This window comes from Stegodyphus dumicola, chromosome 10, assembly GCF_044657685.1.
Source record: "Stegodyphus dumicola isolate Sdum_Otavi_A_Nest chromosome 10, ASM4465768v1".
Classification (NCBI taxonomy): domain Eukaryota; kingdom Metazoa; phylum Arthropoda; class Arachnida; order Araneae; family Eresidae; genus Stegodyphus; species Stegodyphus dumicola.
Window position 1 is genome coordinate 81435704 of NC_140777.1, and position 144179 is coordinate 81579882.

General features: G+C 33.2%; 1 long non-coding RNA gene across 1 annotated transcript; it reads right to left on the bottom strand.

The window, feature by feature from the left end:
- Positions 1–49878: 49878 nt before the first annotated feature.
- On the bottom strand, positions 49879–107682 carry LOC118183594 (uncharacterized). The gene is made up of 5 exons (XR_004757262.2): positions 107441–107682; positions 100984–101218; positions 61763–61872; positions 51185–51543; positions 49879–50401 (listed from the first exon to the last, which is right to left on the bottom strand). It is a non-coding gene; the product is annotated as an uncharacterized LOC118183594 (long non-coding RNA).
- Positions 107683–144179: the final 36497 nt, after the last annotated feature.

Genomic DNA, 144179 nt, shown 5'->3' on the forward strand with positions numbered 1-144179 from the left:
TATATTTAATATGTTTTTCCTATATATCTTGTATATGTTTTTCATATGTTTTCGATCCTCTCACGGCGCGGTCCCGGGATGCAATTTTTACAACGCAAATGCATAAAAAATTCACTATACGATCACTAAAAGTTTGGTAATTAGCAAATTTTTAAGAGTTTAGTTTCCTCCCTAAGAGGAAGTAGAAACCTTTCACGGCAAGTAGTTTCTTATTTAACAATGGTGCCGTGAAATTAAAGCTTCATAACACAACTACTCAGAAACTGATGCTGTCATCGGTCTTATATAGTTTTTTCCCGGCAGCGAAGAAATACCTAACAATTTCTCAAAATTACTGGAAGGCATATGACAGCCGGATGCGGTTAAAGCTACATATAGAATCCATTACAGTTATCTAATTACAATACTTATTACGATGATACAGGAACCGGACCAAAATGTAGTCAAATGCTAGCCACGTTTGGAGGCTTTTAGGGATTTCTAGCCAAATTTGGCGACAAAAATTAGTCTCCAAAGCTGTCGCGAACTTGGCGACATCTCGCCAACTTAGCAACATAGCAGCTTACTAAATAGTAATAGAATTGCTCCACAATCTTATTTTTTCAGCAAAGCTTCGCTTCCTCAGATTTTTCCTGTTACATTATAGAGGTTAGGTTATGTTATTTAATTACGGCAAAGCCTCGAGGCCTATCTGCCTAAGAGGAGGGATGCCTTGGTGGAGGACTTTCTAAGGGAACTGTCTCGTATACACGTTACACATGGGGAAAACCACGAAACACCCACGCAGCCAGCCAGTTCGCGGGATTCGGACCTCGTAGCGAACTACCAGTGTTCAGCGACTTTACGGCTCGGCCGCTGGTGGGCCCAATACATTATAGAGAAAAATACAACAACTCCACATGTAATTTGGCACATCAGCCGCTGAGAGGTAAAGTCGCTGAACACTGGTAGTTCGGTCCGATGTTCGAATCCGGCGAACGAGCTGGATGCATGGACGTTTTCGTGTCTTTCCCCATGTGTAACATTTATACGAGACAGTTTCCCTTAGAAAGGCCTCCACGAAGGCATTCCTCTCCTTAGGCAGATAGCCCTAGAGTGCTTTGCCATAATTAAATAAATCAAACCAAGCCAAACCACATGCAATTTACTAAAAATATTTATATATATATCTAAAATTCGTAAGAATATCATGTTATGTTCAGCACAAAGCAGTTAATACAAATATGATGCTAAAACTGAAAGATCAATATATTAAATTGCAATCACAGATGTTAGCACATACGAAGATGTAAAGAGAACAAAGCAATATAAAAAAAAAATCTGAAAGGTTTCTTATTTTAAATTACGTCCAAAGGGCCGTATTTTTTTTTAAAGTTTTGTGTGTTAGCTTTATTTATTAAATTTTATGTTCTTCGCACTTAAACCACAAATTTTAGTTAAATAGCAATGTCGCAAAATAACTTTAAAATGAGCCTAAATTTAGAATTTCCAATACACAGTTCCGCGCGCTGTAGATAAAAAGGTTTCTCCCCCCCCGGGTAGATTGTGACCATTGCTAGCTGTCAAATCGTTGAGTTTGTTACTCAATTCCTTAAAGTTTTACAAAATATGAAATCGATCATAAAACAAATTCCAAATTTCAAATTTGAACTTCCACATGTTCATATTCGCAGTAGGATTACGTCATTCAAAATTCGATAGCTCTATGTACGTTGTTTTATCACAATGCGAGAAATATACATACATTTATGCAAATTTTTCATTATTTAATTTCTTCAAATATAATGCAGGACTCTAACATTTGATGGCAACAATTTGAAAAGTGAAACGGACATTTATAGTGATTCAACGCAAAATCGTAAAACGAAAACAATAGTCCTTCAGGGACAAAGCCCCTTTGGACTAATAAATAAACTTTAGTTGAAATATCGATCAATAATCTGGAAAAATTAGAGCGAGTGTATGAAACTGAGAGTTTAATTAATCAGAGAGTAATTAAAAATTCTGTAATTTGTTAACTTATAGTCTGAGATCTTAATTATGGTTATTTTCAATTTTTTTTTTAAATGTGAAACATAGGATATATACTTTTATACTTTTGAAAAAGCAATTATTTTTTTTTTTTTTTTTTTTTTTTTTTTTAGTTTTGTAACGGCAGCAGTAGACAAAGTCTACGGAATATATATATATTCTGCTTTAGGATTTCTTCCATTATTTGTTCGTCATTTTCCGAAGCATGATCATGTTTATGAATTTTATATCCAGGATATGATTTTTCTGTCTTAACTGAAAATGATACATTTCCTCCTAGAAGAAAATATATAAATTTACAAATACTTTACATTTTACTGAGAAAAATTTGTCACAGCTTTTTGAATGAAAGAATTATTTACATTAATTTCGCATTTATTACCTTCATCAGAACATTTCAAATTCTAACAAGCTATAATTAATTGGGAATACTTTTATCCTCATATGAACACATGATAACTGCTTACATTAAAAATCAAATCAAAGCATCTCTAGTGTTCGAATCCAAAAGGCAATTGAAATTACTCTAGAAGATTGCACTTCAGATGTAAATGAGTCCTACTGTTAAATTTTAAAACAATTATAAAGTCTCTTTTATCCTTGTTGTGATAGTGACATCTTGACAAAAGGATGAATAAACATGGGATCTCCATACCATTTTGCAATCAGATGTCATTGAATTAATTTCTGAGCTAAAGCGATTTAAATGTACTTCGCAAAGCATTCTCTGACTTTAATGTGCAGTAAATACTCCTCAATGCTTCATTGCAAGTACTTTCTCGACAAAAGACAATTTAGTTTTGACGTCTTAGATTTGATTAAACCCTTAAATGCATTTGTAGTTGCCCCGGAGGCTTAAGTCTTTTCTAAATATATCACTTCATTACAGCCGTATTTTAATTTCCATGAACGTTCATTCACTTCATTAGAATTGTTCCATTTCAAATATTGAAAGAGGTATAAAAAGAGCGAAATATGACGCATATATACAGTGGCTCCCAAAAGTGTTCGTACACTTACGATTTTCATTGAAACAGGGCTCTATCCATTAATTAAAAGTAAACTTTCTTAATTAGATTTTAATAATAAGATCTATAAACTATTCGTAACAAAATTACATGAAATATTTTTAAAATGTAGCGAAACTTTATTTTTAAGAAATTAATAATTAAAAAATGATTTTATCTCACAAAAGTCTTCGTACACTAAAATATTTTTGGGTAAAATCAAAATTAGAATTGCCTCTTTTTAATTTTTGCATTGTGGTTACATTTAAAAAATCGTTTGCTTTAATTTTTTGTTTACTTCATAATATTCTATTTATTATTGAAAAATGGGTTGCAGTCATAAAGAAATTAAAGGCAGCATTCGAAAATTGATAATTTTTCACCATACTAGTGGTAAATCAATTTGAAATATCCCTAAATTATTTAATATATCTCATTCTACAGTAAAGTATGTGATAAAACGCTCTAAAGAAGAAAATCGGATTGAAAAGAAGGTAAGAAAAGGTCGACCGAGAAAAATAACTAAACGTAATGAGAGATTTATTATTAGAAAATTTGTGAAATCCCCATGTTTGAGTGCTGTAAACGTTTCTGCAGAATTTAATGCAAAGTTTTCTTCTTCAGTTTCACTTGAAACTGTTCAACGAGTTCTCAGAGAAGCTCGATTACATGGACGTTTTGCCCGTAAAATGTTTTTGTTAGTGAGAAAAACAGAAAGCTTAGGCTTTCATTCGCCGAATCAATGATAAATACATCCGAAACGTACTGGAATAATGTCCTATTTGCTGACGAAAGCAAATTTAACATTTTTGGTTCCGATGGTCGAATAACTGTTTGGAGAAGAAAAAATGAAGAACTTAGTTGGAAGAGTTAAGCATAATGGTGGAGGTGTTCTTGTGTGGGGGTGCATGGCAGCATCAGAACTAGGTAATTTGGTATTTATTAATGGCGTAATGAATCATTCTCTTTATTTAAATATTTTAAGAGACAATTTAAAATTATCAGCACAAAATTTGGGTATTGGAAACAACTGTATTTTAAATCCCGATAACGATCCTAAGCATACAGTTCTCAACATTCGCCTGTGATGTTTCTATAATTGTCCACAAGTTTTGAAAACACCACCTCAGTCGCCAGGTTTAAACCCCATAGAACACATTTGGAAAGAATTGGAGGGTAGAGTACGAAAACAGGACATCGAAACGAAAAACGAACTCGAAACAGTCATGATGGAAGAAGGGATGAACATTGATACAGAAATTACGAAAAAACTAGTAAAATCTATTCCCAGACGTTTAAAAGCTGTTATGGATGCTAAAGGATATCCTACTAAATAGTATTAGTTTAACGAAAAATGAAAATATTTACTAATATGTCAAGATTTTGTTGAAGTGTACGAAGACGTTTGTGAGATAAAATGTTTGTCATTTTTTATTATTAATTTTTTTAAGTTTCGCTATATTTAAAAAATATTTCATGTAATTTTGTTACGACTAGATTATAGATCTTATTATTAAAATCTCATTCAGCAAGTTTACTTTTAATTAATGGATAGAGCCCTATTTCAATGAATATCATAAGTGTACGAACACTTTTGGGAAGCACTGTATATACATATGTGTGTGTGTGTGTATGATGAAAAAGACTTTGCAATATTGATGGGCAGTACGACGAAACAGATTAAATACTTATTTTTTATTTTAATTGAGTTTGCAGCCAAATTCACTTGGCACACTAATCGTGCCTGCTTCAGAACAGTTACATTTTAAATAATGATGCTGTAAGGATCTTAAGTTTTACTAACGTTTATTTTTATTTTAAATCTTTACTATCACTTCTTATTTTCTACTTCCGGCCAGAATTAAAAGCTTTAACTTATTTATGCAAATTTGTCTGGCGAACGCCAAGTACTTAAGTTGTAGCTTTTTGCCAAGCGAGAGAGAGGAAGGAGTTAATCGAAGCAGGCCGCTTACCTTAGCAGTTTTACTCAGTTGCTGGTTGCCTTCCAGGCCAGAGGTTTAATCCTCTTGATAATTTTAAACGTATTGTAGTGTTCACAGTTCTCTGTACTACATACGGCTTCCTGTTAATATACGGCCAATCTTCCACGTAGGCCCTTGTTTGTTATTCCAAAGTTAAGTTAAAATTTAGTTAATATTTTTATATTCTTACGTTCAGACCACAAGTAGTTGGTCTCTGTATTCCGAAGTACGGAAATTATTGTAAAGAGTGAAAAATAAAGGGTTTCGTATACCCTTCCTGTGTATCTTGTCTACTTCCCACATTTATTGAACATAGCTTTAGTAAGCTCCCTGTTTCGAGTCAGGTCTGTGCATGTTCCCAAAGAAAGTAAGAAGGAACATTGAACCTGATAATGCGTTGAAAAGAACAGCGTCAAGCAGCATCTTAGCAAGTGCAGACTTAGAAACAAACTGCACTGCTATCCAATATGACAGCTCACTAAAAGAAAGGTCTCAGTTCATGAAATTTTGAGATCAAATTCCGAATTGGTAACGTTGAAATTTCGGTTTAAATTCCGAATTAGTTACGTCATCAGCGTTATTAAATTATGTGCATGGATTGATTTGTAAATGACGCAATCGAGAGAAATTTTGAAGCACTGCAGATGCTAGCTAGGGGACAGGTTAAAGTCTAAAAAAAGAAATTCGAAGCGGTTCTAATTGCTAATTCGGTTAGTAATTTACTACAGATTGCATATATATAGTAGCAATCAACGACAATATCTATTTTTCAAATTCTTAAAACTTTTACTTTTTATATTGCTATTAAGGATTTTGCTTTACAAATTTTTATGTTTCTAAAGCAATCAGGTATAGATAATGCTAACTAAAGTACTAGTAAAAAGTTTTTTAATAATTCATGGTTTTCATTGAATTTGTTTTCCTTGGAGGTGGTATATAAAACGTTTCCTAATTATATATAGATAGATATATACAGGGTGATTCCAAATTACTTTTACAAACTAAGAGGAGTGATAGTACTCATCCAGATGATCAATAATTACCATAGAATATAGGGTCGCATTTCACTCTGAGAGGCAGAAAAGAAGAATATTAGAATTCCAATCTGAACTTACAGTGTTGGGAGAGCGAATGAACAAGACCAAATGTTGCACAATTACTCAAATAAATGCACACCTTTGGTTGGCAAGGTTTCAACTTCGCAAATGATTGCAACAAATTAATTATCGAAATTATTAGGGGGAAATTATCTATTAGGGTAAAAACTACCTTGATATCAAGTATCAAGGTAGCAGTTGTTTTTCTCTTAGCCTTCTTCTATCCTGTCTTGCTGGACTAACTCTGCTGCGCTCATTCTACTTGAAGCGCCTTTCCATGGAACATGAAGTTCTGACAGCCGGAACGCAGCATGAGCTTTTCTTTATAATCTCGGCATGCAGCAGACGTTGGAGTTAGTTAATAATATTCGGTCTTTGATTACATAATTAACTTGTTGCAATCGTTTGCGAAGCATTTGAGTGTTGGCCACCAAAGTCTGAGCTCGAATTAACACTCGAACGCCAAGGTTTTGTTTTATCCATTTTGTGCACTCTCTGTGAGTTTGTCACTAAACTGATTGTGCAATATTTGGCCTCGTTCATTCGCTGTCCTAACACTGTTGTAAGTTCACACTGGAATTCTAATATTCTTCTTTTCTGCCTCTCAGAGTGAAATACGACCCTGTGTTCTGTGGTAATTATTGCTCATCTGGATGAGTACAATCACCCCTCTTAATTTGTACAAGTAATTTAGAATCACCCTGTATATATATGTATGAAAGGTATGGCGTTATAAAAAATTATGATAATCATAGTTTTATTACAGTGAATATATAAAGTTGCAGTAATATCTATATATACATCGCAATTATAGAAAATCTCCTACGCACTCAAATTTCTGGCACTGAATATTAAACTTTCAAGTAACCCATATTTCACCTATCATTTATGAACTAAAGATGGAAATCCAGTAATGCACAATCAGATGTCAGATGAGCATTATTTGTACGTTTAAAAAAATGCGAAAAGTGTCAGTCAACTTTCTTTTCTAACTACCGCCGTTGCAAGTTCGAAATTTTTTCGTCTTTTACAGAACTAATTTATCACTCCTATTCTGCGGTAATTAAATATTTAGAAACAAGCTCATTATGTCTTCATTTTAATTCTTTCATTTACTCCCACCGTAGTTGGACTGATTAAAAAGTAAATATATAAATAATTATAAAAACTTACAAGCGTTTTCGAAGTAATTAACTCTATGAATTTAAATATAACTATAACTACATTACATTAAATCTTAAAGGAAACACTTACTGAAGAAAAGAAAGTAAGCCAATGACTAAATTTTAAGAGGCTATAATTTGTTTTTTTGGAAATTTCATGGTATTGCCGAATTCAACTCTATGAAACAGTTACCAATATCGAACAAATAGAACAATTTAATTTATCTTAAGATATTCTGGAGACAAGTTTCTCAAAGTCTTCGCGAGGAAAGAGAAACAACATGTTTCATTTTACCGAGACGTCTTACCAGTGACAGCAGCCGAGTCGTTAAGACCCCTGAATGCTAAAGGTTCGACCTGGCGTTGGTTTGATCCCAGGAGAAAGATCTGATGGCATGATTGGTTTTCGTGTTGTTCCTCATGTGTAGCGTGAATACGAGTTGTTTTTACCTGAAAAATTCCTCCACGAAGTTTTTCCTCCTCTTAGGCAGATCTCGTAACTCTACCATTTTCAAATAACGTTACCTAACCTTTCAATTTAAATCTGTTTTCTGTCATTGCTATTTATTTCCAAGAGGCAGAGATGTTTTACTGGTCTCAAAAGTGCAGTACTTGATGTTTTTATTCTAATCAATCTTGTAACCCCATCCTTACCAATCAAACTCAATATCTCAATAAGCCGACCGATTGTCCAATTGAAGTGCATGCTTCGGTTATTTCCTATTAAGATAATATAACCAAATCTTCTGTTTCTTTCTAGGTTTTTATAGGTCCTAGTTGTATACTCCTAAATATTTTCTTCTAATTTTCTCTATGTTCCTGATGGTACTACAAACGATTATTTTATGACCATGTTCGAGATTGAGTACTCCATCAAAAGTAACATCTCTCAAGAATATAGCTTGTTTTAAAGGATGAAATCATTAGGGTCATCAGATAAATATTAATTGATCTTCGATGTATGGTTACTTCAACATCTTAAATTACACTAAGATCTTCCTCATAGTTAAAAGAAGCACTTCGTAAAAACTCTGTATAACAATCCTTTCACATCTGAACCAACCTCTATATCAAGCTGCTGTACGTGCTTTGTCTGTATTCTCCGAACTGAAGATCGTTCTTAAAATTTATTCCAATAAAAAGATTTCAATAAATTCTCAGCAGCCAAATAATTCGTTCACTATCATTGCACACTATCTCCAAACGACTTCTTCGAGCGATAAATCTTCAAAACTCATGTAGAAATCCATTTGTAAATAAAGACAATACTAGCTCCAGGTAGGCACATTTGTATATAGCGCATGTGATTAATATTATCCAAACCTTTCTTTTATCCTTTAAAATCAGGCATTTACACACACAACTTTTACACCTGTCATTTCGAAAATGACTGCAACCTTGACTCTATCTTCTGGCAAGGCTGTAGAAGAAGTATCAATATTATATCAGCAGCATGTCTTTGGCATTTGACGAACCTATTGACTGCATTTTGTATTACTTTTCTCCCATGTGAAATGCAATAAATGCAATAATGTTCTCTCAAGATCGATAAAAGTGTTTATAGACCGTCATGAAACATTCTTTAATGCTTTTTAATAAAATGTGTTATAACTTCTGGACATTAAAGCTAATTAAATTTAGTAAAGGCATTAAAGCAAAAGGCATTTGGTTTTAATTTTCACCGTTATATGATCTAAACAAATTCATTATTTCTCTCAAAAGTTCCTTGATATCTTTAAATACAGGTAAAGATTTAATTTTATCGTAATTAACTTTATTAAATGATTTTTAATTATTTTAATTTACTTCCAGCGCCCTTTAGCTGTTCAGCCAGTAGAGCTGATTATGCTAATTTTGATAATTTTCTTGAGTTATTATTAAATGGGAAGATCCACGTGGTTAGACTGACCATTTTACTAGATGGGGAAACTTTCTCCAAATAAATAGTCTCAATATCAATAAATAGTCTCAAATGAGGGCATCAACGCAGTCACCCTTCTCCTCTTCTAGTCAACCATTTCATTTTCCTGATGAATACTTTTACTTGACAAATTCTTCTCTTCATCTTCTAGCCAAGCTGGACCTTCCCATCATCTGGACGCGTTGAAGGCTTCATCGAAACGTCATGATAAGGTGAAGTATACTGGATTTAAGTCAGACCGGATATATCGCCATTTTTCTCAATTCAGGATTTTTCAAATATTTTTCATCCTATTTTAAACCAAAATTTTCGAAGCTTGTTCATACTTTGCCCATAGATTTCAGTGTACGAATCTGTCCAGAAATGAATTTTCATAGATAAACACAGTTTTTTCTTTACCAGGTATATAGACGTACACCAACCAACATTACATACTAAAAGCTACAGCTCAGGTGTAGTTGCTTTTTTTAAAGCAAAATCCTTGATGCAAAACTTCAACGTTTTACTCATTTTCTCTTCCTTCAGCTCTTAAATATATAGTTGTTGCAAAACTAGTCTTAGCAGAGCCACAAATTTTCTGAAAACAGAGGAAATTCTGCACATCATGGGTATATTTAGGTATTTTTTTACTTAAGCCGAAAGGAAAAAAAAATATGTTAACCACTTGGAAAATTCGTTCCCTAATTCTTCAGGCAAAGGTTCATTTCAGCTTAATTTAACCTTCCAGTTTTCTTGCAACTTAAGGTTTGGAGTTATTGTTACTGAAAATGTATAGCCAATGGGATCCAATAATCTCTGATGCAAAGAAAGTACCTTCCTCTTATTCTTTGAAACTTGTTTTATGTCACTGAAGTTATGTTGTTAAGTTGCAGCTCCGAGCTTCTTCATTCTTATTACATAAATAATCCCAATACATTTACCTGTTCTACATCAGAATTATCAAGAATAGTCCAAACACCTCTCAGCTCTAATTTAACTAAGTTCATCAGTTTTCTAGCTCCTTCACTAAAATGATTAAATTCCTCTTCTGTACCAACTGAAGTTACGTAGATACCGACTTGAAATGTTGTTTAAATATTGTAGCAATCTTTTAAAACTGTGCTTGAGCCTTTTAGAGATGGAGATAAATTACTGACCCTGAAGGAAAAAGATTGACAACCAAAACAACTCTTCGATGACTAAAAGTCTTTCGTTTTACTTTCTTCAAACAATCTCTACCATGAAAATATTTGAAACTTTCTATCAGTCATTTGCAGAAATTTGAAGGAATTGACATATAAAAAATACTTCAAATGTAATATTTAACTGGCCTTTTCTTAATTTAAGTCAAATCGAGGAACTTATACCAAGAGAGTTTTAAATACTGCACGGTGTGGAAGTAATGATGCTGGTTGGAGACGTCTTCCACTGGAACATTTTCAGTGATATGGTCTCCTTTCTATTCATTGACAACAACATTAAATTCTGCACATTTTGTATTACAATTTTAGTTTTGCAGTGACCATAAAACATCTCTTTTCAGAAGTAGATTTATTATCACGAACATCATTCTTATCGATTCAGAGTAAGTGGAAATCATACATTCATTTGCTATTAATATTAACTGTCTTTTTGAAATGATTCACAACAATTTCTTCCATTTTCATTTGATTGACTGTTCTCAGAGTCATTAAGAAATTTCTAAATTTCTGAAATGTTATATGCTGTAAGCATAATATTATGGTGTCAGGTGTTTCATTTTTATTCGACCTGAATGTTTTAATCATAACCACCTAACCAAATATAATTTCGTTAGCCGTTATCCCACACTGCAAGTTGTACATCATCCTCGCTAACAAATTTCTTATGTTACCTGCTGGTTTAACTGGTTGTTTAACTGGTAACACATATTTCAATAACTGGTTGTTCCTTCTTTCTTAATTCTTCAGTTACTGATTTTTCATAGAGGTAAAGCACTGCAAATTATATCTTGATATAAAACCTGTATATTTTCTCAACATTGTCTTGAAGACTACATAATACAATATAATACTGCTTCTCCACTCTGTTTTAAACTAAGCATCATCAAGCACAGCATGGGCCAAGGATTCAGACTTTTCGGAATCAATTTCAAGTCAATTTTATGTCGATTTCTATTCGCTCGATAATACTACAGCGTTAATCGAACTGGTTTTATCTTACCATTCGCCTTAATCTTTATCAACATAGCTTGCAGTTGAAGATGATATCAATTACACTTTCTGAAGTTAAATTAGTAGCAAGTTTGAAATTACGAAAAACTTTTTGGTACATAGGAAACCTATGGCAACCACGATGATCTGCTACTTCTCGGAAAATGATCCAAATAACATTCCAACAGATAGCCTTTAACATCACAATGCAGTAATAGAACTGATCGATAGGATTTCTTCCACAACTCTAAAGGTGGAGGTATTAAAACATCTCAGATATGTTCAAGATCTGAGAAAATGCCGCCTTAATTCGTCCTGGTCTGAAATTTCTATCGTGCATGCGCCAGGAACCCCGGAATTGAATTTTAATATTATAGCAAACTGTATTTTCATAGAGCTCTTTAAATAACTGGGCCAGATGAAAGAGGAGACATGTAATCTTTTCCAGCTTCAGATGAATACCGTTTCTTATAGAAAGACTGTAGCTTTAAATTGCTCAAGGAAAATGCAGCGATAAGCAGAAATTCTCTTAACATGTAATAAATATCTCAGATTAACGAATATCTCTTGGGCACACTGAACAGGTCCGCATAACAATACTAATATACTGTTACGGAGTTTATATTTAGTTAGCTATTTTTAGTAGAAGTATAACTAAAATTGTTTTTTATCCCCGAGCAATGCAGCAAGCGACATATTTTAAGAGAATGCTACGCCAGAAAATTAAAAATATAAGCAGCACGCGTATTTAACATTTAATAAATAGATATCTGGTAATTTATATTTAATCTCAATAACTGTAATTGACTTATGTATTAGCTGTAACCATAATTCCAGTCTTTTGCTTACCGGAAATCTCGAGAAGCAGGTATCACTAGAATCTCTCGTGACCGATTTAAAGCCAGACAGAAAACATCTCATTTCAGTTGTTGTTGTTGTCATTAGTGTTGATTGGATTAGCTTTCTCTCTGCTTTGGATTGCATTGTATTTAACGTTTTATTAGTTAAAAATATGTCTACTGCGTGATATTGTGTGATATTACGATAGTGTACGAGTATATCTGAGGAAAAAATCCACCGTTTTGTTATATTTCTTGTGACAAGAATAAATTTTAATAACTTTTTATCAGACTTGTGCATCCAATCTATTACATACCTCCCGCATGCAATAGTACTTACAACACATTGCCAAATGCATGAGTATAGGAATATAATAGTGTAATATGGTATTATGTTGATATTATAATTGCATCGTATCTTTTATATGTATGCACTTGTACTGGTGCACCAGTTCGGTATTGCACAATATTTTGAAGTGCTTATCTAATGAATTGTATAATATATTGTAGAGTACTTTTTTGTGTATGCGTAATAGTCAGTTGTAATGATTCTATTTTCAACCGAGTAGATGAGCATGTTTGTACCCGTAAACGACAGCTCTGTTTTTAAGCCGAAAGAAGAGCACATGCGCTACTTGCTTCGGCTTAACAGTTGTAAACTTTCGTTGCCATTTCCTTTGAAGAGAGTTTACAACAGACATGTCTTCGAACCTGTGAGCTAAGTTAAAATTACTAGCAGTGTTTAAACAGGCTGAAAGTACCATCCTCAAGTGAACCAGCTACTTTTCAGTGGGATAAAGTGAGTTAAGTAGTTTAATGCAGTCTATAAACCTTGGTAAACTGATTTCCTGCCACTCAGGCTACTGTTTATATTACTCCTTAAAGGGTATTATAAACACATCCGAAATCGTTCAGAAATACCGCTTACACGACTTGAAAAGTTTTTAGAATGACATCTGAGAGTCGAAACGTCGTCAGATGTAACCAGTATAGTAAAAAATGTGTAATTGGTAACTAGCAGAAGTTTTTATTCAGGTCTTCCGAATCGTCTTGAGGTATCATTCCATTTCTCAATTTCACTGACTCAAAATTAAAAGCGTTACAAGATAAGACATAAATTAAGCGTAAGCAAGCCCAAAGAGTAGCCGGAAATCAGAATGGAGTACACTTAAACTAATGCAAATAATTCACCACAATAAACCACACAAATAAATCAAGTAAATGAAAAATAACAGTGGGAAAAAAGACGTCCTATATAACTAAAATTACATTCATACTAAATTATAGGACTACAGGAAGCAGACAGATATCAAAAACGAACTGATATATTTTATAAATTATGTATAAATAATGAAAGAATCTCTATAATACAGGCAATATTTTAAAAGTGAAGCAAACTTTTCAATGCATGTATATCCATAGCAAATGTGAAAAATAGCATGTAAGGCAGAGGAAAAGCATGTTTGGTACACATAAAACTCCAAGAAGCAAGTGAACATTCCGAAAAACACAGCTCTTAAAAGTTAAGATATATTTGAGAGAAAGGAAATATGAATCTTCGGAGAAAATAATATGGGGAAAATTGACTTAACTCCGTTTTCTTTGAAAAAAGGGAGAAACAGAAGGCAAACAAATATCTGAAAATAAAATATGCTATAAATAAAACTTAAGTACCTAAGATCCAAATTTTCTATACATCTGTCCTTTTTTTATTCTATTTTGATATGAACTTGGATTTGTCCTTTCTCAAAGCGAGTACACATTTCCAGTATCACACTTCATCAACCTTAATTTCACGCTTACCTTGATTCTGCAAGTAGCTGGCATTTTTTCTTTCAGTTCTCATAAGTATTTCCTCTTTTTGACTTCTTTTTTCTTTTTTTTTTTTTAGTCCAAAAGGATTTGAATCCCGAAGGACTATTAGTTTCGTTTTGGCATTTTGCGTCGGACGGATAAATGTCGGTTCACTTTTCAAACTGTTGCCATAAAATGTTAGAGTCCTGCATTATATTTGAAGAAATTAAATAATGAAAATCTGTGTAAATGTATGTATATTTCTCACATTGTCATAAAATAACGGTACATAGAGTCATCGAATTTTGAATAACGTAATCCTCCAACGAATATGAGCATGTGGAAGACCAAATTTGAAATTTGAAATTTGTTTTATGATCGATTTCCTATTTTTTAAAACTTTGACGAATTTTTGATTAACAAACTCAAGGATTTCAAAGCGAGCAATGGCAACGTTGTGCAGAAAAAACATTTTTATCTCCAGCGCGTGAGTCTCTGTATCGGAAATTCTAAAGATATGCTCGTTTTAAAACTATTTTGCGATATTGCTGTTGCACTGGATCTTATGGTTTAAGTGCGAGGAACATGATATTTAATAAAGAAAGGTAACACACAAAATGTTAAAAAACGCCCCTTTGGACGTAATTTAAAATCTGAAACATTTCAGATTTTTTTTTTTTTTTTTTTTTTTTTTTTTTTTTAAAGTGATGGACGGTTTGTTTGCTTTCTGTGTTGAAAAGATATGTCCCAAAATTTAAGCTACAGGAATGGAATAAAAAATTCATATTGTTATTCTGTAGTTAAGATGGACTAAAGGAACAGAAACTTAATTACTCAAGGAATAGAGAACTATGTTGGGTGTTTTCAGGTGTTTTATCTTAGGATGAATTGAAATGTAGCACATTTGAAATATTTCGCAAATATTATTGCAAAATGAGAAACTTTTGATTATTCGTGATGTTTGCTTCTTAAAATTAAAACTCAGAAAGGAAATAATTATTTAATCTAGACAGCTTTTTTATTGTGAAACATATGTTAAGATATAGTTCAGTATTCTTTAATTTTATTTATAATAAGACTTGCACATTTCTCATTTTAACTCAGTAATTTTTATGGTCAGAAGATAATTTTGCAAATCTGTATTTTTAAACTAGTGAAGGAATAGCTTTTAACCTAGTAAAGGAAATCACGGATAGAAATGGTGCGATTTTAAGAATTCCGAGAAAACTTCCTATGTTAAAAAGCTATGCATATTTAACTACTGTCCGATATACACTGAAGTGACAAAAGTTATAGAATAGCAATATGCAAATATACAGATGACAGTAGTATCGCGTAGAAAATGTATAAATGCGAAGTGCTTTGGCAGGGCTTTCATTTGTGTTCAAGTTATTCATGTGAAGAGGCTTCGACGTGATTATGGCCGCACGACGAGAATTAGAGGACTTTGAACGCAGAATGGTAGTTGGAGCTAGACGCATGGGTCATTCCATTTCGGATATCGTTATGGAATTGAACATTCCGGGATCCACAGTGTCAAGAGTGTGCCGAGAGTATCTAATCTCAGGCATAAAACCCCACCATGGACAGCGCAGTGGCCGACCACCTGCACTTAACGACCGAGACCAGCGACGTCTGCGTAGAGTTATCAATGTTCACAGACAAGCAACACTGCGTCAAATAACCGCAGAAATCAATGTGGGACGTACGAGGGACGTGTCCAATAGGATAGGTCGGCGAAATTTGTCTTCCTTGGGCTATGCCAGCAGAAGATCGACTCGAGTGCCTTTACTGACAGCACGACATCGCCTGCAGCGACTCTCGTGGGCTAGTGAGCATATCGGTTGGTCCCCAAACGAATGGAAAACCGTGGCTTGGTCAGATGAGTCACGATTTCAATTGGTAAGAGCTGATGGTAGGGTTCGAGTGTGGCGCAGACCCCACGAAGCCATGGACCCAAGTTGTCAACAAGGCACTGTTCAAGCTGGTGGTGGTTCCATGATGGTCTGGGCTATTTTTACATGGTATAGACTCGGTCCTCTGTTGCAACTGAACCGATCATTGACTGGAAATGGATACCTTCAGCTACTTGGAGATCGCTTACAGCCATTCATGGACTTCACGTACTCAAACAACGATGGGATTTTTATGGATGACAATGCGCCATGTCACCGGGCCACAATTGTTCGCGATTGGCTAGAAGAACATTCTGGACAATTCCAGCGAATGATCTGGCCACCTAGATGGCCCGACATGAATGCCATCGAACATTTATGGGACATCATCGAGAGGTCAGTTCGTGTCCAAAACCCTGCACCGTCAACACTTTCACAATTATGGACGTCTATAAAGGCAGCATGGCTCGATATTCCTGCAGGGGACTTCCAACGACTTGTTGAGTCCATGCCACGTCGAGTTGCTGCACTTCGCCGGGCAAAAGGAGGACCGACAAAATATTAGGAGGTATTCCATGACTTTTGTCACTTCATTGTATATGACAGGAAAAGCAGAACGGAAAAATTAATGGATAAGAGAGAGAAATACTAACACTTTTCATGGAAAACAACAAAATTAATGGATTTGATAAATTTCTAATAAATGTTGACAATAAATTAGAGAAGCTGTGAACAATAATACGAAATTCTTTACCTATAAAAATTCTGATGAACTGTTTGTTATGTTTTTATGTTTCTGTACATCTCCATGCATTAAAAATGCTTGGTTTAATCCTAGTATGCGGCAGACTCGAGATTCGGCGACATTACAAATGTTTTAGCGAAACCGATAAATATTTTTTGTAAATGTAATCTTGTGAATATTGTTAGTAATTCTATTCAGTTGAAATAATTCTAGGTCAATTAAAAATAATTCTATTAAATTATCGGAAGAACCGTTGAAAGGTTTAATGAAAGCGTATAAATCGCTGAAAGGTTACACTGCATGGCTCTTCAACCGATGGCATTCCATGTACATTATTTACTCACTGGATTCTTATATAAAACGAAAATCTCGACGTTTGAGCGCTTCGGCTAGCTGCTAAATTCGAACAAGTAACTGCTCAATTAACTGAGACTCGAGCAGTTTTTTCAAGTAATTTGGTAACGATCCCATCTGTAAGGCATTTGAAAAGACTGACTTCGTGGTTGAAATTAAATCAAACAATTGACCGGTATAAATAATATTGCTTCTATTAAAAGTAAATGTAATGCACTGTCAATCAAAAAACGCACTGTGAATCTTTTCGTTGTTCTGTCCTTATCTAGTTACTTCAGCTGCCTTCAGCGAGTGAAGGTCTATTGCTGTGATCTCCTGTTTGGAAGCCTCTGAATTGAGGAGAAATCATCGTGAGAATGCGGAATGTGTGCTTATTTTGTTTGTGAATTTCTGCTCTACAAGAAGACACCAAAGTTTTGGATACATCATTTACGAAATATCGAATACAACGTGCAACAATCCTAATCGTGAATATAGTGTTCTGTTTTGGTGTTTTATAACGTCCTAAGTGCTTCATGTTGGAAGTGTTCATATTGGAAGGTTATTTCTCAGAATTAATTCATATAAAACCAAAAATAACATACAACTGTAAGGCTCTTTCTGGTTTTGCTGAAAATGCAATCAATGCAATAGTATGTTGTCTTTTGTATAGTATGCAGAAAAGGTTAATGATTTAAAACAGTGTATGGAATGCTTTAACTTACACTTTTTAAAAACTTTACATTGCACTGTACTTTATTCTCTGTGTAAGCACAACATTGTTATCTTTTGCGAACGAATATTTTGGCATTCAGTACCAGTCTCTTATGGCAACCAGAGACGATTTACCCAATTTGCTGTATAAATTAGATCAGCCAGCAGTCATTATCCAAGAGACGCATACTTCAGTGGATTCTGTAGAGACGTTAACTGTGAAGGTGAATTTCTTCATAGACAATTTTTGAGATAAAAAGCACCGAAATAGACGTAATCTTACTTCAGCAGTAATTTCTGTCCCGGCAGAGTACGTAGCTGATATAAGGATTATTCTGAACGACCAAGAGGTCAGAATTACAGAACTTCATGGTGAATTATGTGGGGTCACTTAAGGATAAAATTCCAATTAGTGTTCCGTACTGCTCAGCTTCTGCCACTGTTCAGCCCATCCCCTCTGTTCAACAAGATAGCTATTTTCAAAACAGCTATTTTCAAAACTATTTTCAAAGCTGTTTTCAAAACAGAGAAAGAAGTGAAAAACGAACAGATAGGGAAAGAAGCTTTCCAGACGGTTGTTAACAAACGCGCCCGCAAAACGCAACAAGCTCCCGTTGAGATTTCTCTCTCGGAGCACAAACTACTAATTAAAGACAAAGACGATAAGAATACTCCAGATAGCATTAAAGAGCTTTTGAAATCGGTTGTCAATCAAATTAATTTAGGTGTCCGCGTAGTACAGGTAAGATCCACACGATCTCGTGAAAAAGGCACATCTAGAAAAACTAAGAGGCGCCATCACTGCTAATTCTCAGCTAAGCAATCTGCAAGTTTGATAGCCAAGAGTTCCAAGACGCTCTGCTATTGTGTTCACTACTCCAAAAGACACAACTGAAGAAGATCTTACGATAGCGTTTCGTGAAGCACTCGGACGCTTCTCAAACGAAGGTGAACCCAGCACGCTTCTTCAAGAGTAAACTGGGTCTCACGAATTCGATCGTAGAATTTGATGTTCACATTATAGATAACTTCCTTTCACTCAGAAGTGTCTAGCTTGGCCTAAGCTCCTGTGCTCTAAAGGAATATCATCGCATTACGCGTTGTTTGAGGTGTCAAGGCTTTGGACACCTAGCCAGGTATTGTAGAGAAGAAGTAGTGTGCAGCACGTGTGGGGGCGCTCACCACCATACAAATTGCAGTGATGATCTAACAATCTGTGTCAACTGTCAAAGGGGAAACGCTTCTCAGCAATTGAATTTAGATACAAAACACACGGCAAGTGACACACAGTGTCCCATCTACAAGCAGCATATGGATCGTAGAATGCGTCGCGCTCAGGCGAACAATTAATAGAGAAGTTACTTTTCTATTCGCTAACGAATCGCAAGTATGATATTCGCCCAATGCAATCTGCAAAGGACGCGAGCAGCCACATTAAATTTTGCTAATGAATTGGTAAGATTTATGGCCATAGCCTCATCTATACAGGAGTTTTTTACTAGTGGGGAATGTGTACCTGGTCTGCCAAGCCCAGCTAAAATCTACTTGTCAACTTTAAAACTCGCAGGTCTGATCTATCATGGTCCATTGTCACCAATTCTAATACGACAAACCGAAAATACAGTTACAATTCTTTTAGAACTACACACTTCCTCGCTAGCCCTCACGAGGGTCTATATGCCTCCCAGTGAAACTGTGGATGATTTTCTGCAGAATTTGAATCCAGATTTTCTTGCCACATATCCGTTTCAAAACATTGCAGGGGACTTTAATTCCTCGAGTCCTCTTTGCAAGGAGAGAAATGAGAGAGGTCGAAAGGTTCTTGACTTTATCTCGGACAGTAAGCTTGTTATGATCAACTCTGAGGAGTTCCCTCCCACTTTCCGTAACACTAGGGCGGAGGGATGGCCGAATCTGACTTTAGCTTTATCCACACTAGCACACCTTATCAGCAATTGGAGAGTCAGCGATACACGGACGTTCAGTGGTCACAGGCTCATTATGTATAAAGTGCAATTACCGGGCATATATTACACACAGTATCGCTTAAAGACGAAATATGGCGGACATTCCAAGTTAATGCAACAGTGCAGGCTGATTTTGCCCCAGTACCTCATAGGACTAGACAACTGTACAATTGGTCACAATTTGGACAGGATCTACGATAAATCAATACATGATATAATGGCAGTTCCTCGGATGTCGTATAAAATGAAGAGATTGAAAATATCTGACTCTATCCTGGTGCAACGGCAAACTTACAGAGCAGAGAAATAGAGTTAGGGCTTTACGCAGAAGAGCGCAGGCGGAAATAGACCCTGCTGCCATGAAAAGTAGAATGCAGCTTTACAGAATGGAACACACCAGTTACAAAAAACTTAACATTCATAGCAAACTGGAAGCATAGCATAACCATTGCAGCAGAGTCATAGAGCATTATAGTAAGGTACAGAAAGTAGCTTGTGCGGAAGTATTTCGTCCACTACATTAAGCAGCTTCGCAACCTGACACCACTAGCGAAGAAATTTTGGGCAACATACTTGAAGATATCTTTCGCAATGACAGACGGGAGACAGACTCAGCATGACAGTTCAGCTAGACCAAGGTGTAGAAATGCCAGTTCAATTGTATTCAGAATGTAATCTTAATTTAGAATAAATTAATTTTGGTTCTTTGTGCATTTGACTATAAAATTAATAATGCTGTGAAATTATTATTGACTGTTTCAATTTCAGTTCCACTTACATCATCAGTGTTATTCAAAAGTCATATGATATGGATTATTTCAAAATGATGCAGTGGAGAAAATGATCACTGCTTTTGAAATAGAGAGGAAATAAACTATTTAAAATTAAGTATTAAAGGTCAGTTGTTAATTTTAATTATAATTTATCTTTGACATAACTTTTATCTTATATGTTTATTCATAATTACATAATAACCTATAAATTGATTATTTATAGGTTAATTTTATGCAAAGTTCTGCGACGGTTTACACATGGCTAAGTAATCAGTAGAAGAATGTTTCTTCGGCGCAGTGGTACATTTTTTGCTTCCTCTTGACGAATGCATTGGTTTCGTTTGCAGTTGGAGGAATCATTTATTAAATAGTTATGAGTGTGGATGCTGTTTGATGAAACATCCCGTTTAGCGAGCTTGCTTGGTAACTTATTGCTTATACAAATTTTTAACAAACACTTATTGCTCGAAAACTATTCAAAAATGGACATACATCGTTTCTTGATTTCAAAATGATAACTTCTGTAATTATGTTTTTTATAAATACAAATTTCAATTAATTTCAGTGTTTGCATTCTTTATAGACTGAGAAGACCAGAAATTATTGGACTTCTAGGTCTTACCACTGCTTCTTCAATATTTGCTCTGCCAACACCTGATACAAAGTATGTTATGAATCAGAGAATCAATATCACGGATTGGTTTCGCAAAGACTCGGTCTTTTATATGATCTCTGTCTGATTCACCGGCAGTCAACAGTCTCATTGTTACGGTGAAACACCGAAATCTGGAGAATGTCTACTTTCACCGGCGAATGTCAACATTCACATGTCGCTTGGTGTATGTTCGAAATATTTTCCAAATACTCTTATTTCTGACTTACACCGGTAAATGTCGACATTCACCATGTGCCAATGGTGAATGTTGAACATATAAGAATATTATATTTTCTTCTCCATAATTCAGTCTCGAAAAAACGCACTTGAGACTTAAATTGAGAACTTAAGAATATGAGAACTTAAAACACACAGTACATTCAAAATGAGAAAGGAAAATAATAGAAGTTAAAAACTCACTAAATTATGTGATTCAAATCTTATTTACTGCAACAACTTAAACTATTAGGACACTTTGAATTGCACAAGAGGTCCTTGCTTTCACAACTGCATTTATTTGTGGAACACTTCCTTTTGCAATGACAGCACGTACATATACTCCTCTCTTTTCGACCTACACCAGAGCATATCTGTGAATGTCGACATACACCGGTGAGGGTCCGAATGTACAAGAATGTAATGCAATATTAGATCTTTCACCAACGCATTTGGTGAATGTTGACATTCTCCGGTGAAAGTCGACATTCTCGAATTTCGGTCTTTCACGGTAACATAGGTAACATAATATTAGCAAATCGCAATTATAAATAAATCCTGAAAGTCTTTTATTTTTTGACTTTGTCAACAGAAAAGGCACTTTTGGATGCGAATCAGATGTTTCTTCAGAAGAAACAGTTGATTATCTATAACAATTAATTGCTTTCAAGCTAGAGCACAGACCTAATTTTTTTGCGAATACTTTTAGCATACATATACTCCATTATAAACTGTTGACATCAAAATATTGTTCCGAGGAACTGATTATTGCACTATATTTTGAATATTTTGTCTCTGTATTCAGTAATTTTTTAGGCATTTTTTTTCTCATTTGTTGCAGATAATTGAAGATCATATTGATATATACGCATAAACATGAATAATAATAATAATAATAGAAAACATCTCAAATTCATTTTTAATACGTGTAAAAATTCATTATGTACTCCTGTTATGAAAAATATCACTTTATCACAAATAGGCCTTCAACCTTTTTATGCAGGAAATGATGTGGAACTTCCTCAGTTGGCTTCTTTAGATAAAGCTTCAAATTTGCCTCACATATAATCCAAAATACTACGTTCTTTAATATTTTAATATTTTCTATAATATGGGTGTTTTGTAGCGTAAACTATTATTAAATATAACAATTGATTATTAAATATAACATTATTAAATATAACAATTGATTGATCATAATTTTATTTCTCACTAACTGAATTATTTAATTATCATTAACTGTTAAAATCAATTAATTATTAAATATAACAATGATTTGCATTTCTGGGTGAACTTACAAAAGATCATAATTTTATTTCTCACTAACTGAATTATTTAATTATCATTAACTGTTAAAATCAATTATCTTTCATCTATAGTTTCGAGCTTACACATTTTTTCATTCGACGTAAGTGCAAAATAATTTAAAAATTTATTTTACATTATGCAACCAGAATATTTTCAATTTAGAACTAGCAATTCACATTTCTCTCTTTTCCCTCACATTTTCTACGATCTCCTATTCCCTTCCTTGGTTTCATAATCTACTACCAAACTTTCGGGCATTTGAAAGCTTTTACACTGACACTGGATGCATTGCCATTATGCGTTAAAAGGATTCCATAATATACATTAATGTAGTCCTGGCATTATAATAAAAGGTATTATATTCGCTAATGCGTTCCTAGTCTTGAAAGACAGCATATTACACTCTTTTGTAATATAAATCTCCCTTTGAAATGCATTCTTTGAACCACTACGTATAATTGTCTGATATTTACAAAAATCGCTTTAAGCAGTTAAATGGTTTAGTAGTTTTAAGTAGGTAAATGATTTAGTAAGTTTTTTAAGTTGTTAAACATGTTAAATACTTGCTTGCATTCTTTACATGTGTTGACAAATTATGTTTTTCTTATCTGCTCACTTTTCTACTGTTTTATAAATAGTGTTGGGGAAGTTTTCAGTTAAGTTTACGTTGGGTTATTTAGATACGACAAAGCACGCAAGAACAATTTGCCGAAAGGGGGCCTAACCTTCGTGGTAGACTTTCTAAGGAAAATTGACACGTATTTCATCGAGAAAAATCACTTTAGCACAATAGCTGTTAATAGTCTTGCTCATTTCGTCCTATCCGTGTCACATTTTGTCCTGCATTACTTTTCAAATAAAAGGATGTTATCACCAAATGTTACCGCCATATATTATTTTTCAAGATATAATACAGCAAATGCAAAATCAAAGTATGAATACACTTGGGAATTCTAAAAATATGCTGTTTTTAAATGTTTTGTGATTCTGTTCTTGAATTTGACTCATCGGTAGTGCATAGGAAGCGATGTTTAATGATAAAGTTAGCACAAAAAAGTGTATTAGCAGGAATGAGTCCTGCTGCGCGAAAAAACTGCGAGCTGAGTGAGAGTATGAAAACCTTAACAAACCCTTTTGTATGACGATGAAATCTAAATCCTTTCAGATTTTGTTTTGATAGGTTAGACGTTATATAAACGACGTATTATCATTGAATTTATATGTACATAAATTCAACAGCATTCAATTCCGTTGGGTCAGTTACATATTACAAAAAAGAAAAGAGGCCATCTGCTTCTATCACTGGATGCTGATTTCCCAAAGAGCAACAGAAACCTAGAAAATAACTGAAAAGTCATTTTGTAGGTTTTGTTTCGTAAAACGTGTTTCGTAAAATTAATGGATTCTCAATGTAAGATATGCTCCGAAAATTCTTTAAACGTGCGACTGTGTATTTTGTAGCATCAGGACGAGAGTGATATTAAAATCCGTAAACCTAAATAGATAATCGCTAATTGCTGACACCAATATGCAAGTTTATTTCTGCTTACTTTCTTTATTTAAAAACAAAATTTTAAATCCACTCTACGTAAATTTTTAACTTTATCAATTCTTAGGGGCTTAAAAATAAATTGATTTATTTATGATTTAGTTCAGTAATTAGACAATAATATAGAAAAATTATGAATCATTTTGCAGTTCACCATGATTCTTTGTACCTCAAATAATTTATTCTTACATTGTTAAATAAGTTTTAGAAAGTATATGCCTTATGCAATTAGCCTTTGTATTTACCTTTCATGGAAAGGGTTGAGTAGGTTCTTCTCTAGCAATTAATCCTTAGCTAATTTTAGGGGTCATACTCTCAAAACAGTTCCTGCCCATAAACTAACTTAATAACACGTGCTTGATTACACTGATGTTGACTAAACTGGAACGATTTCCCAGTCTATCCATCAATAAACAATGAAGACTAATGCTGAAGGTTCTTGAGCAGCGTGCATTCTATACTGTGAGTATATCTGAGTATATCATCAACAATTAAATGCATTACAGAATTCATTACTAATAAAGTTTCGCAAATAATGTTTGCGTACCTTGAATTCAAAGTACATGTGTTTCTTAAAAGCTTATATTTATGAGCCTAAATTATTACCTATGGACCCGAAGGAATTTTGATAATTTTGACGCACTTCTAATTTTCATTATTAAGCTTAAAATTTCCCTGTATCATTTATTTAAATACTCTTACTTAATTTTCAATTGATTTCAAGTTAAGATACCCTAAGCGTATTTCGGCCGCCCAACCGGTATAGTGATAGCGTAGCTGACTGCCGTGCCGGAAATGTCCGGGTTCGAATCTCGGAGAAGGCATGGATGCTTGTAAATGTATATTGTCGGTGCGACATGGCGGCACTCTAAATATGCGGCGAGCCGAAAGTCCTCTCATGTGGTTTGATGAAAGGGGACAGGTGTGGGAAACCCGCGGACCCGTCCCTCCGTGTTGCTCTGCTCTCAATCAAAATTGGGAGGGGGGCGGAACTGAGCTAAATCGCAGTGTTACCTGAATGGTGTTCAAGGCTGTTGCCAACGGCAGGCGTAATCTAGTGTTCCATGCCAGGAGGGATTTCCTGAGCTTGGGCTGACTACGTCAGATAAGTGTGCATAAGAAATAATAAGGGTATTTCGAGGCACTGTGTCAAAAACAAAGGCAACTGACTAGAGAAAATTATCTGAAATACGTTTAGAGAATTATAGGCACATTTATAGATATCTGACCTAAGTAAGTCTAATTAATGTCATGATATACCTTGGTTCTAGATTTTAGACATTGTTGTGTAGTCGAATTAATTAAATTCATTAAAAACTGATTCCAAATTCATCTATACAGTTTAATTTACTAATCTTTTAATTAGGGGTATTCATAATTAATCTGTTTTAGTTAGCATCCTTAATTTGAAAAGTCAGTTATTCCGCTTTTAGTTTTAGCTTAAGGGGACTAATACACCTTAAAACCCATAAGATATTCGAATAGGTGACTGTTGCAAGAATTGGGATAACTTACTTATTTTAAAAGCAATTACTACCACCTTTTTACAGCTGACTACATAATATAGCTGCTTTCTGAAATAGTCATTAGAAAGTTTGTGTTGCCACAAATATTTTTATAATTTAATCCGCTTTGTGACAACATTTTTCGTCATGTTTCCAACTTGCGCGCACAGTTTAAAACATTCTGTTTCATAATTTAATTCCATATTTAATATATAGCTTTTATAACATTTAGAAACTACTGTGAACCTAAAATTCTAAAAATTTCATGTTCAATTTTTATTTTATTTTGAGTTGAGTTTATAAAATGTATTTTATTAACAGAATTTGTAATGTTTTCGTCCATAAAATTTTTCAATATTAAAATATTTATCAGATTGTTGATTCAGTTCAAAAATAGTGCCCATATAAAGAATTTCAAGTATGTATCATCCATCAAATTTCAAGTATGTATCATTAGCCATTTTTAAAATATCATGCCGCAAGGTGGAAACATGGCGAAATATTTTGTCACAAAAAGATTAAATTACAAAAATATTTTTGGCAACACAAACTTTCTGGCTACTAGTTTCTAAAGCAGCTATATTATGTAGTCTCTTTATATTATGTAGTCGGCTGTAAAACGTTGGAAGTAATTGCTTTTAAAATAAATAAAATATCCAAATTCTTGCAACAGTCACATAGTCGAAGATCATGAGGGGTTTAAGGTGTATGAGTCCCCTTAACTCTGTTAAAGAGACATGTGAGTAAAGTAATTTTTGAGTATTATTACAATTTAAAAATGCAAATTATTGACTTATCTATTTTTATTAACATAACTTAATTAGCTACGTGGAGTCAAGGAAGAAAAAGGTTGAATTCAAATAATGTAAAAGTGAAAATTTACCATAGTTTTGTTTTTGGAATGGATGCTGAAAATTCTCCTTTCCTTTTGGGAGTTCTCTGGTATGTGGTAACCTGAAATCGTTGAAAAGGATGCAGCCCATTTTCCTGCTGATTCGATTGCCTGCATTCTCTGCACCACACTCAAGCGGCGCTTTTCCACAAAATAGAATATATTTATATATAATGATGTTAAGGCAAATTCATTGAACAGGATGGCAAATGAATAATGATGGAGATATTGTGGCAATGAACCTCCCTTTTTGGAGCAGAGCTTCCTTACTTTCCTGTTACGCCTCTACACCATCTCGACTCAGAAACTTTCCAGACTCTCTCATAGTACCATCATTTGCATCACCATCTAATTATTCCAGGCTTTCTTGCTATGAATCTCCCCAAGTTTTGTGGTTACCTTTATCTGAGAGTTCCTATAATATCTTGGGTACTTTTCCTTCGAAAAGATGCTCCCACTCCCCGACTTCAAAACCATCTGAAACTGTGTCTCATCCATAGTCACTCTTTAGTTCTACTGAGATGAATTCTTCAGTTAAATAAGTTACCTTCTCTATTTCGCACGATTTGTGGGGAGAATTTTTTTTCTTGTTTATAAGCACCCAGTACTTATTATTATTTTACATTCTTTTGACTATATTCTGTTACTTAATTCTTCAAGAAATGCTACATGTTAAAATTTAATATTTTATCTTACTAGAGTAAATATGTTTAAAATTTAATTGAAAAGTCATAAGAAATTAAATGACTTTGATATAAATTAGTGGTTATGTTGCTTTTCTGCCGCCTACACTAGGGTTGTTGCTCTCATGTTTAACCGAATTTTCTAGAACACAACGCAATGGTTTAATTTGTATATTTAAGTTTATATGATGCTGGCCGACCACGGTATAGTGGTCAGGGAAGCCTGACTGTAATACGGAAAAGCCGGATTCGAATCCCGGAGAAGGCATTGATGTCATTGTCTGTCCCTTCATAGGAGGTAAAGATGGCGCAGCTATTAGGTGCTTCCATAATAAAGAGACAACCACATCTGGCTTTAGGAGTGGCCGATATTGACATAGGCAAGTTCCCGCCATTGAAAAAAAAAAGTTTATATGGTGCTTTGAAGGATTTCAAGAACCACTACAAAACGGGTTTCACCCTTATGTATATTTGAATTTTCCAGTACACAACGCAGTGGTTTAATTGGTGCATTTCAGTTTAAGTTAATAAGGTGTTGTAAAGGATTTCAAGTACCACTACAAAGCAAGTGGTGTCCTTATGATATTAATATGTATAACAAATATATTAAATATTGATAAATCATGTATTGTACATTGAGAGTCATTGATTCGCAAATGATAGTAGGAATGTCGTAATACTGCAAAGAACATTTGCAAGGACAGTGATTATCGGCTTGCTATTCCTTAGAATGTTAATTGGTCCTCGAGGATATAAACACTTTGAAGTCAAGTGATCTTATAAAGTAAACATTTTTTGTGTCGCTTATTTAATTTTGTAAATGATCTTCAATAAGTTTGTTCTAAAACAATTATAGTTATACGTTTAACTATAAAAGTGAATAAGCAGTACGAGCGAGTTTTTAAAGAACTGCAAATGTCTGTTCCGAAGGATCCGGCGCAACCCAAAATAGTGAAAAAGAAAGCTGTGAACAGTATAAAGTGGAAGATATCAACAAATGACGACAGAAGTATTCAGTGGATAGTGCAGAAAGCATCAAAGAAAAAGTAGACTATCTATAAAATGGTCTATCAGTTCTTATTGAGATACATCTTAAAAGTCTATTTAAACCCTAGTGATGGTGAAAAAGATAGCATTAGTTTTAGAAAGATGGAGAGATGATTTTTATGAGGATGCGAAATAAAATTAGTGAACTTCATTGTCCAGGTACCTGAAATCGAAATTGATCTGAACCCCATCTCACATTTTCTGATACTTTCGACTGGAAAGTCGGACGAGATAGGATGGCGAGAATTCGTCTTTCTAATCGTGTCAAAATTTCGACTGAAAGTATTGTACACTGTCTGCGTTTGCACAATCAAAACGAGCAAGTATTAGGGAGGAACACTGATAAAAATATTTTTCATGATAAGTATTACAGTTTTGAAAAGCCTTGTAGTTCCTGAATATAGTGCTGCTTTTGCTTACAATAGTTCCATTACAACTTTACCAACTTGATTAATTTCTACTAACCCTCTTCATAGACAAATATGTCGAAGCGTAAGTGACAGCCATGTATAAGATTACAAATAATATAAAGTAAATATCCATCATAAAATTAGGCGGTTCATGCATATTGTGTATTATATAAGCGTTTTCAATTTTGTAATATTTGCTTTTTTTTTGGCCATTGCGCCTTAAGTGTGGCTTCTAAATATACAAAAGACGCCCCTTCCCGATGCATGTGAAAGTACCTTTTTAGTCATAAACCTTACCATCATTAAAGTATATTATTTTACTTTATCAAGCCCAGGTGTGCCGCCCAGATGATATAGTGGTTATGGGAGACTGTTGCGGCACCGAAGGGCCAAGGTTTGAATCCAGGAGGAAGCAAGGATGTTTGTAAATGTATAGTGTCTTTGCGGCATCAGGACATTCTAAATATATGTCGAGCTCTAAGTCCTCTCATGTGGTTTAGCGGTAGGGAAGAGGGATGGGAGACCCCCAGAACACTCCCCAAGGTGCTATCCATCAAAATTGGGGGTTGAAGTAGAAGTTTAACCTCCTTGAGGCTCTGACAACCAATCTTCCATGAAATATGGACTCGATAACAGCCACACCAGCAAGCCCAGATGTCAATCCCAGAGAAGTTTTGGATATTTGTAAATGTAGAATATAAAGTTAGTATCTGTACAGTATTGGGGCACTTAATATACTGGATGTCTGAAAAAAACTATTGAGAGTCTTGGTGGCAGAAGAGAAATGGGAGATCTTAAGATCAGTCCTCCAGGTGCTATCAAACATTGGACGGAACGTCCCTGTTCTTGCGTATGTAAAATCGGTAAATCGGTATCCCAAGTACGAAACTTGAGCAAATTTCTCCTTGATGAGATGCCTAAATATTCGATGTGTATTGTCCTCTCTGGAATGAATGCTAGTTTCAATTATCAGGTCATTAGCAACAAGAACTACGAATTATATATAAAGAAAACATTTTAGAATATTGCACATGGCCTAGCTTCTTAAGAGAAAATTTTGGCGCTAAATTTTTGAATAAATTTTGCTAATAATTATGTTGCAATCGAACAAATATGTAATATGAAGACTACGATTTTAAATTTAGATTAATTGTGTTTGCTGAAAAGAAAAAATATTCATCAGTCAGCAATCGTAATTCTGTTGCAGACACTGGCCTTTTTATCTACGTTTATTGGCATTTTTTTTTTTTTTTGTTTTTACACTTAAGTTCATTTATTTACTATTAACAGATATATTATATTATGATTGTTATCTGATTCGTTAGATTTTATTTTGAAACTAATAGAGGTTATATTTTGGATGCTTTTATTATATGGGTACTTTGTTCCGGATTTCGTCTGAAGTTTTGCTTTTCGTATTACAGAAATTTCTGACTTTTTTTATTGTTTTGCTTTTATTTTAGAAGAATAGCTGCTTTGCATATTATGTTTTATGTAAATATATTTAATTCCAATTAAAAACATAAATTTCCCGAATTTCGCAATTTTTCATATCACAAAATGGGAATATTTCTTTTCGGTACGGTAGAACACATATTTGGAAGCACTATTTTTAAAGAAGATTGTATTTAAATATATCAAAAGATCTTTTAGATTCAAAGTAATGAATTATTGCTAAATAAATGTTTTGAAACATTAAAGTTTTTTTTTTTTTTTTTTTTTTGTCAAATCGTTTTAAAACTTTTCAGACGGGGTGTTGAAATATATATATATATATATATATATATATACAGAGAGAGAGAGAGACAGAGAATTAATTGAAATTCATTGAAATTGAAATAAATTTCCTAATATTTGCGCAATAGCTGCAAAGTAAGATAAAAGTAATTTTTTTACTAAAGTAATATTGATTATATTATCTCCTAATATAAAGTTAGTAGAATGTATCTAAATGAAGTAACCCAGAAGTATAAAATTTAATCTCGAAAATAATACATATTCAAACTTTTAAAAATAATATTAATAAACCAAGTAATTATCGTCATTGATCGGAAATTGGCGAGGGGAATGCATTAACTCCCCGTTCAATTAACAGTAATTAATCAATGCGAAGGTGTTTTTTCTTTTACTCAAGTGAGAAAGATGATGCCAAATTGGCAATTTTAGGTAAGGTCAAATTTGTAGCGGAGTTTAAATTCAGTTAGTGTGAGACTAATGTGAGATTAATTAAATTGAAGTACAATATGAAATGAATTAAATTGAAGTACAATATGAAATGAATTAAATTGAAGTACAATATGAAATGAATTAAATTGAAGTACAATATGAAATGAATTAAATTGATGTACTATAAAAATTCATTTGAATGTAGCAGTTCCGTTAAATGAAGGGTTATCAGAAACCTCTATACCGACAATGTTAAATTGGCCATTTTCGATGTACCTTTTCTCAAAATCTGTTGTAGATACAAGCTTGAAATTTTTTCTGTAATTAAAGTATACCTATCTCATTATACTGAAATGAGCTTTTGGAACATTTTTAATTTTAGAGTAAATTACAGGATATTTTGTTAGGCATAGTAAAATTTATCACTTTCCTCGCCCAAAAAAATAATTTTTTTTTTCTAAGTTTATTACAAAAACCTCATTTCAGTAAATATTAGGGAACCTAATAAATAAGCCAGAAAAAGTTTAGATACTTGTGAGCAGTAATTCCTGAGAAAAGGTACATTGAGTATAAAAAAAACCACGTTTGGAGAAAAACGCGTTTTTATGTAAAAATCCTCATTGATCAAAGCAGTAGATGACAAATTAAAACTAGATTTGTTTACAGTTCTAATTTTCATAGAGATTAAAGAATGGTTTTTTTAGAAAGATAAAAGTGTAGAGAATTTGAAAATGTAAAAATCCAAAATCAAAATTTTTTGAAGATTTTGGGGTTCCAATTCCCCTTAATGGATTTTTAACGCATAAATGCATATATGCATAAAGATGATAAATTCAAAACATAAATGATATTTTATGTCTTCTTGGTACAGTAATGGGCATAATTTCAAAATCGTAAACATTGGATGTAATTAAAAACCATATTTTCTCCAAATATTGAAGTTAATTTAAACAAATTCATATAAAAATTTCTCTTGAAAATTTCAAAACTAAACATAAATAGGAAATTTTCTAATTAAGGATTTTAAAGACATATTAAAAAGTATTGTTAAACGGGTTGAATAAAAATTAATTATTCTGTTATGTTATAAACAGTAGAGTGTTTAAAACTAAACAACGGCTGTCATTTAACAGATTACCACATTTGAGCCCAGAATGACTTACCATTAAATGAGTTTAAAAATATCCTCCTCTCTACAACTTTTTCGTGGATTTTCGACATTTGGTTTCACACTTTTTTTTTTAAATTTAAGCATCATCATGGATGTACCTCTATTTACTGTCTAGTTTTCGTTTGGTAGCATAAAGAAGAGCCGGCATTTCAGTTAGACATTCTTCTACTTTCAGCATGTGCTTGCTTTTGCATTACCATTAGGTGAATTCAAACATTCCTGAGCTCCAAACATTATCCCAGAAGTACAATGTGCAGCATATTCAAGCGGAAAATTGAAAATATGACAAATAGTCTTACACATGAGATCATTTTTCACGGTAAATGGAGAACTAATAGTTCTTAAATTAAAACATCAAGTAAGAATTGAAATGAATAGACCAGTATCGAAAGTTCAAACCATTGGAAATGAACCATTATTTTCTGATCATCAAATAGATTTAAAATATTTCTTGTTAGTCCAAAGGGGTATTTGCCGAAAAGGACTATTAATTTCGTTCTGGCATTTTGCTTTGATTCACTATAAACGGCGAATCACTTTTTAAATTGTTGCCACCAAATATCATCGCCCTGTATTATATTTAAAGAAATTAAGTAATGAAGAATCTACATAAATGCATATATGTTTCTCTTATTGTGATAAAGCAACGGTACCTAGCGCCATTAAATTTTGAATAACATAATCTTTCACCAAATATGGTCGTCTGGTTGCCTTAATTTGAAATTTACGATTTGTTTTAATATCGATTTCATATTCTGTAAAATTTTAATGGATTTTTGATCAGGAAACTCAAGAAATTAAAAGCGAGCAATGGCAACGTTGTACAGAAAATGATTTTTATCTCCAGTGATATCCGAAATTCTAAACATATGCTCATTTTAAAATTATTTTGTGATATTGCTGTTGAATTGAATTTTATGGTTTATGTTCGAAGAGCATGATATTTAAATTAATAAAGGCAACACACGAAACGTTAAAAAACGCCCCTTTGGACTAATTTAAAAAATGAAACCTTTCAGATTTTTTTCTTACTTTTTTTGTTCATACAAAGATGTTCATCCTTACTGTTACTTCTGAACCTTCTAACGCGTGAGGCTTATTTTTATAGACACGACTTTCCCTTATTTCCATAATAAATACAAGGCGGAAGAGGGAAAGCAGGAATTCAAGCCGGCAACAGTCCTAGCAACCTTTCGATTACGGAAGAAGGTGAATATTGAATATTTATTGTTCCATGTTCATATGTCCATACGTTCTTTCTCAAATATGTTCACGTTTATACATGTCATATTATAGAAAATGAATTGCAATTATCACTACAATGTGTTTCACAAGGCCACGTGGAAATAAAACACCGTATTCTCTTCTAATATGGAAAGTTCTCGGTTTTTAGGGGATAACTAGTGAAAAAGAAAGTAGAAAATTTTTATCTTCCCGATATTACAGAAATTGTAAAAAAGCCAAAAATAGAAAAGCTGGTAAGAAACTCATCTGTATCGTTAACTATTAATTGTAAATAAAATGACATTTCTATTACAGTTAGAATGAATATTATATTTCAAATTCAAAATTATGTTGTACACATTATTATAAGGAAATATGTGTATTGGCAAGCCCTCACGTTTTCTCTCTGAATTTCGTTTTGATATTAGCAACGGATGTTGGCTAAAGAGACTATAAATAAATAGGTTTGAAATTCACTTGCTCTCTTTTCCCTCTCGGTTCACCTTGAGGTGTATTCAACAGAAGCGAGAATGGAGGTTGGAAGACACGTCAGGTAATTTTTTTCCAAGGTCATTCGATACCGCTGTGTCCGCTGAAATGTTTCGTGGTTCTCTATATGATTCGTGGTTCTCTATCCCTAATCCCTGTGTATGAGAATGGCAGTTACGCAAAAGATTTTCCGACAATTTTTATTCGTATAAAATCCTAAATTCTCCTGCTAGAAGCACGATATTGATAACAAATGAATTTGTGATGTTTCACGATGTTCATTCAGCGTTTTTGTAAAACTCTGAGAACTCGCAAATGTGAATGTAACTGGTATTATGTAGGTTTCTTGTGATCACATATTTGTCAATATATTTCTGCTACAGTTCTATGGTCAAAATAAAGCTATTTCACGAGGAAAATATTTGTTGAATGTATTTTGGTACTATATATGGATAAGTCAATTTCATTTTTGTCTTAAAGTTAGGTTATTTAAACATTATCTTAATATTCTTCCATTTGGGCTACTACCGTAGCAGCGCAGATAATTAATTGAATTATCTGTCTTCAAATATTTCTCAGCAGTTTTTTACCGTAACTCTCAACTTTTAAACATTTTAATAAATCTCGCTTTTTCAATATTATGTGCTAAACATTTTAATCCAGAATCAGTAGAGTAGGAGGATAAAAGATTAGATTTTCTATTTGTTTTTGAAGAAGAGAAGCCTTCGTTTTAAATATAGAAAGACATTTAGCTGTCTTATGAGACGAAATATACTCTTTATATATTAAGTAAACTTTTGCTTGGAATTCAGTTTCATAGTTTATGTTCGAATTTTCCTCAAGAGCTTCCTTATTGATTTTTATTTATTTATTTATTTATTTATTTTTTATTTTTATTGAATAGAAAGGAGAAATATGTTAATGTTTACTGAAATATTTTAATACAAAATGTTGAAAACTGTGCAACTCAAGGAGTACTTTACAGAGCATGCATATTAAGGAAATATCATTGATACGCAAATTTAATGTTAAGCAATTAGTAACGGAATTTCAGTAATATTTTATGAAATGTTTACACACTTGTTATATCAACCTCTTCATGGCTTACATTGAAATAGATTTCCTTTCGAAGATAAATGAAGCTGTTTCTGCATTATATATTAAGTAAGATTTAATAGCTTAAATGTAAACGAGCAATTTGCTAGGGAATAGCACATCGCGATATTTGATGCATTCTTTTGTTTCATTATATCAAATTCAAATATTTATTATTTAAGATACGACTCAAAGCTTTATTGGAGTTACTTTTAACAAATATCAGATCAAGCATTGAAAAGATTAATACTTTTTTATAAATTCTTAAACATGTGTTTCTAAGCCAATGTATGCAAATAAAATCAACAAACTTACCAAATTTTTATTAGTTTGATCAATATAGCCTCTACTAAAAATAGGACAATGGTATAATCCACTACTAATCACTCTTAGGTGGAATGGGAGAAACATCTTAAACATAGTCCAACGTTATATTTTTTACAGAGTTGTTGATTTTGCTTTGTGCAAGTTTAGCTGGCACCTTCTTTGTCTATTTTATGAGTTTTTCACAATAACATGTTTATTTTGAAGCTTTCAGAAATCTTCATTAACTTGCGGAACACACGGTTTTCTGCAAGATGGTTTCCTCGGAATAGAAAGTCCCAAATAAGCAACTGTTACTTGTCTTCGAAAATCAAGCAGGCTCAGACGATCATCACTAAATAACTGCTTGAGCTTTCTTGAGGCAACAAATGCTGTTTCAAACGCATTTAACAAAGGCCAGTACACTTTCTTTCCTTGAATCGAAGTAACACAAGCTGCTGCACGATTATCAAACAGCTCAACTCCGTTTTTTATTTTTATTTAGGATACGAACCACATTGGTATCTTTACTTGTTTTTGGCCAATTTTTAATCTTCTTTCTACGGTTGAACAAGTTTTGTTTCTTCGAAATGGACATTACTGAAACAACACAAGTGTAATTCCATTGAACCGATGAAACTTTGTTTTTTGAATCAAAATTGATATCTGAAGAGCCCCGTTCCATTTTTGACACTGTTTGAGAGGTGGGTATTTGGACATTCTGTGTCCTCTAACAGCACCTGTAGCGAAGAAGTGTTTATTTGCAAGAACGGATAATAATTCACAGGAAGTAAAGAAAGGAACCATATAAATCTTCTGCATTTCAAGTTTTGTAAAATTCTGAACAACTGTATGAGATGATGGCTCGTTTACGATTTTCTTAGTTGGTATATTCTTTTGCGTCTTTAGACTTTTATTCTTCTCCAAAATCCAAGCATGCAAAAATGAGAGAAATTTAGTCTACTCCGATAAATTTCAGAATACAAATTGAGTGAATGAGTCAGTGTTTAAACAATTCACTCAACCCGCTTCCCCACATTTCACACAATTGTCTGTCATGTGATGTGCACCTGCCAGCTAGACTTAAAGTGCCTGGGTTAGTTGTAGAATAGCAATGTTTGAAATGTAGCACAAAATAAAGTATTATTTCCATTACAATTTGATGGAGATTTGGTAGTAGTGGATTTTACCGTAAAGACAGTTAAAAATGCAAGCAAAATTTATCTTTTAGGCAGAAATGTTTCATAACGTTTTTACTGGTATAAAAGCATGGAATAGTGTCTCAGTAAATTTATACGTACGTTTTTCTTGGAGCTCACAATTTTAATAAACTTGTACGTTGAAAACATAAGCGAAATAATCCGCAAAAATTACTATTTTAAAAAATTAATACAAAATATATAAATTAATTCTAACTTGCGATAAAGACAAATGTATAGTTAAATTACTCTTAAATATTAAATCATCTTTAATTTGAATTAAACTATTTAAAATATTTTATACAAAGACCAATTATGCGTCCTGTCCTATTTTTAGGATGATGAGGAAACATTTAGGTAATATTTAAAAGAAGGATATAAATGCGGCTATATAATTTGGGAGATAAACAGATTTTATGTACATATGACGCAATGAAGTATTGCTTAATTATGCAATCTGCGTTGAAGTGGATAATGATTTTGGATATGAAAATATCATTGACACGTAAACTGAATTTCATTATCAGCGTAATTTAAATATCCACTATCCTGTTGTTAATGAGAGTTTGCGAGGTGTCTGATCGTGTGTCTTTCCTTTTACTTCCTCCTGTTCCGCTCCATGCATGTTGCTCCATGGATTTTGCATTCCATGGATGTTGCATTTCATGGATAGCATCCATGAAGTTGAATTTGAGTTTAGAGAACTAATGTTTATGGTCAGAATAAACATCTTCAAAATAACGGAAACGTTCTTTTTGACCCGCATTCGTCTTTTCACTTAGAATAACATCAGAAACGAAACAAAAATTCTGAATTTTTTCAATTTTAAACATCAAAAACACAAAAAAATCTTAAAGCTTTCGAATTATATATTACGCCCAAAGGGGCGTTTGCTTAACGTTTTTTGTGTTATCTTTACTTATTAAATCATATTATTCGCACTTAAGCCATAAAATTCAATTCAACAGCAAAATCACAAAATAATTTAAATTCATTTAATTAATTCAAATCTGAACAGAATTATTCTTGTCAAGTAATTAAAATCAACGCAGTAGAAGTACTCCTTCCTTAAAATATTAAGAAATGAAGCTAGTAAAATTGCTCCCTTACTAGAGACTTTTACTAGAACTAATTAAACTAAATAGTTCATTTTAAATTTAAACAAAATTCTCTGTTAGATTTGTGTAAATTTTCAGGAGATTCGTTTCACCAAATTTCATTAAATCAATTACGAAATAAATAGGTAATTAAGAAAGGTTACATATTAAGCAAAATCTTTAGGACGTGTATACTTCGAACAAAAGAATTATTCTCTATAATATGTTTATTATAATTAGCAATGTATTCTCAACTCTGTCTAGCGTGAAGTAATTTTACGTAAGACTGATCCGGTTTTGTGTACAAGATCCGAAATTGTCAGTTTCATGTTTTTAATGTGTAACCTCATTTGGAAGAACAGGACGAAAATAAAACTTATTAAAATATGTTGACGAATATGAGCGATGCAGAAGCTTTTAAGGAAATATTTATTTTTAAAACGACCATTTGTAGATTAGTATGTTTGTTTCCTGTGATGCTGTGCCGATAGTATAGCGGTTAGGGGAGCCGACTGCGGTATCGAAGGGCTCTGGTTCGAATTCCGGAGAAGTAAGATTAGGGTTACTCTGCCTGGCGAGACTGAACTGCACTACAGGTACCATCACCTCTTAGGTCGTCAGATTTGCTACATGACAGTCGCTCGGGCTGCCCATCACAGTGAGACATTACCCAGCAAACGCGAGGGCGCTACCCCCCCGGGATACTACAGCCACACCGCTCTATGATTCTCCAGACCGGGCCGGCCAATAAGTGACCTTTCCGGAGACTCCAGAACCAACAGGTTCATAAATTTTATACCACAATGGCCGAGATTGTCTAAGTACAGATCCTCAGCCAGTAGCTTCGCAGAGTTTTCTTCGTTGACACCCGAGGAATTCTGGAGAAGGCATGCTTGTAACTGTCTGTATCTTCATAGTAGGCAACGGTGGCCGCCTATTAGATCCTCCACAATAAAATGACCACCACTCCTGGACTATTGTCAAATAGGCAAGAGCCCGCTATCAAAATTTAAAAAAAATTTTTACTTCAGTTTAGTTTGGCATGTTTGGAGGAAGGAAAATTTAAAACCAATTCAAAATATAAAACGCGGAGAGAGACAAGTCTCATTAATCCCTTTTTTCTTCATTCTTTGCATGCGATTTTTGTTCCCAAATTTGATGTTAACGAAATATAAACCAACTGAAAAGTAGTGTCATAGAAAAATCAGTGAATTTCCTTAGTTATAAGTCAGTTTCCAAAGAAGTACATAATACGACAGAGATTATTTTAACAAATTTTAAACGGAGAACAAATGTTGAAATATTTCTTCCGCAGATGATTCGTTCGGAAAGAGTTATAAAAACAACAAAACTAATCCAATTTTCGACATTATGACCTGAAATCTCTATATGAAAAGTAATCTTTACTAAAAATTTACCACCTTAACGTGGAAACCATTTGCAGCTTTAAGAACTTCCGTCGGTTGAAGAATGCGAGCAAAAATTAATGGACTCATATTCACTGTAGAATGATTGGTTTGGTTTACTTAATTATGGCAAAGCACTCAAGGGCTATCTGCCTAAGGGAAGGGATGCCTTCGTGAAGGACGTTCCCCTGTAAACTAGCTCGTATACATGACGCACATGCGCAAAACCACGAAAACGTTCAAGCAGCCAGCCTGTTGCCTGGGATTCGAACTCCGGACTGAAATACCAGTGTTCAGAGACTTGACCGCTCGGCCGCTGATGTGCAACTGTAGAATTGAAAAAATGATTAAGAAATTTGAAAATTATAAATTTGTAACCATTTGTATCTCAGTTATATGAAAGAATGTAAAGGACCGATGGTTATTGCAGGATTGGACTGATATTTAAGCAATACGGGACATCTAGAGCTTTGAAATATTTTCTTCGAAGCCCCTAGGGTATTAATTAACTTTGCAAATACAGAATTAGGCCCCAGAAATATCTTATTTCACTAGCATTATGTGGTGGATTATCTGGATTAACAAATTTGAAACTCCAAATTTAGAAAGACCAAAGTATTTACATTATAATTTTTTTCAGAAAACCGAAGAATATGGCAACTGTCTGTGTATTTTGATGTAACAGCAATGTCTAATTTGAATGGATTAATAGCATTTGATTCTCAGTGATCGTGTAAGTACACAGCTGGAAAAATAAGAAATGTCAGAAACCCATTGTTTTACTTGGAAACTCAGTTGCAATCATAGAATTAAAAGATCTCGTGAGATTTCCCTCAAAATAAATCAGCACCGAGTACATCCGTTGCCAGACACATCGATCAGCGGATGTATTTTATAATAGAATGAGAAAGATAGTATACTGAAGAGCATAGCATGTGAATAAAGAACAGAAGCTGAATAAATAATTTTGTATCGTCGTGAAGAAAAAAAGTGCACACTTAAAATTCTTCTTTAAAGAAAGATAGTAAAGAAGAAAATGTATTTTGTAAGTAATTTGAAAATATATTTTGTAAAAACCAAGTAAAATTGTATGCACATTTATAAAAATATTTTTTTCTTAAATTGTGTGCTAAAGTCTCTAAAAAAACTCAAGCCCCCCCCCAAAAAAAAATTTCATTTAATTGTTTCAGATAAAAATTTTCTTGGCGAGGTGGAATTAATTTTAATAAAGATTTAACTGCTGGGCTTATTAAGAGTTCGCACGGACAGTTTTCTTGAGGCATGATTTCAGCTTTCATGTCTTTTTTCTCAACAGGATTTGTTTCTAAAGTTATTTACATTTTTTCGCTGCAAATATTTAGGTGCCCCCGTTTCTAACGTTTCTAAAAAAAAGACTTTTTCTAAGACATTATATTCTTTACTATTTTTCAAAAATATTTTCGTCATAAAAGCCAGAAAAAATTTTACATATTTATATTACCAGCTAATTAACCTAAAATACTTCGTGGAAGAGCTACTTACCAAAAAAATGCTCTGGTGTTTTTATACATGGGTGAGGTACTTTTATAGCATCACGAAAACTTAACACGTTAGACTTGATAAAGTTACCCTTTAGATATATATTTCTTGCAAAGCAAAAATAAAGTTGGTAAGATTATAGTTTCCAATTATTCATACTCAAGGAAGCTTCTGTTTTTTTTTTTTTTTTTTTTTTTTTTTTTTTTGGTTGATAAAATATTTGGTGGAATTTTATATTTTCTGCTCGTTTTATAATCTGTTTTTTTTCTAATTTTATAGTTACAAGATTAGTTATATTTAAAAATTATTACATGCCGTGTAATTATCTTATATCCTTAAACATTTTCTTAAATGTTTCGCTTAGCAGAAATCTTAGAAATGTTTTGGAAGTATCAAGGAGCACTTGTACGAAAGTATTCTGTCTACAGATAACATTATATTAACTTTATCAGTAAACTACAGCCAATGATTATCCAAACATCACTGACAGCTTTATTTTAAGCAAATAATATTTTGTCCTGTTTCTTTTCCGTTATTTAACTTGCTAATCTAAGTATATTATGTAATTTCCTGGTTTCTGTAAAGAAGCATCGGTTCGTTCATTTATTCATCTCAAGTCAATATATTCATTATCCTATCAAATATGATATAAATCAATGTTGTGTAGCAAATTAACGTAATTAATCTAATTACAGCTATCAAAATTTAATGTATTAATTTTTCTAAATTTTATGCTACACAGCATGTATTTGTTCAATAAATTATTGGTATTGTTTGGTCAATTATTTATCTGAACTTGCACGAAAATTTTTTATCTAGCGTCATTCATTCTTGCTTGTATTCGCGATTACTCACACAATTACAGTATTGGTCAAGTTACAGTATATGTTAAGGTTAACTGTTAAATGTTAATTATTTTTCCCCTCTCCAGAGAAGGTAATTTTTTTCCCTGTTAAAAATAGTTCTGCCTGCTTTTGGTATCTACCATTAATATTTGATGCTATATTATTAGGCTCAATAAACTTATACATTTTCTTTGGATTAATTAATAGTATGTATTATTTGATTTGTTCATGTCACTCACCAGTACGCCTTTAAATTTGAATTAAAAGTTGTTCGGTCAAATTTACACAACGCAATGACTATTTTAAATTTGAGTTAGGTTAGTCAGTTAGGAAAATTTAAATTCTTGTTACTGTGTCTTTCTTAAAAAGGCACGAAACATCAATGATATATATCGTTGTTACGATAAAAACCCGAAGTCTAGTAAGTCCTAAGATTTATTGGTAAAATCTAGCTTTTATCAAACTGGCTTGGTAAATGTCCGAAGTTTTATCCTTCAATATAATTCATTTATCCTTTTACCAGGCCTTTGCGGTAAAAGCTAAGAGCTACCAACGCCCTGCGATAAACTCTGAAACGAAGGATCGCTTATGACAGGATTTTCCATTCGTAGATATATCGTATACAGTGTATTCCAAAAGGATTAAAGCTGTTATGTAGAAAAATAACAAATTGAATTTTTAAAACTGAATTCTTTTGGTGCCGCGACAAAAAAAAAAAAAAAAAAAAAAAAAAAACTCAACTCAGTAGGTACATAAATCAAAACTTTTAAATCTAAGAGACATCAAAGAAAGATATTCTCCCTGGTGTTTTGGTAAAAACAAAGATTATTTGTCAAAACCTAAATGCGAAAATGCACTTCCACAACAAAATCTTTAACACGCTATCTCTCACTAAATTAAAACTAATTTAGATCTCCAACCTGAAAACACATAAATTTCAATACAAAAATCTAGAGATAGCCTTAAACCCTTAACATTTCAAATACCACACAGATCTCTTCAAAACACCAGGAAAAGATACAAACTCACAATTAAGAAGTCTACTCATCAAATCAAAATAAATTAAGTAATCCGATCGTATAGTCACCAACGCTAAAACTGATTTTTCTGCTACCGCAATATGAATACCCAGGTTCGAATAAAATAACCATGTTTCCGTAAGGATCACATGGGTGACCTGCAGTAGACCACAATTAATACACAAAAGAAACATACAATATTAAAAATAATAAACACATTTATTGAAAATTCCCACACATTATAATTTAAGATAGCTGGCCAGACTACCCCTACAAAAATCTTTTAAAAGTTACTCATAGTTTTGTTTTCCCTTATCAATCTCATATTTAACATTAATCCATTAATACAAAAATCACAGTGAAACACGTCACAGTTCTTAATCATTTTAAACAGGAACTCAAGAAGATTAAACTCAATTATAAAAGCTAATTTAGAATAAATCATATTGAACATAGCACTTGAGCATTAAAACAAAAATTCACTTCCTCCAAATTGGTTCAATTAACTTCTGACTATTAAACATTAATAAACAAAATTACCTTCTCAGCTAGAAACTTAGTAAAAATATTCAATTTTCATCTACTTAAACATGACAGCTCTTGCTTTAGAATTAAACATTTCCAAATTTATAAAGATTAATTATCAAAAGAAAAGCACCAATGAAAATAGAAAGTCACTCACGAAATCCGCGTACACATCTGAGAGACTCAGGGAGCTGCCCGGATCCAGTCACAAATCACCGAACCAATAACTGCCAAATCATCATCTTTTTCAGGAACCGGACTTTTTTCATAGGTCCAGCAGTAACCTCCGTCAAGCAGCATTTTATCTCAACAAAATCAACTTCCCTAAAATTTCGAAGTTCAACTGAAGATAAGAGAAGGAGGTCGAAACTGGAGACAACTGACCTCAGGAGATGACGACTTCCCTCTTTCCATATTTTCCAAAGCAGAACAGGAACTCCAGCACGAGCGAGCAGTTCAGACACTTCCACAAATGGGAGAAAATATCAGCGATGAAATCGAAAATACTAGTCCGCAAGACAGGAATTGCCGCCGACAACATGACGAGCACCCGCACTATCTGGGACCGGACTCTATAACCAGAATCTCGGAGATAAACAGCTTAACTGTAAACCGCGGTCGATCCCCGAGGAAACGTGGCGTTTTTTCTCCGCTCCATCCCGGCACCTCACTGACCGCGGCCGGACCCGAAGGAATCAAACCCCTGAAGCTCTCAAAAAGGTCTCTTTCAGTCTAAAAAATCCCCTCTGCCTTCCGTGCAACGGCTTAAGAAAACTCGGTTTACACTCATCAAGAAACGCCTCAAAATCACTATTGGCTCAAGCAACACTAAAATTAAAAATTTAACCAATCTTAAGGAAACTTGGACTCCCTCTAGCCAACTAGAAAAAAGGTAATAAATAGCCTCTAAATTTCTCACAAATTCAGAACTTTCTACGAGATGACAGACCCTTTCTTTCCCACGCAATAGAAGAATAATTCCAACCTATAACTCTGTTCAAACAATCGCCGCCCCTTAGAACTATTTGCCTCTGAACGAGCAAAACACGTGTTTTCAACCCCCGCGAAAAGAGGAAAATGCAGCTGGGCAGTGACCTCTAACCTCCAAAGAAGCCGACTCGTGAAAAACGGAAATACACCCGCGCCCTTTTAACTGCAACACATATTCTGCCAAACTTAAGGGAGCTTAAAGTTTAACAATATTAAATATTATACATTAATTTTAAATAAGCTCAATACAAATTCATTAAACACAGTAATATAATACGCAATAATTATACACAACAAAAATACATAAGAATTTTCCATAACAAAGCACACATTTTCAATTGATAATATAAACTGTAAACTGGTCAATATAAGGTATGATCTAAAACTATGTAGATGGAACTGCTTTAGAATTATTTTCAAAGAGCTACAAGAAATAAAAATAAAAACAAATGTAGTATTGATGCCATTTTACAAATTTTTGCAAATAAGATCCAGCTGAACTAATGCAGAAACAGCTGAACTATTGCACAATTCTCTCGATAACTATCAAAGAGATTTCAATAACTTTTAAAGCTAATTTAGGCAAAAGTTAAAAGAAATTAAATTGATAACTCAGAAAAATTTTTAAGAAAAATTATAAATAAAAAAAATGTAGTATTTTTTTCTGTAATACTACTTACTATCTGTTACAACATGGTTGACTGTTATGGCATTTTGAATTATAAGGTAAATCAGCTCTGATTTACATAAACATATCTTCGTAATACACTTCTTTCAACAGTTGCATTTTCTGAGTCCCTGTCCCCCAGCAAAAAAAAAAAAAAAAAAAAAAAAAAAAAATGTTGCTATTTTACGTACACTTATTTCTTCTGCACTAACTTCTTGGAAATTAAAAAATTTTCTTTGCAAAAGATAATTTACTTTAGTGTGCAGAACGATTTTATTTTACCAAACTTAGAACCAATAATATAAATCTTGTAATCTGTAATAACAACTTACTGATTATTTTGGATCCATTCTCAATTTATCAATATCAGGTACACTGCGAAAAAAAGAAAGAAAGAAAATGGGACATTTCTATATCTCCCGTTTTCTGCTGGGCCGATTGAAGAAATTCAAATTGCGTTTTCATTTCTCGAAAGCGCGACTTAGGATATATATTAGATTTATATACAGCATTATTCTAATATGGGTATTCTGACACAAAATAGACATTTTCTGAAATAACATATCATTTTTTTTTTTTTTTTTTTTTTTTTTTTTTTTTATATTTCGATTCTACGACTCAAATTATACCTAAATATAAGATTGTGCAAAATTTACGGAGAAATTACTTGGCGCATTTTTTTTTTTTTCAGTTTGCGCCAAGAATAATCCACTTGGCGAATTTCATAATATATGGTAACCCATTTTCCTTTAACTTCCTTTGTGCAGGAGTGGGAAAAATTGTGCATGAGCAGTAGAAAAGTAATATCGCTTCTACTTTCAAATAATTTTAACAAAGTGACTAAACCACATTTGATTAAAAAAATATGCCAAATTTCAAAACGCACCAAGATATAAATTTACGTATATCTTCGGAAATTTTGAATAAAAGACTGTAATTTTTTGCAGATATGCTTAGAAGTACATCTACGTTACGATGATGGTAACATTTTATAGATTATAGTACAAAATGTTTTCGGAAAATTTATAAAAACTATTTAAAATACAAATATTAAAAATAAATCATAAAATATACTCGACTTTTATTTGGAATGAACCTAAATTTCGAAATATCAAACGAACAATCAAATAAGTTTAATAAAAAAAGAGATATTAATAAATGTATACAGAATTCAATTAACATTGAGGAGCTAAAATTTTGACAGCTACTTTTTTAAAATCTATTCGTGCGATTTTTACAAAACGTGGCAGTTTGCCACAGTTTGAGACCTAGAATTGAAATATGGAAATAAACTGGCGTGTTATTTAAAAAAAAGTCCGATTTTGTGTCAAAGTACCTATACTAGAACAATGATATATATAAATCTAATACATATCCTAAGTCACTCTTTCGAGACATGAAAAATGCAAGTTCAATTTCGTCACTCGGCCCAGTAGAACGGGATATATAGAACTGTGTCTTTATTTTTCGCAGTGTACATTAATTTAAGCATTTTGCCCGAGAGAAGGTTTCGGAAAGTTTTTAGTAGACGTAATCTTGTTTGCCTGCTTCTTAAGTCCTTCCTTAGCTGTCTCTCGAAACACTTTCACATTTTAAACTTTGTTGATACTCGCACCTGTTGTGACGTTATCTGGTTCTATCAGGTTCAATGTTCCGCCTTACTTCCTTTGGGAACATGCACAGACGTGACTCGGAACAGGGAGCTTACTAAAGCTATGTTCAATAAATGTGGGAAGTAGACAAGATACACAAGAAGGGTATACGAAACCCTTTATTTTTCACTCTTTACAATAATTTCCGTACTTCGGAATACAGAGACCAACTACTTCTGGTCTGAACGTAAGAATATAAAAATATTTAACTAAACTCTAACTTAACTTTGGAATAATAAACAAGCGCCTACGTGGAAGATTGGCCGTATATTAACAGAAAGCCGTATGTAGTACAGAGAACTGTTAACACTACAATACGTTTAAAATTATCACGAGGATTAAACCTCTGGCCTGGAAGGCAACCAGCAACCGAGTAAAACTTCTAAGGCAAGCGGCCTGCTTCGACTAACTCCTTCCTCTCTCTCGCTTGGCAAAAAGCCACAACTTAAGTACTTGGCGTTCGCCAGACAAATTTTGCATAAATAAGTTAAAGCTTTTAATTCTGGCCGGAAGTAGAAAATAAGAAGTGATAGTAAAGATTTAAAATAAAAATAAACGTTAGTAAAACTTAAGTTCCTTACAGTTTTTTTTTTTTTTTTCCAATTTGAACTTCAGTCGCTACTGCCATAATTACGCATGACTTTTTTCATATGTATTATTATTACCTTGCGATTCTAAATCAACTGTTGATTCGAGAGTAGTGCCTTCATCTTCTGTATTAACCATGCATTCATTATTAATATTTATATTTTTTCGAAGTCCACTTAAGTGGTCGTGCTACTAATCAAATTACGTAACAAAACTGAGTTAGTAAGTCCCAGCTTCATAGGACAAACAAACGTAGCTTCGTAGGGTGAACATTTGATTTCCTACTGATGTGCTTTGTTTTTCATTTCTTGAACAAATTTTAATCCTTTCTACTGTTTTGCTGTCTTACTTGTTTCCACCCATGTAACCAATATTTTCTCAACGTCTTGGTTCGCTCGTTCGATAGAATCTAGCAATTGACAGTGTCTCTGTTTACCGTGAGCTGTTTTTATATCACTCCCCATTCCACGTAAACTCTTTGATTTGCAAGATAACAAATTTCCCTTCCATTGTCGGAATGAAGAATGTTCGAGGCTCCAGAAGTTGTGAAAATATCCAGAAGATAATATACTGCTACATTAGCTCTTTTGCGGATGGCCAAATTTTGATAAGATGATCTTGATATACTAAAATGAATTTAATATCACAAACAGGATTGGGCTGCATAGCTATTAGGTTGACTTGACATCGAGAATTCATCGCAAGTACATGATGATAGATACTACTGTTACATTCTTGTACTTTCGATTTAGGTCCTTAATATACGGGTTCTTCCACAATGGCGAACTACGCTCTGAGTATCGGTATGACGATGAAGAATTCATCAGGTGTAACATAATACAGAATTTCTGCTTTTTCTGCAGATAGTGGTGCTAGTTTTCTCCTCCAATATTTAGAACATTATAGCATTTTAACCTTCTGTAATGAACTGTTTGTTTATCCTTCACACATTTTGCTTCATTTATTAAAGAAGTGTACTTCGCATTTGGTAAATAAAAGCTGTTATCTTGATTATTTTTTTGCAGATTCAGACAAAATGTCGTAAACTTTTTTCCGCGTAACATCATTCATTTTTTTCTTGTGTTTCTTTATGCGACATGTTTACTTTATGTCGATTTCTCCGCGACGTTTTCATCGGCAATGTTTTGCCTGCAACCTCTATTTTTACATGTGGAATGGCCTATCTCCACTCCTTCACGCTGATGTGAAAGGACAGCGTAAAATGAACTCGCGCACAATGATTATTTAAACGTCTATTAAAAATCATGTTATGTATTGTAAAACACCTAATTTATTAAACGAATATTTTCATACCATTTGATGTATAATCTCTTTGGATTGTGTTATGTATTGTAAAACACCTAATTTATTAAACGAATATTTTCATACCATTTGATGTATAATCTCTTTGGATTATCAAAATTAAGACAGCTGTAATGAAGCATCGTACTATAAAAAAGACAAATAAGAAAATTGTTTATTTTTCTTACTCCATTAATTGTTGTATAAATATTTACAATATTTCCATGAACGTTTAAAGCATCTCTGAATTTAATCCATTTATTACACCCAACACATGCAAAACTTGATCAAATTACCGACAATAAAAACTAAAGATACTGTTGCTAGAAGACAAATAAACCAATCACCACAATGAAGTTATACCATCGTCATGTAAAGATTTTTTTCAGAATGGTGAGGTATTGAAAAATGTCTTCCATTTTTATCTTAAGAACTTTTCCAAAATCTGGCAGGCCCTGTATTGCTAATAACATATATAAGTTATATACACCTTTTGTTATGTAGCAACATCTGACACATTAATATGTTAGCTACTTTAGAATAATTACCTGTAACATTCGCTAGAAAAATGGTCAGATCCGAACTTGGTTCTCTAATATGGACGGTTTTGTTTTCATTAGTTGAGTAAATTGTAATTATTCTAACATTATTGACTTGGAGAAGTATTGATCGACATTTGAGTACTTCTCGAAGCAGTATTAAATTTCATCATATAAATAACATGATAATGAGCCTATTTTTAAAATATTTATTATCTTCCATTGATTTCTTACAGTGTTCGAACCATTTTTCTCCCTCAGAGTTTGTTTTACGCGTCTCGTGTCCAGAATTTTATTTTTAATCGCTTCCTTGCAGTCTGCCATTAGATGTACGCACGAAAATATTATATTCTCTTAAAAATGAAAAAGAAAAATTTTCAAAATTATTTCTAATTCAGTGCATTTAAAGATTTTTTCAGTGTCATTTTAACATTATTTTAGTTGTGCACTTTTTAATTCAGTATATTTTAATTTTTAATTCAGTGTATTTTTATTTTTAATTCAATGTCATTCATATTTTAGCACGTAATAAAACAGTAAAAATTAAAATTCATTCATAAAACAATCATAAAACATTCGATCTATCTAATTCAAACATAACAAAAAAATTATCCCGTGTTTTGTATCTTTTAATCTTAAAACAAACAATTTTCTCCTTAGACAAAATAGAAAAAAATATTATTTTCACAATCATCAAGATACATTGGATAGCAAATTTAAGCTCCGCCTCTTCTGAAAATAATATTTATAATGTTTAAGAAAGTTTATAGCCGTTCCCAAATTCCTTTCGAAATGTGCTTATAAATTAATCGTGCGTAAAAATTTGAAAATATAACGCTGATTTTTCTTGTTTGACTTCTAAATTAACACTTGTTCGGCGTGTTATTGTAACTTAATTTCTTGTCTGTTCTGCATTTCGTCGCCCTAAGTGGTCACCCATTCTCGTCCCCTCCTAAAGCCGCTACAGAGTATAATAATGTGAATGCATATCCTTTGGTTAAAATACTCACGAATAAAAAAATGAAATATTGCTTGGTATATTTATAATGACTTAGAAAACACACTGCTGTGTTAGAATTATTACAATTTCAATCTCCGTTTCCGTTTAAAGTCAATGCATTTTTCATGTGTATTTAAATCACAGAGATCCACCAATTTATACAGTGGTGGCCAAAATTGTGGACACTTTCGGAAATTTTTATGTTTTTGAACTTTGTATGCTTATAGAAAACGTTACGTTTCACAAAATGCAAACTTGTATATATCATTTTCATTATGCAAATTTCTCTGCCATAGTTACGACGCGAATTCATGTACACACCTGCTATATTCAAATTGCTTTATTGAATGCTCTACTGTTTTTCGTAACGGATTACAGATGATTTCTATTACTGGATTAAAACTTATCTACATAAACGACGGTATCTGCTGATGTATACATTTAAATTCCTTATTTTGACAAGAACGAATTTCATAAAGACTTGAATTACATTTACCATGACTTAAAACTTTACAGACAGAAGGGACTTACATGTTCTTCTATTTGATTATGATAACAAATAATTTATGCAATGTCCGAATTCAGAAAAACCAGACATGAAGAAAAAACTGACTTTAAAAAAAAATTGAATCATATTTGGCTTTTTGCAGTTACGCAGATATATCTGTCACAACAATTCAAGCCGTCGGCGGATGAAATGCAACGATTTATGACAGTTTATGACATTAAAACCAAGGATAAAGGGAAACGACTTTAAGCATCTCTTCCGCTTCAGAGATTTTCAGCCAAAAACGTGAGTGTACGAGACATCTTATGTGGAAGATTTGAGGACTGCTTTTCAATATTTCGCATATATTTATTCAGAATTAATTTCATAAGTACTTCTGGATATATTCTGCATATTGTTTCCTGAAAAATGGAATAAATATTATTCAGAAATAAGTAAAACATAATTTTCACAAAACATTGAATTTGAAATGTTTTGAATTATTTAGAAGGTTATTTGGATTTTATTAATATTGTTCGAAAGTTTGGAATTGAACTCAACTATTCCACATCATAAATGGACTGTAAATTCTTTACCCTTCTATTTATTCATCTAATGAAAGGCAAATCATCTGTATAAAAGTAAAATTTGGAGTTTCCAAATAAATGAAAAGCACCAAACATATCTTAAATAAAGGAAAATTTTCTTGCATATATATATCTTAAATAAATTCAGATTTTAATAATTAAACCTAAAAACACTTCGACGAAAACAAAAGAACTTATTACTTCACAAATGTTCCTAGTATTCTAGTTAACCTTTACAAATGACCTACATTTGTATCTGTTTTAGTCAACTGAAAGAAATCCGGAGAGAATTTCGCTTTCACGAGAAAAGTATCACAATCAGAAATTTAGACTATCTTCTGCGCAATAATTACAAAAGGCTAAGACTTCAACTGAACAAGAATAAAATTTAAGATGTATTTCTGGATTGCTTTCATATGCTATTCGAAACTGTGGGGAAGAAACATCAGAGTTTAAACACTGAAACATATACTTGCAACAGAAATCAAATTCAGTCTTTCGATATTGTGGCAAGAAAGCGTAGAAATTATCGACTGGGAAACCTAACCTGATGCTCAGTGTGTTTATAAATGAATGGTGCAGTTTTAAAAATTAGTAATAATAAATGTCTTATCTTACCAGTGTAAAACGTCGAGGTAAGCATTCGCAACTGTCCAAGTTTCTCATGTGCTACCAGCACGTTGCTTGTTTTGCTTACTGCACAGCTGCAGCATCAATTTCCAAGATGGGGGCAGAACGAAAGCTTCTTAATCGTGTTCTTCAGCAACACTGAATTGGACATGCTGCCACAGCAGACCACAACCTTCTCCGATGGCCACCCCTTTTTCACAATTTAACACCATGCGATTTCTTTCTTTGGAGGTTTCTTAAAGATGGAGTTTATGTACTGCCAATGTCCGTGTCTCTTGAGGAAGTCTATGGTCAGATGAAGCATGCACTTCCGCTGTTGAATCTTATAGACCGTAGGGGAGGACATTCTATACCAAATATGGAAAGAATTTGATTAACATATAGATGTGTGCCGTGTCATCAGAGGTGCACATAATAAAGGATTGTGACCAGGGCTGTACATATTAAGGGATTGCAATTAAGGGGGTTCATACACCTTAAACCCCTTACGATCTTCGAATATGTGACTGTTGCAAGAATTGAGATAACTTATTTATTTTAAAAGCAATTACTTCCAACGTTTTATGGCTCACTACATAATATAGCTGCTTTCTGAAATCGTAATCAGGAAGTTGGTATTGCCACAAATATTTTTATAATTTAATCCGCTTTGTGACAAAACCTTTCGTCGTGTTTCCACCTTGCGCGCACAGTTTAAAATTATCTGTTGCATTATTTAATTCCATAGTTTATATATAGCTTTTATAACATTTGGAAACTACTGTAAACCAAAGAAACTGAGAATTTCATGTTAAATTTTATTTTATTTAGAGTTGAGTTTATAAAATGTATTTTATTAAAATATCTGTAATATTTTCGTGCATAAAATTATTCAGTATTAAAATATTCATCATATTTTTGGTTCAGTTAGAGAATAGTGCTCACATAAAGAATTCCATCCAATTTCAAGTATGTTCCATTAGCCATTTTTAAAATATCATGCACGCAAGGTGGAAAAATGACGAAATATTCTGTCACAAAGCTGGTTAAATTACAAAAATATTTGTGGCAACACAAACTTTCTGTTTACTAGTTTCCAAAGCAGCCATATTATGTAGTCAGCTGTAAAAGGTTGGAGGTTATTACTTTTAAAATAAATAAAATATCTCAATTCTTGCAACAGTCACATAATTGGAAGCTCATAAGGGGTTTAAGGTGTATGAGCCCCCTTAATGCAACAAAACCTTAAGCAGTCGCCTTTGCCTATGCTGTAAGATTTGCCCATATAAAGTAACCTATCGATTTATCATTAACATTTAAAACCACTCCATTCATTAAGAAGCACCCTCTATTACCACACAATGGCGACATAATATCCTTTTACACACGAATCTATTTACTAGCCTCCAGAAAGATTTATTGTCAAAATTGTTGTTTTTGAGTTTAACGGTATTTTGTGAAATGTATTTTAAAACTCCAGTATATTTACGTATACTTATTTTGCTCCCTTTAGTAGTTTATTAATCATGCAATATTCATCTAAGACCTGTAAAACCTGAGACATTAAGGTGATTTGGAAGCAGGTAAGATAAAAAATAAGCAAACGCCTTTGCCAGGAATTGAACTACGGACCTCTGGAATACCGACCCAGCGTGCAGACCCACTACACCACGAAGGCATGCTAGGGAAGCGGGAGAAATGCCTTAGAGACCCAAACATTTCTTCTCAAGTTTCGGAATCAAATTTATCTCGAACTTTTAAATTTAGTGTTGCAACAATCAAGTAGGAAAATTTTTGTGCTGTCGCAGCGTCCTTACCAGCGCGATACAGAACATCTGTATTTGGTAACATGTTACTTAGGAATGCATTGATATCGATGCAAAATGCTAAACTTCCCAAACACGTAGTTAATCGGCTATTCATCATGCATATATCTTATGATCGATATTATTTACTGCCTCTTCCTTTGCATAGGTGAAATAGTGTCGACATTTCTTCATGTATTTTTATTACTCTAAAATCACCTAGAACCACAAATAGAAAAGGCACCTGCACTGATAGGTCATCCAAATATTGGTCATCAGTTTGCTTATTTGGAAGCAATACAGAGCGTATCATTACTAAGAGTTTTACGTATATCTGTATAACGTTTGCTTAAAGCGTTGATAGTAACGTATTTATTTACATTTACTGGGTAATTAAGTGAGTAAAAAATAACTATGTATTTTAAGATCTTATTGCGCATACCTTTGTATTGCGTACATTGAGTGCTGTACAAGACCTTCTGGTCTTAGTAGAGATTTTTGCTCTGCTAAGCTTATTAAAAGGGGAACATTAGTAACGTGTGCGATGCTATGACAATTTCATTAACTTAAGATGGTCATAAGGATTTTTTTATTTTGATGATGCTAAGCTTTCGTTTTGTAGAAATGTTATAGGACAGTGCACATGTACCTGGCTTTCACACTTTTCGGCACATCAAGGGACTTGGAGTCAAAGATCATGTGCTTCGTGTTAATAAACTCCTTATCTCTACGCATATTGATCCGCCTGATAGCACAGACATTACTGTCGGAAAATTCATTTATAAATTTTCCCCCGATATGCGTAGGAGGTTAACTTCTGTGATAACGCCTCTGTTACAAGTGAATATATTATTGATTGAAGCGTTTGCATCGGTATGACATATTTTGTTAAATCGAAGAAGATACTAGGAACACATAGGAAAAGTCGAAGGTCTCCATACCCAAGATGCTTGTTGTGATTTGATTCTTGGTACACGTAACCTAACATACTTTTTATTCCGAAGAGGAATTAATGTAATGTAAAATATATTTTACAAACAGTTAGAAGGAATATTGAAAGCAACAAAGTTGAGAGAATTGATAATCTGGAATCACTTTATATGTACATTTATATTTGCCTTCTTTGAAAAGACGCAGTTTGAACAATGCTGTTGGAACAGTCTTGTTGAAACAGTACTGATTGTTGTAACAGTATTGATTGTCGGAGCAGTGTAAGGTAACATTATAGTAACAATAAGAAACATTTCGAGGTAACATTATAGTAACAATAAGAAACATTTCAAGGTAACATTATAGTAACAATAAGAAAAATTTCAAGGTAACATTATAGTAACAATAAGAAACATTTCAAGGTGACATTATAGTAACAATAAGAAACATTTCAAGGTAACATTATAGTAACAATAAGAAACATTTCAAGGTAACATTATAGTAATAAGTATAAGAAACAATATTAAGAAACATTTGGAAGTTGTTAGAAAATACTATCTGGCGTATGTATTTTCATAGAAATGCATTCTTGTTAAATTTTACTATACTTACATTGATTATTGCAAACTGACTGTCATGGGAATCTACGGACTACATTTCGCACTAGACATAACTAAGGATATTAACACTGACGCGGTAAATTCAACAATATATACTGCAGGGGGAGTGATCATATGATCCTCTCTGAAACTGGAAACTGATCGATGGCAGCTATCATATGCTCTAGTAAATATTAATAGTTTATTAATATGTTTAATAACCACTCCAAGACTGCTTAGTGATATATACTCAGTTGTTATCAAAGCCCTTCTAGCAATCTGGTAGAGCTAGTTGTTAATATAAGTACAATTTACATTAAGAGGTATTTTGGTTGTTTCTGGACCTAAATGTTTTATGTTAATAAAATTACGTTTTTTCTGTATGGACTCAGTTTATCTAAAGTTCAAGTATGAGCACTTTAGATTTCACAAATAAATGTGTAGCTAGCAAATATTGTTTAATATTAATTAATAGATATTCTATATTTGATAAAATTGTTATCAATTCCCAGTTTTCATGATCGTAATCTCGCTCACCGCTTATCTTACTCTGAAATTGAACTTTCGTAAATTCGAAAGACAAAGTCGAAAATCAAATATTAATTTATGTGTCTGGAATCAAATTTATTTTTAATCACAAGTTTTTGTTGCACTATGTGTGATAAATTTTACTTGTTCTAGGCAGGATTTTAGCTGCGCTTACTAACAATTACCTGAGTTTACTGACAAACTCAAATTAGATGTAATTAGAGTTTTTGCTTTATTGTTACCATGGATTCTTCACTTCTCCTATGTCTAATTTTACTGATATTTGCTAGCGTTTCCTCTTTTAAATATTTCACCCAATTTTCCGAAGAATAAAACGCACATCGCTAAATTCTTCCCTAAAAAATATATGCGTCCCATGAGTCGATACAAAGATTTTTAAGTATTTTAATTACCGTAAACTGTATATATATATATATATATATATATATATATATAGTAAACTGTACATATATATATTGTAATATCTTGTTATTTAATAAATAATATAATTATTTTTGAAGTGGCAACGCCATATTTAAACCGTTACTCAGTAAGGTGCGACTTTGGTAGACGGTTGCACGGATTTTGGCGATTTTTCGTTTGGCGAGTAATACAACTTATAGTAAACCCATTACTAGATAAGTTATTTATGGTAACCTATATTTTGTTGTCATTTTATTAAAAAAATAACCCGTTTTATTATGCATAACTTCCGTGTTTTAAATATTATTTATGGCTTCTAAATATTAAAAATCAATTTAATTTTATATTTTTATTTGAAATAAAAATTTTGTTGTTTATGATATTTTATACAATTTTATGTTGTTGATGATGTAATCAATGACGTCACCTTACTTTAAAATTAATTCGTTTTAATATGTATAAATTTAATCTAATGATTTAAACACTATTTATGGCTGTTAAATATTAAAATTCAATTTAATTTTGCATTTGTTTTAAAAATGATTTTATTATGAATGATTATTTAAATAATTTTAATTCTATGCGTGATGTAATCAGCTCCCTGATTGGTTACTGAATATTTGTGCATTACCGCGCCATTTTAAAATTTTATTATTCATCTCTTCGAATTCCTCAGATTTCAAATGGAATGGATATCTCAATTTCGAAGATGAATGTTGTTATTGGTAATTACCAAGAATTATTGGTATTGGAATAAAAAAATTGCCCTTTGAGACCTTATTTTGGCCAACCTGTCTTTCCTAATCAAAGATTTATTTATAAATTGTTAATAGCGTCATAGGAAATTTATTTTAAATTTTTGAACGAAACCTCGCTAATTGCTTCTTCAATGAAGTGCGAGATATGTGGATAACAGATGAAGATGATTAAAAGAGCCGATTCAATTATGATTTCGATTTTTTTGTGGTACCTATCAATAAACAAGAGGTTAAATTACTCAAAAAATGTAAGTACATACTTTTCTTTTATTTTATAATTGTGTACTTCAATTTTTTAAAAAATTAATACACTATTTTCAAAAATTGCTGAGATAATTATTATCACATATGTTTTAATGTTAATTATATTTTAAAGTATTTGAATTTAATAATATTCTAATTCTTTTAAATGTTGGTAGGATGGTTTTTAAATCGATATTCTATTTCAGTAATATTTTAATCTAATTAAACGTAGGCACAATGTTTTTATAGCAGTGTTTTTATTCTCCTTTTTGCTATATTAAAGTAATAATAGCCTTACTTAAGTATTTAATTCTCATAGTAAATGTATTTATTTACACTTCTCTGCCATCTTAAAAAACGACATTTTCAACAAAAAATTTATCCATTACTTTTAACGATATTCATTTTTTTTTAAGTTTCGAATACTTTACTATGCGTAAAAACAGCGTTTTTCAAGATGGCTGACAATTGTAAAAATCGCGCCAACAATTGCGCCAACGTAAATCGCCAAAAATCCGTGCAACCGTCTACCAAAGTAGCACCCTCAGTTACGTGAGATATTGTTTTAAAAGATTAGAATTCTGAAGATTTTACAGCTAGGAGTAGTATAAAAATTTTGCGACTTAAGAATTGTATAAAATTTGTCTATCACCGTGAACTAGAAATAAAATTTATGTTCTACTAAGAAGATTGTCTGTTTTGTAATACATTACAGTCTTAAATAATTGGAGGTTTCACCGAAATTAGGAGTGCAATTATCAATTTCGATGGTGCTGGTCCCCTAATGCTAGAAATTTGCTGATTTTTTTAGAACAAGTTTGCTAATACAAATTGCCGAGATTGTTTATTTCAAGGAGAAATGGATGTAAGAAGTCTGCCGTTTTAAAGCCAGATTTGAAGCAGATCATTCAAAGGTTATCTTCTGTGCTTCTATAACTTGCGTCCGAGCAAAAATCTATCAAAACAGGATAATACAGATCTCTGAAGATAAGATTAACTTTTGGTTTTCTTAAAAAAGCTTTTATTGAATTTTAATACTTTGTTTCAGAATTATAGTTTATCGTGTAAGATTTTATTTAAAATAACTGACACGAAAAATATTCAGCTTAAATTCATAATTGATATTTATGGTAAAGAATGTTTTAAAATTAATATTTATGCTTTAATTTTATTTGTATTGAATTTTTATGTTGATAATTGATATGTGTAAGCCATTCCGGCGTTTATTAAAAAAAAAAAAAAAAAAAAAAACTGCTAGCTGAGTTTTTGAATTTGTTGCCAAGCAGGCGCGTGGAAAATAAGTAATAACGTCAAACTGACGTAGTGTGATTTGATTATACTGCAGAATTGACAAAAGATTTTTCTTAGTTCTCGCCATCCAGGCGTGTAGTAGATAGTAACGTCATCCCGATGTATTGCAGATTGTATATTGCAAAAATTGTTTTTGTTATCACCAACCAGGCGTGTAGATAGATGGTAAAATCGTCAAACTAACGTGTGTAAAATTCCATTGCATTGCCTATCTGGCAAAGGTGTTTATATAGTTATAGCTAACGAGGCTTGTGAATAGTGAGTTAAAACGTCAACCCGACGTAGTATTATAGTATTTTTTGCCAACCTGGCAAAGTTGTTTAAATAATCCTCTCCATTTGGTTAGCGTGAATTTCGTATTTGAGAAATTAAGTCTCGCCAGAAATTATACATTTTTAGTACAAGTACGATCTTTTAGATTCAATTTCAAAAGGAAGCCTAATAAAGGTAACTTGTGTCAACATGTCATTCTTAGCTAGGAGTAGAAAACAGGATTTAAAAGTACTAGCAAGAAGATTTAGGTTTAACCGTGAAACCTGAATTTAAGATTGCTCAGTTGCATAAACTGATTACTGAAAGTCCCGATTATGATGAGGAGTTTACTCGAGAACTACTGGCTGCAATTAGAGAAGAAAGGGAATGAAAAGAAGAATGTGAAAGGGAAGAATGAGAAAAGGAATGTGAAAGAGAAAAAAGAGAAAGAGAAAAAGAACGCGAAAGAGAAGAAAGAGAAAGAAGAGAAGAACGCGAAAGGGAAGAAAGAGAAAAAGAACATGAAAGAGAAGAAAGAGAAAGAAAAGAAGAACGTGAAAGAGAAAGAAAAGAAGAACGCGAAAGAGAAGAAAGAAGAGAAGAACGCGAAAGGGAAGAAAGAGAAAGGGAACGCGAAAGAGAAGAAAGAGAAAAGGAACGCGAAAGAGAAGAAAGAGAAAGAAAAGAAGAACGTGAAAGAGATGAGCGAATTAGATCCTTTGAGCTACAGAAACTTCAGTTGGAAGCAATGGCTGCAACAGCACAGCCGGTAGAAACTACGCAGTTATCTGAGCAGCCTTTAAAAATCAGAATTCACGATGTCATGCCACGTTTCAAACCTAAAGAAGATGAAATATGTTTATTTCTGGTGTTATTTGAGAGTCAAGCTAAAATAATAAATATACCTGCTTAAAATCAAGTGACTCAACTTATTTCATTGCTGCCACCTGCCACTGTTCAGCTTATTGCTAGAGAACCAGAAGAGGACGCGAAAAAGTACGAATATGTAAAATCTTCAGAATTCTAATCTTTTAAAACAATATCTCACGTTACTGAGTAACGGTTTAATACAAATATGGCGTTGCCACTTCAACAATAATTATATTTATTTATTAAATAACAAGATATTACAATCTTGTTATTTAATATAACACTTATGAGATGGGTACTAGTACTACAGCCCTACAATTACACGATCGTTCATCGAAGTGGTAAAAACCATAAAAATGTAGACGCATTAAGTCGTACTCCCTGGCGTGATTAAATAATTTGTTTCTCTATATAGATAAAAAATTTTTTTTTTTCCTTCCTCTCTTCCTCAGTGTATGTTATATCTTGTATTTCAATTCTGTATTGTGCTGATATTGTTGTTTTGAAAAAAAATAAATAAATAAATAAATAAATAAACATAAACTTTAATTTATAAATATATAAGTTAAAGTTTATCTGGAGGGGGAAGAGGTTGTACTATCTTGTTATTTAATAAATAAATATAATTATTGTTGAAGTGGCAACGCCATATTTGTATTAACCTTTAACTACTGTGACTTAAATTGTCACATAACTACTGTGAACGGTCTCTCAGACCGCTTCTGCTAAAAACAAAAGATATTGTTTTACTTTTCTTATTTGAATAAATGTTATTAAATTTCATATATTTAACTTTTTCATGAAGATATAAAGCAATTTTAATACTTAAATTTTTTCATTAGAATAAAATATATACTATGATAATAATTCCTTCGCTTACGTATCTGGATGGAAGAAGTAAATTTTAAAATTCAACATTTTTATTTTACATTAAAATTTGCGATAAGAATGCTTTAATAAGAATATAGAAAATTAATTTTTATTTTAAAAATTATAATTCGAGCTGCATTTTATACATACTTTTCTACTATATTGTAGACACACTGGTTCTTTGCAGTTTTTTTTTTTTTTTTTTTTTGGCTCGGTGGAAAAATATAGCACGTTCTTTTTCTGTCTAATTTATCGTCTTCGATCGCAATGTTTCCTTCATCATCATTTATTCCGAAAACTCGTTCTTTAGTTAAAAATGATGAAGTTATCCCCCGTTTTACATGAGTCTTCACCAACTGAATTGCTAGTGAAATCTTTTCGTTTTATTTTCGGAGCCAATGGGATAAGATTGAAATAATACGAATGCATTTATTACACATATAACCAAGTTTCTAAAGAATATTGCCATAGGCCAACGTCGGGTTCTACGAGCAGTTGTATAGATTGAACGAAGAATAATACTGTGACTACGAGTTCGAACACCCTTGTTGGGCAGTTGAATAGACCATTTGAATTCATTTTGTCCAATAAAAAAATCTCTTACAGAAGGAGAACACAAATTTTCATTTTCATCGGCAGATATTTCTGAATTTGTGTCGTGGTCGCTCTCAATAATTTCATCATGGGAACTTTCATTAGAGAACTCTAAATTAGATCAATTTCGAACTATTTATTAAAATTGGTCTTGGGTAAGATATATAGAACGTTTCCTGCACGCATTTGAAGCAATTTCAAGAATATTTATAAAAAAGTTAAATATGTAACAACAATGAAAAGTGAACTTTATCGGCAGAAATTTGAATCGTATCTGCTGTGATCGGTCACACAGACCGCTGAGGGGGAAAATTTTTTAAAAAATAAAAGAAGAATTAGAGCTAGCCAAACGCAACTTGGTATGTGACCTTGGACAACTGTTTTAGGAAGGTATTAAGAATGGAAACACCCATTAATTATTCTAAGAGGTGGAAGCATTTAATGGAAAATGTCGCGCGGTCTGACAGACCGCTCTCAGCAATTAAAGGTTAAACCGTTACTCAGTAACGTGAGATATTGTTTTAAAAGATTAGAATTCTGAAGTTTTTACAGCTAGGAGTAGTATAAAAATTTTGCCACTTAAGAATTGTATAAATTTTGCCACTTAAGAATTGTATAAAATTTGTCTATCACCGTGAACTAGAAATAAAATTTATGTTCTACTAAGAAGATTGTCTGTTTTGTAAATTACTGCAAAATACATTACAATATATATATATATATATATATATATATATATATATATACAGTTTACGGTAATTAAAATACTGTATATAGTTCTCTATTGCCTTTTGTTTTGCTTTACACTTTATTTTCCTAATAGTTATTTTTATTTAGACACAAGCGTTTCATTTATCTTCTCGTTTCTCATTATCGTTTTTCTGCCAGGATGAGTTTTCAGTGTTTCGATTTATGTAAATGAGGTAGAAACGAGTATTTAAGCTCTAGTTTCTTACATAGGAGAGAGTGTTCCGCCTTTGCGTTCAGTGTAAATTGTAAACAAAGTGATTAATGCTTCTTTGAATCTTAGAAAGGCGAAAATACGCACATATTGCGCATTGTCGTTATCCACGACATATCGCCGAAAGCAGAATGCGTTGCAAAAAGTACTATGAGAAACAATTATTCGGACAAAATGGAAAAATGTTGTCCCACTAGATGACTCTTGGTTACATTTAGATGACAGAAACAAAAGAAATCCATTTTTTATCACCAAAAAAGAAGAATGAATTCTTAGAACATGGCTCAAAGAAACTGAAGAAAATTTTTTCAAAGCGATTAATGATTTTCCTGGTTTTTAATGTAACGACAAATAAAAATTAAAGAGAGTGCAGAAACGTGTTAAGGTCAACTCCACATATTATCAGAAACATATCTTATACTCAATTTTTAAATACGAAATACCTTTTCTTGACCCACAGTGGCATCGACCAGTAGAACTGCATCAAGACAAAACAAGCAGCCGCACGTCAAACTCCACTAATAATTTCCTGGAAAACTTTACTGTTAATTTCCTGGAAAAAATGGAACAAGAAACGTGTATTTAGGCTCTTTCACTCATATTCTTAATAAATCTCTTGATATATCATCTACGGATTTTTGTGGTTTTATACTTTTAATAAGCAAATTCTACAAACATCGACCTACAACCCTAATTGGATTTTAGAAAGCTGTTCAAGAGGAATAGGATAAAATGCTTATTTCGATATTAAAAAATCTGATGTGTGCACCAAATGACTTCCTTGTACGGAATATTAAATTATACGCACTTTTTCTTGCATTTCATTTAAACGTATTGGACTGAATTAAATCTACTTCGTCGATAGCGCATAAACCACAATAGAATAAATACACCCTTTAAGTCTAAGTCACTAAATTTGTTTAGTCACACTCTTAAACCATTAGCCGCTGGTGTTGCGTTGACGCAACGGTCAAAATAAATGGATATATAAATATAACTACCTAAGATATTTTATACCAGCAGATGATTTTGTGTAGGAAATATTATGAAGATTATTTCTGTAAAAAATATTTGCCTTGAACAATCATTTTGTTTATGATAATTAATCTCCTACTTTAAGCAAAATATAAGCAAAATTTTCGACCGGGTATTTTTTCTAAAAATATTTAGCGAAAGAATCACCGTCTTTATGAGTGATCTATGTTTAGACAAGGTCACCGTTTATCAGAACTTTACATCAGTCAGATGTTTATATTTGTGTTGGGAAGGGAGGGAAAACAGGTATTGCCCTGACGCAACGTCAGCAGGAAACGGGTTGTCAATCTCCTTTTCCACTCATTCCTTTCGATGTTCTGGTTCATGTTCTGGTTATTTAAAAATGCCTAGAACGAGGTATCTTACATTAGAAGAAGCCCTTCAAAGTTTTTTTGATGAAGAAACATTGGTTTGTTTGTTTGCTGGTCTGTAATTTTGTGTTAGATGTGCTTACTTGTTTTTGATTTAGTAGTTTTGTTTGTTGTTTGGGGGTGGTTGGTTACTGGCTGCCCTCGTTTGTGGAGATACGGGGCCCCTTCGTTTGAGCTATGGGGACAATCGTGTCCAGGTGGGCTGAAGGTGGCCTCCAATTCTTACAATTCTTACATTTGTAACCCATGTATACAGAGTGATTCTAAATTGCTTTTACAAATTAAGAGTGGTGATAGTACTCATCCAGATTTGCAATAATTACCATAGAACATAGGGTCGCATTTCACTCCGAGAGGCAGAAAAGAGACATATTAGAATTCCAACCTGAGCTTACAACAATGTTTGGAGAGCCAATGAACGAGACCAACAGCTGCGCAATCAGTTTAGTGAAAAAATCACAGAGAGTACACAAAACGTATAAAACCCAAAACTTGGCGTTCGAATGTTCATTCGAGATCAGGCTTTCATGGCAAAACACTTAAAGGCACATCTTTGGTTCTCAAGGTTTGAACCTCGCAACCGATTACAAGAAGTTAATTATCTAATCAAGAGCTGAATGTTATCAACTAACTGCAACTCAAGGTAGGTTTGATATTATCAAGGTAGGAGGGTTTTTCTCCTTCGCCATTTTCTATCCGGTTCTGATCTTACTGTGCTGCGCTAATCCTACTGGGGGCACGAAGTTCTGACAGCCAGAACACAGCATGAACATATCATTCTAATCTCGGCATACAGCGGAAGTTGAAGTTAGTTGATAATACTCAGCCCTTAAATAAACTTCTTGCAATTGGTTGCAAGTGTTGTATAATTTATACCTCCAAATGTCTCGAGATGCAATGATTAATGTGATTTCCTTTTCTTTATTAGCTTGTATTCACCTCTCAGAGCGTTACCCGACGAAATCTATGTTTTAGGCAATCTGCCAACTTTAGAACTTCAGTTATAGAAGTTGTAGTAATGTTCCCTGCTGCATTGTGAATGCTAAACCGTTTTATTCTCCTAATTAACGCTGTTATCCCTACTATGAAGGTATAATTCAATTTATTTATTTATATAACAGCAAGAAGTTCATTCGCTCTCCCAACAGTGTTTTCAGTTTGGAATTCTAATATTCCTCTTTTCTGCCTCTCAGAGTGGAATGCGACCCTATGTTCTATGCTAATTATTGCTCATCTGGATGAGTACTATCACCCCTTTTAATTTATAAGATCAATTTAGAGTCACCCTCTGTATTGTGTGCGTATGTTTCTGATGATTTTGTGTGTGCGTATGTATGTGTGTAAAGACTTTGATAATATCTACAACATGGCCAAGCGATTCATGAAGACTTATGACGTAGTAGTACTTTGGTAGACGGTTACACGAATTTTTGGCGATTTACATTGGCGCATTTGTTGGCGCGGTTTTTACAATCGTCAGCCATCTTGAAAAACGCTGTTTTTACGTATTTTACGCATAGTAAAGTATTCGAAACTTTAAAAAAAAAATAATATTGTTAAAAATAATCAATTAATTTTTTGTTGAAAACGGCGTTTTATAAAATGGCAGGCAAATGTAAATAAATACATTTATTACGAGTATAAAATACAAAAGTAAGGTTAAATTATTACATTCATATAGCAAAGAAATATAATAAAAACACTGCGCCAACGTTTAATTGGGTTACAACATTAAATATTATTAAATTAAATAATTTAATAACCTTGTAACAAATTATAAATAAATTTTTGATTAGGAAAGCCTGGTTCGCCAAAATAAGGTCTCAAAGGACAATTTTTTGATTCCGATACCAATAATTCTTGGTACTTACCAATAACAACATTCATCTTCGAAACGGACATATCCATTGTTTGAAATCTAAGGAATTCGAAGAGATGAACAATAAAATTTTAAAATGGTGCAGTAATGCGCAAATATTCAGTAACCAATCAGGGAGCTGATTACAGCTCGTTAATCCATGAATATTCAGTAACCAGGAGGAGCTAATTACATCACGCATAGAATTAAAATTATTTAAATAATCATACATAATAAAAATCATTTTAAAAAATGCAAAATTAAATTGTTTTTAATATTTAACATCCATAAATAATGTTTAAAACATTAGATTAAATTTATAGATATTAAAAACAATTACTTTTAAAGTAAGGAGACGTCATTGATTACATTATCCACACCATAAAATTATGTAAAATATCATAAACAATAAAATTTTTATTTAAAATAAAAATGCAAAATTAAATGGATTTTTAATATTTAGAAGCCATAAATAATATTTAAAACACGGAATTTATGCATAATAAAACGCATTATTTTTTAAATAAAATGACAACAAAGTGTCGGTTACCATGAATAACTTGTCCAGCAATGTGTTTACCATAAGTCGTATCGTTAAATCGCCAAAATCCGTGTAACCGTCTACCAAAATCGCACCGCGGCCGTATTTCCTGAACATATATTATTCCTGATACAGGATTTCAGATAGAGATACGATTTAACCGAAGATAACGGGTGCTTTTACTTAGAATAACGCTTATTTTTGAAAAATATATTCGAAAAAAGGGCAATAGTAGGTAGCAGGTGTGTCAGCCAGAGAAGAGAGAAAATTGATATTATTCATTTATGATGCTAAATCTAGCTTAGGCTAAGTCAGTTCTAGTTAAGCTTCATTTTGATTGGCAGTTTAAATCGAGCTTCGTAAATTTCGGTTCGTAAATTTTTCAAATACGTTTTATCTGAAGATTCATGCAAGTGTCATCTGAATTAAAGTTATGCAAGTATCATATGAGGGGGATTATTTTTAAAATGATACAAGTTATAGAGATTTAATATAAGAAATCACCATTTTTAGGATGAATATGTATTTTATATCAATATTTCTCTGTATAATAATAATAATAATAATTTAGGATGGAAACGAAGATACAAATACTTCAGTCAAGACCAATGCTTTAGGTGGTGCTGGCATACCGAATGTATAAAAACGTAGCTGTAGTCAGAGGTTGCTGTCATAACGATTTAATAGAATTTTACACAGGACACCACAGTTATTAAGATGCATATTCAGATACACACGTAACTATGGGGCATTTCTTCATGCATCTTTCGTCACATCTTAGTAAATTGTCTGTGTTATAAGGCCAATACAATGGATGCAAAAACAAAGGTAAGCTACGCCATCTTAACAGGAAACAAACAAAGCAGGTATGTGTGACGCACTCCAAAAGAAACGATGAGAGAGGGTCAAAGGACTCTCTTTTTTCCAATTGTACACATTGCTTCCCTTTCTAGTTATTCATGAGAATTACAGTTATGGCGAGTTATGGCTAATTTTTGTTTTCGAATCATCGTGATTAGCTAAGACATTGATACAAGTACCTTCATCTGCAACGCTGTATTGCATGGCATGAATTAAATTTGAAAATGACGCAATTTAATGAGATTTATTATAAGCAGTTACTATTTTAGAAGAGAAAGGGGATTTTTTAGGTAAAGCATTACAGCGTTAACAAAATGAAAATAAACTTTCTGTTAAATATATACAGTTGAATGATAAAAAGAAGAAAATAAAGGATTTTCCTCAAGTCTTTAGGATTAATTACGCCCCGTCATTTTGTTGTATAACTCACTCATGTATGAATAGTAAAATATGATGCCTAAGATTGGTAAACTAGATGTGGTGTAAAGGTATAACTTTATAAAATATGTAAAATAAATAAAAATATCGCTAGTGATAATTGTAACAAAATGTTTCCTCCGAGCATTTAACAGTGTTCAGGAAATTTAAATTTCTTCGTTGATGCTAAAATGTCAAGAAAGATACTCGTATATTTTGTTAGGCCTTTAGTAGGGCGGAAAAGTAGCTGTGATAGATACGGGCTTTCTCTGATTTCTTTCCTTACATAGCACAGACAAAACACACCCTTTTATCGATGACTAAACTGCATGACCTTCAATATTTCTAGTAGCCAGCTATGCTATGCAGATTTAACGTTATTCAGCCGATCGCCATAACTGCAATTCTCATGAATAACGACTAGAAAGGGAAGCAATGTGTTCAATTTACATAACTGGCGAAGGTTTGACAGAGAGTCTCAGAACTCAATGATCGATGGGCAAAATAAAATTATGGTGTGTCAACCTTAATTCCGCATATTATCATGATGTACACTTTTGAAAGAACAACGTCATTTGTCAAAAATAAAGTTTAAATTAATCGCTATCAGCTTCTTATCTTTAGCTTTCCTTAAACTTTTGGAGTTTGGGGACGCATCAATAGCCACTCTTTGATGTAGATTTATCAAGAAAGGTGAACTTTGATCCGCTCTTTTAATCTAAGGAAGCACAATCATTTGTTCTCAAGGCCTAATGTATTCTCTTGGTATTTTTAAGATAAATAATCCTGAATAGAGAAACTTTTATTTAACCCTCTAAAATATAAATCATTCGTACGAATAGTTTGCATTGTAGTGTCTAGTATTAAATTTCTGAATGTCAAATAAGTTGAAAGATCTGTGTTTTAAAAGGAATCGTAGTTTAAATACTTAAATAGAAAGGAAAAGGTGAATAATTGCAGCTGTCAAATTAAGCAGTGGGTAATGTCACTAAGTCTTCAACTAGGAATTTTCTTAATGCCCAGTATATAGTTCTAAACATTGAAATATATGAGAACTTATTATCTACTTATATAATAAAGAATATCTGCGTGTGTGTTTGTTCGCGATTATCTCAGTCACTACTACAGCTATCGTCACCAAACGCTCTACAATTCTTTTCTGGGTGCTGGAAAAGGTTGACGTTCAATTGTTTTGAAAAAAATAGCTAAAAACAGAGCTATTAATTAAAAACTCTGAAAACGCTAACTTTCGCCTTCATGTTTTTCGAGTAAAAACAGTCTCGCAGCAGATAAAAAAAATCTGCTTTATTTCTAGAAATGTTGCCACTGATCCTTTTCAAATCGTAGAATTTGTTAACAAAAAAGTTCGAAATTTTACAATGAAATAAAAATAGTATTGCCAAACATTAAATGCAATATTCCAGATTCCAAAAATTCGTGGGAAGACATTTCGAATGTTTCCATCTTTGTACGACATTAGTCAACCGAGATAATAATTAAAAACACTGAAAACACTAATTTGTGCGCTCATTTTTCCGAGTGGCACCAGTCTCATGCGTTGGAGATAAATATGCTTTCTTTCGAAAAAATTTGCTACTGCCCACTTTCAGATCGCAAATTTTGTTAATAAAAAATTTGTAAGTTTTACAAAATCTCTCTCTCTATATATATATATATATGAAGAATAATGTCTGAAGGTGATGAATGTCTAAAGGTCTGAATGATACAGGGTGTTCGGGATAAATTTGACATATTTATAATTGATTACAGTTTTCCTTAGGTTGGAGGTATTGACACACACTGCTCGTCATTTAAAAGTCTGGACCCTTCTTCATTCATATACAAGATGTCAGGAAGGATGGACGACTGAAACCCACCTAAATCATGGAAGAGAATAACTTGCATCATGATGGTTCGTGACGGCCATCAAAATAAGACATCAATATTATGACTGCTGCTCAATACTCCCTGAACACAGTAAAAACAATCAGGCATGAACTAGAGACTTGCAATGGTGACTACAAGGATGTAGCAAGAAGAAAGAACCCTAGCAAATGATCTGGTTGCGTTCGTACAGCAGAATTCCTCGCAAATCTGCAGGAACAGGTGTTGAAGAACCCTGGCATTGGAATTCGGGCTTTGTCACGTGAAATGAATGTTGCAGCCTCTACTATGAAGCTTGCACTCAATGAAGACCTTCGCTACTAATCATATAAGCGGATTTTCTTTTTCCTTACGAAACTGTCAAATTTATCCCGAACACTCTGTATATATATATATATATATATATATATGAATAATAAAAAATTTGTAAGTTTTACAAAATCTCTCTATCTATCTATCAATCTATGTATATATATATATATATATGAAGAATAATGTCTGCTTGTGTTTTTGTTTGTTCGCGTTATTGATTTCTGATCAGGCATGATCCATTTTTTGCCACATTTAATCGAGTAAAATTATATATAGGTGAAATGTTGAGTGGAACTCGAGCTCTTACGACCATTTGATTAGAAAGACGAAAATCATGAAAAACTGCGTGCTGCTATAACGAGAGAGAATTAATTAAGACACAATAACACGCCGAATAAATACTAATTCAGAAGTCAAACAACAAAAATCAGCGTTATATTTTCAAAATTTTCACAGGACTAGTTTCGATGGTTTTACCGAACCAACATCCTCAGCTGCAAAAACCGCCTGTGAAAATTTTGAAAATATAACGCTGATTTTTGTTGTTTGACTTCTGAATTAGTATTTATTCGGCGTGTTTTTGTGTCTTAATTTTAGAAGTCCCAAACAGGCTTATTTTTTGCTTTCTTTTCTGCACGTTGTGTGGCCGCTATTTTGTGATTGCATAAGTTTGGCGGTTAGTTGTCGGCATTCTTATGTGGGTTCCATATCGCATGAGACTGAAAAATGTATGACTATGAATCGTATTTTTTGCATCATTATTAGATAAGGAATCTCAATCTCACTCAATCTTTCTCAATCTAACTTAATTGGCTTCGGAAACTTTCCCTAGTATAAAGATAATGGGAAGTCGCAAGGGACTGACTACCTAGTTTTAGTTCATGTTTCCGAGGAATCAACATACAGACCAGCATCATAAATAGACGTCCGGATATTCTAGATATTTTCATTACGAACTTTAATATACCATAGCTCTCTCTGTGATTTGTGATAGGACGTCACATCACGTGCCGGTGCTGGCTCATCTTGGTGTTAATAAACCGAAAGACTTACCTGCTGTGAAACACACAAACTGGGATTTATACTATAATATTTTGATGACTTCCCCTTTTAAATGTGAATCTCTGAAAACCAGAGGAGACATTGATCATTCAGTGAATAATTTCTCGTTTCTACTACGGAATGCCAGTGATTAAGCCAGTATTAAGTTCGTCCGCTTTCAGCACGAACGTAACCCTGCCTCGAACATCAGAATTTATCACGTTTCGTAACAGAAAAGAATTCGGTCTCAGCTGGGACCCGAGATTATAAACTGAGATCAATAGGCTGAACCGGAGGATTAAACAGCTACAAGCCCACAGACCTAACTCTTGGCGTTACAAAGTTGAGAAACTGAACGAAGATCCTGGCGCCATTTGGCGGCTCATCAAAACGTTAAAACAAAACAGTCCTTGCAGAAATCCTTTAAAAATGATAATGGTCCCATCTATACGGATAAGGGCAAAGCGAAACATTTTGCTGAACATCTTTCAAATCAGTTTAGCCCAAACTCCACCCTCATCTGATCCCAGTTCGGACACTGAAGTTCGCTATTTCATCGAAAGTTGGTCAAACGCTCCCACTGAAAAGAAAAGTCATAAGTTAACTACGCCAAATGAAGTACAGAGCATCATTTAATCACTAAAGGTGAAAAAGGCTTAAGTCTAAGATGAAATTAGCAATCAAATGTTAAAGGCTATGCCCCACAGGAATTTATGTAAGGTGACAGGCATACTCAATGCCTGCTTATATAACAACTATTTCCCGCTCGCATGGAAACAAACGCAGATTCTTATGATCCCGAAACCCGAAAAACCACAAGATATTCCGGCTAATTTCCGACCAATTAGTCTGCTTTCCTCCGTCAATAAAATTCTAGATAAATTAATCTACCTCAGATTGCTTGAAAATTTAGATTTCTTATCCGACCACCAACACGGATTCAGAAAGACTTTCATCTACAACTCAGTTAGATCGATTAATGGAATTTATACGTGCAGCTCTGCATGATAAGTTGAGTGTCGAAATCCTATGCCAATGCTAGAAGTGACAAAAGCTTTTGACCGCGCCTGGCATCCAGAACTCATCTACAAACACATACATCTGAAATTCCCGCAGGAAATGATTCGCATGATCTATTCCTTCCTGAATAATAGTACTTTCGCTATGAAATATGGAAATGCAACCTCCGTTGTCAAGAACATTTCAGCAGAAATTCCCCAACGATTAATATTAGGCCCGTTAATTTATATTATCAATACAAATCATTTCCCGAGCTTCAGAGGTGATGTGAATACTCAACTAGCGTGCTACGCCGACGGCACAGTCCTTGTGGTCAAGTCCAAAATTCCGAATCATGCTTTGACCAAGCTATAGAGAAAAATCATTGATATCGAGGATTGGTGTAGCAGCTGGAAGACCTCCATTCAGCCTGAAAAATCTCAGATCTTGCTTATTAGGAAATTCCGAAGAACAGACAACATCAACACAGAAGTCAGACGTTACGGGTCGACGGTACCCAGAGTTGATAAAGCCATCTACTTAGGCGGTCACTCTAAATAAAAACTTTAACTGGACTGATCATATGAATAGAGTCAGCGGTAAAACTTTCGGAGTAGCGTTCCGTCTGTTTCCACTGCTCAAAAATGAATTGCTACCTCTCAGCATCAAAAAGAGACTCGGTCATACGCGCTATTATGACCTACGCTTTTCATGCCTGGGCCAATGCAAGTGAAAATGAAATCATGAGGCTGCAAATTATACAGAACAAGATGCTAAAGATTATTGCCAACGCTCCTTACTATGTGGAAAATAGAAGCCTGCACTCTGATCTGCATATCGAAACTATCTTGGAGTTCCTATCTAGAATAAATAGTAATTTCTTCAATAGTTCCTTCATTAAGAACCCAGCAAACTTTGCCGAAGTCTTTGAGTATAAATTCTAGCCGAGGAAAAGAGGTACCGCCCATTCGCCGCCCACCTCCTGAACTTAGGATCCGCGAGCAGATTCGGAGCCTCCAACCTGCCGACAGACAGCCAGTAATATCTAAGTTTTTTCCCCTGGATTTAAGAAACCTATAAATTAATTAATCTACTCAACAACAATCTTGGCTTCCCTGCTCCGTGAACTTAATCACGAACACAGAGAGAGAGAGGCGCACTGTCCAGGAATTTTAACGAACTGCGCTAGTCGTTATTTCCTACCTACCAGTCTCTCGAGCTTCCCGTCGCAGCGGGATATTACCCAGATAACCCGGGGGAGAACCCCCGGGCAACTAGTACCACGCTGCGCTAGGACGTGCCAGACCCCGAAGCCGGCCAATAAGTGACCTTTCCCAGGGCCTTCGGAACCACCAAGTTCATAAATTTTATACCCCCGTGGCCGAGACTGCCTAGGTACAGATCCTAACCAGTAGCTTCGCAAAGTTCTCTACTTCGACCCAGGGGAAGAATTAATCTACTCAGTGGACAGAAATTAATTTTGTGAATATTTTAAATCGTAACACTACATAACTCGTGCAGAGGTTTCACTGCAAAAACTGTTAAGGGCGGAATTCTCAGATTCTCCATGCATCTCTAAGACCACGTGACCATGCGAACCAATGGGAAGACAGAACCTACCACTTCGAAATGCACTATAGGCTGTTTAATTTGTTCTCTATATTGTGACTATTATGGATTCAGCCTCCATTGCATAGAGGATAAAGCTCTGAAGATAATAAGAGGTCACACTTGTGTATATGTAAATACTTTTATACTACAACTCTGATTTTATTTTTGTGTATTGTGTACTAGATGTCTGCAGCTGACCCGCCGAGCGACACCGTCTTACAGACTGTTCAAATCATGAGATTGTTTTTCTCAGTGCTTGAAAAATTGCAGCTTCTAAGAACTAGAGCAGTTATTTAATTCTTTATTTTTATTTTGACTGTGAGGAAAGACATGCAATTTATGTTTAGATTTATGTATTTAGTTTGGCCAAAACGTAACGAACTTAAAATTTCCTCATTAGCGTACAGAACGTACATTCATTTTTGAATATCGGGTCTACCAGGAATTGACAGAGAGAAAAATACCGGTTTTACTTATTTAATTATGGTATAGTGATTAGGCCACTTTGAGTACTCGAAAAAGGAGCAATGACCCCGCCGGGACTCGAATATGCGCCGTGTGTGCTACAACTACATCACGAAGGCATGCAGAAATGAAAGAGAAAATATTTTATATACTTCCCCTTTTAAAAGGTGACTGGATATTAGGAAACCCCATCGCCAAATTCTGGTGGTGAAGAATCATCATCCATCACCTTTTAGTTCAGGACCCACCTTAGATTTATTAGCTTATTTTGAAGCAGAAGGTATGAAAAATGTGCAGTGTGCTCTCCTGGACTCGAATCTGGACCTCTCGAATATACTCCGAGTGTGCTACCGTTACACTAGGAAGGCATGTAAAAAGGTAGGGGCAAAATAACTTATAACGGCAAAGCACTTCAAGGCTATTTGCCCAAATGGGCCAAATGGGACTCGTAACCATGACACCTGGGGAAAACCATTAAACTCTCCATGGAGTCAGTCCGTTTGAAGGAATTTGAGCAGAACTGTCAGTGTTCAGCGACTTCATCGTTTGCCGATTGGTGGGCCAGAGGGTAAAAGGGTCGTGGCCTTAGGAAATAAAGAATGACCATGTTCACTAATGCGATGGATAGCAATGGATGGCTTCAAGTCAGATGATAGCTGTGCTTCGTGAGTGCGCTATCTGAAAATGGCATGCAAAATTCATCCTACTAATGCAATTTTCATGCAATCATCCAATTAAGATACAATAAGAAGCCGAAAAAGTAATAATTTAGAAGTCAAACAACAAAAGGTTTATAAATCAAACAACAAAACATCAAACGATGAAGGTTTATGGTTTACACGTAATCCTTCATCGGTTTGCATTCCAGCACACTTCAAATCATGTCATCCGACTAAACAAAAGGTAGCTTCATTTTGTTACTTTTTTTCTCCGTGCCTCTTCAATTTTGCTCATCCAAACTATCTCTTGATGAAGAACTAAATTATGTAAAACCAGTAGCTATTGACAGGAGCTTTTCGTCCAGCATTATCAATGAAGCAGTTAAAAAATTCTCATCTCAACACACCAAAACTTACTTTCTTGTTTTAGGAGATTATAAAAATTCTCTTGTCATTCCCTTCTTTCCATCAATTAGCTATAAAGTTGCACGTATTTTACAGAAATTTAACTTTCGGGTAGTTTATTCTCCCATCAATAAAATTCCGATTTCCATACTCAAGGACCCCATTCCGGATATGAATTCTTGAGGTATTTACAGGATTACTTGCCAGTGTGGCTTAATTTACTTTAGTCAAACTAAGACAGCCTTGAAATTTCGCGTTAAGGAACATGAGGCATATGTTAGATAAAAGGAAACACAGAAGGCTTCTGTTGCCCAGCTTTGTTGGCCCAAAAATCCCACTTTCAATTTTTCTGCAGCCATAATTATTCAAAAAAAAAAACTTCCATTGGTAAACTGGATTTTTCTAAAGGCATTTCGCATTCAAAAAAATCTTTCTATTCTAGTTAACGACCCTAATTCGAATCTATCTTTGCCTTCAGCCTTAAAAGATATTATGTTTTAATTCTGGTTTCATCAACAGATCGCGCCAGTAGCTTGACTCCTGTCCAGTACTTCATATCTAATCTCATCTGCTCACTACATCTTATCTCGTTCAGATGCGCTTTTCAGCTGAGGAAGATGGTTCGGTAAAACCATCGAAAATAGTCCTGTGCAAATTTGAAAATATAACGTTGATTTTTGTTTTTTGAAAAATCAAATTAATCACCCAGTTGCTTAGGAATTCATACTGAACAATGATATTTGCCTTTACAAGTCTGCCTAATCTAAAAGATTTCGACAACTTTGAAAGAAACATCGGCAACTTTTCATGAATCACAGATTTCTCCAAATTCAACGAGAAACATACAACAAATTTCAGTCCGTATTACACCTTTGCCTGATATAATGTAATCACTTGTAGAAGAATCATGGATTTCAGAGCCATTTGCTCCTGCCAATACGATGAAACATCAATATATGTTAATCGATTGGGGATGCACATGCTTTCCTCACTTTGCTGTTGCGCATGCTTGTTCTCCATTGCATGACTTCCCAAAATTATTCCTTCCAATATGACCTGATTGAAGATACATCTAAAGATGAATGGCTTTTGTTTGATCAAACAGTATATATATAAATATATATATATTTAAACAAATTTAAATTTTTAACAAATACGTATAAAAGTAAAAAAGTAAAAAAGCAAATTTAATATTTTGTAAATATGTATATTTAATCAATACTGGATTCTTTCCTTTTACTAATAAAGGGGCAATGCTTTTCAAAAGTCTCAATTATAACCCGAATTGAGTGAAGATTTTAATCTTCTTCTTCTAATTTTCCATACTTTAGCCAGTATTTAGTTAAGTTTTGATATGCCGATTAAATCAAGTTCATTAAACTTTTAATATTTTCTTTCATCAAATTTAAGTTTTATTTAACTTCCTAAAGGATATTTTGAGAAATTTCTGGGAATTTTTAGAGGTTTAGAGGTTTTTAAGGACTTCATTTCAAAAAAATTTGGGAAATTTTACTTTAAAACTTTAATATTAAAACATTTCAGTTTTTCTTAATTACTTTAATTTTTTTCAATTTTCACACAAAATATCTTTCAGTTATTTTTTTTAACAATTTTCACAATTTTTGAACGGAACACACATTTCAAATTACAAACAGTTTACATTTTTTTCACATACCACTTCACTTTAATTTCCTTCAAGCAAACATACATCTCTTGATTGGCTCAGTTACTTAACTCCCTAAATAATTGATATTACTACCTATAGGATTTTTAATTTAATTTAATTTAATTAATATTTACAAAATTTTTTTACTATAACAAAAATAGCAGCTTGACACTCAACTTTACCTACATAAGCGCCATCTATATAATTTGAAGAACACACTTACTTCTCTTTCACAACACTTTTGCTGCAGACCCCAACACTCATATAGTAGGTAAGTTAGAATTAAAACTTACTATTTACTTGCTTTAAGTATTTTTTTTTTAAAAAATTTATGTAGTATAAGTATTTTCTAAATATGAAATTATATTTTTAAATATATATTTATTTTAAAAATTGTGAATTAGTTCTTTTTGTTTTTTTATTTCTTATTGGTTTATATGGATTATGTATAGTTATTTTATAGTTTCTTTTTATTGATATGTATATTCGTGTAGGGGAAGTTTCTGTAGACAAGGATTTCTAAAATACATTGGTATCTAGATTTTTTAGTATTTTATAAAAAATTAATTTTTAAAAAAATTTAATTTTTTAAGAAAAAGTTTAATTCTTTACTTTACTTGCTTGTTTCTCAAAAGACTTAATTAGTATTTTCCTTTTTGAACTTTAATTCTTAAATTTTAATACTTAAATGTTAATTTTTAAGGGTACCACTTTATTGGAATTACTTTTGGTTTTGACTTTTACGCTTGCCTGCATGAATGACGAAACACGAATTGAATGATTGGAGAATTAGGTTTGGAGGCAACTTCCCCTTGATAAGTCTGTCTCCTGCCTACTCTACGATCATTCATATATGCATTTTTTAAAAAAAATGTTTAATTTAATTTTAATTTTAATTTATTAAATTAGTAGATTTATTTTCATGGATAGACTTTGCACTTGATTTGCTTATGCTTCTGAATTTAAATGATATTGTAGATTAGTTCGAGAATTAAATCTTTTACATGTTTGCATATTTTAAAATTATTTTAAATTATTAAGGCTTTTTTCCTTTTTTTTAGAATTTAAATTTGCTTTCTTACTCTTTACTTTTATACGTATTTGTTAAAAATTTAAATTTGTTTAAATTTAAATTTCATTCCTTGCAGCAGTGGCGCAAAGAATATTTAATTAAATATGTATTTAAATTTAATAATTTTTTTAATTAAACTCGAATTTTTCAATTCAACAATATATATATATATATATATATATATATGCATATATTGGATTACTTTCTCTATTTATAAGCTACATAGCTATGGTTATAGGAATAACAAGTAGCTATGGTAATAACCAGAAGCTGGTATTTATTTCAGACTTATGAAAAACTTGGCAGAGTTTTCTTCAGATGCTTCAGGAAAAATCCGGCGATGGAGAGCGCTCAAGACCACAACACAGGGACTGTCAGATCAGAGGAATAAGAAGGAAAGTAGATTCAAGCGCGCACATCGTATGGATGAATCCGTCACGGGAGTCGGAGTAATGGAAAACAGCCTTCGATGGCACGAGTGATGCTTGGATCTAGCAGATCTCGACATCTGTTGATGGAATAAATAGGAATTTTGCCGCCGAAAGACTGTAAAATGTAGTAGACTGTGAAAATTTGTTTTCTATCGGAACTTCTCTTCAATTGAGTTGAATCGATAAACTTAATTTACTATTTTCATCATCCTCCCTTTCTGTTTTTTTTTCTTTCTTTTCAAGAACCTACTGATGATGGCGCAGAGAATACAATCTTTCCAACCTGCACACCATTTTAAATAGTTTAGGCTACCACATTCCATAAAATGCTCCAAAAGAAGGAATACCTTTCAACACCCAATGAACAAAACAACACAAAAAATTATATTTTTTCGTTATTTAAATTCAGTCTTTAGTCAGAGTTTACAACTCTTCAGAAACGGGATATGTGAGCTCGATTAAAAGGACTTAATTGGGTGACTTTCATAAAGCTGTGTTGAAACGTAGTCCTTGAAAGCACAATTTTTTTTGGTTTTTCTAATGAATATATGTATTTATTTGCAAATAATTTCTCAACTAATTAACCTATGTTATCCTAAATAAGTTCACTAGAAAAGCGAAATTCCACTGTGCTTTGTGCATAAAATTTAATAAGGTAAATCAATAATTTGTATTTTAAAACCGAAACAATACTAAAATGTTCACTTAAGATGCATATCCCTTTTAACCCTTTAACTGTCAAGTTATTTTGATGATTTGGGTACACAAATTGTCAATTTTTTTTATTGCAAAAACCAAATGTTTAGTACAAAATAAAATATACTTAAGTAGTTAAAAATTGATATTTTGACGTACATGGGTAAAATTTTTAAAGTTTTGTAGCCACTGCATATTTTCTTTGAGGCAGCTGTCACTCAACATGGCAGTTGCAAAGTTCGCTTCTAGTGGAGCATTATTTTCTAAAAATAAAAAAAAATAAAAAAAAAAAATAACTATTTTCTAAAACATAAATAAATATAAGTGAATACCTATTAGTAGTTCAGTAATTCAGTCTTCTGTGGTACAACTGGAAACACTTTTCCAAGCACAAACCAACTCCATAATCACTACACCAGAATCGTGATTCCTTTCTTATCTTTTCCCCGTTTTTATCCTTTTCCGAACAACACACTTTGCACTGTCTTGTAGGCTCACGTTTCGCAGGAATAGGAGGAAAATGGGATATAAAATGTCGTTCAGTAAGACGGGCAGGGTTATCTATTGTAGGTGGTCTGCCAACATTCTTTTGTCCAGAAGCTGCATCATCATATTTATGTAAAAGCTTTTCTACAACTTAGATTCGAAATTCTAAAAATGTAATACGTTTCCCAACTACATTTTTATAGAGCAAATATGAGTTCCAGAGTACCTTGTCTAGTAAATGTAAAAATATCTTTTTATAATATTTTATCTGACGTTTTCGGATTGTTGGATGAAAGGATATTTCCTGATCACAGCGATCTACACCACCCATAGTTAGACCGTTCTTTCAAATGTTACGAATTTGGTATTTAAAAAGCTAATGTTAGTTCAATTATAAATTAAATGGTTTTATTTCTCGCGCAGTGCAGCGCGTGACGAATATTAAAAGAAAGCTAAGCCGGAAAATTGAAAATACAAGAGCGCGTGCATTAAATAAATAAATATCTCTTTTTGATTTCGAGAAAGTACTGGAAAATTCTAGCGCGTGATTTTAAAATCTTATAAAAGGAGGAAAACATCTCAGTTTGTAGTAGTTGCTTAGTTTGTTGTTGTTTAGAAAAACTGCTCTTGTTGATTGTAGCGAATTCGCGGATTAGCGTTCTTTAGCTGTTTTGAATTACGTTCTATTAGACATTTGAGTAGTTAAAAGATAACTACTGTGAGATATTGTAATACTGCATGATAATTTGAGAAAATTTAAGCATTTTTTTGTTGCGATAATAATAAATTTTTGTTCATTTTTCATCGGACTTGTGCATTCATTTCATAACGAACCCGTACGCACGCAACAATATTATCTTTTATATAAATCTTCAATGGCATACATGCATGTTTCCATATGTACGTCATCACCATCTTATTTAGTGGATTAGTAAGTTATAGTTAAGCATTCAAAATGTTCTTTCAGCAAAGAAATACTTTTGTAAATTAAAAGAAATAGCAATTGCATTACATATGAGAAAAAATACGAAGTACCATAAAGCCAGGCTTACCAACGATTGAAATCGATCCACATTTCTTTAATATTGTGAGAAGCATAGAATATTAAATAAGCAGACGCTAGTCTCCTAATTTAAGCATTTCCACTGTCATAAGAAAATTAGAAAATGCAGCGCAGAGGATTTTCAATAATGCATGACGCCTGACAGCATAAATGAATGTAGAGTCGAAAATTAATGTACCATGTAAATAAATCTACAAACGAAAATCGGAAGTTCAATAACTAATTAATTAAATCAAAAAGAATTACTTACACACAGATTCATTAATATGATTAATGAACCTTTAATTAACAGCATTTAAGTTCATTAACGTTATTGAGCATATCTACCTAAATCTAAGACAGACTAACCAGAACCTTTTAGTAACTCTGTTTGTTTCAAGAAATGGAAACACCACTGGTAAGTAATATAAAGATTTTCTTTAAAAATTATGGAAACGGACTTTTTTAAAGAATGTAACAGCACAAGACATTTTTATCACAGTCAAACTATTGAAAATTGCCTACAAGCTCAAGAAATCACTTTCAAAGGTTTCAGTAGCTATCATTACTTTCACCAATATCTGGTAATAAGCTGCATTTTATTTCCATTCAACTTATATTAAGGAAATTCATTTTTAATGAGCAAGAAAGTTTTTGCTGGGAAATTCTCAAAATGACGAATGTAATATTGCAAAGACCCCGCGGTAAGCTTTGCTTTCGCAATGGAATTTCTGTTGCAAGTATTCTTGAAATGTTGCAAGTAAAAAAAATAATAATAATAATAATAAAAAAACTTAAATGAATTTTTATTAGCATAATCCTTTTTCAAAATCAAGGCCCGATGGTACAGACGCTAGCGCATCGCACAGCTGCACCACAGGTCCGGGGTTTGAAGCCCGTGTTGGGCAAGGTCGACTCAGCAGTTTTTCCCTTGATTTCCATTCTTGGGTCGATGAAAGGAATACCAAGTTCGCTTGGGAACTAAACACTGGGGGTCCTGCGACACGCTTACCATTTGTTCAGGGCATATGCTTACGCAACCCGGGGCCCAAGGTGAAGAAAGCAGATGGCGGGGCACTGCAGGCCTTGGTCTATTAGGCCTGTTTGCGCCACTGAGTTTTTTAGTTTCCTTTCTTAAAATGCGTACCTTTTGGAGTTGAAATATTTATTTACTTTTTTGATATAAAAACACCTCATTAACCAAATGAAAGGAGCTTAACACATGAAGCAAAACCTAAACACCCATGTCACAGTTAACCAAAAAATCAAGGTACTGCTATAATTGTTCTCTTCAGTTGTCATGTTACTGTGCATCATGAATGTATACAAACAGACTAAGCTCTTAAGTAAAGAATATATTTTGAATGTTTTCAGACGTTTGCGGGAAGCAGTTCGAAGAAGACAATCTGATCTACGGGTAGAGAAAACTTATGAGTTTGGTATTTCGATAATATGCTTTATAGTAAAGGTCTTTCTAGTAAATGTTTGAGCAGACTACAATACATATGGCACCAGATTAACAAAATTAGATTTTATTTCCTTTTACGGTTAAAGCTGCTGCTTCATGGTTACTGTTTTGTGTTTATTCATGCGATAAACGAAAATGCACTGTAGGTTATGAAGTCGTTCTCAAAAACGGGTTAAAATACCTTTCGATGATGTTAAAATATGTTGAGTACACTGCCGTGAAACGATATATTTCGAAAGGAATCTTCTAAATATCAATGCTATTGAAATCTTTAATAACGTGGATCGTGATTGCAAGGTTAGATTGCAAGGTTCATCTTGAATTTATAACAGTTTTAGTTTCTTTTATAACAGTTATCAAGCTACTTTCCTATCTCTCCTAATTTCAGCTTACAAATCCTTACCAGGATGAGTCTTTAGAATAGCCTTTAATGCAAATAAGAAGGATTAGTATTTAAATCGAAGTTCCACTGACTTCGAGAGAGGGAATTAGAGTTTCTGAATAGTGCGCATATGCATTTTGTTCACATATTTCCAAGCTGTTACTAAACTCGACCGTATTACGTGCCCTGGATAGCTTCGATAACTAATTGGATATTAGGAGCCAACTAGTTAGATTTGTGATAGCTTCGGCTATACCTCTTTAGTTAAGCACTAGTTAAGTTCTTGCTTATCACTTTTAAGCTCAATCGGAGGCTTTGCTGTACGCCCTGGGAAAGAGGCCAAATGTTCATTGTTACTTTGAGAAAGAAAGGGTAATTCACCCTTCTCGAGTCTTACGTTTCTCTTACTGAAGCGGTTATTCTCATAGCTGTTCACCAGTTTCCTCCACATTCAGTTGCTTGTAAAAGGGTGGAATCCCAGATCTGGCGCCCGAAGCATTTCTGATGAACTACGCCGTTAGAAAACGAAATATTTACGTTAACCCTTCTGACCTTTCAAGTCCCTCAGCCTCCAGCAAATCCCATGGAGGGATTCATAATTCATCGTGGAAACACTGAGAGCAGACATGAAGCCCGCTGCAACATTTGAAGGTAAAGGTTTGGTGATGACCTTAATGGAGCAGCTGGAATTGATTTTACTTTATATCCTGTAAACCAGCTGCAGAAGATTACAATTGCCAGAGCGAGTTTAAAAGGCCAGGCCTGAGCTGGTTCAAAGGAATCGGGAAATTCCTGTTGGGAATCCAGGATCGGGAACCTACATATGGGAAAATTTTAAATACATACGGGGTTATCTCCTGGGGAGAAAATTCCCTAAATTAAATTAAATACTGTAGTTGTAAAAAAATCGGCCTTGCTGGAGATTCAAATTTTATTGAACAATGTTTCCACTGCCACCCTACTCAAAAGAGACGCTCAATGCAGGAGAAAAAAGAAAATGGAAAAACTGGTAAGACAATTTTGTAAATTTTTTGATGACGAACGTTGCTTCTGTCAGATCGTCCAGCACGAAATTAATATTGGAAATGTCACCCAGTCCGGTCTAAGCGGTATCGGTATGACCAAGTGAAAAAAGAGATACTAGAACATCATAAGACTAAAATGCTGGAGAACAAAATAATTATCCCGAGTAGCAGCCCCTATGCAAGCCCGGTAGTTTTATGTAGAAAGAAAAACGGCCTTCTACCGTCAGATCCGAACTCATGGTGGTTCGCAGTTGATTACAGTAAACGGAATAGTATAACAAAATATCCAACACATCTTCCCCCGATAATTGATGAAATAATAACGAAAATCCCATCTACTAAGTACATGACCAAGATAAACCTGACGTCAGAGTATTTTCAGATCGCAGTACAACCCAAGGATGTCGAGAAAACATCTTTCATAACGAAGTCAGGAGTGTATGTCTTTTTGAGAATGACGTTTGGCTTACGCGGAGGAACGGCTATATTCCAAAATGTCATGGATATTGTTTTAAGACTCGTCGTAGGCAAAAATACAGTCATATATTTAGATGACATCATTGTGCCTTTTTTAGTAATACTTTAAATCAAACTCAGCGAAACTACATCGCAACAGAAGGAAAAACTCTCGCTGTCTTACTAGCGGTGCAAAAATTTCGCGTTTATTTCAGAAGCGCTCCGACAACATTATACTCACATAATGCGGCATTTGGTCGCTTGTATTCGGGGAAAAATGTTTCACCCCATCTTATACGCTGGACGTTAAAGCTACAGAAGTTAATTATAAAAAATACACCGGGGAAAGTAAACGTTGTTGCCCTGTCAAGAATTAAGATGGACAAAGAGGAAATTATAGTCAGATGTATGATGCTAACTTCCAAAATAATTGCATCCCGTGAAACAATAATTTCAGAACTGAAGACGGACACTGAATTCAAGGATATTTATGCATATCTTAAAGACCCCGATCATTTCGAGCATGTGGATATAACGGCTATTCGGAACAGGACAGGCCACTATAAAATCATTCATACATTCCTGTTTTATAAGAAAATAAATAACGATAATTCAGAATACCGGCCAGTGATCCCAGCGACTCCACGGTTAAGTATTTTAGGGGAGCTGCTGGATTCGCCCATTTAGGGTCACTTAGGTATCAGCAAAACATTGCAAAAGGTCCGCGAGGCGGTATATTTTCCTCAGTTACAGAGGGTGCTAAGGGCGTATGCCATGTGTTATGTGCCAATTAATTAACGACGTTAATTACAACTCGGTCGTGTACTTAAATAACATAAGAACTACTTTCCAAAATGAATTGGTTGGTATTTATTTGCATCGGCAAAAACAGAAAAACAGTAGACGATTCGTTTTTAAATAAGTGTATTTTAAAAATGCGGGCCCCAGTAAAAGAAATATCTGGTAATGGGAAAATTTTTGTGAGTCACTTATTTCAAAATTTTTGCACAGGACGTGAGAATTCGGAAGAAAGACGTGAGAATTCGGAAGTTAACGAGAAAGGATACTGTAAATATCTTTTAGTCTAAAAGACTTGAAATAATGATAAAAATTGTTGAACCTGAAATGAAAATTCAGGGAAAGATTGTAAATTGTGTATAGCAACTATGTAACTTGTGAGGCAAAATGGATTTAAAATTTTATATGTTAAATGTGGAAAAAATGTTGTGGTGAAAGTAAAAATTTTAAATGTCGGTTGTAGAAGTGAAGTTAAACTTTGTTTAAATGTTAAACTTTGTTTTAATGCAAACTTGGTATAAATGCAAAACCTTGTTTAAATGAGGAATTGGAATGAATGTACACTATGAATGTTTTAAAAGTTAGGCTCTGCAGCCAGCACTTTAAAGTTTAAATCAAGCCCCCTTTAGCACATTTGGTGCAGTTTTGTATTTAGGGAGTCTTCGACGTCTCGAAGGTCAAATTCTAATAGCTCGCAGACGATAGTCGGTAACGTTGATTAGCGATAACACAACACCGACACGCACGTTTCATTCAGAATAAATTTCTGGAGAGCGTGGGGGAGGGGGAATGAGTTTAAATAGATGTGAATGAAAGCTATTTGAGGGTCAAATAAATACAAATACAATGTATACGGAAGGGAAAATTGAATTTTTTTTGTAAAAACAAGGACTAATACTTTACCTTTTTTTGTAAAAACAGGGACTAATACTATAATATTGAAAGGAGCAAAGCAGATATCAGACTGAATTCAAAATGAAGAAGATGTATGTGCTAACAAGAATATTGTAAATTGTAAAAATTATTTTTTTCTAGTTTTAGCTTAGCTTTAGATCTTTTGTAAAGTTGGCCCTAACAGGAAGAATTCAATAATGATAGTGATTTAAGAAAGCAGAGTATTAGAAGTTTAATGTTAAAGCGTTAAAGAAGTTTTGTAGAATTTAAACTCTTAAACAAGGTCATTGTAAGACCTAATTCTTCGAGGAGTTAAATTCTGGTGGGGAAAGATGTTTGGGTTATCCTAAGTTTGTAAAAGTTATTTTTAAGTTGAAGCTCCTTTCCTCTCTCTCCTAATTTCAGCTTACAAATTCTTTCCAGAATGAGGTTTCAGAATCTTATGTAATGCAAATGAGAAGGACTAGCATTTAAGTCGAAGTTCCACTGACTTCGAGAGAGAGAATCAGAGTTTCTGATTAGAGCGCGTTTTCCTTTCGGCCACATCTCTCTAAGCTGTTATTACACTCGTCCGTATTACGTGCCCTTGATAGTCTCGCTAGCTAATTTGATATTTAGGGGCCAAATACTTAGAATTGTGTTAGCTTCGGGTAAATCTCTTTAGTTAGTCTTAAGTTAAGTTCTTATTTCTTATATTTTTAAGTCCAAGTGGAGGCTTTGTTGTACGTCATGAGAGAAGGACCTTCTATACACCTTTATTGTGAGCAATAAAGGATAATGAATCCTTCTTGAGTTTTACATTTTGTTCCTGGACTATGCGATTGTTCGCTTAGTAGTTCACTAGGTTCCTCCACACTTAGGTAATATATAAAAGGGAGGAACACTGTAAGACAGACAGAAGAAAGTTACAGATAACTAGTATATCTCTTATTGTCTTAAGAAATTCTTAAAGTATTGAATATTAAAGGACATATATTTCACCATGGTAAAGCATCTTCTCACTCAGCCAGAGAGACAGTCGCAATTTTTAAACAAAAATAGACCAAAATGACAGAATATCCTCTTTATTCACACCCTACATGTGAGATCTATTAGCCAAATATCTCACCTGGGATATATATATATAGGTCTCTCATTTGTTTTGAACTTGTAATCGTTTGTTTATCTCATCATACACTACATACCTGTTACGATTCGCGATAGAAGTTCATTTCCTTCGGGGTTGCATATATTTAATCATTTGTTTATCTCCTCATACACTACTTACCTGCTAAGCTTCGTGATAGAAGTTCGTTTCCTTTTAGCGTATATGTTTTTTGTGACCGAGTGTATATTGTTACGTTATTTTCTTCCTTCATGTTCGTACGGGGTTTGTAGATTTGGAGTGAATAACGACGACACTTGATGAAGTATCGAAACACACTTTATTAGTCAGCATTTGTCAGGACAGCTCCAAAGCAAGTCGTCTATGAACTACTATAAACATGCTGGAACAATCAGCGACACAGCCTTCACACTGTCAGGCAATAACGGTGGAGACAAGCTTCCTGTAAAGCACCCGACTCTGCTTTCCGGAGTACAGTTCCCGACTCTGCTTGGTCGTTCTCGGAACGCCACGTACTCTCGAGACTCTCCACGCTACAACTCGCGATGCACTCGACGACACACAGAGCACATCTCCTGTGTCTCGGTTCAGTTGTTTCCGGAGATCAACACGCTCTAATCGCGATGCTCTACGAGACACTTTCGGTGCACTCGACGACCCACTCGGCACTCGTTTGGCCGGCTGTCAACGCGATCGCTTCCGCAGGGATTGACTCGCTAGACGAGACACACTCACTCGATGAGAGACGCACACTAACTGACTGCGGACCAGCAGGGTTTATATAGCTTTCGGCTTGAGTTCGAGAACATTCTGGGCTAAACCGGTAAGAATTCGTTCCAGAAGGTTCTCCATTCGTGCATGGGATATTGCCAATTTTGTCGCCAAGTGTCGCCAAATTGGGAATTTCTCGCCAAACGTGGCAACCCTAAAACTGCTTTGCGGGGAAGCTATCTTACCGCCCCTTACATTTCGTAACAATATTATTATTCTGTTTATAAACATTTTATAAATTGCTTATAATTTCAACTCCAAATTAAATACTGTTCTAAATGTATAAAATAGACTAAGGTACCGCTTAAAATCGAGTTCGTATAAGTCGGATTATTACCGTACAGGGATTTTCATGCTTTCTTATGCTTCGTCTGTTATACAGTAAAATTTCTTCCATTTAAAGAAAAAAAAAAAAAAATTAGAAATAAGCCTGCAAGAAATTTTAATTGTACGAGACGCAAATACAAATAACTTAATGATTAATCAAGGAAAATTATCATCTAATTATAATTTATTCTTTAAATGCATATATTATTATTAAGCATTTAAACAACTAATAAAAAAAACGAAAATCATGGAGTAAGAGCTAGAATTTGATCTTATATAGGAAAATATTCTTTATCAAGGAATATCAATGGCGTTTTTCTTCTGATGTATTTCCCTTGTCAATACAATTCATTATCGCTATGGCAAGAATCCAGAAGTAACTGAGCAGAAATACCTCTTATGCATTATATAACTATTCTCTTTACTATCAGCAATATTTGCTTCGATAAAATATTATTTCTGTTCCGTTCCAAGCTAGAGACATGCAGCGATGTTTCGCCTATCAATGCACATTAATTAGATCATGCAAAAGAATATACTCGTACTTTTGTAGTTATTTCAGATTCAAATAAATTATCTGCATATATATATGCGCTGCAAAATTTTGAAAAATTAAGCAAATGGAAACGGATTGAACTCTCGGAAAATACTGCATTTCTTGCCGGTTTTTGAAGTAAGTGAGAAGATAAGAAAATAATAAAAATGCTATAATATTTTACTTAAGTTTTACATTTTTTAAATTTGAACTACAATATGATCGCGTTTTTACTGTCTCTTTTCGTTCATAAGAAACGCCTAAGGAACAAAACGAAAAAAAGGGTTTTAATACCTATTTTTTAGTTTAGAAATTCAATAGATGGAAAAAAATTCAAGAATTTAAACGAAAAAAGGATTTTAATACCTATTTTTTAGTTTAGAAATTCAAAAGATGGAAAGAAATTCAGGAATTTAATGTTCTATTGAATTTCTCACAATTCAGTCGAAGCTACCTTATAATATGACGAATCTTTGCAGCGTTTGATTATTAAGTGAAAATATTATGCAATAACTCTGGCATATTATTAGGGGTGTTCAAATGAAAAGGCATGAAAAGCCACTATGAATGTATAAGGGTTTTTACTCTCAAGTAATCACAAGAGGCGAGAGTGCAACTATCCCACTGTTTCACAAGCCGAAGTATTTCCTCTTTCCAGAATGCCTGTTGTTGTGACAGGAGTCAATGCTCCACTGTGTCCTTCAGTTCCTCATCGACCCAAGAGCGGCCGAGCGCTAAAGTCGCTGAATCGGTCCGAGGTTCGAATACCGCGAACGGGCTGGATGCATGGGCGTATTCGTGGATTTCCTCATGTGTAACGTGTATACGAGTCAGTTTCCCTTGAAAAGTCCTCCACGAAGGCATCCCTTCCCCTAGGCAGATAACCCTAGTGTGCTTTGCCATAATTAAATAAACGAAATCAGTTCGTCATCCGAGTTGAAGCGCTTCCCTTTAAAGGACGGTTTACACTTCTCCGAGTAACCTTTGGCGACCTCTCGTCCAAGCTTCTCCGACCGAGTGAACGGACCTGTAATCTTATAGATTATTTGCACCAATCAGAGCCGGTCTGACACTTCGGTTTGTTTGCAAAATGGATACCGACGTGCAAGTTGCTGTGCTTGAAGTTTGCGAAGCAGTTTCCAACGAATTAATTTCTGTTCTAGAGTAAAAAAAGTAGAAGAAAAGGAAATTAAAATGTGAGACCCTGGTACCACGGGGAGCTCGCCGTGATGCATTAATTTAACTTTTAAATAAACGTCGGGGAGAATATATGCAAAGTTGGAAAAACTTGATCAGAATGGGTGAAGAATAATTTGAAATTTTATTGGAAATTGTAAGTTCACTTATTAAGGTAAAAATACGTTCTTTCTAGATACTTTGCCAGCAAAATTGAAACGCAGATAGCGCTTCGGTTTCAAAGGACGGTTGACTCCTAGAGTTCTCTGATTTTTTTTTTTTTCCCGAATGTCAAAATGCGCAATCAGCATGTTTATTCCAGAAGTATTTGATGCCATTTTCTGTGTGTGAGATTGAGCGAAAATTATTAATTTTTTGCTTGAACTCTCCAATACCCTCAAATTTTAGGATGTTGATAATGGCCTCATACCCCTTCTGTGCGCGATTTTTATTTCAATACTTTCGATTGATCGCTTGTAATTAAAATCTAATTTATTGTCCAAATAAAAAGGAAAGAATTTAAGCAAAATTACCAAATTTTAGATTATATTTCATTAGGTGTAATTGGCCATGAGTAAAAACTGATTTTTCAAAATTTATATTAACAAAATAAAATATTTGCTCTTTCGTTTATTCTTTTAATTGAAAACTGTATTTTATTTGGTAGTTAAATAACATATAATTCAATTATTTTTTGATTAAAGAAAATTCAGAAGTAAATATGTTTAAAATAAATATTTTGCATCCGATACCCTAATTTAATTTTCTTCTATGATGTTTTCTACAATATCAAAAATTTAAATTCATTCTCATCAGTAGTTATATCCACGTTATATTTAGGTAATTGTAAACAATAGTCGTAATATTCAGGTAGTTGAAGTATCTCACAATATTTCGCAAGATGTATATGTATTTAAAATGCCATAGTTAGATTATAGCTTCATCTCGACATTTTCGATATGACGGAAAAACAGGACGTCTCTGCGAACACTGATCGGATTTACTGCCCGGATAGATTTTCAACTGTCACAAAATCGAAACGGAATCGCTGACTCATCTCGCCTATGTTTCTGTTCGGACGTGTGTGTGTGTGTGTGTATTGAGAATACGGCAAAGCACACTAGGGCTATCTGCCTAAGGGGAGGGATGCCTTTCGTGGAGGACTTTCTAAGGGAAACTGGCTCGTATACACGTTACACATGGGGAAAACCACGAAAACACCCATGCAGCCAGCCCGTTCGCGGGATTCGAACCTCGGACCGAACTACCAGTGTTCAGCGATTTTACCGCTCGGCCGCTGGTGGGCCGTTTCTGTTCGGACGAAGTGAGCGTTTACATTGTTAAAGAAGTCGCAGAAGTCTCGGTCTGCGGGTCTCTCAGACAGGTGTAAACTGGCCTTGAGATGTCAATTCTTATCAGGTTGTTCACCTTGTAAATGAGTCTAGCCATGATTGCCGTGTTTGCTTGGTCTGGTCCCGGGTCATCACTCAAACACTCCACTCAAACACTTCGCGAAAACTGGCACTCCGCTTTCTCACTGACTTGTGGGACACACAGTCTCCCCGTATACGGCCACCATCCGGGATGAATATCGGCCGATTTAACCCCTTCCAGAGTCACAAATCTGATAACACCTCGCTGTTCCTCAATCGTCGAATGTTGCAATAAGAACGCTATGATGTCCTCATATGCGCTGTCGCATCAATTGGACGGAGCATACAACTGTCTGCTTCTCTTCTGCAGTATGTGCGGGCACCAGCGCATGGGCAAAACTACGCCGAGCATTACATTCGCATTCTCAGATATCTCACTAAATTATGCCAAAGCGGCGTATTTAAATTTCAACAGATCTATTTGTTACGACGTTTAGTACCTTTTCATTTGAACACCCCTTATATTATAAGAAAATCCAAACTCATTTTCAGAAAAATCTCTCTACCCTGTATTACGCTACACAGGCTGGGACGGAATGGGCCTAGATGGCTTCATGAATCTTAGAATTCCATGTTCCATACACCAAGTATTGGAACTTCATTTGAACTAAATAGAATCACTATGCAAGTTTAACCGTGTTCCCGTTGCTATTGTGCGTGCATTGGAAAGGAAGGGCGTTTAAATATCACGAAGATGATACGTGAAGTCAAATCTGAATGCGAACCGGTATTGGACTTAAAAATAGCCATAGCAGCTTGCGTAGTGTTATTTGACAATCCTCATGGATATGGGAATTTGTTTACAAGATCAAACCGAATTCTGAAAAGATAAAATGATTATTGTTTGATTAAGAATTGGCCATTGCCAAAATGAAATTTGATTAATGTCCAAGGAACCGAATTCCAAAGGGAATAAATACAGTTCTCTCAAAGCGGTGGACAGTTCTCCGCGACTGATTAGCGCTTTCTCGAAACTGGATGAAATTATTGCTTCCAGTTTAAATTTTGCAGGCGTAAATTTTGTTGCAAGTACCTTTATGAGATGATGCTCTTTATAAGTATCATAAATACACATTTTTGCCTGAAATATAGTATTTTGTGTTTTGATTCATAATTGTTACTTATAGAGAGGAACTCATGAAAACTTAAAAGCAAATTAATTTGAACTAAATAGAATCACTATGCAAGTTTAACCGTGTTAGCATTGTTTTTATTGTTAACTGTGAGTGAACAGCATGTATCGCATCGTTTAATTTTCTCCCCCGTTATTATAAGTACCTCTCCTTCCAATTCTCATTTCATTTCCCTGCGAGAATGCAAATTTCCAGTGCTCGCGATATTCAAATTAAGTAGGAAGAAGAAAATATTTAAAGGAAGGTTTTGGATGGGGAAATCAGAGCGTGCTCTGCCTAATTGAAGAATAAGTTTCTAATTTTGATTCGTTGGTGATTATAATTCTATGGCGGTAACGTTTGATTTAAGACAAAGGCCTTCGCCCTTCTGAGCACGAATTGGTGCCAACTTTAAACATCATTTGAGTTAATGAAGGGTTCTTGGAACCCTTGTTCTGACTTTGTAGTACTTTAAAGGACTTGGCGATAATTCACCAGCCAGTCTTCAACGTCGAGAGCATTTTATGACAGCGAAGAGAGGAAAATGCTCCGAGGTCTTATGAAAACATGGCATCTAAAATTCAAACTACATCTATTCAGTTTCAAATGCCCATGAGGAACAAGATGATTGTATGAACTCTTTTACCGTAGAAGACAGCTAATTTCAACAGCATACAGATTTAACTCATGAAAATAACATGAATTCAAAAGTGTCAGGAATGTCTTCAACAAAGAGATAGAAATGCATTCTAGAATGCAAACTCTTTTGTAGCCCCTCCCTTTATCTGCGAATGTCGTCAAAAGAGAGATAGAAACGTTAACCAGCATGATTGAATTTTAAAAAAGAGCATGGCAAACGCACAGTTATTCCTAATTAAAACAAGCTTTAATCAGAGTTTTCCTTAAGCAGCTATTTTACTGGGTAATTTAGTTAAATACCTACTAGAGATGGTGGCCAAAAACCTGGCTAGCTGCAACTGGGAGACATGCAATATAGTCACGCGATATATATATATTTGAAAAATTGTATTTTATTATCGGGCCAAAACTGTCAAAATTTTTTAATCTCTGTTGTATCTTCAGGCGTCTAACCGAGATAGTAGTTAGTGAACCGAAGGGATCATGTTCGAATTCCAGAGGAGGCATGGATGTTTGTAAATACAGTACAAAGTCCGAAATGCGGACGTCCATTATCCGGAATGATCTAAAATCCGGACCTCAAAGCCACAATTTTTTTTATTAATGATTTACGCATGCGCATTTGATTTTAGCTTCCATAACAAAACGTGTGGAGATTTTTACTTCAAAATTCCGATTCTTAATTTCACTTAGGCACTAAATAAAATACCTCGTTATGGAAAAGCAATCGTGTAAGCATAAATTTGTGAGATTAATAATTTGGCTCCGTAGCTGAGTGTCTAGTTGGCACACTTCTCGAACCTATTTTATATCCCTGACGCCAACCTAGCGAGTCATTATTTATTATATTTTGCTTTCATCCCCGCATGTTTATCAATGCATGACAACTTCACTAATAACTCGTGCTCTGATGTCTAAACTTTTTTTATATTAGTAATGGAATATATAGAGTATGACAACCTTTTATGCTAACATTAGGCTTAACGATGATTATAGATTTTTAAATACTCTAAGAAATGTTGACGAGGAAAAATTCAACAAAAATTTCTTTTCATATGCTAAAAATAGATTTTTGTTAATGAAACGCATAGGTCAAAAGAATACATTTAGTGCTATTTTAATTGAGAATAAGTGATATGTTATTCACCATACACCCAGAAGCGGCGGCAGAATATGTCGTCACCGGACGGCAGAATTTAGGGAAGACGAAATTTTTGGAATTTAGGGGAAGCGCCGAGTGGCAAAATTAAGGGATGAGAGTTTTTATGATTTAGGGAAAGCACTGGGATCCAAAGTTTAGTCACTGTGAAAATTTAGAATTTAGGAAAGCGCTTTGTAGCAGAATTTAGGACCCGTAGAGACTGCACTAGGCTGTATCGAGCGCTGGCCGCCCTAGATAAAGCCTTAAGTATATGTGGAAGTTCATTTATTTTGTACTCGGATTAGATTGAAGCACGTGCAAGAAACAAACATAGGTATAGTAAATAACTAATACAGTTCAGACTTAATTCAGTACGCAATAGGAGCAAGACATAATTTAGCGAAACAACTTGGCTTTCGTCGCCAATCGTGTGATACACAGCCAATAATGTATAACGGACGCTATTAAGCTAGGCTAAAATTATATTTACTGATTCTAAGGCATTTCAATTAATGTAGCAGACTGCGCTGCTCCCTGATCTGCTAATTTGATCTAGCATATTAGTTTTTCAGACTGCTATTATTACGGCAATTTTATGAAAACTAAACTTGAACTTCGATTATGTCGAAAAGAGTTTCCAATTCTGGAGTTGCCATAGGATCTACAAAGCGAAACCATGTTTCGATGTCCCTTAAACAAAAAGTGAAGTTGCTGCAAAAAATGGATAAAGGCATATCCGTCTCAAAATTATGCGAGAAGTATGGCATTGGAAAGTCCACTGTATATGACACAGGCAAAAAGAAAAAGGTAATATTTGACTTTTTGTGGAAGCATCTTAAACAACTTACATTGAAAGAGATGTTTAACCTTTAACTGCTGTGAGTGGTCTGTCAGACCGCGCGACATTTTCCATTAAATGCTTCCACCTCTTAGAATAATTAATGGGTATTGCCATTCTTAGTACCTTCCTAAAACAGTTGTCCAAGGTACCAAGTTGCGTTTGGCTAGCTCTATTTCTTCTTTTATTTTTTTAAAATTCCCCCCCCCCCTCAGCGGTCTGTGGGACCGATCACAGCAGATACGATTCAAATTTCGTCCGATAAAGTTCACTTTTCGTTGTTGTTACATATTTAACTTTTTTATAAATATTCTTTAAATTGCTTCAAATGCGTGCAGGAAACATTCTATATATCTTACCCAAGACCAATTTTTATAAATGGTTCGAAATTGGTCTAATTTAGAGTTCTCTGATGAAATTTCTTATGATGAAATTATTGAGAGTGACCACGACACAAGTTCAGAAATATCTGCCGATGAAAATGAAAATCCATGTTCTCCTTCTGCAAGAGATTTTTTTATTCGAAAAAATGAATTCAAATAGTCTACTCAAGTGCCCAACAAGGCTATTCGAACTCGTAGTCACAATATTATTCTTCGTTCAAACTATACAACTGCTCGTAGAACCCGACTTTGGCCTATGCTAATATTCTTCAGAAACTCGGATATATGTACAACAAATGCATTCTTATTATTTCAATCTTATCCCATTGCCTCCGAAAAGGAAACGAAAAGATTTCATTAGCAATTCAGTTGGTGCAGTCTCATGTAAAACGGAGGATAACTTCATCATTTTTACATGAAGAACTCAAACTTGCAATAAGAAGAGTTTTCGGAATAAATGATGATGAAGGAAGCATTGTGATCGAAGACGATAAATTAGATAAAAAAAAAACGTGCTATATTTATATATTTGTTACCCCCCCGAAAAAAAAGGAAAACAGCAAAACAGCTTACAAACGTATAGAATGCAAAGAACCAGTGTGTCTACAATGCAGTAGAAAAGTATGTATAAAATGCAGCTCGAATTATAATTTTGTAATTTAAAATAAAAATTAATATTCTATATTCTTATTAAAGCATTCTTATCGCAAATTTTAATGTAAAATAAAAACGTTGAATTTTAAAATTTACTTCTTCCATCCAGATACGTAAGCGAAGGAATTATTATCATAGTATATATTTTATTCTAATGAACTGATTTAAGTATGAAAATTGCTTTATATCTTCATGAAAAAGTTAAATATAGAAAATTAAATAACATTTATTCAAATAAGAAAAGTAAAACAATATCTTATTTTGTTTTAGCAGAAGCAGTCTGGGAGACCGCTCACAGTAGTTACGCGACAATTTAAAGTCCTTGCCGCGTCTGGTGTTACTGTTAGACAGCTGACATAAGCCACAACAACAACACTTTACCTTCATATACGAGTAACTTGTAATTACAATTGGATTAAGCAATTCTTTTCATAGTAGCATTAGCCCACCAGCGGCCGAGCGGTAAAGTCGCTGAACACTGGTAGTTCGGTCCGAGGTTCGAATTCCATAAACGGGCTGGCTACACGGGCGTTTTCATGGTTTTCCTCCTGTGTAACGTGTATACGAGCCAGTTTCCCTTAGAAAGCCCTTCACGAAGACATCCCTCAGGCAGGTAGGCCTAGTGTGATTTGCCTTAATTAAATAAACCAAACCAAACCAATCATAGAAGCATTACATTTTCGAAAATATTTCGCGTTTTTGTAGTGGAATTTGTTACGAAACAGAAACGAGTTGTGATATATTGCGAAAAATTAGAACTTGAGTTTTCGAGAAATGAAAAATCAAAGTGAAATGTAAATTAATTCTTATTAGAGTCGTTTAACAAGGAAAATCATAAAATCAAGTTATTCTCCAATCTGAATTCTGAAGTAAAACTATCAGTACTATTCACGTTTATAAAATAATAATAATAATAATAATAATAAACCGGAAAATAATTCAAGTGAAATCCTATAAAATTCCACTCTTGCTTTCCTCAGTGCTGATGGGTGCAAAAATAAATCTTTTCTCTCTTGAGTAAAAATGGCTGCAATAAGGGGGAAGGAGGAAATGATTTGTAATATTCATTTAAGAGTTAACATTTTTTGTTTTGAGCAACGGATATTAAAGAAATATCCTGAGATTAATATTTTCCAATGCCTTTAAAAACTAACACTTTTTCGAAAATCTTTGACTTGAATGCTTCTATTTTGTGTCATTTTTAATTTAAGGGGCTCAACAAACAGAAAGTTTTAGGTTTTTTACTTTCAGCATTAAAAAAATTACCATTTTTTTCCGTTATGCTTGAAAGCAAAAAGACAATTTCTTTGCACAAATGCTTCTTGTTTTTTACACGATGTTGGGCTTAACGTATTTCATACTACGCAAAAATGAGACGTGTTTAAAATAACTTACTACCGTAAAGACGTAAACTAGCATTAAGAAGAACAAAAAATACAAATATGCTGCAGATTAAAAAGCCCTTTCGATGGCTAGGATATTAAACCTTCCTTCCAATATTGCCCCAGATGAAATAAATGTCATCCAAACAAAATATTTGGAATTCCATTTATGCAATACTTTTTTAGTATCTAAATAAAAACGAATTAAAAAAAAAGAAAAACTCACAGAAAAGAAATGCAACTGCTTGATTTCAAGTTTCCCTACATTTTGTATACTTTAAGAACAATTGAAGAAGTATGTGATAAAATCTTAAGAACTAAATAATTAAAAAATTAGAAAAAGCACAGATACATTTATCTATAAACATACAAGCTGAATTCCTTGAATTATATGTCAATTACATGAACATTTTCGTTACGTATATGTTGTATGTATACATATATATGAGCAAACTGAAAACTAAATTAAAAATAAAATGTTTTATGTAATAGGGGGATCGAAAAGTAATGTCGCTTTCTTATATTAAATTCACACGAATAAGTTTTTAACACGTTTTTATTTTTAATCAGTAATGTAAGCACTCTTGTTATCAACAACCTTTGCCATCTAGTGTGCAGATTTTCAATCTCCGGACCGATATAAATCAATCGGTTTTTGAGTAAAATATTTCAGGATAGAATTTTGGACATCATTCAAATTTTCAAATTTTTTGGCACTAAGAAAATGTTGTAGGGATCGGAATAAATGGAAATCCGAGTGTACGATATCGGGCGAGTATGGTGGATGATGCAGCACCTCCCGTCCCAATTCATTCATTTTTTCCAGTGTATGTCTTGCGCAGTGCGGTTTTGCATTGTCGTGTTGCAGAACGATGCCTTTTCTATTGACAATCGCCGGATATTTCTCGATTAAAGAGTGGTTCACTCGATCCAATTTTTCACAATAGAGATCTGCATTAACAGTTTGTCCAGGTTTCAGCAATTCAAAATGAACAATCCGCGAATACTTCACCAAACACACAAAAGCGCCTTTTGGGGATGTAAACCCTTTGTAACCCCTATTAAAACCGCCTTTTGCATTTTGTATTATCATATAGAACCCATTTTTCGTCTCCAGTAATCAAATGATCAAAAAACGTTTCTGTATGGTGCCGTTGAAGCGATACGTTGCATGTGATGGATCGGTTGGCTTTGTTCTCTTCGGACAAATTATGGGGGGACTCAAACACCTGCTTTGCTTATTTTCCATTCTGCTTTAAATGTTCTTGGATGGTCGACCAAGGTTGGTTAAGAGTGTTTGACATGAATTTGCTTCCACTTCTGCCCTTAGCATGTTGTTGTCGACATGCGCAGAAACGACATTACTTTCCGGTCCCCCTGTTATTTTCTCCCTCCTTCCAACATGTCTTAGTGATGTAACGGTTGCACATTCTGCGCGTATTTCAAAATTCCAGGTTCTATTCCCGACGACGGAATTGCACATCTTTCATATCATCTGCTTCAAAATAACGTAATGGCTCTACAAGTAGTGCCTGAACTATGAGCTGGAGGATGATAATTCGCCATCGCCAGGATTTGACGATTGAGTCCCCTTATCTTGAGTAGCCTTTTAAAAAAGGGAGTATATAAAGTATTTTCTTCCTCATTTCCTTGTGCCTTCGTAGTGTAATTTGAAGCATACTCGGAGAGTATTCGAGAGGTCCAGGGTTCAAGTTCTGACGAGGACACTTTTTCAAGTTCCTGTTTCAAAAACAAAATCTAATGACTCTACATTCGTTGTTTTAATGCCTAATACATACTTAGGTTTCTTGAAATTGATGCAGCAGTTTCATTTTCTCGGTTTGATTACATTTGTTTGGTTATTAATCATTCAACTTCTGTGCATTTGATGTATTTTATGACTTTGATTGATTCTTTTACGCGGATAGAAAATGAAATTCCAATTAGAAGTTGTGCTAGATAAACGCAATTTGGAAGCATGTTTGCCCACCCGAAAGATGATATCTATTCAGATTTTGCACTGGATGGATAAGTGTCGCGCTAGTAGCGCCAATATGAACGTGAAAATTAACAATAACCTTTTGTTATTTATTATTTTAATTAATTTTATTTTACATTACAATTTAATTTTACATTAATGTTTACAATTTTTTTTTCTTTGAAAAAACACCAGCCGTATCTTACGGATCCAGTTCTCGCACTCCTGTAACTCAATTGTGTGTGCGTGCTCCTACGTTAAACGGAGCTCGAAACCCTGCAGGTTGAACAACAATCGTTTATAATATGGCATTGCGCAGAATAATAGTCTAAACCACGTTACCTGTAGAACAGTCTCATTCAACACGTTCGACTGTGGTGTTCGAGTTCTTGGAGTAGCGTCTAGCCCTAGCCCTGGTTTATACTTCACGCATGCGGAATGACAAGCTTCCTTGGCGTAATTGGCTGGCGTCCGTTATACAGAACTGGCGATGTATTATGAGATTGGCAACTAAACACATGTTGTTATTCCACGAAATTTTGTCACGTTGCAGAAGTTAAGCCTGAATAAGAAGCTTGGAGCGTTGAAGAAGTCAAGCTGTTACTGATTTCTTATGTTTAGCGTGATTAGTATGAAAGGCTATTTTGTATGTCTGTATTTTCGATTACATTTTGGATTACCACTAAGGTAAGATAATGTAACCAAGAATAAGAAAATAAAGGACCAAACTGTGTTATTTTGCTGAATGCCTGTTGAAAGGTAAACTTTTAGGATGACAGTAAATATGAAATAAAAAAACAAATTTGTAAAATGAGGTTAAATTAATTGATTATGTTAAGCTCTCAAGAATTATTTGCCTATGATGAGACATGCCTTTGTGGAAAACACAAATCTGAAAAGAAATTTTATGAAAACCGTAAATATAAAATGAAGTATCAAACAAAAGTACATTGGGAAATAAATGTAAAATGCGATTAAGTTAATTGATTATTGCACGTTACAAAAACCTACAACATTATTTTAAGCAGTTCATAAACATCAACACAAGTGAGAAAAGAATAAAGTCTATTTCTCCATATTCTTTCTCAAATCCGAAGTAAATAAATTCTCGTATATTTGGGCACAAAGCTCACCCCATGCGCTTTTCCAAGTCTCCGGTAAATAATTCCTCGCATAATTGGGAACAAAGTTAAAAAAGTTTACACATTCTGCAGTATTTCACGTACGCGTCGCTGAAATCTGAATTGTGAATCCATCGCCATGCTAAACATACATAGATGTTCTTTGGCCAGGCGACGAATGTTATCATGCAGAAAATATGCCTGTTGCGCATGCGTGAAGCATAAACCATGCTACTGATTCTTGGCAGTTGTAACTATGTGTTGCTTTTTGTTAACATTTGAAGAGCTATGAAAGACCTAGCTTACGGATTTGACCTTATCAAACAAAAAAAGATATAAGTTTGCTATAGAGGCGGTTTGTTCTTCCCTCATGAAGTGCAAGTAGAGTGGACAAATAAAGCTTAAATATAGGGCCAGATTTAGAGATTCAAAGGCTTAGTATTCGGATTTCTTATTCTAAGGCTTTTGTATCATTGGTATTCTGCGACATCCTAAGCGCCATGAAATAGTTCTTCAGTACTTCATTTTCATGAGAATAGAAGGTTTTTAGCCTTCTTTAAATAATGGAACTGAGCCTTTTCCACGGTATGAAAAAAATGCAAAAGAAAGCAAATCTTTTGTGTTTTCCAGTAGCTAATTTCGCAAAAAGAATGCCAGTCTCGAACTGAGAATGGTGCCTTCAGAAGTATGGTTGATCCTTACTTCTTCGTTTAGGTCCTTAGACTTGATGATAAATAAATGATTTGGAAGAGGAGTTACGATGGTTAAAGAATTAATTTTCAGTTTTATCTCATACTAAAAACAGTTTGAATCATTGGTTTTAAATCTTGATAAATCCACTGCCTGTTGTTAGCGATCTCAGGTTTAAATATTTTACTGCAAATTTTTAGTTGGACTATTCTTACGACAGCAAAATTAGTTATAGTAGTTTTATGGAATTGATCTTTTGGTGGATGACTTTACAAGAAACACCGGCCTCTGTTTATAATGCATCTCAGCATATTTATAGAAAGTTTCATCCAGCCAGGTCAGATGGCTAAGCTTTATTAATCATAACTTCGTTCTTTGGGTTCTGCTTATCTTTTCAGCAAATTTTGATTATAGTGTTTCCCTCACAACTTCCTTTGAAAAGTGTTCTGTGTGGTAGTCAGCAGGACAGTCATGAAGAATTAGTCACTGCTATTTTCATTTATATTGTGGCGTATCTGTGGTGGTCGATACATACAGTATGTGTAAAGTATGGGAGAAGGGCATGAATGGGGTTTCTTGTATTTTAAGGTAATAAAATTAGATATCATTTGCATACTTTACTTCGAAATTATACAGCCTTTCACAGAAATATGAAACCTGTATTTTCAAATTACTAAAAGCAATCCTTTTTTCATATTATTCAGCTATATGTTTCGTTCTAAATCTTTAGCAAAACATTTAGACCTTTAAATTTTTTTTTTCAATCTTATAGTGAGATCTATTTTCGAAATTTGTTTTTCCATAAATAAGAATTTCACTTTCGCATGTGGGAAAATTAACTGGAAACCGTAAATAGAAAATAGCAACTGTAGGTAAATCTTGACAAGACTTCGCAAATGGAATTAAAAATACCTAGCGTAGTTAAGCACATTTGTATTTCAATTTTACACACCACGTTCTTAAAAATTTTTATATATTATCAAGTTATGCTTTCGTATCCTATGACAAAATCATTACTGACTAACATAATATTGCATGAAATGGTATTTTAAATTTTAAAATTAATTAAACAAGTATTTCTCAAAAAGCCTGCCCTTTCTGCCAACAAACTGCATTTTGTGTGAGACAGAGTAAGATATTTCTACTTTGTTTAACAAAATGGCTTTGAATGCTGAAAACTGCCAGTCATTGAATTCCAGATTTCGTGTAACGTAGATACGAACCAATTTTCTTTAGAAAGTCCTTCACGAAGACATCCCTCTCCATAGGCCGATAGCTCTAGTATGCTTTGCCGTAATCTCAATAAATCAAACCAAACAAATATATCTTACAAAAAGAACTTCTTCATGGGCAAAAGTATAGTACTCACACAATTATTAGTCCAGTGTTTCTTACTAAAGGTTGCAGTCCTTCGTAAGAAACATGCATGCCTAAAACTTTTATTGTCAATATAATAGTTAAAAATCTTGAGAACAATTTACTAAAATTACTAAAGTTTACTTACTTTTAGAAATGTATTGGAAAGTTGTGTTATTCGAATCATGCGTTGGTCAATGAAACGTACAACTGACCTAAATTCGTTTTATCATGTCCGCGACCATATACCGATGACTCCAAATGGCTTTTCAATGGCGACGATGATTAAAGGCACGTGACCCGGAATCTTGTATGGCGCTGCTAAATGAAAACTATCTTCTGGTTCTTTATTTTTTCTTCGACTAGTATCGATTCTCTCCCACCTACAAAAAAAAAGAAAAAAAGCAGGGCTGGAAGAGGGGATGAGAAACGATCCATTTATCAAAAAATACACCCTTGAGAATTTTCAGCCGTCGCTTCTGTTGAATGAGATCAACCGGAATCAAGGTTCTTGGAAAAGAACGAGAGAGGGAAAAAATTAAAAAAATGAAGAAGCAAAGAAGAAATCATCGCCTTCCTGCTTTTTTTTTGTTTTTGTTTTTGTTTTGTTTGAAGTTTTTCTAGTGATCGCGAAAGACACTGTGATCGAGAATTTTTCTCTCTGTCATGGAGATGGCTGTTGTGAATGTTACATGAGTTGGAAAGGAATCTACTAAGTTACGGTTACGGCTATAAATAATAGACTCGTTCTTGCATTTTGGTGGCTTAATAAGGCATTTTATAGCTTTCTCACCTTAGAAGGACAATCTTAATTGCGTAAACGCTTTCAGTTGTTGCTGTTTATTAAATACAGATTCATATTCTTCTCAAAGAACGAGGTGATATGTATCTGGAAATCCATCTTGTTTTTTGTAAACTAATCTTCACATAATAATAAATATTAATTCTTAACATAATAATAAATATTAATTCTTCACATTATAATAAATATTAATTCTTCACATAATAATAAATATTAATTCTTCACATAATAATAAATATTAATTCTTCACATAATAATAAATATTAATTCTTCACATAATAATAAATATTAATTCTTCACATAATAATAAATATTAATTCTTCACATAATAATAGATATTAATTCTTCGCATAATAATAAATATTAATTCTTCGCATAATAATAAATATTAATTCTTCACATTCCAAACTTTAGTAAACATTCTTCATTTCTAATAAAAACTAATTCTTCACATTTGATTAAATATTCTGATCCTAATCTATTTTTCTTGAGGTCACAACATTTGAAGAAATTACGTTCAGCACAAAAACACAATTTTTGAATATTGCGTGTAAAGCTCTAAAATGAATTAAAAACAATAGTAATCCTAATAACAATGCCGGAAAAATAAAATCTTTTAAAATAATTACTTAGTAACATAAATTTACAGCCAGCTATGAGATATAATCCGATGAATTCAAGATCACGGGACTTATGTATAGCTAATGTAAACAAACAATGTCATTCTTCCTATTTTTCTCTGGGCGCGTATTCCAGAGGTTCGTGGTTCGATTCTCTGCGAAGACGTTGCTCATTTTTCATCTCTCCTGCTATTTAAAAATACCTAATGTCTCTACGAAGTATGGTAAGAAACTGCTTTCGGATGTTGTCTTTTAGCATCCCTAATGGCATTGGACGATCGCGGTAAACTTGCTCTTTCAAGTAACCCCACAACCAATAATACAGGGATTGAGATTTGGGGAGTTGTGAGGCCAGGCATGGCAGAAGTGACAGCTCAGCACGCGACTTCCCCAAATAATATGTGCAAAAGATATTTTACACTTGTAGCAATATGGGGTGGAGCGCCATTCTGCATACAAATCATACCTTAGAACAGGCTTAAGGAATCTTTATACCGATAAATAAATCATTATGCAGATATCCCTTTTTATGTTATACAGGAATCTTTATAGCATAAAAAGGAATATTTTGAAAATAACTTTTTATGCTATAAAGACATGACAAAATTATGTAAATCTGTCATGAAAATTATTAACGGTGAGTGCCAGGCAGTGGGGAATCAGTACAGGATTTTTGCTTTTTATTGCCATCACTACTTGGTCTAATTTACTAATTTTTTGTTATCATTGTTTGTATTTGTTGTTCGCGGGTGGTTTTTTTTTTCCTTGTCTTTGGAGTCTGCTATTGTCTAAATGTTTGCATTTGTTCTTTTTCTTCACTTTTATGTTTTTAATTATTATTAACACATGATTATTTTCATTTGTTCAAATGTGCGTGGTCTGTTATGAACATGAGACCAACTTGTTTGGTTAAGTGGGTCGGGCTCAGTCCACGTCTGACACTGACACCTTAGAAAAGGTGTTTATCAGCCAAACTGTAACATATCAGCGCCCCTCGCACCCTTCACTCTAACAGTTTGAAAAGCAGAGCCACGCATTTCCTATATTAAAAGGGTCTGATCAGGAATGATGTAATAAATCCACATCACATCGTGACCAACACTCGATGGCGAGGATATAAAAGTGACAAAGTCAAGAAGGGACTGATTCTCTCTCTCACTACAGCTCATTTCATACACGAACCTCATACACATCGCTGACATTTTGCTGTCCAGTACAATATGTTGGCCTAGTTTTGCAATTTTTTACCTGCTTTCAATAAAACTCTATGTCATTTCAAGCATGTGTATCAATTTTTACCTCTCTACCTACATTATTCCGTGAACTAATGACTTTTCAAATGCTAATGGACTTTGGGGTCACCCTGTATATGACCAAAAAACTATGAACAAAATAGCTTTAAAGTTACAAATTTCATTCTCTATCACGCTAATTTTTGCAAAACATGTCTTCATTTAATTTATTCATCTTCGTTAATTATTATTTCTCCATTTCATTTAATTTTTTCGCCTTCTTTAGTTATTCTGTAATTATTCATCTTCTTTAATTATTTGACATTTAAAATACCATATAACGAAGCTTAGATATCAAGCACGGAGTTAAATTTAATTTTCCATTGAAGGAAATAGCAAGATGATGAATGATAATAGTAACATATATAACTTAAGCTAACTTAAAAGAAGTAGCGAGAAAAACTATAATCCAATTTATTAAATAGAAGCGACGGTTGTTAAAAGAAAATTCCGATGATATATTCTAATAAAGAAGACGAGAGTGGGAATACAGCTGCCGAAGTGATTTAATAAGTCCCTTTACATTCTGTAATGACAGAACATATGTATTTTCAAAGCATGCTTTGAGTTTATTACGTATAGAGACGGAGATTAGAAAACTGTGAAAGTTATTAGAATTGAAATTAGGAAACTGTAAAAATTATTCGAATTGTTATTTGAAAACTGCGATAATTATTATAATTGTAATCAGAAAAGACTGACAATTAGAAAACTCTGAAATCTTTCCTTATAGTTTTATTTTACAAATAAGCATTTAAATATTCGATGAATCTTTGAAATTTTTAATTCTTATTTACCTATGTTTAAGTCCATCCTTATTTCCTTCCTCACTGCGGGTACACTTAGTGCAAATGGTAGCATTGGAAGCTCGGGAGTTCGATACCCGGCGAAATCTTCGCTGATTTTCTTGTTTATTTTTTGTTTCGAAAATATCTAAAACTCTGAAGTGGCTCCCGATTCAAATATGGTGAAATAATTCGCCATCAATTGATTTCGGCGAATGGGGTTCTTCCCCCCCCGTTGCCCTTTGAATGTGTATGTATGTGGTGGGAGGGGGATCTAAGAAATACGCCTGATCCTCATTGCTTTGCTAGCTCATAAGAAGTTCTGGAATTCAATAACCGGTGAAAGCATCATTGAGTATTTTTGGTTTGGTTTTGCCTGAGAAAACGCCTAATAGTATCTGCAAACTTATATATAAATATCTCACTCTTATTTTGAATTCTCATTATTGGTTTCTTGGAAACTCTGCAATGATAAATTTAATTTTTTAAACCAATTTGGTTTGATACTATCGAAACAGCTTGGTATGGTCTATTTGTTTTCCGTAAAGCATTTGAGGGTTATATGCCTAAGGGGGGTGTCATGCATATATTCGGTAAGAGGATGCTACCGACCAAGCCTGCCGGAAGAACAGTCAAACCAACGACTTATAGCTGGAAGGAGAGATGAGAAACTCTGGCAACGAGAAGAGGAAGCGTGCTTGATGCGAGAAGGACGGCATGCTTGTGAGAAAAAAATTGAAATTAGTTTGGCTGTATTCCGAGAGTAGAGTTGGTCTTTTTTTTTTTTTTTTTTTTTTTTTTTTTTTTTTTTTTTTTTTAGTCCAAAGGGATTTGAATCCCGAAGGACTATTAGTTTCGTTTTGGCATTTTGCGTCGGACGGATAAATGTCGGTTCACTTTTCGAACTGTTGCCATAAAATGTTAGAGTCCTGCATTATATTTGAAGAAATTAAATAATGAAAATCTGCGTAAATGTATGTATATTTCTCACATTGTCATAAAATAACGGTACATAGAGTCATCGAATTTTGAATAACGTAATCCTCCAACGAATATGAGCATGTGGAAGACCAAATTTGAAATTTGAAATTTGTTTTATGATCGATTTCCTATTTTTTAAAACTTTGACGAATTTTTGATTAACAAACTCAAGGATTTCAAAGCGAGCAATGTCAACGTTGTGCAGAAAAAATATTTTTATCTCCAGCGCGTGAGTCTCTGTATCGGAAATTCTAAAGATATGCTCGTTTTAAAACTATTTTGCGATATAGCTGTTGCACTGGATCTTATGGTTTAAGTGCGAGGAACATGATATTTAATAAAGAAAGGTAACACACAAAATGTTAAAAAACATCCCTTTGGACTTAATTTAAAATCTTAAACATTTCAGATATTTTTTTTTTTTTTTGTTAAGAACGGAGAGATGCAATGTATTACTTGGGCGTGTGATGTAAATGTGAATAAAAGCAATACTTTGTGAAAAGTTAATGTGTATTTACAAAATTAAAATATAGCTTATGTTATTATTAATCCTGCATAAGTGTCTCAGTTTATTTCCTGCAAATAGAGTTGACTAATAACATTCATAAGTGGATGGAAAACGAACCGACAAAGATGAATTGATCAAAGGATCGATCCATGACAGGGGGCTGCCTTCTCGGAGAACTTTCTAAGGGATACTGGCTCATATACTCGTTACACATGGAGAAATTACGAAAATGCTCACGTAGCCAGCGTGTTCGCGGGATTCTAACCTCGGATCGAACTACCAGTGTTAAGCGGCTTGACCGCTCGGTCACTGGTGGGCCCTGATATGGAAAGAGAATTTTAAAACCTGGCAAAAGTGATTCAAACTTTATTCATTTTATCTTCTTACCATAGCAAATTAAAGTTATTTCCGTACTAACAATAATGCCCACACAAATTAGTAATAATTAATTTAGCTGGATTATTCTTTTGAATTTCATTCTTACATTTAAATATTTTTCTATCTTTATAAATATGCGACTAAAACTTAAGGAAGAAAGCTTTAAAACACCTGGTAATGTTTTTGAAACGTGAACAAAAATCATTTACTTAGTTGTACTCTAACCTTTTATTCCCTATTTTTGAAGAAAATAGTCGGAGAAAAAAAAAAAAAAAAAAATTTTTTTCAATTAGCTGTGTAAAGCACTTCAAGTTCTTGAAGTTTACAATGCATTTTCATCAATAATAAACATTTCTAATAGAACAAAAGTCCAGTATTTAAGAAATGTTTCAGTAATTTAAATTTATAAATTATTTTAATTAACTACTTAAAATACAGTTTTAACTTTGGAAAGTATTACAAAATAAGGAGATTTTAATAAGATGACTCGACTGGATTATGTATAAGCAATCGAAGGCTACTGACTTAGGTATGCTTTCGAGGAGAACTTTCAAAGTAAATCTTACGGGATCGTAATTGTGTAGAAATTAAATCAAAGGCCCTAAAGCTCTATTAGACCCACAAGCCGGTTTTTGCTCCGTCTGAAATATCATGGCAAAGTCTTAAGACGTTTGTAAATAAATGTTTTATTTAACTGGTGAAATTAAGCAGAAGGCACCATTTGTGATTGCAAGCATCGTCACTTGTATTATTTAGAACAAAAGAATCTTCAAATTAACTGCAACATAATCGGAAACTAAAAAAATTAACCTAGTTGAGCTATCATCAGCAGTTTAATGGCGCGTTTTGACATCAGCTTGCGAAAGAGCTAAAGCCGGTTTTCCACAGGTAGATTTTGGTGATATAACATACAACTGCAGAGGATGCTGGCAAAAGATCAGGAATTAAAGCATTTAAAACCCTCGATTTAAATATTCACTGGATTTAAATGCTAACTGTTTTGCATTCTGGTGAGAAATACGGAAAAGGAGACGTTGTAGTAAGATTTTAAATGATAATAATTGGTTAATTGACGTAACATAGTTTACATTTTTCCTTATTAAAATCTCCACTTATCGAAAACTAAGATCTGAGTGACACTGGATAAGATTTTAAATTTTGAAGTTTTTATGATTGAGCCAACAGTGCAAAATCTCCAGTTACCTAACATTCTAAACTCAAGTTTACAGTTTCACTTACTTTTTAATTTACATTTCAGATCCGTCGAAGATTTTTGGTCACGACTTTCTCTGCCTTGCGTCTTCTTTCAGATTCCTGGAAAGATGTATGGTTTAGCAGAGAAGATTTGAGATCACCTTTTACAATAAACATTTTCCCCTCTCAATATATTTTTCTTTCCGCTCTCCAGCTTTGCGTTGGGGGAACAAGTGTGTGTTATTGAAGTATTTATCTTCTTATTGCATTTTTGTATAATTAATATATTTGGCACACCAGACCTAAAAATATCCTGTTTCAAAATATATACCCAATATTGTAGATTTGAATTAAAATTGATGAGTTGAGTTAACATCTAAAAAATTCCAATTACGTGCAGAGCATTTAAAGTTTTGTTATTTATTACGAAATTTTCGCATTTTTCCTTCTCGTGCACAGTTTTTGTTTAATTTTAGAAAGCATTATTCCCACCTTAAAAGTTAGCTTATGCCTTTCCTTATCATAGTAAAATGTTCACTTTCTACAAGCTCTATATGAATTGCGTGTTACCTCATCCCGAGCTTCTGAATGTTTGATACCGTAACTTCTTCCGATTGTTCTTCAACAAAATATACCGTATATATCCGCGTATAAGTCGAGATATTTTGGACAAAAAAAGACTTCAAAGTGTGGGGGGGGGTCGACAATACGCGGGCCATAAAAAATTAAAAGAATCGAAAGTTCAAAAAATTCTTTATATAATGCAGTTGTTTTCTTCCCGCACTCAAATTGGACGACTTATAAGTCACTTACTTGATGTAATTTCATGACTTAAATTATGTGACGAACTAATCACGGAGTTTCATACTTTAATTAGAGTAAGTTTAACTAGAGTAAGTTTAAAATCATTTAAAAATGTTGTATTAGCAACGAAGTAGACGGCACGGAAGATGATGCTGTTTTTGAAAGTGAAAATGACGACGAAGGCTCTAGTAGTTATTGTAACAATACAGAGTTCGAGACTGAAAATGATGACGAGCCAATGACGACAGAAGAGTTCCATGAAATGTTTGGCGAATCTGACTATGCATCGGACGTTGAAGGATTTTGATTTTGTTTATTTACCAAGGTATTTTTTATCGTATATTTAGTCTTTTTCTCAGATGATTTTGAATAAATGTAGTACTTAAAAAAAAATTTTCGAAGTTTCTCGATCGATTTCGGAAGTGGGTGGTCAACTTATACGCGGGTTTCTTATTTTCTACGAGTTTTTTATATCGAAGTGGAGGAGTCGACTTATACGCGGTATCGACTTATACGAGATACGGTAGTTTATTGCATGATGAAATTAACTTTCTCCCAAGAAATAATTAAGTTGGTTCCTTTAGCACTGGCTTCGTGTTTAGAGAATCTTAGTGCAGACGGGAGCTCATTGCCACAACTATCCCAGCTTTGGTGGTAATATTAATAATACATAATTGTGGATAAATCTAAATTAAATCTTTCTACGCACATGCTCTGCAATATTTGACTCTGGTGGATAAGTGAATCATCTCAAAATCCTTTTATGTCTAAGCCCGTCCATATTCCTCAAAGGTTTGACTTGCATACTGAGAACCATTGCCTGAGACTACTTTTACTGGGGCTCCAAATTTTAATACAAATTTATTTTAAGATTAATCTGCAACAATTTTCGCGGACGTCCGTCTGCAGGAAGTTGTTTCTACTCACTTTAAAAAATGATTAACAGACACAAGCAAATATATGTTTTATTTATTTTCAGTATGAGGACTAATAGATTAATTCCTATGATTTCATACTAAAGTGTGAATTTTGTATTGTTTAGATGTCCGGCCGGGATATCATTAATGTTGTAGAATCATTAGTTTAATTGGAAGCAGAAACGATGAAATATATGCGGCTGCTTTCGACGGGAATCGAACCACGGACCTCTGGAATACCGGCCCACGTGCTCTCGTTACACCACGAAGGCACGCTAGGGAAGTGGGAGAAATACCTTATATACTCCTCTTTTTAAGGAGCGACTACGGTTTTAGGGGACCTAGTCGCCAAATCCTGGGTGCGGAGAATCATCATCCACAATCCTTTTAGTTCCGCTTGTAGAGTCATTATGTTATTGGAAGCAGAAAAGATGAAAAATATGCAACCGCCTCCGCCGGGAATCGATCCACGGACCTCTGGAATACCGGCCCAGCGTGTTACCGTTACACCACAAAGGCACGCTAGGGAAGTGGAAGAAATACCTTATAATGTTAGTAACTAATTGGTAAATGCTACAGGATTTAATACATTTCAGTTCAATTGACCGTGAAAGGGAACATATGGTCTTTTCTAAGGGTTGAAATGTATCGTCCCAAATTAATCATAAACTACATTTATTTAGTTTTAAATAATAATAATCTAATTAATTTAATTTCTAATATTACAATACATACTTTAAAAATATAAACTTAATATACTTACATGGAAGAGGAGTAAGAACTAAAAATAAAAGGCAATTGAATTAAAAAAAAAAGTTAAAATTCCATGGAGCACAAAGCTTTCAAATCCCTCGATTTAAATACTCAACCAATTATTTTGCATCCTGGTGAGAGCTACGGAAAAGAAGAATTATAGCAATGGTGTAAATTAAAATAATTATTTAAAGTAATATAAAATATTCTACAAATAGGCTTGCAGAATAATCCGAGGTATCCAATCGCGCATCAGAACATTTTCTGTAATTTCAGACGTTAGTACTAAATACCTTTTATTTTAACCAATCACATTCAAATATCCCAAAACTAATTAATATGTATTTTACATTATATATTATATATTTACGCAAATCAAATGTTTTAGCTAAAAATAATGAGTAGATTTTCTTTTTGTATTCGAATTTATAAAATACATATTAATATATTCATAATGTAATATCGATATTGTTGTTCATTAAGTGATTACTAATTAGTAATTAACTAGTAATTAATTACTAATTAGTAATCACTTAATGAGTGATTAATTAATTAATAATTAATTAATTACTACTCTAGTGAAGGGGAGAACCTTGCGTCAGTCACCTTCACCCTCGAAATCTGTAGAATTACATATAACAACTCCAAACCGAATTCACTTCCACTCCTTCTTCCGTTGTTCCAAACAATATGATACATCATTGCCACTGTACTCAAATTATTAACATTCACATTACATTACTACAGTTTGCAGATATAGAAAGACTACTGCTATGTGTCTGTGAATTTCCAATTAATCCCAGTACAAAAATAAAAGAAATTTACATATTCAAGTTTTTAAAATAACGACATATTCCTTACACGTGGTATTCTTAATGTGTCAAATTAAATTGTTCTTATAAGTATTGTTGTTCAAAACAAGTGTTAGAATTTTTCTTGAATAAATATTGCACAAACTGCTCTTTTTATGCGCAGTTTCATAGTTTCAGTAGTTCACTATTTAGTAATTTCACAAAACTAAAAAAAAACAGGTTTAAAGTTAACGTTTTAGATCATATTTTGTAAAGCTAAGTTACAACAGTATTGTTACACTGCATATAGAATGCCAACTACATATTCAAATCAAGCGTATGTCATATAATATTTACATTATATCAATCATAGATTTTTATAATATCCAAAAGGCTGTAAATCATAAATAAAGCATAAATCAGTAAATGAAGCTAGTTTCATGAAACAGTAAATAAAGATATAAAATAATTTTAAAAAATGTGAAAGTTTTCAGATATTATATTACGCCTAAAGGTTTTTTTGACGTTTTGTGTGTTACCTTTATTTATTAAATATCATTTTATTCGCGCGTAAACCATAAAATTCAATTCAACAGCAATATCCTAAAATATTTCAAAGAGCATATCTTTCGAGTTTCCGATACACAGTCTAGCTTGTTCGAGATAAAAGTGTTTCTATTTTCCTTACAGTGCTGCCATTTCTCACATTGAAATCGGTGGAGTTTCATCAAAAACTCGTAAAGACTTTAAAAATATGAAATAGGTAATAAAACAAATTCGAAATTTCAACTTTGAGCTTCCAGATGCCCATATTCGGTAAAGGATTCCGTTTTTTAAAATTTGATGGCTCTAGGTACCATTGTTTTATCACAATGTGAGAAACATACATTTATGCAGATTCCCCATTATTCAATTTTTTTAAATATAACACAGGGCGATAGCATTTAGTGGCAACCATTTGAAGAATGAAACATACATTTAAATTTTTCAACGCAAAAAGCCAAAACGAAATTAATAGCCCTTCTAGGCTAATAAATGTTGCATTTAATCCAAACTGTTATTTCTCTGATATAATATAAAGTATTACCTGGTTTCTAATACATGAAATATTTTTCAGAAAGCCCCTTGGGATAGTTTGGGATCTGTGGTGTTTTTTGTAAATGTGTCCTTTCTAATTTATTATCTTCCATCTGTTCTAACAAAATATCATTTTTGTTAAAGTAACATTTATCCCTATTTATTCAAACAAAAATACTGCTGTTTCCAAGACACTCTATACATTTCAAACTCTATTAATGCACCGGAACAAAGTAAATCATTCAGCAATTTATTCCTTCCAATTTAATGTTTCATTCGGGTGCACAAAACAGAAATAATATCATTGCGAAAGACACAGTTAGGCCTTTTACGACTGCAGCCACAATTCAATCCCCATCGTTACAGCAATATACGCTGTACCTTATCTGATATACGTGTCTCTTTCATGGAACTCAACTACATTATGAGATAAGTTATTAACGAAGTATTTATAATGGAGACATTCCGGGAAGGAAAAGGAAACTCTTCCGCCTCTTAATCCTATCAATGCAGACAAGAGTGAAAAAAAGCGCCCCATAGTCTTATGAAGCTCTTTAATAGCATTATCATTCCACAATGTTCTCTTGGGTAGAATCGTAGTCTTTTAGAGAACGAAGAACTCCACTAAGTGGAGTCGATAACAAATAGGACGGAATGGGATAAATACTTTAACTTTCTGTAGAGAAGTTTTATAGAGTTAAGAAATCTCTGACTGGAAATAGGTACCTTTTTTATGAACCTTCAACTGTGTGATATATTTGTTGTCAAAAAAAATTAAATAAAGTACATTTTCTCCTCAATAAATTTAAAAATTGCCTATTATTTATTTTCATTTCTGTGTATTTAACAAGCTTATATAATTCTATTTAATACCTGATCAAAAATAAATTATCTATTAAAAGTTCCAAAGATTTCTGTTTTTAGATAACCCAGAGTTTTGTTTTTTTTATTTCGGTATATATATTATGCATACAACATGTAAATTTAAAGTAGAACATTGATTTTTTTTACTGCAACTAAATGTTAATATTTTATTTGAGGGCATTTTTTTCCACTATTAATTTTTAATATAGGATACATGAAAGGCATTTGATGAAATTTGAAAATCATCCACGAAAGCTGAAGAAACATGTAATTGGATTTCAAAGTATTGAACAAATAATATAAAAATATTGGATTACAGCAAACGCTGTAATCCAATATTTTTATATTATTTAATTAGCTAAAACCTGCATAATATATTTCGAAAGGCTGATTTTTCAACTAAAATTATATAAAATTCAATTAAGGTTTGAATCGTTTAAAGGGATTGACGTTTAAAGGGATTGACGTTGTCAAGGGATATGACGTATGCCCGTCATATCCCTTGACAACAGAATCTCCTATATTCAGAAGGATCTATACATTTGCTTTTTAAAGTGATTTCTCCACGCGTAATAATAAAAAATAAAAGTAAGTGTATACACCTGCAGTGCGGGGAAATTATATTTTCTGAGAAATATTTCAAATTAGTCTAAGAGTTGTGAGAAGATTTAGACATAAAATATCACAAAATAAAATAAAAAATATAAATACAGAAATGAAAGGAAATCAAATAAGTTATTACGTTAATAAAATAGTATTCCAGAAAACTTAAATAAACATGACTGTGTAATAAGTGTCGCTGATCACTTGCTAAACATTGCTTCTAATTTTCATTATTGTGTTTGATTAATTTCTCAGAGAAATGGAAGGTTTATTTACTAACGCTAAAATGCAGGTTCTGTAGCCAGATGCGGGAATAACAACGGCCAATAACCGGATATTAATGTGTGGTGGTCATGTCAGGAAGCTCTGCAACTGCTGTAATTGGTATATGCTTTGCATCTTTTATTTTGTTCTATAAATCTTCAGGAGTTTTGGCGTCAATGATGCGAGAAATATTAAAAACGAAAATGACAGAGCAAATCAAATATAAATGATTAATTTAACCGTGAAGTGAAACATTATACTACAAGCAGATCTTATACTACCTAAATTAGTCCGATAATAATAGATTATGCTTAATAACTGTACATAATGAAGCGATCATTAAATTTTTATTATTGAGCAACAGATCATGTGCAGTATATAATTTATTGAAAATCGATATGGTGCCTAAATTTCTAACTATTTGTTTACTTAATAAAGCTGAAACAGTAGTCAGAAACTTACTGTTATGTACTTCAATATTTTGCTTTATAAATTATGGGAGAAGTATCAACTTAAAACAAATTTTAGGGAATTGATTTCAAAATCAAATGCGCTTATAAAAGAGGATATTTTCCAAATGCTTGCTTAGTATTTACGAAAATTAAGCTATCTATACTTAATTTGTAATATAATGTGCAAATATAATAATATAATATAATATAATATAATAATTATAATATAAATATAACAATATAATAATTTTAATATAATGTGTAAATATAATAATATAATATAATAATTATAATATAAATACAATAATACAATAATTTGTAATATAATGTGCAAATATATTATAATAAATAATAAATTAATTTAATAACTTATTTGCCTTTCTCATGGTTATTTCAAATAAAGAACAATTTGGTTCAAACTATCAGTAAGTTACTTTGAGCATTTGTATTCTCTAGTGTGCAATATGGCAAAAAGAAATCGAAATAAATTGCGTACGTTTTACTATGCTGTATACCATTTACTTTTCTTTAAATTAAGTTTCGCTCTTTCTGTTACAAATACCTCATTAAGTTATCCGCATCTGAGCTCTGTAAATAAAAACTTTGGATGAGTGCTATTAAAATAATATCATTTCTGCTGGTTTTGATTTTAATTTTCTTGCAGTTAATAAACGCTAAGCTCTTGAAGTTATGAAAGAGAAATCACTCATGATATATTAAAATCTCTTTCATTCCAAGCACTTTTCTTTATTAATTGTTTTTGGAGAGCCACACTTAGCTAAAATTCCTTGAGATAAAAAGAACGAAAGAGAGAGGGATATATTTTCTTTGAGATTCAATTTAAAAATAATTTCACAAAGATTTAGCGAAGATAATGAAACTCTTGCCTAGGTATTTATAGTTATAATAAGTAATAATTTTAAGTAAATTATAATTCGTTAATTAAGATATATACTAATTAGTAAAAGCCGAATGCTTTTCTGTTACAGATACTGCTCTAATATTGCTTTAGAATCTTCTTGCAGTATCTGCAATAATATTTCTTTTAGTTTAATTTATGTCATATAGATATATTATTAAAAAGAATTTAAACTAATTAATGTATTAGCAAATTCGTTTTAATCTTTGATTTATTTAACAAACAAAGAGCTCTCGTGAGCTCCAATCAAATAATCGAATTATCGTTGGTTTCTTTAAGGGGACTCATACACCTTAAGACCCATAAGATGTTCGAATAGGTGACTGTTGCAAGAATCGCGATAACTTATTTATTTTAAAAGCAATAACTACCAACTTTTCACAGCTGACTACATAATATAGCTGCATTCTGAAATAGTAATCAGAACGTTTATGTTGCCACAAATATCTTTATAATTTAATCCGCTTTGTGACAACATTTTTGCCATGTTTCCACCTTGCGCGCACAGTTTAAAACATTCTGTTTCATAATTTAATTCTATATTCAATATATAGCTATTATAATATTTGGAAACTACTGTGAACCTAAAATTCTAAAAATTTCATGTTAAATTTTTATTTTATTTTGAGTCGAGTTTATAAAATGTATTTTATTAAAAAAAATGTGTAATGTTTTCGTCCAAAAATTTTTCAATACTAAAATATTCATCAGATTGTTGGTTCAGTTAGAAAATAGTGCCCGTATAAAGAATTCCATCCAATTTCAAGTATGTACCGTTAGCCATTTTTAAAATATCATGCGCGCAAGGTGGAAACATCACGAAATATTTTGTCAGAAAGAGGATTAAATTAAAAAAAAAATATTTGTGGCAACACAAACTTTCTGGTTACTAGTCTCCAAAGCAGCCATATTATGCTGTCAGCTGTAAAATGTTGGAAGTAATTGCTTTTAAAATAAATAAAATATTCCAATTCTTGCAACAGTCACATATTCGAAGATGATGAGGGTTTTGTGTATGAGTCCCCTTAAGCAATTAGAGGCTGACTAAATTCGAAATCCAAATCAAATATTTTATGTCTTACTCGATTTGCAACATTTTGTGAGTTTGCTACTCATGACGCTGTTGAAGGATAAATGAAAACGGTTTGTCTCATGCAATGACTATCCATGGTAATATAAGATAAAGAATAAACATTTTGGAAATACTTCTTTGCAAAGGACGTTTATAACATAAAAATGCAGCAGTTTGTAACATAAAAATGCAGCAAGTTTTCACTAAGAGCAGTATGTTTGATTTAAATTTTTTGTAATAGATTCTGTTTTAAAATTTTAGTTTTGCTATAATAATCATATTTCTGACTGTATGACATGCCCATCTAAACTGTTGTGGACGTTATTCTCAAACAATATATAGGATAATTTAATAACTTAAATGATAATTCCAGAATGGACTAAGCATATTTTAATTCACAATAATATAAAGAGATGTTAGGGTTACAAGATCAAAACAAATTTCTTTTATTTACGTTTTCTCTTGTTGCCAATCTAGAAAAAATAAATTTCGCAACAACAAAGAGGATATTATATTTAAAAGAGCTGCTACAGTACAAAGTATTCTGTTGTAAAGCATTATCGTGTCTGCTAGCGCAACTGATAAATAATTTTGGTGGTGTCCCAATGTTGTTATGCTGTCAGTTATGATTAAGGAAAAAGGTTGCTATTTGGGAAGACGAAAATAACAGTGATATTCATTGAACTTGCTTTAATTGTACCAGAGGGAGATCTTCGAACATCTCTCCAGGCAAACAGAATTTTGCTTCAATTAAGAGATTATTGTACATTATGAAACTGGAAAAGCCTGCTGTACCATATACGTTTACTCTGTGTATTCTGAAAACCAAAATATAAGTTATATTATAATTTTTAATGTTCATGTAAAAAAAAATTAATCTTAATTTCAGCTGAGTCAGTGAAAAACTAAAACCAAAGAAAGTTTAGTCATATGAATGACAAGAATGCATAAAAAACGGAACAGATGTGTAGTCATTCGAAATTTGCAATTATGGAAAATCCAAACTGAAAGAGATGCTATATAAAAAAAAAAAAAAAAAACTCAATGAATTTTGTAAGGAACTGCTATAATCCCCTCTTCATCAAAAGTAAAAATGCTAGAATATTCCGTTGATATTTTTATAATTTAAAAGACTGATACTTGAAAATATGCTAATAATCAGATTTGATATTAAATCCGTTTTAACAAACTGCATCTTAAAATAAAGAAATTTATTCCAGATGTGTTATTCATATAGCACATTGCTTTGCAGTTTACAGGATGGTTTAATGGCTGCAGCAATGTTTAGTTATAATTCCAACTACATTTGTGGATGTATTTATTCTAATTGTATTGAATAAAGCTGTACCTTGTTAATAAATAGAAGTGAATAAATAAATTATTGAAAAAAACACTACATATAATTACATCCAAATTGGCTACAACTTTCGATCCATCATGTTTTTTTTTTTTAAACTGTAGAAAATTTCTATATTTCATTATAGAAGCTAAAATTTAGACACACTGTGTTATGAAACCCAATAGGTTTAAGATCGAAAATAAAATTCCTTTGATAATATTTGCATGTAATACCAAATATTCTGAAGCTTTTTCCTTAGCTATTAATTATATTTAAAATATAACACAAAATAACATCAAATGAAAAAAGTTTTAGTAAAAGCAAAGCTTCTGTATGAACGTTAAAAAGTGAAATTCGTGTTTTCTTTAAGAGCAGAAAACAAAAATTTCATTTTTTTATCTTTCTGAGTCTCATTAAAAGGAGAAGTCCTAAACGTTTAAGTAATTTGTACATGAACGCATGTACAGAAGATAATATTATTTACTTTGAGGTTGGGAAGCAAGATTCTTCTTAATCTAGCAACCATTAATAATTCAGTAACTTTATCTAACTTTCAAGCAAAATACACTGAAAATGCCAAATAACTGAGCTTCTCTTCCTGATCAATATGTACCCTTCTTGTGATTAAGTCTGATAAAAATATGATAAGCATACATACATCATGAGTATGAAATTATACAAACTCAATGATGCTCGGACATTAAAATATGTATTTTGCATTACTCTCACCTTTCGTTTGACAATCATTATATAACGTGTATTACTAAAAAAAGGCGTTTCCAAATTTTATTTACCCTCTGCTGTAATTGAATTTGGCTTTTATGCTCAGGCATTTTGTAGGTAACAAATATTTTGAATGATGGTGAATAATTGCTTATTTGTAAAAAAAAGTTCTGAAATTATTAGACAATATATGTTGCATTGTTTCAATTCACCTAGCTTGTGCTTCTGATACTAACATTTCTCAACTACTTTGAATAATTAAGAATTTCTTATTCAAAATATATATATATATATATATGATGTGGACACTACAAAACTTCCTTGTATGGACTATTAAATTATGAACATTTTTGGCTGTATTTTATTTAAACTCATTTCCTTGAGTTTCATTAGAAATACATTACTCATTCAATTAATTCAGTTCGCCCTTTGCGGCAAAGCCAAATTAACTAAAAACTCAAAACGTCTTCAGGGACCCACCAGCGGCCGAGCGGTAAAATCGCTGAACACTGGTAGTTCGGTTCGAGGTTCGAATCCCGCGAACGGGCTGGCTGCATGGGCGTTTTCGTGGTTTTCCCCATGTGTAACGTGTATACGAGCCAGTTTCCCTTAGAAAGTCCTCCACGAAATCATCCCTTCCCTTAGACAGATAGTCTTAGTGTGCTTTGCCGTATTCTCAATACACCAACACCAAAACGTCTTCATAAAACAGAAAAATACAGAAAAGCATAAACTATCAAATACACTTAAAACAGTTAAAAAAACAATTTTTATAATTCGAATTAGAGTTTCTACGCAAAAACAAGCAATTTGGACATATGAGAAAGAAGGCAGATATTTCTATGCACAAAAGTGTTTATTTTTGGTCCCACTCGACAAAAAATGTGCAGAAATTGACGTAATTCAGTATTATACTGAGTTTCAAATGTAAACAAATGACGGTTCGTTAGGCTTAACTCACCACTTAAATATTCAAATTGTTGATAATTCTAGAACAATTGCATGCAGATTGGCTGAAGACATGAAAACCCTTAACCGGAACATAAAAACTACATATTTCATGTATAGTTCAATCACAAAGCAAAAGATGCACAATTTACCAACATATAAGAATAAAACAATTAGATCACCGAGGCAACCAAAAGAATGGGTACATATATATATATATACAACTGGTGCAGCCGACCTCAACGAAAAAGGGAGATATACAACTGCATGTTGTAGGCAATCCCATATACAAAATTGCATCGACTGCAACGAAAAAGGGAGACAGACAACTGCATGTTATAGGCAGTCACATATACAAAATTTGAACGTTCTACGCTACCTATTCTTGAGTTAAGCGAGATACATAACGTACGTACGTAGAGACGTCAAGAAAAAAAATCTCTTTTGAATTCATTTTAAATCCATTTTACAATCCTTTTTGACAAAAACAGTCCTTTATTCTGTCAGCGCATACAAACGCCAAGCAAAGATATCGTTCAAATGGTTTCGAGACAGGTTGAAATAGAGATTTTGTTTGAAATATGATACCCGAAATTTTTCGAGATTACAATGCTTCCTTTACTTTGTACAAGGACGAAAAAAAAGTCTTAGATGATGTAGCACTGGCATTTGAACAGCTCATTGATATAATGCCTTTGACATTCGCGTAGGCTCCCTCGAAACTGAACCGGTGCTACTATTGATATTCGACAAAATATACTGCTACATAATGCCCTATTTAACATAGATCGATTTCCTATGTTTATGTTCACCTTGAAATATCATTGCTCCTATCACCATTTATTTACGAATTTCGCCAAATCTGTTTCTATGTAAGTCATAATCCTCTTAATTATTCTCTAGTATCAATAATTCATACCTGGCAACAGCTTTCCAAAGGCAAATAATTTTCCCCTCCGTAGGCCACTTTGTACTTGGCTGCAACTAGAAAAAACTAACTGCTATTGGTTACTGAATGAAAGATCGCTAACTGTGGTTGACCGAAGTTTAGACTACTAACTGCGTTCGGTCATTAACTATTAGACCATTAAATGTGTTAGTTGCTCTGACGATTTAAGCTGCGAAGGAAATTATCCGATCCATTAACCTGGTTATTGTGATTAAGCTTAGCGAATGTTACCTAAACCCACTGTCACTGACATTCTGACGACAAATATAAATTGGGTTCGTTGTTTTTTTTACAAATTTTACTTACAGAGTTTTGTGAATTAAACGTTCGGTGTGGTTTTCCAACAGCAGTATTTTTAGAGATGTAAAATATTCTCAGTGAATTTTTGTTTCAGATGTGATTGAATTAACTAAAATATATTTTTCTTATATGCAAGAAGAAGCGGTCTTATAAAATAATTTTAAAAACTACAACAATAAATTACAGCAAGAGATTACGAGCGTAGAAGTATCTTTTAGACGCTTTTGTTATTCTGCTTGTGCAGTTTTCTGCGTGCGAGATTGGAAATGTTAAACAATGCTTACTAACCAGTAGTTCAAAATATATCAGAATCAAATAGAGCTTGATTTACAATAAAATATATAAAGGGAAATTTGTTATTAAAATTATTAAAATATATGCAATTATTTAACAACTATAAAAATAATGCAATTATTTCATTTCTTACGTTAGATAAATTTAACATCAACTCCTACCAAATCATAAGACTACTTTTTTTCTATTCAACGAAATTAAAACCCAACTATAAAATCCTTTTAGTGTTTAAAGCTCAGGTGTTAGCCTCTGTCTTTTTCTTTTCTGAATGAAAAATCATGTAAGCAGACTGGTTTGGTTTAGTTTATTTAATTAGGGCAAAGCACACTAGGGATATCTGCCTAAGGGGAGGGATGCCTTCGTGGGGAACTTTCTAAGAGAAACTGGCTTGTATACAAGTTACACATGGGGAAAAACACGAAAACGCCCATGCAGCCAGCCCGTTCGCGGGATTTGAACCTCGGACCGAACTACTAGTGTTCAGCGACTTTACCGCTAACATGCCAGGAAATATGCCAAAATATTAAAGCGCAGTTTATCAGGTTCAATGTTCCGTCTTACTTGCTTTGGGAACATTCAAGAACCTGACTCGGAACAGGGAGCTTACTAAAACTATGTTCAATAAATGTGGGAAGTAGACAAGATACACAGGAAGGGTATACGAAACCCTTTATTTTTTACTCTTTACCATGATTTCCGGACTTCGGAATACAGAGACCAACCACTTGTGAACGTAAGAATATAAAAATATTAACTAAACTCTAACTTAACCTTGGAGTAACAAACAAGGGCCTCCGAGAAGATTGGCCGTATATTAACAGGAAGCCGTATGCAGTACAGAGAACTGTTAACACTATAATACGTTTAAAATTATCAAGAGGATTAAACCTCTGGCCTGGAAGGCAACCAGCAACCGAGTAAAACTGCTAAGGCAAGCGGCCTGCTTCTACTAACTCCTTCCTCTCTCTTACTTGGCAAAAAGCCACAACTTAGGTACTTGGCGTTCGCCAGACAAATATGCATAAATAAGTTAAAGCTTTTAATTCTGGCCGGAAGTAGAAAATAAAAAGTGATAGTAAAGATTTAAAATAAAATAAACGTTAGTAAAACTTAAGATCCTTACAAGTTTAACGTTTGAAAATCTGTTTAAAAAAAAAAGTGTTGATTTTGGGAAAAAAAAAAAGTTTAAATTTTGATGATGACTGTCACTATCATATACTCAAAAAGGAAAAACATATTAAAAATAATATATATTCATTGGTTTAAAGATTAGATTCGAAGAAAGAAAGAAATTGATTTCTATTTCATTCTCCATATTTAATTCTTTAAAAAGATTCAGTTATACACTAATAAACAAAAACATCTGTCTAAAATTTTGGTAATAAACTATCTGAAACAAATAAAAAAATTGGTTTGAAAGGAACGTTTCTATTTTACTCATTAACCTCCCTACCGTTTCCCCCGAGACAGTCTCGTCGATTTGAAAACTATCATCAACTGTCATCGACTAGGCACCCTCGTCGGTTTAAGTGTAGCCTCGATTGTTACCCCCCGAGAGAGATTCGTCGCTGCGTGCGTTTCAACCCCCAAAATGGGGTGAAAATAAAAAGAGATTTATACGCTAGTTGGTCTCCAAAGCGAGGTTTTTATCAGTATCTTACAAAGCAATGTTCAGTGAAAACGCAAGAAATAGGAACACGCCTTCATTATTTTCAGCTGGCAGTACAATTGTAACTGTTGCTTATTGCAAATCATTTTCTTAGGTGATCGTCTTGGTTAATTTTTAAACAATAGACTAACAATTTTTTTTTTTTTTTTTTTTGTAAAGAGCGACGCTGTTCAACAGGTTACAGCCGAAAACATCGCGGCAAAAACATCGCGGACGAAAACGTCGCGGAGAAAACAACGCAAGGCAAAAACGTCGTGCTACAAAACATCGTGGGAGAAAACATCGCAAAGAGAAAACATCGCAGCTCTAAAACATCGTGGTACAAAACATCGTCGTCGAAAATAAAGCGGTTCAAAAACTTCGCAGTTTAAAAATATCGTCGTCGAAAATATCGTGGTAAAAAATAAAGTGCCTACAAATCATCGCATGACGATGACATGGCAGACATGCCTTTTTCAGGTTTTAATGACTGTAAATGGATATTCCCATTATGATTTGTGAGCGCAAGATGTGAAGAAGGATAATTTTTGCTTTCACACTTTTTTATAAACTAATAAATTTTTGCTGAGAAAATAAGCATAGAAAATTAATGCAACTTATAGCACTTAATAGAATTTTAAACCGACATAGTTAACTAAAAAAGGCCATTAATAAATAATTTTTTATAACGTTTTTACTGGTAATTTTCATGAAAAGTATAATCTATAAATGGCATTTAATTTTTTATGCTTAAGTTTCCTTCTTACTTTTTTAAGCAAAAATTTATTAATTAATAAAAAATGTGAAAGTAAAAATTATCCTTCTTCACATCTTGCGCTCACAAATCAATATGGGAATATCCATTTATAGTTATTAAAGCCTGAAAGAAGCATGTCTGCGATGTTATCGTCATGCGATGATTTGTAGATACTTTATTTTTTACCACGATATTTTCGACGACGATGTTTTTAAACTGCGAAGTTTTTGAACCGCTTTATTTTCGACGACGATGTTTTTAAACTGCGAAGTTTTTGAACCGCTTTATTTTCGACGACGATGTTTTGTACCACGATGTTTTAGAACTGCGATGTTTTCTCGTTGCGATGTTTTCACCCACGATGTTTTGTAGCACGACGTTTTTGCCTTGCGTTGTTTTCTCCGCGACGTTTTCGTCCGCGATGTTTTTGCCGCGATGTTTTCGGCTGTAACCCTTTTCGAAATAGGTCTTGATAGCTGGTAAAACGAAAAAAAAAATAACTTCTCAAAACAGTTTCAGAAGTAAATTCTTACCGTGAGAAGAAAAAAAAAAAAAAAAAAGAAGCAAATATTCGAGTTTTGCAGGGCGGTGAATTTGTTAAGAAAGCCGCACACAAAAACTTTCTTAAAACCAATAGTTTTGTAATTTCTGCCAGTTTTCAAATTTTATGTTTATTTGCTCGCCGAAAGAGAAGTAATGCATGAGTAGATATTTAAGTTTTTCTGTTATCAGTCATAACTGTCATCAAAACGAACAATAAATTTCTCCTTTTTAAACACGTACATATTTGAGAAAATAAAAATACGAAAATTTTATATTCGCAAATTATGATTATTAAAATGCCATTTTCAAATATCAATATAGTTCATTTAGAATTGTTCCTTTTCATCTGGAACCTCCTTCTGACCTATAAGTAAATTAATAAATAAGTAAATTTTTAAGCTCACTGTTGATATGTATTTATTTTATTATTTTTTTGGGAGGAAGGAAATAATTTGTTTAAATCTATTTTCTGAACATTGTTATTTGGATATAATTTATATTATTTGTCATTTATCATGGAAAGTTTATTTATCTTAATATCATTATGAGTATATAATAATATAAATACTATATGTTAATGGTGTTTTTAAATTATACTTATCACACTGATATTAATGGACAGCTTACCCGTAAATTAAGTAAATAAATAAGTATTCCCCACTTTGGTTTTTCTTTCTGCCAAGTACTGAATGTCTTTCAAGTCATGATTATTTGGACCGAGAGATTTATCTGTAATAAGGAATTGTTATAAATTAAGATTTGATTTCCTTTATTTTAATAAACTTTATAGAAAATAAAGAATACTTATTATTTTTAGATTCCAACATCGATGCACACAATGCTCTTGTAATTATTCAACTGATGATGTTTTCGTGTTATAAAGAGAAAGGTTTATGTTACTTCGGAGTTTATTTTGGATTTAAGAATATTTCGCATGCAGAATTTTGTATTCTAATCTATCACTATTCAAAATACTTACAAGCAGAATGTTATTCTAAGAATTGAGAAACATTTATCGCTGTTCTAGCATCTATTAAATAAACAAAATTCCATGTAAAATGCAGAAATATTCAATTCATTTTCAAGCTATCTGTTACGCATTGCATTTTTTAATTATTCTTCCTCGCGTATTTTATTTTATTATTTTGTACGCTTTCTGATGCGAAAGTATTCACATCCCGTTGCAATTATGTTAGAAATTCTAAGGAGTTATTAGTTTCTGTGAACTAACTCAAATTTAATTCGATTTATGTCTGAATAAATTTCAATATCAAGATATTTCCCCTTATTTAAATTGAATATTTTGTATCATGGTGGGGGACATTGAAGGAACAACTATTAAAAAAATATATATATAACTTTGTTGTGAAAAATATGGAGCTCGCACGAGATCACTATTTTGTCATTGTTTTCATATCTTCAAAATGCAGAATTGCTGATTTCTGAAAAATAATAATAATAATAATAAGAGCATTGGAAATGTAACATAAAATGGGGTAGGGAAAAGTTTGTGTTAAATCGTTTTAGAGATACACAAAAATTATTAATAGGGTTGTAAGGATCCTAAGTTTTACTAACGTTTATTTTATTTTAAATCTTTACTATCACTTCTTATTTTCTACTTCCGGCCAGAATCAAAAGCTTTTACTTATTTATGCAAATTTATCTTGCTAACGCCAAGTACTTAAGTTGTGGCTTTTTGCCAAGCAAGAGAGAGGAAGGAGTTATTAGAAGCAGGCCGCTTGCCATAGTAGTTTTACTGGGTTGCTGGTTGCCTTCAAGGCCAGAGGTTTAATCCTCTTCATAATTTTAAACGTATCGTAGTTATCTCTTACAGTTATATCTTAGTTATCTCTGTACTACATACGGTTTTTTGTTAATTATGGCCAATCTTAAAGTAGGCACTTGTATATCAATCCAAATTTAGTTTAGTTAGAGTTTTAGTTAGTATTTTTATATTTTTACGTTCAGACCACAAGTGGTTGGTCTCTGTATTCCGAAGTTCCGGAAAGCTCTGTAAAGATAGAAAAATAAAGGGTTTCGTATATCCTTCCTGTGTGTATTGTCTACTTCACAAAGTATCGAACATAGCTTGAGTAAGCTCCCTGTTCCGAGTCAGGACAGTTAATGTTTCCAAAGCAAGTAAAGAGGAACACCAGTCCTGATAGGGTATGTGATCATTCTGAATTAAATGCGAGATTTACACAGATTTACCATGCTGTGTGTCAGATTGCCCAGAATTGTCTGCAGTATCGAAAAGTACTGACAATGAGTAATGCCTTGAAGCATCGGATATTGCTATATATAGCAGCCCCAGTAACACAAGCCGTTGTCCCAATGCATCCCACATCAGTTCTATCTAATTCGAATTCAGAGAATTTGCGAACCATTCCATCCGCTGCATTCTTTCAACCTCATGATAATTGGTCACTATTCCAGTAAGATGGGAACGAAAGTTAGCATCTAGGAGCTAGCAACTAGGAGGAAATTGTTACTGAATACTCCTCTAAACTATGTGCCATAAGGATTAAGAAACAGGGATAATGGTAAGCAATGCTGCCATACCAAAGAGTCCGGCGTCGAATACCGGTAAAGGCATGGATGCTTATAAATGTATAGTGTCTGAGTGACATAGAATCACTCTAAAAATGCTTCAATCCAAAATTACTCTCAAAAGGTTGGTGGTAGGGAAATAGGGGTGGGAAACCCTTCGGACCTGCCCCCTCACACAAAAATCAGCTAGCCATCCGACCGCGATAGCGGTTAGCGAAATTGACAGCCGTACTGAAGGGCCCAGCTTCCAATGCGGGAGCAGGCACTGATGTTTAGAAACAAGGTCTGAGCGGCGTGGGACACTCTAAATATAAGTCAATCTGAAATTCCTCTCGAAACGTTGGTGGTAGGGGAATAGGGGCGGAGAAACCCTCGGAACTGACTTTTAGACAAATTAGCTAGCCGTCCAACCGGAATAGTGGTTAGAATTCCGGAGAAGGCATGGACGTCAGCTAATATCTGTGCAAAGATCTCTAAATATGAGGTGAGCCAAAAGTCCTCTCGAGAGACTGGTAGTACGGGAAGTGGTGTGGAGGTGGAAGACCTTCCTATGGGGGTGCCTTCTTTCAAAATTGGAGGCGTAGCAGAAGTTGGGCTGTTACCTATATGGTGCTCGAAGGATTCTCAAGAAAATGCATTCTAGAGCACAGGTACAGGTAGAAGCTAGGCCAGCAGGTAATTGAGGTATTGCTGAACTTCCTCTGTATGCTTTAATATTCTTACCTGCAGTGGCAAAATATAAAAATGTATGGTAATGTATTGTCACAAGTGACAAAATGTAAGGTCACAAGTGCGACCATCAAAATGATGTCTACCCATACTTTGAGTCTACCATCTTTGTGCCGATGCCTTTCACAAATATTTTCAAGCGTTGTCTTGTTCTCTCTACGCTGTAACACATCTGAAATAACTCTCCAAATAAAAACAAAACTCATCCGTAAAAACTCGTCTGCAGTCCGGATACCCCATACGGTGATTTCTGGACTATTGCAGCCAATCGCATTTCGCAGCCAGAGGGACCCCATGCATGGGTTTCTTCCTAAGCAGACTGGCACTTACAACTAATCTGAACAGTCGATTTTCTGCAGCTGCTATATACATCAACACTGTTTGTAACTGTTTCTAGAAACATCACATCACGCATTTGGTAACTTACATGTCTTTACATACGTATTTGAGTGTCTGCTGTACTTCGATTTTCCTAAATCTGAACGAAATGTTCTCTTTTCGAGGCCTGGACATTTTGTCTAGTTAAACGTATAGTCCTTGATATTAGAATATGAATCACTCCTTGGCCTTTTTCCCACACATTTTCAAAGAACTGCTGCAGAGATTTACACATTTTGATGATGTCGAAGAAGAATCCTATTAGATTAGATGATATCTTTGTCTTTGAGCTACCAACCAGTTACATTTCGTTTGATTTAATCACTTAATGAAATTACTATAAAGCACTTTCTAATAATTGTTCCTTTAATTTCCTTTCAGAATATTTCAGATCTAATATTTACATGCAAACTAGACTATAATTCAAATATTAATGATTATAAAATAGAACTCAAACTATTGAAAAAATATTTATTTATAATTAGTGCCTTTATGATATTCGCAACAACCCAACCAATTAATTAATTAAAAAAAGATATTTACTCAGATTACTTAACTCCAGCGAAGTAATTTCACTCTTTCACAAGACAAACACTTCTTTTTGTTGTTGACCAAATTTAGAATAGTGGGAAATTAATATGTATAATTTAATACAGCTTCCAGAATACATGCTAAACAAAGCACAACAGTTGATGAATCATTACGAAGCATCTTGACGTCGAAAATCAAATAATATCTAATAGCCGTTTGCTAGCCCTGACAATGATGAAGGCGAATCTCGATCAATCTACATTCATCTTTCACAGTTTTTCTAATGGTAGCTTTCTTTCCTTTATCAAACGTACAGCAGGTCCACTGGATTAGGTCATATCTTAAGCACATAGAGTAAGAAAGTGATATTTGTTGATTTAAAACAGAAATCATATTATTTATTGCTCATAGAAACAATTATTCTCTAATGTATATTAACCTTTATTTTTGCAATACTTGAAACAAATTGACCGCATATATGAACGTCAGGAGATATGCTTATGTTTGGCAGAAACATATTTCTTATTTAAAATAATTATTTTGCTAATATATACAGTGTCTCAAAAAAGTGATGGGACACTTGTGCTTTACAAAAGGAAACTGCAATAAAATAAATTTAAAAAACATGTAAAATTTTTTGTGGGTGTGTTTCATACTTAAATTTAGTAACAATTATTACATAACATACATTTTCTCAAAATATTAAAACATTAATTTAATAAAAATACAATTGTTAAGAACGGAGCAGAAAATGGCTCACTTAAGTGATGGGACACTACGTACTATGCAACAAAAATCGTCTGAAGTAAGCAATAAAAATATCTTTTGGGGGTATTTATTTTTACTCAAAAGCAATTGTCAATAATTTATAAAATCGTCTGCAGTATTTCTCTCCAGTTTTTTTGGAATTTTTGTGTTTTTTAGCTCTGTGCAGCCATGAATGCTAAACGAAAAGAAACTTTGCCTGGAATTCGAAAATTAGTTATTAATTTGCATATTGAACGTGGAAAATGTATTAGAGAAACTACTGAAGCAGTTAACTTCAGTTATTCAACAGTTTTCAATATCATTAAACGATATAAAAAGAATCATATGATTCAGGATAAAAGAAGACCTGGCCGACCATCAAAGCTATCCAATGGAATACAGCGAATTATCGTTCGAAATATTTAAAAAAAATCCAAGAATGAGTGCTCCTAAAGTTGCTGCTGATTTACAAGCATTATATGGAGTAATTGTTAATTCTGAGACTATTAGAAAAGTAATTCGATCTACTGGATATCACGGTAGAGCAGCCAGGAAAAAATTCTTCGTAAGTGAAAAGAATAGAAAACTCAGACTGGCTTTCGCAAAATCCAACATAAATAAGAATTCTGATTACTGGAATGAAGTTATATTTGCTGATGAGAGTAAATTTAATATATTTGGTTCTGACGGTAGAATCTTGGTGTGGAGAAAACCCAGGGAAGAATTTCGCAAACAGAACTTGGTGCCAACTGTAAAACATGGTGGAGGAGGAGTTATGGTACGGGGGTGTATGTCGTCCGCTGGAGTTGGTAATCTTGTTTTTATTGACAGTATAATGGATCAGTACGAGTATATTGACATTTTAAATCAAAATTTGAAATCTTCAGCACGAAAATTGAACCTTCATAACGATTTTAAATTGTACCAGGACAATGACACCAAGCACAGTGCTTTGAACGTTAGACTCTGGCTGCTGTATAACTGTCCTGAAATAATAAAAACACCCCCACAATCTCCACAATTAAATCCCATAGAGAATATTTGGCAAGAATTGGAATCAAGAATTCGCAAACACACCATTTCTTCAAAACAACAATTAAAATCGGTGCTTCAAGCAGAATGGAGTAAAATCACTCCAGAAATCACAAAGAAATTAATCGAATCCATCCCAAGAAGATTAAATCATGTTTTAAAAGTAAAAGGAAATCCAACAAAATATTAAAACCTTTTAAAAAGTAAAATTTTTGGATAAATATTTGATGGAAAAGTAAGTGTCCCATCACTTAAGTGAGCCATTTTCTGCTCCTTTCTAAACAATTGTATTTTTATTAAATTAATATTTTAATATTTTGAGAAAATGTATGTTATGTAATAATTGTTACTAAATTTAAGTATGAAACACACCCACAAAAAATTTTACATGTTTTTTAAATTTATTTTATTGCAGTTTCCTTTTGTAAAACACAAGCGTCCCATCACTTTTTTGAGACACTGTATATTAACGTAAAAATCGTTACATCAGTAACTGTAAATTATAGAAAACTTATCCATGCAAAAGTTGGCACTTCTTGGTCTATTTTTGTTTGCTTGTGTCCTATCCCAGTCGATAGAAAGTAACATCAGATCAAGAAGAAATTCATCGTGGCAAGGGCTCATGATTGCGCCTGTCGTTAGCAAGAGGCTTGAATAATAATACTAAACATGAAGTACCCATGGGAAACACCTTTATATTGGTGTCTCGTTGTTGTTGTGACTAAACTCTCTTGTCTGAATAAGCTTAAGCCCACGAAATTTATCACAGGAAGGAGTACAGGATAACACCTGTTATTGGCAAGAACCTTCAGCATCATATAGGTGACAGTACGAATTTGCTCATTTCCGCCCCCTAATTTTGAAGAAGAGCGCGCCTGGATCCGTTCCTCAGGCGCCCCCTCTTTCCCTACCAACAACGTCTCGAGAAATCTTTGACATTTATTCTTACATTTCTGCTTTTGGAAGCATCAGTTGTTGAAGTTATCAAGGACAGTTTTTTCTCAATATAATTTGTGTACACTATTAATACCAGAACTCATTTATCTCAGAAAGTCCTCCCAAGTGGATATGGTAAAAAAAAGAGGGGCGGGAGAACTTCGGACCACCCCCCGGGGTGTTCTCCCTCAAAATTGGGGTGGAAAGTTTAACAGTTAGCTAAGATCAGCAATACCTCAATTACCTCAATTACCTGCTGGCCTAGCTTCTACCTGTACCTCTGCTCTAGAATGCATTTTCTTGAGAATCCTTCGAGCACCATATAGGTGACAGCCCAACTTCTGCTACGCCCCCAATTTTGAAAGAAGGCACACCCATAGGAAGGTCTTCCACCTCCACACCCCTTCCCGTACTACCAGTCTCTCGAGAGGACTTTTGGCTCACCTCATATTTAGAGATCTTTGCACAGATATTAGCTGACGTCCATGCCTTCTCCGGAATTCTAACCACTATTTCGGTTGGACGGCTAGCTGATTTGTCTAGAAGTCAGTTCCGAGGTTTTCCCCGCCCCTATTACCCTACCACCAACGTTTCGAGAGGAATTTCAGATTGACTTATATTTAGAGTGTCCCACACCTCTCAGACCTTATTTGTAAACATCAGTGCCTTCTCCCGCATTGGAAGCTGGGCCCTTCGGTACGGCTGTCAATTTCGCTAACCACTATCGCGGTTGGATGGCTAGCTGATTTTTGTGTCTGGGGGGGGACAGGTCCGAAGGGTTTCCCACCCCTCTTTCCCTACCACCAACCTTTTGAGAGTAATTTTGGATTGAAGCATTTTTAGAGTGATTCTATGTCACTCAGACAACTATACATTTACAAGCATCCATGCCTTTTCCGGTATTCGACGCCGGAATCTTTGGTATGGCAGCATTGCTTACCATTATCCCTGTTAGACAGCTGTAGCACCTGGAATACCAAGAAAGAAAGATGAAATAATTCACGTTTAAAGTTTCTTAGTTGTTTTAACCTTATTCAACTAAGGTGAAATGTCGTCGTTATTACTCATTGCCTGTCTTTATAAACAATAATAATTTAATGGGTGAACAAAAATTTTAAGGGGACTCATACACCTTAAACCCCTTATGATCTTCGAATATGTGACTGTTGCAAGAATTGGGATATTTTATTTATTTTTAAAGCAATTACTTCCAACTTTTTTCATCTGATTACATAATATAGCTGCTTTGGAAAATAGTAACCAGAAAGTTTGTGTTGCCACAAATATTTTTGTAATTCAATCCTCTTTGTGACAAAATATTTCGCCATGTTTCCAACTTGCGCGCAAGATATTTTAAAAATGGCTAATGGGTCATACTTGAAATTGGATGGAATTCTTTATATGAGCACTACTTTCTAACTGAACCAACAATATGATGAATATTTTAATATTGAAAAATTTTATGGAGGAAAACATTAAAAGTTTTTGTAACAAAATACATTTTATAAACTTAACTCAATATAAAATAAATATTTAACATGAAATTTTTAGAATTTTAGGTTCGCAGTAGTTTCCAAATGTTATAAAAGCTATATATTAAATATGGAATTAAATTATGAAACAGAATGTTTTAAACTGTGCGCGCAAGTTGGAAACATGACGAAAAATGTTGTCACAAAGAATATTAAATTATAAAAATATTTGTGGCAACACAAACTTTATGATTACTCTTTCAGAAAGCAGCTATATTTTGTAGTCAACTGTAAAAAGTTGGAAGTAATTGCTTTTAAAATAAATAAATTATCTCCATTCTTCCAACAGTCACTTATTCGAACATCTTATGGGTTTTAAGATACTCGTACTTTTAATATAATATATATACTTTTAAGATTACTCGTAAAACGAGTCCCCTTAAGTTCCTTGCAGGAAGAATTACAATTTGAAGAATAAAAATTAATTATACACATCATTATTTGCAAATGGAATAAAAAGTAAATCTAACATGCCTGAAGATATAAAATGTTAATTCGCAGTCGTTCTCTATTTTTAATCCTTTTTTGTTTTCCTTAGTTTTCTTATCTTAAATTCAAGCTAAATAATAATTTGCAAGCAGTGTTATGACATATTACTGGTTGATGCATTTAGCCAATTATAATTTGTGCCTGAATTAGTTTAGTATATGACGATCCCTGGAAGTAAACAAACATATTGCGAACAAATATTAGCTAAATATTTATTTTTACATTTCTACACGAAAAAAAAATAATTTACATTCTGGTAATATCTGAAAGAAGAAAATAGGAATATAAGAATAGATTAACGTTAAAAATAAATTGCTATGTCTCATAAAATCTTATGGCACAAGTTCGAGACCACATTCAAAGTGATTTCAGTTCGATCAAATTTTAATTCAGAAATAAAACCAAAGAAACTAAACGAACGAATAGAATAAATGAAAACGTAAATACCCCAATTTGGATGAATATTTATTCTATTAGATACCAAATTACTGAAATAGAGTACATAAATATATTCTGATTATGATGCACTTGTTCAGATATCAGAGTTTGAATAATAATTCCAATAAATATTTTGAAAGTTATAATTACGAAAGATTCTTAACTGAAATCTGTGGCAGATTACAGTCCTCGAAACTTGAATGAAATGTGTCTTCATCCATTGTATTTAATGGGGGGAATAACATGTTAGTCTTAGACGCATCTCAGAAGATTTAATCGGATCGCATTAATGGCAGAGCTTGGAAGGTATAATTGAAGCAAGTAACTGTCAATTAGCATGCCTAGGGCATCTGTTGTCCACAGTACATTCATTCGTTGCTAAGACATGGGCTTAGTGAATATTTTCTGATTGTCTTAGCATTGCAAGCACATCAGTATGATACGAGAAAAGCCTTAATATTTATTAACAGAAGTATACATCATATATCAAAAATGTATTAATAAACAGAATATGTATTATACAATAATGGCGATAGACAACTCTAGCCATTGCATACCACTATAATTAAATAACTAGCGGACAAGCCCGCCAGGTGGAGGGGCTGTTGATAAAGCAAAATTTGTAAGTTTTACATACACTAAGGAAAGAAAATCTGATGTGTACACCATATGACTTCCTTGTACGGAATATTAAACTATACACACTTTTTCTTGCATTTCGTTTAAACTTATTGGATTGCATTAAATCTACTTCGCCGGCAGCGCATAAACGCAAATAGAATAAATGCATTCATTAAAATTCACTCTATTTGTTTACCATAGGGACACTCTGGCGCTAGGTTCACTTAACAGAATTATATTTCGTTCATATTATAACTCAGAATGCACAAAATTTATATCAGTTAAAGAATTACGTAATCGTTGCCACATGTTCTATTCAAATACTATAATAAAGCTAGAATGATGTATACAAGAAATTAAGCAAACAAAACAAAAAAGAAACAGTTTTTCACAGACGATTGTGTACTTCTCATTCAATTAATTCAATTCTAACTTCGCGAGAAGGTAAAAATACATAAAAACTCAAAATTTCTATATTAAAAATTACAAAGTAAATCTTAAACACTTACTTCCTCGAAAAAATCCCATAAAGGATTAAGCATGATTTAATTCGCAATAATAAATGAAGACGTTATTTTTGTTGTTGCGAAAGTACTTTCTCTAGATTGGCAACTAATCCACTAGTCTGCTCTTTCAAATGTAAACAAGCAATGGCCGCCATAAAAAACATTAGGCTTAGCGGCACATAAACAGATTTAAAATTGTTGATAATTCTACAAATATTACATACAGATGTACTAAAGACATAAAAGCCTTAACCGGAAGATACAAACAACATAATTCAATCATTTTTAAAGCAAAAAATGTACAATTTACAAACATATAAGATTACAGAAACTGAGATCACTGAGCCGGGTAACAGAGAGGATATATATATAAATATATTAATATACGTTTGGTGCTGCCGATTGCAACCAAAATACGAGGTGCACATCTACATGTTATAGCAGACCTATATACAAAATTTCAAAGTTCTGAGGCTACTCGTTTTTGAGTTATGCGAGATACGTACGCACGCACGAACGTTCGTACAGACGCCACGAAACATTCTCTTCAGAATTCATTTTAAAGCAGTTTTATAATTTTTTTGGAGGAAAAGTGTCTTTTATTCTGTCCTTACGTACAGCTATCGCGCAAAAACATGGTTAAATTTCATTGGATAGCGGTCAAAATGGATATTTTCGTTGCCTGAAACTTTTCGCGATTACAATACTTTCTTTTTACTATACAAGGAAGTAAAAAAGGAACAGTTCAATATCTCCCGTTCTACTGGGCCGACTGAGTAAATTTAGCTTACGTTTTTCATGTCTCGAAAGTCTTTTCACGGCAATGGTTTTCGATATTTCGATTCTACGATTATAAATATACCAAACTGCCAAGTTTTGTAAAACTCGCAGGTGTAGGTTTTAAAAAATTAGCTCTCAAGGTTTTCACTCTTCAAAATATTAAATGAATTTGATATAAGTTTATAAATATCTCTTTGTCATTAAACTTCCTTTGTAAGGATCTTAAGTTTTACTATCGTTTATTTTATTTTAAAACATTACTATATTCTCTGATTTTCCACTTCCGGCCAGAATTAAACGCTTTAACTTGTTTATGCAAATTGTACTTGCTAACGCCCGAGTATTTAAGTTGTGGCTTTTTGCCAAGAGTTAGAGAGAGAGGAGAAGCGAGCCGCCTTGCCACTGCATTCTGTACGAGTTTTCAATCAGTTGCTGCTTGCCTTTAAGGCCACAGGTTTAATCCTCTTGATATTTAAAACGTATTGTAGCTTCGGCAGTTTGCGTACTACATACGTAACCTTTTAAAAAGGCCAGTCTTAGTGTTAGGCATTTGTAAACTAATTCAAAGTTAGCTTTTTAGTTAGAATTTTGGTTAGTAGTTTTATATTCTTACGTTCAGACCACAAGTGGTTGGTCTCTGTATCCCGAAGTTCGGGAGCCCCTGTAATCTTATAGAGAATATAAAGGGTAAAGTAAACCCTTCCTGCTTGTGTCGTCTATTCCACACATACTTGAACACAGCTTTAGTAAGCTCGCTCTTCCTATTCAGGAAACGTAATATTTCCAAAGCAGATCAAAAGACAAGTCCTGACAACTTGACTGCTTCTTCAAGAATTCGAAATTTAGTCTTAATCCAAACATATTTCTCACATTTTTTATGATTTAGTTTTAAAGTTTGCAATTTTTTATATATTTTTATATATAATTTTTTTTAAAACATTTTTGTATCATAACCTATAAAACATTTAACACCATCTTAAAGTAGGTGTATTTCTAGGCACACCTGCAAAAAATTAGCTTTTTATTCAATATTTCTGAAGATATACGTGAATTTATATATTGATGCGTTTTGAAATTTGGCATATTTGTTGATACCGATAGCAAAATTCAAATTTGGTTTAGGGACTTTGTTGAAATTATTTAAAAGTAGGAACGATGTGACATTTTTTCCGTTCGTTCACAATGTAAAAAGGGAAAGGAAAATAGGTTGCCATAAATTAAGAATTTCGCCAAGTGAATTATTTTGGCGCAAAATGAAAAAAAAAAATGCTCCACGTTAGGTTTTTGAATTTCTCCTTAAATTTTGCTACACATTTTACAATATTTAAGCATAATTTGAGTCGTAGAAACGAAATATGGAAACAAAAGGGCATGTCATTCCATAGAAAGTCCACTTTTGTGTCAAAATACTTATATTAGAGCAATGCTATATATAAATCTAATATATGTCTAAGGTCGCGATTTCGAGACCTGAAAAACGCAATTTGAATTTAGTCAATCAATGCAGAATGGGAGATGTTGAACCGTCCCATTATTTTTTTGCGCAGTGTACATTTGAAAAGAAAATGCATAACAACTTTTGAGTATGAATGAAATCAGCTCATTCTTTCCGAGCAATAATCAATTCGTAAATAATATTTTTGTTGCGAAATCAGGAAACAAACACTTTTGACACTTTAGGGTAATATGTATACGTATGACATCATAATTTAAATTTAATATAATGTAATAACTTTTTTCCAAATCTTAATAAAATATTTAAAGTGACAATAACATACCGTGTTAATTATGCAAACCTGAAACAAAAAATAAAAAGTCTTCAATAGCAGTGACTATTTTATTATTTATTTAAAATGCTGACATTAGCGAAAATTTTGGACATGCAGTAATGCTCTCTTTAACGTCAGAATATGGCCTTATATAATAATAACATATATATTTAATGTTTGACAATGTTATTTTTGTTTCAGTTTTGTAAAACTTACAAATGTTTGATTAACATTCTCTACGATTTGAAAGTGATTCGTTCTGTACATCCTTTGTAAACGAATTCATTATAAATTTCCATACCGATCATTGGATCACGAATAACTAACTTATAACAAGCATTCTATCACGAAAAACTAACTCATAACAATCACTGGATCACGAAATAACATACTGTAACAGCTTTAAATAGTATTAAAATCTTGTAGTTTAAATAATTTAAATAGATGGACATTAAGGTATTTGTGAATGGCAATATTTGAAACCAGACTCGAGTGCCACGTGCGACTCTCGCACGAAGAATGTAATTTATTTTAAAATGTTAGAATATGTTTTCTCTTCTTGTTTGTATGTCGCCATTTTTGAGTGTTAAATAAAAGTTATTGCTGTGTTCCATCATTGGAGTTGCTTCATTTCGCCAAAGAAGTATTACAGTCTTAATTGTTTTGGAGGCACCAACCGAGATCGAATAATCGTGCGTATTTTTATTTCATTAGTTCATCACTGAACATAATATTAGTGATACCAGATTATTACTTCCTGTTAATATTGAATTGCTTTATTTTATTAGTTCATCACTGAACGCAATATTAGTGATACAAGGTTATTACTTCCTGTTGATATTGAATTGCCTTATTTTATTAGTTCATCACTGAACGTAATATTAGTGATACCAGATTATTACTTCCTGTTGATATTAAATTGCCTTATTTTATTAGTTCATCACTGAACGTAACTTCCTGTTGATATTGAATTGTCTTATTTTATTAGTTCATCACTGAACATAATATTAGTGATACCAGGTTATTACTTCCTGTTAATATTGAATTGCCTTATTTTATTAGTTCATCACTGAACGTAATATTAGTGATATCAGGTTATTACTTCCTGTTAACACTGAACTGCCTTATTTTATTAGTTTATCACTTGAACGTAAACTTAGTGATACCATTTTAATGCCGTTTCTACTAGAGCTCAAATCAAAAGAAAAATAGATGAAGAGAAGATCTTGGAACCGATGAAGGAAGAAAATAAAGCATCCAGAGATGTATTTGAAGAAGAAGTTAAATCACCGGAATTAAACGTGGAAGATGTTCACGAAAATTTGAAAAACGATAAAGAAATTAATATTGAGAATCATTTTGCAATGCAGCGTTATCATCATCTTTCGGCTTTTGATTTAATATCAAAGCCGCTACTAATAGACGATAAAAAAACAATTGTCGAAAGCGAATGACAATTGAATATTATCCGAAAGGCACAGATGAACTGAGGAAAGGCTTTGCTGTGAATTATAGCCGATGAACTGGTCCACCATGGAAGAGATCTAGGCGCCGTCAAGAAAAACCATAAGACTAATTTGATCATTTTCCAACTTTTTCTAATTAAATGTGGTATAAAAATATTTGTTTTATGACTTGAAATTTGGAAACTTATGAGAAAAGTTACCTTTTCTCTTTAAGCAAATGAGCAAGCCGAGCTTATTAAACTGTCAAATTTTACAGAACTTTTCCCTTCAGAAAAAGTCTCTCCGTTGGAGGAGAGGTTGTAACAGATTCAAATAGTATTAAAATCTTGTAGTTTAAATAATTTAAATAGATGAACATTAAGGTATTTGTGAATGGCAATATTTGAAACCAGACTCGAGTGCCACGTGCGACTCTCGCACGAAGAAAGTAATTTATTTTAAAATGTTAGAATATGTTTTCTCTTCTTGATTGTATGTCGCCATTTTTGAGTGTTAAATAAAAGTTAATTGCTGTGTTCCATCATTAGAGTTGCTTCATATCGCCAAAGAAGTATTACAATACTCAATAAACAAATGTGAGGTACAATAATCTACAGTCTCAATGCGCTGCGATTAACCCGTGATCGACGTCTGAGGTGCTGGTATGAACGTTGTTTTGTCTAATATGAGGTAAAAGACGGCTATCAACGCAAAAGGTAATAAATAAACTTGATTTATGAATAAATGAAGCAGATTTTCAATTCTGGCAATTTATACTTCTTCAATGTGGTATTGGTCTTGCCTGAAATCTGTAGAGTCGTGACATGTTACATTTTCGCACATTCAAGCACACTTTATCTTTCATGTTGTTGAGCCCTTACTTCGTGAATCATAGTTCATATTTTAATGGCCAGCAGTGCTATGCTCTTTGCGTCAGCATCATCTCGTAACAATTTACTCTAATTAACTTTGACTCATCAGAAAAAATTTAATAAACAAAAACAAAAATAATTCTGAAATTTTCTGATTTTATATTACCTACAAAGGCGCTTTTCTTAACGTTTTGTGAGTTACCTTTCTTTATAAAATATCCTGTTCTTCGAACTTAAGACAAATAAAATTCAACTGAACAGATCAAAAAAGAACATATATTTGGAATTCCCGATACACAGCGTCGCGCACTGGAGATAAAACTGTTTCTTTTTCCGTATAATGTTGCCATTGTTCGCTTTGAAATCGTTGTGTTTCTTAATCGAAAACTCATAAATGCTTTACAAAATACGAAATAGATAATAAAACAAATTCCAAATTTGAGCTATCAAATGCCCATATTCGGGTGGAGACGTATGTTATTCAAAATTTGACAGCTCTCTTGTTACCGTTGTTTTATCACAATGCGAGAAACATTTATGCAGATTCTTCTTTATATAATTTCTTAATATATTTAATACAGAACGATAATACTTGGTGGCAACAATTTGATAACTGAAACGCACTTTACAGTGAAACGCCACAAAATACCAAAACGAAATTAATAGCCCTTCTGGGCTAATGGTCTTTGGGATAATAAAAACACATAAATTGCGTATATCATATGGGAAAGAATTATAATAAGATAATTCCTTTATTTTATGACTTAAGCGTTGACATGTAAACAAACTTTCGAAAAATGGAAGCACACCTAAATGATACTCAATTTCCGTATGCTTCAAAAAGGAAAAAATCCCAGTTGCAGACATAGTCGTGAATTGAGTTCTTAAATATTTTAAAGCTATTCGAAGTAGTCTGGCGTGTACATATTCTTGCAAATAAATATCAATGGGTACATTGTATACAGAATAACTGGCCATAACAACGATCATTGCTATGTAGATCATCCTTCGAATAATTATTCGCAATTACTATCTTTCCATATCGAAGTAAACTATTTTTCTCAGGATAAGATAGTTGAAAAAGGGTATAATAAAAGAAAGGAAAGATTTATAAATATTTCAGCAATGTTAAGTATTTCAAAATTTTAATTCTAATGCTTAAACTTTTCCCACAATCATTTGAGTCGAAGAGTTGTGGGCAGTCTTTATATATGATATGCATGAAGCCAAAGAATCCTAACTTCAACATCATATTATTATACCATCTCTCTCATTGTTACAAGTTCCTATACACCATAATAAATAACCTTATTATATAAGAAAGAATTCCAGTTCTTCTTAGAGTGTTAATGAGTCATCCTAGAATTCTAGAGTACGAGCTCATAATGTTTACTAGGCTACAGTGAATGTAATGAAAAAAAAAATATTGGTTGATTTTTTCTTTTAATTAAACAGCCTGAAAAGTAGTTTAAGGTTAGCTTTCCGTACCGAAAATAGGTGTGTGTTATTACTCTGACCACATTTAGGCTTTCTGTTACTGAATGAACACAAGCTACCGGTTATTGAATCAATAACAAGTGTCTGTGTCGAGCTGCCTGCTATTCGACAAAAAAGACATACTTAATTTTGCCTTAGAACGAAATAATTAATTTTATAATTCCGAGTTTCCTGATTTTCTAAACACATGACTTAAGAACTACTGAAATAAAAATTAGTTGCAGTATAAAAGTTGTATAAAATGATATTTTGTTTACAATATATAAATATGACCTTTGAAAATAACTATTGAATTGCGAATAAAATTCACAAAATCCCATTTCATTGAGTTAGCAATAAAAAACAGCAGATATTAAACTGCGAGAGTGGCTGTTATTCATCTTAGAGCTTACATTTTTAATCAACAAAGGAATGTTAGTCATAAAATACAAAAACAAAGCAATATATGTTTGACGCATGGATGCAAAGGAAAATTTCATTCCCTCAGTTGCCTGTAGGCTTAAAATAAAGGAAATGAATTCTAGCGCTGCCATATTCTCATAAAAATAAAATTCCAGATAAAAGGCACTTTCTACAAAGTCCAATAGCAGTAGCAAAGAGTCGGTAGATATAAATCGAAAACAAGCTTCTTCTTAACCTCGAAAAAATGATAAATTATATTTTTGTAGAATAGCGTGTGTAATTTATTCGAAAACATTTAATAAAAAACGGTATGTGGTATTCTACTTTCCAATCATACAGTTCTATATATATATATATGTGTGTGTGTGTGTGTGTGATGTACCAGCTTTAGTCGTAGCTTAAATTATCAGACGTTAAGTTTAAAAAAATAGGATCCATTTATTATTATTCAGGAGAAATAGCAGCTACAAAATCAGATATCGGATTAAATAAAAAGAATTGCTAATAACTTTTTGTATGAAGTTTACTGCATCGTGACATTTAAGAAAAAGCTCCCGATATTACTTTTACTGCGAGTCTTTTTATAGCCTCTGGAAAGGCGGAGCTTCCAAGAAATGACGTCAGCCTCGTCATCCAATCCAGTTCGCTTAAACTATTTCCAGAACATTCTAAAACTGTACGTGTAGAAAAGGCGGGAAAAACAACTTGACTACGGGGCTGTGGATTTAATTCCACGTACTTTCAAAATAGAGAACGTCGCCATTAAAAATGAAAAGAACATACAGTTAGAATTTTAAGTGTATTCTTGACTATGGAATTTTATTCTTACATATATATATAACTGAATAAATAGTGGAGCTAGTAGCAGATGCCTCTAGTACAAGCGGATTACAATGTATACAACCACAAGCGAGAAATGGCAACGTTTTACACGTACAAATTGAATAATAACTGAAGATTTGATTTAACTAAATGAGGTCACCTAGATTGGAAACGCATTATACATGCAGGGGTAGATAGATTAAAAACATATACATGGATGAGTAATTAAACATATGTTATTAAATACACTTACGCTTTTAGATACACATTGGGTATAGGTATACATTGTTATTAGATACACATTGAATTTGAATTATATATTGAATGTGTTATATACAGCCTGTATATGAGTATATCATACAGCTTATTGAGTATATAACGTACACGGAATACACATTACACATACAGGGGTATATAGGAAAAAAAATATATATAATAAACGTATACATAGATGAGTAAGTACGCATGATGCTTATAATGAATTAACTTGGATAAACCAACGTTGCACAGAAAAAAAAAAAATTATGTCCACCGCGCGAGACTGTGTATCGGGAATTCAAAACATATGTTCATTTTAAAATTACTTTGCGACACTGCTATTGAACTGAATTTTTTGATTTAAGTGTGAGACGAATAATATTTAATAAATAAATACAAAATGTTACACACAAAATGTTAAAAAAATGCCCCTTTGGAAGTAATTTAAAATTTGAAACATTTCAGATTTTTTTCCCTGAATTTTTGTTTTTGGTATTGTAAGTCTATGCATGTTCCATCCTGTCGATGACATGCTTCTATTATTCAGTTTTATAATTATCATGGTATTAAGGTATGTATTAGTAATATGGGATGTCGAATGCAGATAACATTGATTAAAAGCATATGTTGTAGCAAGGAAGCTGTAATTGCGACAATCATTTAATCACTTCGGCTTTTTTTTTCATACATTGTTTTATAATTATTCTTGCAATTTTCAGGGACATTTTGTGCATTCTGCAAATTTCTATTATTTATACTTTTGTTTCTTTAAATTTTAGCTTACTGAAATATGGTTTCTAAATAGTTCGAAAAATCAGAATGATATTAACGGAGAATTTATGATCTTTAGTCATCTCTTCATTTATTTTTTAATATTTAATACTTTACATCTGCTGTCAAACAGAATTCTATTTCTTTAAATTCTCTTGTACCTTTCCTTTAATTCTTGTATCATCTCTGACCGTTTCTGTATTTCTCCTGTTCAATATGGTTATTCTTTATTTCTCCTTTCTGTTGTGTTGTTTTTATCTCACCTGTCTGGCAGTAACATCAGAACATTCCCACGAAATTAATCGTGGCAAGGAGTGCGAGATTGCAACTGTCATTGGCAAGAACTGTGAACACCATAAAGGTGAGAGTACGAATTCGCTCCACCCTTTTGATGGAGTGCACACCTCAGGGAATTTGTCCGAGGGTGTTCTACTCCTCTTTCCCTAACAACGACTCGCTGGATATTTATTGTGCTTCCATGCCGCGCTGATACTATACATTTACAAACGTCCATGCTTTGGTTTGGCTTATTTAATTACAGCAAAGCACACTAGGGCTATCTGCCTAAGAGGAGGGATGCCTTCGTGGAGGACTTTCTAACGTAAACTGGCTCATATACACGTTACACATGGGGAAAACCACGACAACGCCCATGTAGCCAGCCCGTTTGCGGAATTCGAACCTCAGACCGAACTACCAGTATTCAGCGACTTTACTGCTCGGTCCGCTGATGGGCCAGACAAACGTCCATGAATTCTCCCGGATTCGAACTTGGGCCCTTTGATACCGCAGTAGGATGCCCTAGCCACTATACCATCTGGCCGATATTTTTTCTTATTATTCATCTTTTCGTGTAAATTAGTAATTATAGGTATGTAAAGTGTTTAAGTACAAGGCATTCACACTTTTCGGAATGTTACGTTCTGTGAAGACGAATCGAAATCATACAGCTGTATAGTCTCAGAAGTGCCACTGTCATGTGCTTATGTGCGGAGAACATGAGAATAGGAAAAGCAGCCCGTACAAGAACAAAATACCCTTAATTAATAATAAAAGACAAATTTCCGAAATTCACAGAGATCACAGAAATTGTTCGAAGTTGCACCCATTACCATCGCTTTCTTTTGCACCATAAGCCTTACAATCTGACCCCGCTTTTCTGCTAATTTTATGGAATGATAAAATTAGAAGAAGAGCGAAGTAATATTTGAAGCTCTTATGATCAGATTAAATATAATTTATTATATTAGTAGAAGTACATAAATAACTCTTATCCACATACACACATTTTCAATTTTTAACTTTTATATAGAGAGAGACAGCGAGAGAAGGAGAGGAAAGGTAACAAATTTAAAAATCTATCCACAAAGACCCCAATGAAATGAAATTCACAACCAGTAAAATTTCAGATATTCCTATAAATATGTAAATAATCAAGCAAAAGTCAGAAGAACTAAAATATGAAATACAAAAGCTACAAAAAATACATAGGAAGAGGCATACATTTAAATCTGATTTAACGTTATCAAGAGCAAGTAGACTCAATTGAATTTCTTTTTCCTGGAAAACCACGGTGTTTCTGTTCATCTAAAATTAGCTGATGAACCATTCTAAACTATTTAATTATAACAGTTCATAGGAAATCGGTTATTATAATTA